The sequence below is a fragment of the Hyaena hyaena genome, unplaced genomic scaffold (genome assembly GCF_003009895.1).
Source record: "Hyaena hyaena isolate Hyena2069 unplaced genomic scaffold, ASM300989v1 scaffold_291, whole genome shotgun sequence".
Taxonomy (NCBI): Eukaryota; Metazoa; Chordata; class Mammalia; order Carnivora; family Hyaenidae; genus Hyaena; species Hyaena hyaena.
The window spans coordinates 1,551,314-1,695,492 of NW_024080921.1; the positions used below are offsets into that span (position 1 = coordinate 1,551,314).

A 144,179-nucleotide genomic window follows, 5' to 3' on the forward strand; every position below is an offset into this window, starting at 1 on the left:
GTATGATATCACTTAAATGAAGCATCCAGAACAGGCAAATCCATAGAGACAGAAAGCAGATTAGTGGTTGCTAGTGTGTAATGCACAGACACTGTTTAATGGCAATGAGGTTTCTGTTGGGGGGTGATGAAAACTGGAACCAGATAGTGATGATGGTTGTACGACATTGTGAATATACTTAGTGCCACTCAATGGTACATTTCAAAATAGTAAATAATATGTTGTGCATTTTAACACATGCACATGGGCTCTGAATGAACATGGGTTGGAGAGGGCTGCCAGGGCAGACAAGGTTGTGGAATCAAAGGGTGCGAATTGCAACCGTGTTGAGAGACATGGAATGTCTTTGACTCTTTCAGCCCATGGCACTGGGGTTTGGGTTAAGGTTAACCAGCTGTTTGGCAGCCCTAATGGACACCCAAAGAAAAACGAGAACTTTACAGATGGTTTTTAAAATTTGAGAGTATGAACAACATCTGAACGATGTATAATATATGAAATCACAAGTAGATAGACATTTATAGACTTGCAGTTAATCTAAATTTACAAAAGTTAAAAAACCATTTTTTATAGTGTTATGGGATGAATGTGTGTATTCCCCCCACCCCGAACTCATATGTTGAAATCGTAACCCCCTATGTAATTGTGTAAGGTAGTAGGGCCTTTGGGAGGTAATTAGGTCATGAGGGTGGGACCCTCATGGATCGGATTAGTACCGTTATAAGAGACTAGAGAGAACTTGCTTCCTCCCTTGCTCTCCAACACGTGTGGATACAACAAGAAAATGGTCATTTGCAAACCAAGAAGTGGGCCCTTGTCAGCCACTGGGTCTTTGATATCAGACTTCTCAGTCTTTAGAAGTGTGAGAGACAAATGTTTGTTGTTTAATGCACCCAGCCTGTGATAGTATGTTATAGCAGCCTAAATGGACGAAGACATTTAGTGTTGGGTAATCACATGATGATTATCATTATCATTTGTGGGTGTGGTTTAAGTCTGTTCAGTGGTAGAATTCTTATTATCAAAGTACAGCTTTGCGAATATGGAAATAGATCCTGATTCCAGTTTTTATCACCATTACCATATCTCAAATAGAGTTATAAAAATTGGTATAATACGAATGAGCCTAGTATAAACCTTCCCTTACAGTTGTCCATGGAGGACAATGCTAATGACCCCCAAATACTAGAGAGGCAGTCTAGGGCAGTGAGAAGAGAAGGGAATACATGCTTGCATTCCAGCTTGCATAAGAATGTATGCATATTATATATGTATATATATGTGTACACACATACACATATATTGACCTCTGCCAACTGAGAGATGACTTTACCTACGTCCTGTTATCCTCTTAACCATCAGGGATAAAGTTATCATTGCTTCCCTCACCTAGGTCAGTCCTGCTGGAACACCAGTTCATAGATCCCTGATTTCTGTGGAAATCTTCTCCGTAAAAATTAGTTTTTATTTGGCATGTTAATAATGTTGATTTTGAACTTCATTGAAATCGTTGAAAACGCAGAATGTACAATTTCAACCACATTGGAAAATGTAGATAATGATGTTGCCAATTCTTAAAATAGACCTTGTTTGGCTAGTAAGAGTCACTTTTTTAAATAGAAATTTTAGCTCCATAATTTAACAGAAGATTTTAGCTTAAAAGTAATTCATGTGCTTATTATAGCCAGAGTAGCTCTGTTCTAGAATAATGCTCAGTGGGGGGGCATCTAGGAGGACACCCAGTGAGACCACACCACCCAGTGACATCTCCAAACATTTCCTTAAAAACATGAAGAGAATAGCCACATTGTTAAAGACACAAACAGGTCAGTTCTGGTCCTACGTGGAGGTTGAGGACTTTGATGATTTCGTCTATTTTTTTAATATGATGGAGTGTAGATGTTCAAAGGATAATTTGACCTGGGAAAACACTGCTGTGGTCAGGAAAAGTAAGGACAGTTTGTGCCTCCTCTCCTTTTCACTTGGAGATGGGTGTGTTCGGAGAGTTCATAATGTCAAATATACAATTTTGATGAATGGTCCTAAAATTTATTCATTCATGCTGCCCTCTCACCCCTTCCCATTCTCCATCCCTTCATGATTTCTGAGCCCCTTTCAAGCATTGTGTCTCAGGCTTGTGGAGGGTGAAGACGGAGATGAATAAAATTCTGACACAGTGCCCAGGGACACTTTATGGCCTAGTGAGTAATAAGTCTGTATATTGTAAAGCTTGATCACTTGGGTTCTGAAACAGGCCTTGCTCAGATCTGGTATGGTGGAGAGAGACTCTGACGTGTAGTACCATAACACACTTGAACTAATACAAAAGATTTTTCACACCTGAAGAAATGTTAGGAATGTTACTTTCCAAAGTAACATGCCATCCAAAGTCTCAGGCATGAGAAAAACACAAAACAGTTTTTGATGAAGGCCAGCCGTGTGCCTTGGAGGAGGGAGAGCAGGTCACATTTGTTAACATTCAGAAGAGAGTATAAACTCCAGTGGCAAACCTTGGCTCACACTGGATGTTCGGCAGTGCCTGGAAAGGATGCCAGACACTGTTGCTTTTGTTTGCTCGTAGATTGGCTGGCAGAAGTAGACAAAAGCCAACAAAGACATGGTAATGTTTGCAAGAAAGCCATGGCAATGGAAGGCTCCAGTCAATCCAGTCGATGTAATCATTTTTTCTTACTTGCTTTCTTGCTTTTTGCCTCTCAACTTCAGGAATATTAGAATCTCATCGTCAGAAAGGAAATAAGATCATGAGTGTGGATAAGTTGGTGGAGATATTGAGGCTAAAGAGAAGTGCTTATGAGACTTGGGATGAAGACCAGGAATACTAACAAGGCAGTAACAGCATGGAAAAGCCAAGCCAGACTTGAGCCCCATAAAGCGTACTGTCTGCTTCCTGCTCTGCCATTGCTAAGTCTTGGGGTTGTAATGGAAGAAGTGATCATTCCCCAAATATTTTCTTTGAAATAAAAACTGATCTTGAGGGGTGCCTGGGTGGCTCAGCTGGTTAAGTGTCTCTTGGTTTCAAGTCATGATCTCCAAGTTTTGTGGGTTTAAGTCCTGTGCTGGCCTCTGCGCTGACAGCGTGGAGCCTTTTTGGGATTTTTTAAGTCTCTCCTCTCTCTGCCCTTCCCCTGCTCATGTTATCTCTATCTATCTCAAAATAAGTAAACTTTTTAAGTTTTTTTCAATTTTCAATTTTCAATTTTTTAAAAATTACAAAGGAAACTGATGTTGGTTGGTTGGTGGTTTAAGAGTATAATTCTTTTGATGGTTACTAGCTATGTGATCAGAGACTCACTCAACCTAACTCAAAGACTGGGTGGTTTCACCGCAAGGACTCACAAAGACTGAGATGACTGTCCTGTTGCTGGCACCTGGGAACCCAGGGGCACCTGTGGCCAGGCTTCGTGAGTCTGGGAAAGAGTTTAGTCCCCAAAATGTGAATGAGAATGCATTGTGACTCAGTGGCATAGTCTTCTGCCTTTAGTATCAGGACTTCATGACATCAGCCTTGGTTCTCTACTGTGGCCTGCCTCAGCCCAGCCGAATTGCCTTTGTTCTGACTGTCTCTGAACATCATTCTGCCTTTGTACCTGCTCTTAACTGCTCTTTCTTCCTAAAAATGACCTAAGAGAGAAAATCTTTGGGTTTAGCCCCCACCATATATGGGATTCCCCTCTTAGGCTAAGATGGTCTTATGCCAGTTGATAGGTTGAGGTGCTAATCCAGTCACCAATGGCTCAGATGGTATGTCATATGCTATAGAAAGTGTTGAGGGTGGCAGGGTCAGGACACAGGGCAGTCTCCGTCAGAAAGGGCCAAAGAAGAGGTAGGTACTCAAGGCTCTTGCAAGGCTTTTGCTGAAGCAGTTTTATGTTTTAATTTTTTAATGTTTGTTTATTCTTAGAGAGCGAGAGAGAGAGCGCGTGCACGCACAAGCCAGGGAGTGGCAGAAAGAGGAGACACAGAATCCCAAGCAGGCTCCAGACTCTGAGCTGTTAGCACAGAGCCCAAGGAGGGGCTCGAATTCACAAACCGTGAGATCATGACCTGAGCAGAAGATGGAAGCTTAACTGACTGAGCCACCCAGGCACCCCTGGAGCAGTTTTATTTAAACTAGAAGGCAACTAATGGCCTGGGTGGGATGAAGTATATGGCATACAAGAGATCAAGGATGGCCATGATGTCAAACCCTATCCTGAGGCTTATAAATAAACTGACAAAATTCATATAAACACATCCCTTGTTTCCCTACACATATCGGGGGCTTTGTCCAGATAATCCAAATTCTGCTAAGCAGATGGTGTGGTAGAGTCAGGTGAGAACACAGTCTTTGGAACTGCAGTCCTGGCTGCTGCTTTTTCTTTTTTAAAAATTTGTAAAAGTTTATTATTGGTGATTTTTGAGAGAGAGAGAGAGAGAGAGAGAGAGAGAAAGAGTGCTAGTGGAGGAGGGGCAAAGACAGGGAGACAGAATCCAAAGCATGGTCCAGACTCTGAGCTCTCCCCACAGAGCCTGATGTGGGGTTCAAACATACAAACCGTGAGATCGTAAACTGAGCCAGATAGGTGCCTCCAGAAAACCCCTTTCTATGCCTGGATTTGCCTCACCTGTAAAATGGTCTATGAGTATCTATCTCCTGGAGTTGTGGTGAGGCCAGAGAAGAGGAAGTATTATTGTATCTTGATGTTCTAGGCTTTATTAAAATACACGGTCTGCTGCTTAATGCCTCTGATGTCACCGGGATGGGCTTTGAGGCTTCTCTGTTCTTGTGGCCATTTTGGAGTCCCTTGGAAGGGCTTGGTTGTCCATCTTGTTGAGGTGAATTCTGTGAATCTGTTCTTTTGACACTTATTTCTTCCAGCCACCTGGCTCTCTTCCTATTGAACTCTTTCTCTTCAACTGGAAGGAGAATACATCTTTCGCCCTTATGTCCAGTTCTCATTGGGAGACATTGCCCACGTCACCTCTTGGGAACTGGGTATCTCCAGCAGCACTGGGTGGGCTTTAGTGGCCCAGCTTATTTTTATCCCAGGTCCTTGTCTTCCCTCGACCTCTCAATCATCCCCAGAGGGCTGGTTTCATTACATTTCTTCTCCATTTAATGGTGATGATCTTCCTCAAGTGGCTTCTCTTGGCTCTCAACCTTGTCCATTACCCAGGTGGAAATACAAGTAGTGAACAGGGATTCAGATCCCTGTCATGGAGCTCAGACAAAACCAAGAAGGTGTTTGTACAGAACACAGCTGTTCTGTTTGTGCTGTGCCCCCAGCAGAGTTCTTGAAGGATGGTGATGCTTTAACTCCACAGCCAGAGCCTCTGAATCCTGTCCCCTACCAGCTGCAGCCCCAGGACACTTCTGTAAACTGCTTGGCCAATTCCCAGCACAGGAAGAGGCTCAGTCAATGGTTGTTACAATCATTATTTTCATTGCTCCTCAGACCCACTTTAAAATTATTGTTCTCTGGTTCTAATCTAACCTAATCTATCCATCCAGCCATTTAATTTATCTAGTCTATTTGTTCTAGAGTTCTCCAGAGAAACAGGAAACAGAATCAGTAGGAATATATATATATATATATCTCCTTATATGCACATCTGTATGTGATCTATTCTAGCATGAATGTATGTATATATATATATGTATATGCATATATATAAAAACATATGTATAATGGGAGATTTATTATAGGAATGAGCTCACATGATTATCTGGGCTGAGAAGTCCTACAATCTGCTGTCTGCAAGCTGGTTGGTTGTGGAATTCTAGCCTGGGTCTGAAGGCCTGAGAAGCAGGGGAGCTGATGGTGTAGGGCTCAGTCCAAAGGGCAGGAGAAGACTAACCTCCCAGCACAAGAAGGCAGGCAGGGAGAGAAAGGGCCAATTGCTCTTTCTTCCACCCTTTGTTCTGTCCATGCCCTCAGTGGATTAGATGATGCCCACCCACAATGTGGAGGGCAGTTTACTGAGCCCACAGACTCAAATGCTAATCTCATCAGGAAACACCCTCAAAAACACTCAGAAACAATGTTTCATCTGAACATCTAGTGGTATAGTCAAGCTGACACCAAAATATATATTATGTTTATAACATATATAATTGTGTATACACACATGTACATATACATACACATTCTGTACATTAAACACACACAAACACAATCAGTTCTTATTTGAAATAACTGCCACTCTCTCTTGCTGGTTGCTCACCATACTTGCTGTTTTCAAGGATGTTTAGGTGGTCTGTGTCAAGCTTTTATAACTTTAGCAGTTGTTAAATGAGGCAGACACTTTTTAAGGAGAAATTAACCTTGTACCTTGTAGTTAAGAATAGGCAGAGCTGGGACACCTGGGTGGCTCAGTAGGTTAAGTGTCTAACTCTTGACGTTAGCTCAGGTCATGATCCCGTGGTCCAAGATCTGACCCAGGGCATTGAGATCTGTGCACTGGCAATGTGGAGACTGCTTGGGATTCTCTCTCTCACTCTCTCTGCCCCTCCCTTGCTTATGGAATGCGTGCACATGCGCTCTCTCTTTCTTTCTCAAGAATAAGTAAATTAAAGAGCCAGAACTTCTTCAGGGCATTTTAATTTTCCTATTTCTGTTCTCCATTGTACACAAGTGAACATCTCCTCTGAAACTTAATGTGACTGAAATGCTGAGCGCTACTGTGGCTTTTGCAGACTGATGACAAGGCCTGCTTGTTTAGGTACCTGGAGCACCAGAGGAAACAGAGAGAAAGCAAAAGGAAGGTTGGCTGCAATCTGATGCCTGGGTGTTCCCATGATGACAAAGCTTTCCTAGTGTTTTCTGCTCATGGTAGTGGGTACCTTTCATCTGGGAGGAGGCCAGCAGACCTATTTATTACATGTATGGTTCTGGATTCTATTTTTCATGAATACCCATGCTGCTCCACAAAAGGGACGATTTTCAGTTAAGTGGAACTCCTAAATCGCGTGTTACGGTTCATAGTCGTTGTGTGAACATGATGACGTTTGGGGAATTCGTGAGGATTCTCTCTGCAAGAAGCCTTCTCTTCTAGCCACACTTGAAGTTTCAGAGTTACCCACTCTTGGATGGCTGATAGATAGGCTTTTTCTTCAAGCCAGATCATTACATGTGTGGTCAGGTGAAAAAACACAGTGTCAGAAGTCGGACGTGCTTGTGCGTGTATGAAGGTAGTGTTCCCAAGCTCCCTTGCACTTTGGTTCTGCTCTGTGAGGATGGCTCTGGTTGCCTTGGGAAGAAAGTACAGCTCCGACCCTGAAGGACTGCTGGCCTGGGTGGGGGCCAGGTTGGTGGAGGGGTGTTAGGCCTTAGGCAGTTAGGCTGGGTCACTTGGGGTTCCCTTCAATTCTGAGTGGCTCTAATTCTATGGTTTCAGAACCTTTTATCTAAGAGAAGAATAAGGTAATGGCTCCCAAACACTGATGCACTCTATTCACTTATTACCATCTTCTCTTTTCTTTGAAATGAAATATTTTCATTATAATTTTAGAAATCAGGACATGTACTCTGGAGACATAGCCTGGGGTCAAATAATCGGGTGCTATGGCTCCTTAATGAGAGTGCATGAGGACACCCAGAGAGAAGGTAAGCTGGAATATTTAACAATTTTTTACAATTGTTCTTTAATGTTTGTTTATTTTTGAGGGAGAGAGAGAGTGTGTGAGTGGAGGAGGAGCAGAGAGAGAGGGAGACACAGAGTCGAAAGAAAACAGGCTCCAGGCTCTGAGCTGTCAGCCCAGAGCCTGATGTGGGGCTCGAACTCACGAGCTGTGAGATCATGACCTGAGCCAAAATCAAGAGTCAGAAGCTTACCCGACTGAGCCACCCAGGTGTCCCAGTTAAGTGGACTATTTAAAAGCAGTGGGGAGAAGCTCCTTTAATTTTGCTTATTCATGGGCATCTATATTCTGTACATATCTGGGGTATCTGTATACTGTGATATGAAAGCTGGGATGTGTGAGGAGGTAGAGCAGGGAAAGAAAACAAGGTGAGAAGAGTTGTTGCCTAAAGAGGACAGAGAATAAATGTCCCTTTCAGGCAGTAGCTGATTTCTACTCTTTGAAAACTACTATCTTTATTTTTACTGGCTTCAGATTCAAAGTGGTCTCCTTCACTCTCACCTTTGGATGGCTTTCTTCCCAAACAAAAGCAAGTTATCAGAAACCTGAGCATCACGTGCTCTGGAGCCCAAGGACTGTCTCTGGGGCTGGATCTACTCTGATGTCAGCAACAGGGTGATTGGCCATCAAACATTTCTCTGAACTCAGGGAGCCTGAATGTCAGGGCCTGGGAGGCTGAATCCTGGTCTTTGTTGAAACACTGGAGCAGGGTCTTGATGTCATGTCAGGATTCAGAGTCCATGCCAAGGCAGATACACGGGTGTAGACACTGGCAGATCTGTCCGCATGGGCGGCCGAGGGAGAGGTGACAGCTGGCATGCGCTACCCACAGGCAGACCACATGGGGACGATCACAGCAGACTCTGTGCCAGGAGGGAGGCAGAGCAAATCACAGATGGCACCTGAGGAATGAGAAAATTGGTTAACTTATTTCCTTCCCTTCCTGTTACTACATCCTGGGGACAACTTGGGACATTCTGTGGTATTCTAAGAGGAGATATTTGAACTGCTGCCTCCACAGAGGCTAGTGAGGAAGACTTGCTAGTGAGGAAGAACTACAATTGTGTAAACATAGGAAAGCTGCACCTTGGACCCCAGATTTCAGCAGTTGGAAGGGGTGCAGAGTGGGGTACGGAATCTTTTTTTTATTTTAGTATTTATTTTGGGGAGAGCACAAGTGGGGGAGGGGCAAAGAGAGGAGGACAGAGGATCTGAAGCGGGCTGTGTGCTGACAGGCTGACAGCAGTGAGGCCGATATGGGGCTTGAACTCATGAACTGCAAGATTATGACCTGAGCTGAAGTTGGACGGCAGCTGAGCCACCCAGGTGCCCCTAGGGTACAGAGTCTTGCCTTGCTGTCTACAGAATCTTATGTCCTAGAGCTTGTGTTATAGCCGTAGCAGCCTTTTGAACAACGGTGGCACCAGTCTTGAGGAAGGTCTTGGGCACATCTCTGATGTAGCCACAAAGAGCCCAGAGACTGCTGTGCTGAGTGAGGGGCAGCTCCTGGATTCTTGTCTGTTGGAAGTACTCCAAAACCATCCACCTTGAGGCTGTAAAGGTCTCTGACTGTATTAGCTGCCCCCTGGGACTTTGAACTTATAGTGCAGCACCTACTTGTAGTTTCAGACCCAGTGACAGGCACTTTCATGGATTATGTCACTTAATCTGCACAGCAACTCTATGAAGTTGGACGCTCCTTCCCCCCTTTTTAGAGATGAGGAGATGGAAGTTTACAGACATGAAGTAGCCTGCCTGGGGCCACACAGTGAATGAGAGGTGAGGCTGGCTTGAATGCAGGCACTCTGGTTCCAGATGCTCAGTTGGGGATGAATTTTTTTACTGTGGACATTAGCAATGACCTTTGTAGTACTGAATAGCCTTTCTTCCTTTTTCACTCCTGTCAAGATGGAGTGACACGAGCTGTACCTGTACAAAGTGTGCTATGACCAATCCAGTGACACTTCCTTACCTTGATTCTTATCCGGATGCCTGAATCTTAGGAATGACGAGAACATACTGCAAATCAACTGATTCTAATTTGGTACTTGAGTCAAGGAGACCGAAGGAGAATCTCAAGTAGGGAGTAGACAACAGTGTTTAGTGCTATAGAGGGAGAAAGTAAAGTAGGAAATTAGAAGATGCCATCAGATTTGTGATTAGATTTTGTGAGCTAAAACTTCCTTTTGTCTCCTTCTATAGCAAAAGAGGTCTTTTCTCTCTCTCTTACTTTTAATGGAGTAGATAATACGCACATGGAACTCAACTCTAAGCACGGAAGGGGTCTATAGTGAAAAGCCTCTCCGTCTCCCTCCCATCCATGTACCCCAGGCATCCAGATTGCTTTCTAGGAAGCAAGCAATTGCTGGTTTATTGTATCCTTCCTGGGATATTCTATATACGTACATAAGTGTATCGAACTTTTTTTTTTTTTTTTAGAGCACATCATACCATATGCAATGTTCTGTGCCTTTTTGTTGTTGTTAATTTAATAATACATCGGTAGGGATGCCTGGGTGGCTCAGTCCGTTCAGTGTCCGACTTCATCTCAGGTCATGATCTCATGGTTCGTGGGTTTGAGCCCCGCATCAGGCTCTGTGCTGACAGCTAGCTCAGAGCCTGGAACCTGCTTCAGATTCTGTATCTCCCTCTCTCTCTGACCCTCCCCTGCTCACACTGTCTCTGTCTCTCTCTCAGAAATAAATTTTAAAAAAAAGAACATTAAAAAAAGAAACCAATACATCTGTAGTCTTGTAGACCATCTCATAATAGTATATAGCAAGAGTTTCCTCCTGACTTTTTGCGACTGCATGGGGTTTCACAGTATGGATGTATTCAAATTTATATAATGGAGGCATATTTTTAGCTGACTGCCCCCCCCCCCCGCCCCTCAAAAAACCACACCATTTAGGAAAGATAATAGAAATGGCTTTTTCTTTCAAGGACAGCAAGGTGCTATCTGGAGCAATAGATCAGAGGACCATTCATGTGCTGAGGGTTATCTGTATGAGGTCTCATTGAACCCAGCAAGAACCAACATACTTTTGAGGGGCTTTCATAAAAACTCCTACCCTGAGTTATGATTTAGAAACTTCATTTCTGGAAATGGCATATCCTCCTATACACTGGCTAGAAAGAGCCAAGATCCTGTCTCTAATATTTTAGGAATGAGAAAAGTTATAAGTCTTTTTGTTTATGTAACTCTAGCATCCCCAGAGTATCTAAGTATCTCTCAGTTTTCTATCCTTTAATTCCTAATATCCTAATATTTCTATCATCCTGTAATTCCTCATGTCAAATGGAAAAGGTTCTAGATTCCAATCTGGTCAGTTAAGATTCCACTATTTACTAACTGAATGACCTTGGATAGCAGCTAACCTCTTACCTTGTATTTCTGTATCTGTAAAACAGGAATTGCATTACCTATTTTCTTAAGCTTTTTTTTTTTAATAATTAGGATTAAATGGGCTAACGTTTAGAGCACCTAACAAAGTTCTTCTTAGCTAACAGAAGTTTAAAATTGTTCTATAGATATACATATTTCTTTTTTAACAGTTATTTATTTTGAGAGAGAGACAGCATGAGGTGGGGAGGGGCAGAGAGACGTAGACACAGAATCCAAAGCAAGCTCCAGGCTCTGAGATGTCAGCACAGAGTCTGAGGCAGGGCTTGAACTCCCAGGCCAGACCCTGAGGTCATGACCTGAACCAAAGTTGGATGCTTAACCGATGGAGCCACCCGAGTGCCCCTGATTCTTGGTATATATTCACTTGTAAATTGGAATAAAGGGTTTACTTTTTTATTTTTTTAAAATTTTTAATGTTTTATTTATTTCTGAGAGAGAGAGAGACAGTGTGAGCAGGGGAGGGTCAGAGAGAGAGTGAGACACAGAATCTGAAGCAGCCTCCAGGCTCTGAGCTAGCTGTCAGCACAGAGCTCAACACGGGGCTCAAACCCATGAACCGTGAGATCATGACCTGAGCTGAAGTCGGACGCTTAACCAACTGAGCCACCCAGGTGCCCCTGGAATAGAGGTTTAAAAATCAGTCGTCTGTGACATTGGTTGTAATCTTCGAATATCAACGATGGTAGCATACTTGGAGATTCATGATCTGAATTTTTTAAAAGTAGACGATACCTGAGCATGTTGTGCCCGAATCATGAGTCCCAGAGACCTCCAAGGAGCCGGCACCGATGCAAGTACAAAAGGGTCTTTATTACAAGCTTGAGCAGGGGCTCACCAGCCTGCCGGTGTCATGGCAGCAAGGTGAAGCAAAGAACAATAGCGAATAGGGTTTTAAGGAGTAAGGGATGGGGGTGTTACAGTACGTGTAGCATCATCACATAAGCACCAATTACAATTACAGCTTTGACCATTCAGTGTCTGTGAGGTGTTCATTACTTTTGGTGGGACCCAATCATGACTTTTGAGAATCCTTTGAAAATGACCAATTGTGAGGTGAGTTCAAAGGGCCCACGTGGGGTTCAGACAAGCAGTGAGGAATTGGCTAGTTTGTATCTGCAGTTTCCAGCCTTGACTCAGACCATAGGAATGTTTCTTTTTCTTTTTGATTAGCTGAACTGAGGGTGGTCCAAGGATGGCTTTAGACTTGAACAGTCTGAGGCTTTTCCTGGAACTGGGACTGGGGCTACGTGCAGCCCGAGGTTGCTCTTAATGGAGGCCTTAATTTTTGGCTCTTCAGGCAGAAACTCATTTGTGTGTGAACTGGATAACTTACAGAAATAACAATGCAAAGCATATTTTAGTAGCACAAAAAGTAGTCCAAAAGCAATCTAATCAGTTTTAGTCTCACAAAGATGTATAGTTGTAGACTTCGTGTAACTGTCAACATAATAAAAATCAATGAAAATTCTGGTCTCTAACAGACTAGGAAGGTGTTGAATTGTGGCTTGTATTCTCTGGGCACATCTCAGTTCTGAATCCGTGTCCACTTCAGCATCAGATTTTAACAGTTCTTTGAAACAGAATTTGTTTCCTCAAAACCAGTTAGACTGGTAGATTGTCCAGAATTTGTCAACTATTTCATGTCTTTTTTTTCCCCTGGCAAATGGCAGAAAGTTCTCTTGAATTGTCTTAAACCAAAAAGTGAACTTAATGACACAGGTAATTAGAAAGGAAAAAAAAAAAAAAGAGCTTCAGGTATGTCTTGATTCTGCCAGTCTATGTTTATGGTCACAAAAAATACTTAAGGAACAAAATATATTTTTGTTTTAAAAAGTTGACGGTTCACTAAACTTAATCTGGAAAACCTAGTTCTTCTTAATGTTTAAATTCAATTTACAAATGAGATTTACTTTACAGATGTATCTAACAGGTTTTTCATCTTAGACCTTTAGGTTCATTTCTAGAAGTCCATTTGGGGTCTTTAAAAATATTTTCTATATTAAAAAATGTTCTACCTTCTTGGATATATGTAATATAGTTATAATAATTGTTTTAATGTCTCTATTCTGTCATCTGTGGCATTTCTGGGTCTGTTTCTGTTGAAATGTTCTCATGATGAGCTTTATTGCCTGTGTCTTATCTGGTAAGGTTTGACTGGACTGCAGACACTTTGTTAGAGTGTTTAGATTATTTCTCTGTTCTTGAGCTTTTTTGCACATGGTTAATTGTAATGGTTTGATCCTTTTGGGTTTTGCTTTTAAGGTTTGTTACTTGGGACCAGAACAGTATTTAGTCTAGGGCTTAGCTTCCCCAGCACTGAGGCAAAAGCCTGAACTTTGCCAATCCTGGTCCCACTTGGTCAAAGATTGTTCTTCCTGCCTGTGATCCTTATAGGTGGTTCCTTCCCTAGCCTCAGGTGGATTCCTCCCTACCTGCACGGATGGACATTCATCTGACCCTCTGTGGATGGATCTCTAGAGCTTTCCTCTCATGTAGCTCTCGACTCCCCATTATTCTGCCTTGTGACTGCTAGCTACCTTGACTTCCCTAGATGCCCAGCTTTGTCTCAGCAACGCCAGGAGCCCTCTCCCTCAGCCCTGCCTGTGCTGCAGCCTGGGGAAAAAAAATCTCACCAGGAAGATGGGGCAGTTGGATTCATCTTGTTTGCTTTCCTTCTCTTAGGGATCATTGTCCTGTGCTTCCTGATGTTCAATGTCTGAGAATCATTATTTCTTCTATTTTGGTTGGCATTTCTTTGGCTCTTTTAGGATATTTAAATCATCCACTGGATTTTGTATCTCTTTCAATGCTTTGCTGCTGGCTGCAACACTCAAGTTACACTAGTGAAAGACCCGGGAGTTCCAGTGATGTCGTCTCTAAGTGCTGCACTGTCTTCATTCTCAGGTGTCTTGTGGCCATATCTATAGTCTCGTTTTAAGGCCCTTCAGTTTAAGTCTAGCAGATGGTGGCTCTCTTGTGCCTTTCAAATAGTGAGTGACCGGGGCGCCTGGGTGGCTTAGTCGGTTAAGCGTCCAACTTTCGCTCAGGTCATGATCTCGCGGTTCGTGGGTTCGAGCCCCGCATCGGGCTCTGTGCTGACTGCCAGCTCAGAGCCTGGAGCCTGTTTCAGTCTGCGACTCCCTCTCTCTCTGACCCTCCCCTGCTCACGCTGTCTCTCTCTCTCTCTCTCCTAGAAATAAATAAAAAAAAATTAAAAAAATTTCCTTTAAAAAAACAAAAACAAATAGTGAGTGACCTCAGCAGGAATCTAATAGCTTCTCATTGGGTGGGTTTGACTGCTCAGCTATCCCTTTATCAATTTTTGCTGTTGTCAGGAATAGTTAGCTCCACCGGAGACATGAATGAAGAAGACAAGTTCAGGGTGACAAAAATCAGGGAGAATGATGCTGATCTGCAAATCAGCATTTTAGTCACTAGGCCAAAATCCTTCAGAAGATCTTAAGAGTTCTTGTGGCCATCTCTGGATTTTTAGGATACCATGTCATCTTGGTACATGGAACTTGCTTTTTTAGTACCATCAGCTGTTCCAATTGAAACTGAGCCACGTTGATGGGGGCTGATGCTGGATAATTTAGAACCATCCCGAGGTTTCTATTGTAAAAGCAGCTATAAATACTTAAAGTCTGGTACATACTCCTCAACATTCAGGGATCTCTTTGGATATGTTTGTGAAATTCCAGGATTCTGTAGAACCCAGAGTAATTGAACAAAGTGAAGTTGAAAAGTTTCTAGTTCTGCTTAGTTTATGTTTGTTTTGATGTGGTCACTACAACAAATGAGAAATTCAGGTTCTCGCTTTGTTTATTCCCATGTCACATCAGTGCCGTCTCATCAGCCTCTAGAGACAGGTTGCTCTGTGCCTTGCAATTTTAACACAACCAGAAAACTTATGTAAGTGTCCACCATCTGACCTGGATATATTTAACTAAATTTAAATCTTCACAGCTTCAAATTCTTTTGAATATTACCTAAAAACTGTAAGTTTTAAGGTCATGATTTTGATCCTACTAGGATGAGTTGGTCTTAAAATTCGTCACAGTACAATGTTACCTGACGGAGATGAAACAGAAGCTTCTGATTCAGGACAAATTTTGTTTTGACTTGAATTTCCTTTCAATCCTTTTTTTTTTTTTTTTTTTTTTTTTTTTTTTTTTTTTTTTTTTTTTTTTTTTTTTTTTTTTGCCTTTTCCTTTCAGTTTAGGGCCCCATCTATGCCAAGCGAATGGACCTCTCTCATGTTTATGCCAAACTACTCCAATTCTCTCTGTCAGGTGGCTATTCCTGCCAGTTCATGTGTGTGAGCTCAGTAGTAAGATGGTTGTTTTGTTGAACATCCCGAGCTGGCTGGCATTACTCTGAAGGCTCCACGTTAGATGCCCCTACTCTGCACTACTCATTCCACACAGAAGAACAGAGAGGTAGAGTGGCTGACTCAGGTTGATCCTGAGGTGTGGTTTGGCAAGACTTCAAGCCTCCTCCTTCCTCAGCTAGGCAATTTCAAGTAGTGGAAAGAGAATGGATTTGGAGCAGACAGATGTGTATTCCATCTTTGGCTCTACCATATATCGGCTATGACTTTGAGCAGGGTGTTTAACTTCCTGAGCTTTGTTTCCATCTATAAAATTGGTGCTATACCATGTATGTTAGTGCTGTTGTGAAGATTAACTGATGTAACTTTTGTAAATCACCTGGCACAGCATTTTCCTTTCCTATTGACCTCTATTCTTGATCTGTGCTTCAGCGTGGCAGTAGTCAATTCCTCTGAGAATCACCCCTGGGGGCGGATAAAATTGGTTTCTGACTCAGCCAAGCTGGGGGTTTGTGGGACACACCTCCTGAGCTGCCAGCCCAAGAGAGCATCAACAGTGACCCAGACTAGGACAGCAGGGCTAGGCTTTGGACAGTTTGAGCAAAGTCAAGGTTTCCCCAGATTTTTTTAAAGGCCCCAAATCTTTATAGGCTCCACAGAAAGGTTCTGTCTCAGAACCTCAGAAATGACCTTCTTTTACATGACCCTGAGGCAAACCTGAAAAAAACAAAAAACGTGCATCGAGGAGACGATTTCTTATTTTTGGCTGTAAACACAACATAAGAGAGACTACCTCCTGTGTCGTTCATGCAGTTTTAACCTAAAAAATATTTTCTGAACATACATTAAAGTCTAACTTCTCTGTTACTAAGGAAACTGGGACACATTACTTTATCGTCTCTGGAGTTTATCCTCGATTAACATTGTTGTCTCTCTAACATTTTCTCCTTAAGCCCTGACCAGGCACCACTTTGAACACTTTGGCAGACAATGTGGTGCTAGGACTGAATGTCTGGGTTCCCTACATATTCTTTGAAGTGCTAACTCCCAATGTAATAGTGTTTAGAGGTGGGGCCTTTGAGGGGTAAGAGGGTTTGCATGAGGTCACAGGGGTGGAGCCCCATGATATATTAGTGCTCTTACATGAGGCAAAGGGACTAGGACTCGCTACTAGGTGAAGATACACAAAGATGTCTGTCTGTCTGCAAACCGGAAAGAGGGTCCTCACCAGACCGACGTTTTGGCACTTTCATCTTGGATTTCCTAACCTCTCAAGTTACGTGAAATTTCTTCAAGCCACTGGTCTGTTGTAGTTTGTGATAGTAGCCCAAAAAGACTTTGTTACATCCCAGGACAAAGTTAGGTCATTCCCCAAAGAGAATTCTTTTTCTTGATCTATGCTTTATACTATGGCACTGACTCCTGAGGGGTAGGAATACAGAAAGTCTGTCTTGTGAATTTTGGTGTTTTAGCTATTATCTGGATGTTTATCTATAACATTACAGATTCTTCTCAGTGAGGCTCATTAGGAGCAAAAGCTCCCTGGCCTTGAGCACAGTAAGAGTTTTTTTCTCTGAAGCAATTGGCTTACTTTTTTTTTTTTTTTTTTAAGTTTTATTTATTTCTAGGAGAGAGAGACAGCGTGAGCAGGGGAGGGTCAGAGAGAGAGGGAGGCACAGACTGAAACAGGCTCCAGGCTCCGAGCTGGCAGTCAGCACAGAGCCCGACGCGGGGCTTGAACCCACAAACCGCGAGATCATGACCTAAGCGAAAGTCGGAAAGTCGGACGCTTAACCGACTAAGCCACCCAGGCGCCCCGCAATTGGCTTACTTTTATCTTAAAGCTGATTTTCATGATTGAAAAAACATTCCTTCTTGGTGCTGCATACCAGGAAGGTTTGAACCAAATTTAACACTTAATTTTGTGTACTTTTTAGATCTTCATGGTATAAATGTTTTGTATTTGTCCACTCTACATGTTGTTATTTGTTGCCATTACATAAACAAGGGATTTTATGTGATAAAATGTACATGAGCGTGCTAGAGGAAGAGAGACTTCACAGTACCCACTTAAAGCCTCGAGGCAACATGGGAGGCCAGAAAACCATGGGGAGGTAATTTTACCATTAAAGTGCATACTAGAAAAAAACATGCATACAGGTAGGAGATTCATTAAACAAAGTAACATTTGCCTTTTTTTTTTTTTTTTGAGGATGCAAGTGAGAGGCAGAGAGAGAGCAGTGGGATTCAAACTCATGTACCATGAGATCACCACCTGAGCTAAAGTCAGATGCTTAACTGACTGAGCCACTCAGGTACTTTTTTTTTTTTTTTATAATATTTGCATATTTCTTATTTTCAGTGGTTTCAAACATAAAAAATCTGTTATATTAATATTTTAACATATTCAGGCAGAACTTTTCCTTCCTAAGTATTTTCTCATTTGTCAAACATAATAATAGAAAAGAGAATGTACAGTGTTAAAAATTTATTTCTGAAAGGCTTTATTCTTTTAATTAGTATACATTATATTAAGTATAGAATTTCTTTAAAAATTAACTCTAAGTTTCAATGTTAGGACACTGATACGAAGAAGAAAACATCTGGCTCTTTTGACTTTTCTCTTTACATTTATCCAAGTAGTTCCTCATAGTAAGGTTCTTCTATGTTATTTTTGTCCAAGTTGTGACAGCTAAAACAAAACATAAAAATAGCTTTATTTTAGTCACAAAAGAAATACACCTTAAAAATGTACTCTTTAATCATGGTAACATCTAGAGTCCTTATTTCATTCATTGCATTTGTATCTAGAAGAAGAAATTTTCCTCAAAGTTCACCACCAACTGAAATTCATTTAAAACTGAATAGTAATAAATGCTGTCATGATTTAAAAAAATGTATCAACATTAGAGGTGCAAATTCAACTAATGGAAAATAAACATTGAGCATAAAATCAATATTAACTCAGTATGAAAATGTAAAGAAAAATTTCATGTGCAACTTCACTGCTGACAGTTTACTTTTCCACATATTTTAAATAAGTTGTTATTTCTAAAACATTGTTAAAAAGAAAAAAGGCATTCAAATTCTAGAACGCTGGGTAAACTCCTACTGGACGAATTCTTTCCAGGGACAGCAATTATAAACTGTAAACAACACACACAAGCCAACTGCCTGAGGGCAGGGGAGAGCAACTGCAAGCTAGTGGGTTCTGTAACAGAGGTGACACTTGGAAGGAAAGACCCACACTGGTTGAGTTCCCTGGTTCAGTGGCTCTTACCCAGAGGATGGGGACAACTAAAGCCACTGAAGGTGAGGAGGAGACCCCAGAAATGAGAGGTCCAGAGTGCAGGGGCCCTCTGCACATAAACTTTTCCGGTATCTATGGTGAAACCCTGAACCATGCACAAATTAGAGACTAAGACGCAAGATGTGAGCTGATGTCCAAGCGACAGAGTTTGACACATGAGTTTTATCAAATTAACTGCTAAAGGCCCAAATCAACACTCCTCAGGGAAAGAGAATTCAGTTTCCAAAACAACAGCAGCAATGTTAAGGATGAAAGAACAGAAAAAACCAGACCCACTCTCTAGTGGGACAGACAGGGAAGAGAGTGAGCTAAATGGTCTTTGTGTTGAAATTTATAGACAAGGGTTTAACAGCACCTATGACAACTATCCTCAATTAAACAATGGAAAATATGCTCACAATACAATGACAGAAAATTCAACCAGAAAAACAAAAACTATTCTTAAAAAAAAAACAACCCAAGTGAAAATTTGAGAGCTGGTCAACACAACATTATTCAAATGGTAGAAAGGAGATGATAAGAAAGCAAAGAGTGAATCTGGAGATGATTCACTTGTTATATTTGAGCCACACAGTGGGTAGAGATTACTAAAAAAATAAAAACAAAACACCCCCCCACCCTGAATCCTCAGAGATTTGTGGCAGCATATAAAATGTTGAACATATAGGTGACTGGAGTCCCAAAAAAGAGAGGACAAAATTGGACATAGAAATATTTGATGGAAAGCACAGCAAAAAATTCCCTAAATTTGGTGAGGATACAAACATACAGATTCAAGAAACTCAGTGATCCCCAAACAAATACAAAAGAAGTTATATATAAATACATCATAACTGTTGAAAACCAAAGATAATGAGGAAATCTTGAAAGTAGCCAGAGAAAAATAACCTATTACATATAAAATTGATCTGAATACTACTGACTTATCAGAAACAATGACGATTGTGGAATAATGTCTTTAAAATTTTGAAAAACTATCAATCCAGAATTATATATTCAGCAAAGATATTTAAGAGGTGAAATAACCTTTTCATATAAAAGAAAATTAAGTGAATTCACTGATAGCATACCTGAGCAGCAATAAATGTTAAAAGAAGTTTTGCAGTCAACAGATGGAAATCAAAATCTACTAGAGGTGGGGATGAAGAACACTGGAAATTCTATTTGTGTAAATGCGAAAGATTTCTTTATGATATAGATAACTGATGTGCAAATGATAACACTGTCTACTGTCTCGTGTGGCTTAATGATGTATGAAGACGTAAAATCTGTGACAATCACAGAATAAATGCTGAGGGAATGGGTCTATGTACTATTTCTAATCCAAGTGGTACAATATTAACTCTGGTTTATGGGAAGTTAAAGATGTGTATATGATCTCTAGAGCAACTGCTAACTTAGTAATACAGAGATACAACTAAAATAAAAAAGTGTTCAAATAATACAAAGGAAGGTAGGAAAGGAGGAAGGCCAAACAGGAGACTAATAGAATGCAAACCGTACAATGGTAAACCTAAACCCAATCATAACAATAATTACATTTGATGTTAACAGAGTAACAGACACTAATTAAAAGGCAGAGATTATCAGAATGGTTTAAAAAAGAAAACAGTTTCCAACTATATCCTATCTACAAGATAAACACCTTAAATAAAAATTCATAAGCAATCTGAAGCAACCAGATGGAAAAGTTATGCAAACCGTAAGACTAGTGGCTGTATTAATGTCAGATAAAGTAGACTTCAAGATAAAGAGTATTACCAGATACGTAAAGGAATATTGCATAATAAAAGGATCCATTCATCAGGAAGACACAACAATCCTAAATCTGTATGTACCTAACAACAGAGCTTAACAATCAGTTGACCTAGTACTTAAAGGAGAGAGTGACAGAATTGAAAGGGGAAAGAAACAATTTCACAAAAATAATTGGAGATTTTAATACTAATCTTTCAATAGCTGAGAGAACTAAACTAAAAGAGCCCCACAAAACCACACATCAGTAAAGACATAGAGGATTTAAGTAATGGTGTCAACTACCATGACCAAAATGAAATTTATAGAACCCTTTGTACCACTTCTGCATAATGCACGTTCTTTTTAAAGTGAAGATGGAGTACTCAGTGAGAGAGACCATAAAAGAGATTTAGGTAAATTTAGAAACAGTCAAATCATGTGCAGAATGTTCTTAGACTACAAGGGAATTAAATTAGAAATCAATAAGAAGATATTTAGAAAACCCATAAACACTTTAAAACAGATTTCTAAATTACACATGAGCTAAAGAAGAGAAAACCATCAATATTTGAAATTTTAGCAAGAGTTTTTAATTTTATGGCTTTAAATGCTTATTTTAAAAAGGAAAAACTGAAGAATTTAATATCCCAAGGTAATCAAAACAAAAGAAAGAAACCAATGAATACAGAAAATCAGCATAAACATCTGCTTCATTAAAAAGATTAACTGATAATCCTCTAGTTAACCCAAGAAAAAAAATAATCCATTTAGTTTTGCCTATTCTAGAACATTACATAATCTAAGGTGGAAATATCAAAAATATCAAGGCTTGTTGGGGGATTAAATATGGACAAAGACTGACTGGGGAAGACCATAAAGGAACTCTGTGGTAAGATGGTTCCATAGCTTATTGGCTTATTCAGGTGAAGACATCTGACAACCCAGGAATGTACACTTAAGATCTGTGTTTTTCACCATTGTAAATTTTATGTCCAAAGGGTACAAAACTAAAACCCCTAGACAATGAGGTATTAAAGGGGAAGTGCACTGATACCTAAAATTTACTTTGAAATTAATGAAGTTGTACTAAAGAATAGAAAGAATAGATAAACGAGTCAGTATCTTATAAAGCAAGTACAGTAAAATGTTACTGGGGCGCGTACATGTATTCACTGTATCATCTTGAACTTTTCTGTATTCTATCAGCAGGCAACTAACTACATTATGGTTAAAAATACAAGAACCACATGATCAGGATGAAAGTTGTGCTGGGAAATAACGCTAGTAATAGTCGATAAAAGTGAGAACAGGGTGCTGTTACAATTTTTATGGCAGCCAAGGCAAAGGTGAGTGAACATTATTGGTTAGCTTAGTGAACATTCCCAACAGTTAAGCTTATTAAAAAAGTTAATTAGGAACACTAGCAGGAACAATACTAAAAGAATGTATAGCTTCTGTACATCTCAGCTACTACTGTCATTAACTTTCAAGTGAATGTAATTCCTCTGTATTTTCTGCACACAACTATCCCCCCACCCTCATCTAGAAAGTTACTTAATTTCTCAGCCCAATTTGTGATATGGTTGGCAAAGTCCGATATACAGACAGTATATAAGAAAATGATGAACTGGATTTTGCATGATTGAGTATACTACTTGCAATTTTACAATTTCTGAATTTATCTTCTCATAGATGTGGGAAAATGGAAATAATTTTATCACAGTTTTCTTTACAGTAGACCATGGAAAATGGAAATAATTTTATCACAGCTTTCTTTACAGTAGACCATGGAAACACATTTTTATAGTTCTATGGTTTTTGGCTTCAGCGGGTTCAAATGAATATGATCATTGTCTTGCTCTTTTAAAAAATATCAACATCAAGTTATGGTATGTTACAAGCAACAAACTAACAAGGTACACATTACCTGTTTTATGAACTGTGTAGCATTAAAAAGTTCACTGCAGCCATATAAAATATGTTTGCCTTGCTTCCCCTGTAAAAGTAAGAGACAGAACTCAGATACAAGTGCGTAACAAGTTATACTTTCAATATTACCAAGATGAGTGATTAAGCCTAATTAAGACTTTCTGTTATTTCTTAAAGTCCTTTTTTGGGACAAGGGAAGGGGTTGTTGAATTTTACTGTACACTTCTAAAATTGCAAGGAATAAAGTGACTGCCACATTTCAAAGGAATGATTATCTTTAAAATCTAAGGCCAACATTCTTCCAACAGAGGATCTGTATCACCTGAAGAAAACATCGCTAGTTTTGTTATGCTAGTAGTAGGATATGATACAAGTACGGCAGGAGTGGTCACTGCAGTCTCATTTGTACAATATAGTATTTACAATAATTTCATTCCTAACTTCGGCAGAATACTATAACCTAATTACAGCAGTCAAAACTTCTACTAAATAATTCTGTAAGTCCTTAATCCTGAAATTATATGTATTGTATACTTGAAGAAAAGTTCACTTATTCTCTAATATAAAAAGTTTATTCCATAACAAAGCAAATATAATCTGGTTGGTTGAATAAATCTTCTAGCTGGCCATCTCTGAGAACAACAACAAAAAGAGTCACACCTCACAATTTTTTCAAAATGAGATGTTACACGCAACAATTACACATGATTGGTCATGTAACTGGGTCATATAATGTCAGGATCTACTCAAGACATTAATAAAAACAGAGGTCACAGAATAGGATAAAGAAAGCACAAGGCAACATTAGAGGGGTCCAAATATTCTAGGCACAGGCCTCAGGATCCCATCTCAGAACACATTTTATTTTCAATTGTGAATCACTGAGTTACAGTGTAGATACCCTGGTTGCAGGGAAGCCCAGTCTTCTCCAAGGAGTGGTCTTTATACCTCTCTGATCATGTAACCAAAGTCAGGCTGCATAACCAGGTGCAAAGAGCAGATGCAAGAAACATGACAAATGAGGTACAAATCATCAATATTCTATTTCTTTTTTTTTTAATATTTTTTATTTATTTCTAAGAGAGAGAGAGAGAGACAGCGTAAGCAGGGGAGGGTCAGAGAGAGAGGGAGATACAGACTCTGAAATAGGCTCCAGGCTCTGAGCTGGCAGTCAGCACAGAGCCCGACACGGGGCTCAAACTCACGAACAGCGAGATCATGACCTAAGCGAAAGTCGGACGCTTAACCAACTAAGCCACCCAGGCGCCCCATCAATATTCTATTTCTATTAAGCAGTGCTGACAAGCTAGTGTAAGTTGTCCTCGATGTATCTTGGACTCTCGCATAGGCCTATATTAATCACTAGTTAGGACATTTCATTCACAGACGGCAAAATGTTAGCACCACAGCTTCGAAGACTCACCAAGAAATAAACTAGCAAAGGAGATAAATCGTGTACTTAGTCCAGACTCCCTGCACCATCCCATTCCCCCTTCATCAAACTTTTATTACTCATAATTTTTCTTTTTGTATCTTCTACAGCATTTACAGACTAACATTAACACCAAAATACTAATTGTCTGTATCATCCAATGAGGAATAGGTTTAAACATTGCAGTTTGCCAGTATTTCAGTGCATCTAACTCTTAATTATGCATAACTTGATACTTCCTCCTTTCATTATGTAAGTGCTATATGGTATAACAGTGATTTATTTAATGAAATTAATTGTAAGAAAACTTGCAGAAATATTAAAAGATGAGAATGCCTGATCATGCCAGTTTTATTCAAAACTGCCGCTAGCTCTAGTGACCAGTCATCTTGCTGAACACGAAAGTCTTCTAAACCAGGGGCCAAATTCTGGGTGAAAATGACTCTCTGAAAAAGCCAGTAAGTGAATAAATACAAAAGAGGAAAGCTAACATTATCTCTGTACCTTGTAAGAGGCCCAGAGCAGGAGAATAATACTCTGAACTGTATTTACAGATGCCCACAAGACCTGCAGAAACTGCCTCCTTCATTTGAAGCTGAAGGTCCAAGATGTGTTCCAGAAGTTTAAAGAATGATTTAATCTGCGGGTACCCATGTCGTATGTTGTGATGATGCTAATAACATCTAGGGAATAAACCTTACAGTAATTCTAATCCTCCTTTTTCTTTAACGGGTTCTTTATATTCTAGAAGATCCCTCTGCGGAGGCAAAATTAGGATAGTATTTCCACTAAAATGCATACAAAATAATCTGCTTAACAGCAGAGCCAAAGACCAGTGTGTAACTATTAACCTAAGTGATGACCTGTTAAGAAAGGTGCTTGGATACAGGAACTTGAAATGTCTGCTGCCTGCCAGACTAGTCATAGTATCCTGTGTCCTTCTGCCTCTACACCATTTTTTGTGGGTGGGGAATAATAATCAAGGAAAAACTACTTAGTAAACTGAAACCAAGTAAAAGATAAAGGGCTTACATACCTATCACTGATAGTGTGTTCTTCTGATGAATGTGACTGGTCAAAAAACTAGACTTAGTTAATAACTGTTACACAGAATCAAATTAAGACATTTCACAAAATTAAAATTTCTATAGTAGAAAGGGGTAAGTTGTCAAGCTTATACATGATTAAAAACAAGTCTGCAGTATTTGGTAGACTACCATGTTTCTTTCAAATTATGCCTGCATTTCACTCTACTCCACAAATGATTAATATTCTGGTGTTTATCCTTCTTGTTTTTCTTTTCTATAAATGTTAAAAAAAAAAAAAAGATGCAGAAAGAAGAATGCAGGTAAGTGTTATTAAGAAAGCTTAACTAAGACTGGGGTGTGGGGAGTGTATAAGGATGGATTAATTTCAGCTGGTCTACTGCAGCCCTGTTGTTACCCCCGGGAACACCTGGAACACTCGTGTTGCTAACCCTTTGCCAAACCTGAATGAAACAGATCAACTAGTGATTAATATGGTCCCCTGCAAGGGTCACAGACAGATTAGGGGACAACTTCAAGTGGCTTGTCAACACTGTTTACAGAAATTCTACAGATTGATGGTTTGCACCTGGTTCCTGTTATGTTTCCTTGATTTCTGCTTTTGAGCCTGCTCATGCAGCCTGGTTTTGGCTATAGGGCCAGAGTGAGGTATAAAAGCTCTTTTCCTTGTACAAGATGGAGGTTCCCCAGAGACCACGGCATCTTACACAGATCCTGGTGGTTCACACTGTGAAGTATGTGCTCTGCAAATGAAATAGGGTCCCAGGAATTGTGCCTGATAGTTTTGAAGCTCTGTGACATTTGTCTTGTTTTTCCTTCTTGTACCAAAATCTCCACCTTTTTAAAGCCTTATGTAACCTAGAACATAAGGAATGATCATTATTTAATGTTAAGTGAATAAATGAAGATTACAAAATGTCATTCCAACAACTGATAATTCTGTTGCCCCTACATTTTAAATGGCATTTTTGCTCTTCATAATCCTTTTGCTTAGTTGTCTGTCTCTCCCTGCTGCTGCTGTCAGCTTTGAATAGCACTCTACTGCTAATCTGCTACCTTCTGTTTGCTGAAAAACCAGACATTCCAAGTGTGTTGCTGATTTACGTCAACAAGATGGGAGAAGAGTGATTATTCAGGTAAATGGATTTGCTAAATCATTTCACCAAGGTAGACTTTTTGGAAGAGGAGCTTATTTGAGCTCTCTAAACATTTAAAATCAAACTAAGACAGATAGCTGCCAAATACATTACATCAATAAGATACATTATTTTCCAGATCAAGTAAAATTTCAGGCCAGAAATGTGATAGGAATAGGAAAGCAATGACCATATGGGCATTTTTCCCTATATGAGAACTTTTAACCTACCTCTAGAAAAAGGACTGAGCATCAAAAGAGCGGCCAGAGAAGGCCAGTATTCTAGACACAGAACTGTGAAACATCAAATGCTTAAGGAATTAAAAGGCCAACATGTACCTTTATATAGTCAACAAGATTTTGATATTCAATGTAGTTGCCTCCTCCCACCACAAAAACAATTGCCTAAAAATGCAAACAGAAAAAAGATATAGGTAAGTTGAAAGAAATAGTATTTTAACTTAGAAGCAACATGGTTTTTAATTTGGAGCATATCCACAACTTAAGTAAAAAAAAAAAAAAATACAAGCTGGCAAGAGGTCACATCCTAAGCACCGATGCTACTATCAATTTTAAAAAAATGTGTCTCCAAAAAGTGTATAGAAAAAAATAAACCTCATCTTCATGAAGCAATAGCAAATAAATCTAAAGGGCTTTCTCTAAAGGGCTTTTTAGAATTTGACATTATTTACTGCAGGTAGGAAAAACAAAATTATCATTTATATAATCTCCAATATATGTTCTTTACTGTATTTTTATTGAGAAGATTGTTGTATTTCAAATGAAAAGACAGTCACAGTATCTTCACAACTTTTGCCACAGTCTTAGACTTCTTTTTCTGTGAATTACCTAATTTTGTATCAGCTTTTTAAGTTTCTATTTAAATTCCAGTTAACATACAGTGTAATATTAGTTTCAGGTGTACAATATAGTAATTCAACACTTCCTTACATCACCCAGTGGTCATCATAGCAAGTGCTCTTCTGAATCCCCATCACCTATCCATTCATCAGTCAATAGACACTGGACACTCACATCAAAAGATGCTCCACATCACGCATCATCAGGGAAATACAAATCGAAACTACAATGAGATATCACTTTACACCTGTCAGAATGGCTAAAATCAACAACACAAACAACAGGTACTGAAGTGAGGATGTGGAGAAAAGGGAACCCTCCTACACTGTTGGTGGGAATGCAAACCGGTGCAGCTACTCTGGAAAAGTGTGGAGGTTCCTCAAAAAGTTAAAAACAGAAACTACCCTATGATCCCTGAGCAATTATACCTCTAGGAGTTTACCCAAAGAATACAAAAACACGAATTCAAAGGGATAATACATACACCCCAATGTTTACAGCAGCATTGCCTACAATAGCCAAACTATGGAAACGGTCCAAGTGTCCATCCACTGTGTCAATTATTATTAAGCTTAAACTCTTAAGCAGTTTTATAAATCATGAAAATATGGTTACTAACAATTTTTTAAAAAGATTCTTGGGTACAAAGAATTGGAATTAACAAGATTACCAGAAAGTAACTGTAATAAAGCCATGTTTAAGATGGAGATAATTCTTCAAAACTGGTCATCTTCCTTCCTTTCTAGAGGCAGATAAGTTTTATATAGAACTTACCTCTTGGAATGGATTTTTGTTCCTTGGGACAGAGCTGTAACAAAGAAAAACGATACTGAAAATTTCACCCAAGGCTTTCATTATGGATAAAAGACATATGGGAAATACATGCATATATACACACACTAAGTACAAAAATGTATTTACTTCATACTGCTATGTATGTAGCACCTAGTCCTCTGTACTAAGTGGTGGACAGTGCTTAACCAATTACAGAACTTGCACTGAACTCAAAAGTTGCATCAGAATCCTTAAACACTTACCTCCAGGAAACCACTGCCAGCCAGATTTACAAGATGAAACCTGTCTGATCCTAATCCATTTCTTTCAATTTATTCAGTCAAAACAAAGGAGGACACTTAATAAGTGATAAGAATGTATCTTATCTTATGATTCTACTTATATGTGGAATGTAAGAAACAAAACAGAGGAACATCTGGAAGGAAAAATAATATAAAACCAGAGAGGGAGGCAAACCATAATAGACTCTTAACTATAGAGAACTGAGAGCTGATGGAGGGGAGGTGGACAGGGAATGGACTGAACGGGTGATGGGCATTAAGGAGGACACTTGTGATGAGCACTGGGTGTTAATATGTAAGTGATGAATCACCAAATTCTATTCCTGAAACCACTACTACACTGTATTAACTAACTTGAAGAAAAAGAATTCCTCTAGAATTAGTTATAGTATTTTCAAGCCTTTGAGACAAGATACATTCAAGATTCCTAGTCAAGTCTAACAAAGTATACTTTGCTAATCTCTTCAGTATTTTACTACTCTATCTTCAATGCCTCCAAATCAAGTTGTCTGAGAACAGGAAAAGGATAAGAGAATGTACAGGCAGCTGCCTCATCAAGCAGATGGATGAAAAAATGTGTTCAAAGTTTTGCAACTGTGGTAATATTTCTTGTAAGCTAAGAAAAGGATCTTTTAAGTTACCAAAACAATCTAATCAACATCTGTCTAGTGACTAGATTATTTATTCTATCTACAAAGATGTAAAAGCTTGGAATAAAGCAGAAACAAAGTTCTAAAGAACCCAAACATAAGATGCAGGCAAGAAACCAGTTTCACCCACATTTTGGTGCTAAAGAAGATCATTTTAAGAAGGTTTTTTTTCTCCTAATTCTGCCTATTCTTTCTCTATGTCTTGTAGGCTATTTTTCAAACTACCATGAATTATACCTTGAAAAATATCAATAATGAAGTAAACAAGGTCTTTTCATGCCATGTTTGTTATAAAATAAGAGAAATTATTTGTGGAGTGTTTCATTGCCATGAAGTATTTGCAACAATCCACAGGGGCTTGGATTTTATGGACCAGTTAAAAACAGAACAAAACAAATCAACAACTGGTATTCAACATAAAGTTCCCAGCTTTGCTTTGGTTCAATAAGAATACTCATTTAAGGGGTGCCAGGGTGGCCCCGTTGGTTAAGTGTCCGACTTCGGCTCAGGCCACGATCTCACAGTTCATGGGTTCGAGCCCCACACTGGACTCTGTGCTGACAGCTCAGACCTGGAGCCTGTTTCAGATTCTGGATCTCCCTCTCTCTCTGACCATCCTCTGCTCATGCTGTCTCTCTCTCTCAGAAACAAATTTAAAAAAAAAAAAAAAAAGAATATTCATTTGAAAACCCATTATTCAAATTCCCCTCCTCCACACACTTTGTAATATTGCCATCTCGTCATTAAGAAAAACCAAAACAACTAATATGTAATTTTTTTTTGGTGTGTGAGTGTATATATTTGAAAGGAAAAGAACCAAAATGCCAAAATGTTAAGTACGATTAGCAGCGGTTATCTCTAGGTAATGAGATTATCATACTGCTACTTACCAGTTTTCTATATAGTTTTAATATTTAATAAGCAATTACTGATTTATTACAAAAAAATCAATTTTTCCATTCATGGTGGGGTGGGAAACCTATAAACAAATTACACAAGAGCTGCTTACCTGTCATTGCCCCGTAGCATTTTGGGATCAAAATATCTATAGTCATCAGTCTCCTATTAAAAAGACAAACAGAATTTCATTTCTCTTTATAGTTTGGCTTTGAGTATTTTATTTAATTAAGCACTTAATATGGTAGATTAATTAAATAAATCTGTCACCACCACCAACTGAACGCTTACTACACGTGAAACATTATTCTAAATGTTTTTTTTTTAAATGTTTACTTATTTTTGCGAGAAACAGACAGACAGAATGTGAGTGAGGGAGAGCTAAAGAGAGGGAGACACAGAATCCAAAGCAGGCTCCAGGCTCCGAGCTGTCAGCACAGAACCCAATGCGGGACTTCAATCTGCGAGTCATGAGATTATGACCTGAGCCAAAGTCAGACGCTTAACCAACTAAGCCATCCAGTGCCCCAACATTATTCTAAATGCTTTAGATGAAATCACTCCCTTAAATCCCAAAACATCTGTGAGGTAGTTACTGTTACCTCTATTTTTTCAGATGGGCAACACGAGGTACAGAGAATTATAAAACGTTCCTAAGATCACATGACTATTAAGTACGGGAACTCTAGGATTTGAACCCAGGTAGTCTAGCTTTAATTCCCAAGCTTTTAACCACTATACTGTACTACAGTACTATACTATTTCTTGAAAATTTACCAGTTTTATATACCAAATAATTATTTTGTCTTGTTTTGAATTTTATTATATAGCCCTGATTGTACTGAGTATACAGACTAACCAAAACAGGTTCATAATCTTACTTGAAACATTTAAAGTCAGATGTATTCTGGATTTTTGAATTTAAAGTTTTAGATAGATAATATAATGCATAAACTGTATATAATGTAACATTCCCAGTGGGTACCACTCCATCATCTAACTCATTAATATATTCTGCAGCTAAATATATGAATATTAACATAAAGTAGGAAAAATTCAAGCTTCAACTTGAATTAAAATTAGGTTTTGCCACCAAATGAGTTACACAAAATCTTTCTAGTTTTCAGAACTTTGTAGATTTCAGAAGTTGTGGATAAGGGGCTGTGGGGAAACTAGCTTCTTGATATTAAAGGAGGTGGGAAATAATGCTTTACTGCTTGTGACTCAATTACTTCCTTTTTTAAAATTTTATTTTAGAGGGAGAGAGTGAGAGAGACCATACATGCACACTATCCCGGGAGAGGAGCAGAGGGAGAGAGAGAAAATTAAGTAGGCTGCACACTCAATGCGGAGCCTAGTGTTAGGGGCTTGATCCCACAACCCCAGGATCATGATCTGAGCTGGGTCGGAAAAGCAAGGGTCGGATACTCAACTGACTGAGCCACCCAGGTGCCACTGTAATCAATTCCTAATCTCTGCCTCTCCCTCTGTAGCACAGTCAGCCAGAGGAATTTGTTCTTTTCTAGAGTGTGGATGGCCCTACCCCAACCTGATCAATGACAAGCTATGTATGTAGCACCTAGTCCTCTGTACTAAGTGGTGGACAGTGCTTAACCAATTACAGAACTTGCACTGAACTCAAAAGTTGCATCAGAATCCTTAAACACTTACCTCCAGGAAACCACTGCCAGCCAGATTTACAAGATGAAACCTGTCTGATCCTAATCCATTTCTTTCAATTTATTCAGTCAAAACAAAGGAGGACACTTAATAAGTGATAAGAATGTATCTTATCTTATGATTCTACTTATATGTGGAATGTAAGAAACAAAACAGAGGAACATCTGGAAGGAAAAATAATATAAAACCAGAGAGGGAGGCAAACCATAATAGACTCTTAACTAAAGAGAACTGAGGGCTGATGGAGGGGAGGTGGACAGGGAATGGACTGAAAGGGTGATGGGCATTAAGGAGGACACTTGTGATGAGCACTGGGTGTTAATATGTAAGTGATGAATCACCAAATTCTATTCCTGAAACCACTACTACACTGTATTAACTAACTTGAAGAAAAAGAATTCCTCTAGAATTAGTTATAGTATTTTCAAGCCTTTGAGACAAGATACATTCAAGATTCCTAGTCAAGTCTAACAAAGTATACTTTGCTAATCTCTTCAGTATTTTGCTACTCTATCTTCAATGCCTCCAAATCAAGTTGTCTGAGAACAGGAAAAGGATAAGAGAATGTACAGGCAGCAGCCTCATCAAGCAGATGGATGAAAAAATGTGTTCAAAGCAGAAAAAATTGACTTTTTTAATTAAAAATATGTGTCTGTAGTAATGTGCCTTCAGTTATACAGTTTAAGTTAAAAGAACTAATAAAGGAACTTACACAACCTGGAGAAACGTAAGAATAAGACCCCAAATTTAGCCATCCATGTATCTATGGACAGAAATATTATGGAAGGCATGTGTATATTATAATGAGTAGTAGGTAGAAATACAGGAAGAGTGGGCTTTTGGTTCCAATTCTGCTATTAAAAATAGTGTGACTTGGGATAAGTCACTTAACATCTCTAAAGGTTTCCTCTCCTTTCAGTGTTCAAATTACTAATTGTTCAAATTACTTCTAATGTCTCCTTAAACTCTAAAGCTCTGTGATTCCATGAAAGGCATGGTTCTTTGCCCTAATCAATACATCATAGTGGTGGAAAATGTGGCCTGCTTAGCTCTGCCATTTATTAACTTTGTGTTCTTGGGCAAATTAATTAATTTTACTATGCCAGTTTCAACTATAAAATGAAAATAACAGTATTTTTCTTAGAAGATTCTAATAAGAATTCAATGAGATGTGAAAAATGTTTTGAGTGGTTCCTGGCACATAAAAAGCATGCAATAAAGTTAGCTATTATCTTTATTATCATTATTATTCATCATCCCAACTTCAAGATTAGGGTCATGTAACAAAAAATCTTAAACTTAACTTCTTTATTAACCCCTTGTGGATTTGGCATCTGCCTAAAATTCTGCATTTATTCATATTTTTAATCTTTATTAGTGTTTGGGATAATACCTCCCACACATTTACAGCTTATTATGAATTACTGTTCTCTAAGATAACTAGTTATAACTATATAATTCTCTTAGGCTTTCAAGCTTTTCAAGAAGAGCTATTTCTTCATATATTCTAGACTGTTTTAACAAAGTCTACTGCTACTACACTGTATACCATTTTCTCTCTATCATTTCCTAGACAGAAGAATCCAATCCTTGATATCTTATCATTACAGACAATTATTGTCTCATTACTTTCATAATTATAGTTACCCCTTTTGGGGATTTTTTTTATTACACTCTTTGTTTCCACATAGGCAGATTTTTAAATATGTTTTTGTTAATTCCCTTTACTATTATTATAACCATGTTTTAACAATTGCAAAAAGTGACACATTGGTCTGAAGGTTCTACCTTTCTTAGCATGAGGTCCTAAGCCTTGCTGCCAAGTGTACAGAGGCCCAGATCAATCCAAACTAGGGATTGGATGCTGCCTTTCTTGATTCTAGACTCTTGTGATAACTGCATTCCAGCTGCCACAGAAACAGGATGGGCTGTTTTATGAAACAGACTGTTATGATTTTCACATTCCCTTAGCTTAGAAACGCAGTAAATGCTAACAGTATTTACCCATTTGTCTATTCATACAACAATTTCTCTCTCTCAATTTACTTTTCACCCCAAAACAATTTGGTACTATCTGAACACATGCACTTAAAAATTTCACTTCTCTCCCAATTTTCATAAAGTTAAACTGCTCTGGTACTCTTTATACTACATCAATTGATGCCCACTAGTTCTTTGTCAATTACAGAAACTTGCTCCTTAGGATATATTTTATCTAAATTTCATTATATAAGAAGAATATAATCTACATTTAATTTGGATGAGAGCTGGCCAGAACAGTTACAGCAGCAGAGAAAACCAATTCTCATTATCTGTGATAATGACTAAAAACAAAAAGGGTCTTTGAGAAGAGCATCGACTCTTTCTTTCCCTCATAGAGTCTGCTGTGATTAAGCCCACAATGAACACAGATTTTATTATCTTTGATAAACTGACGAATTTACAAGCACAATGTTACATGCTACTCACAGGATTTGTCTTCATCTCCATGAGATTGTCTAAAATACGAGTAACAGGTAGATTCTGTAGAAAAAATAAGTATTTTGTTAAATATCTGAAGAATAACCAAAGTTGTTCTCTATTAACAAAACAACCGAATCAGTCCACATTTAAGTATGCTCACTTTTTGATTTAACACATTCTAAAATTAAGTATTCTGTGAATGGTGTCATAGATGTAAATATCCTTGGTACTACTCAAGTTTCCAGAAAAAAAAAAATACATTAATTCTAAATCAAAAGGTCCTTTTAATGTGAAAGTGTAACCAGGTTTTAGACAAACACATTTGGGCTTTTCACTTTGTTGGGTGTTTGCTTTTTGCTAGTAATTGCAAACTTTTGATCAAATAAGAATCACATTTCCCCCCCTTTCTTTTCTGCAGATAGTAAGAGTTTCTTTAAACAGAGTAACTTAGGTTGCCTGGGTGGCTCAATCAGTTGAGTGGCTGACTTTGGCTCCAGTCAAGATCTCATGGTCCCTGAGTTTGAGCCCCACGTCAGTCCGTGTTGTCAGCAGAGCCCACTTTGGATCCTCTGTCTCCCTCTCTTTCTGCCCCTTCCCCACTCATGCTTTTTCTCAAAATAACATCAAAAAAAAAAAAAGTAACTTAAAGTTTGAAAATGTATGAGATAAAAGAATTTCAAGAGTCTCTCATTTCTAATGTATATTCTAAGCCAAAAAGATACTTGTGCTCTTCAAAAAATGGGGAAATGGATACACACAAATTTTATTGACCATGTTTTGCTTGGGAAAAATTTCAAATTTCCAATGACATACTGCACTGTCTTCTTATAGAGTAAATTCCACTTTTTTTTTTTTTAAATGTTTTATTTATTTCTAAGAGAGAGAGACAGCGTGAGCAGGGGAGGGTCAGAGAGAGAGGGAGTCACAGACTGAAACAGGCTCCAGGCTCTGAGCTGGCAGTCAGCACAGAGCCCGACGCGGGGCTCGAACCCACGAACCACGAGATCATGACCTAAGCAAAAGTCGGACGCTTAACCGACTAAGCCACCCAGGCGCCCCGAGTAAATTCCACTTTGAACATGTAATGTTTAACACTGGTACTGGCAGAAGACTGCCTCTTGACATGCCCACATGCCTTGGGATAAGAAATAGTATTGTTACATTTTAACCTGATGATTTTTATCATTATTTTGAACATAACAACACATGGAATACAGAAAATTTATTAAGTGACACTTATGCCTGTTCAAAATGCATTCCTACTAGGATGATATTCTGCCTACTTTGATGTGATAAATTCCTTTGTGAATTGTACAGGATGCTCTGTAAAGAATATTTTGAATCTTAGAGACTTCATACAACAAAGGCAATATTAAATCTGATTACTTAAGTAAATGAAGATAATAAACACATTACTATTTTCTAAGTGTTTTGCTTTCTTTAGGTCATGAAACATTTTGTTACTAAAATGGATTATCATTATGGAAAATGCTGCTTTTCCCAGACAGAAAATATGCATTTCTTTCTTCTTTCTCTAGATTAGCAAGTAAAAAACCTTTTAAGACGATCTTACCAAGTAAAATTAAAGCTATTTCATTATTTCCTATTTGTGTTGGCCAGGAACTTTTTAATATAAACAAAAGCACCAAAGGTTCAATCTAACAAAATGTACTTCCCGAATTCTATAGTTTAGAATTAAAAAAAAAATAAGGTAGCTCAAAATTTTACCTTTTTTTGTTTCAAATACAATTGACTTTATTCATGCAGGAATAAGTCTAAACCATGACTTTCTCTGAAGAATGACTGGGAGCCGATTTAAATCTATAAAAATGCTTTCTCCAAAAGAAAAAGCTTCAGTTATATATTTTTTCTGAGTAACAATAACAAAAGATGATGAAGTACTTTGCAAAATAACAGGAGGGAATAATTTTTTAAAAACATCTGGAGCAAGAACACATTAAAATTATAAAATTTTACTAAATTAATTTCATGCCAATTTCTTAACTTACATACAATTCTCCACTGAGCTCCCTGAACTGCACTACTAGGTCTGTAAAACGGAGAAAAATTCAGGAAAGATGTTATAAAATGACTAAAACCTTAAGAGTCATAGTACTGTTATATTTGTGAAAATAATTGGAAATTTGAGTATTTATATCAATATCCTCTGATAAATCCTCAGTATAAAAATGAGATTTTTCTAAAAGGTATAACTAAATTTTGCTTTCTATTTTATAGTTCTGCAATACCTAAAGACAAGCCTGCCAGTCAACGGGTCATTAAATAACGTAAGAAAAATTTCTTCCTAGCAGAATACTTTAAAAGTTCATGAGCTCAGGGACAGTTCTTTGTTTTTGTCTGATCTTTCCAACTATGTAACACCCAAAGAATCATTTACCACTGCTGCACCAGAGAATATTCACATATTGTCAATGATTAAGGAAAACTTAAAGTGTAGAGAATGATAAAGGAAAGACATAATAATCAGTACAACTACTAAGATCTTTGTCACCAAATAATGCTCTACCCAGGTTCTGTTCTTTGCCTACATGAAGGCTTGAATTGAGTTAATCATTAAAAAAAATCAATATTAATTTACATACAAGACCAATAAACTTTTACTGATTGAAAAATACTGACCTGTGGCAGCTTACTGGCAAAGAGAAAACATCAGAAAGAAACCATACAATTTTCTATGTTCAACAAATGTTACCTTCTTATTCATCTTTAGAAACACAAAAAAATTCTGTAGTTCAATAAAAGATATAAATGAAATATAAATAAGTAAGAAACTCATTAACTGTTTAAAAAACTCCCAAGCACAGGGGGGCCTGGGTGGCTCAGTCTGTTAAGTGTCTGACTTCAGCTCAGGTCGTGGTCTCGCGGTTTGGAGTTGGTAGCCCCTCGTCGGGCTCTGTGCTGACAGCTGAGAGCCTGGAAGCCTGCTTCGGATTCTGCGTCTCCCTCTCTCTCTGCTCCTCCCCTGCTCACACTCTCTTTCTCTCAAAAACAAACAGTTAAAAAAAATTCCCAAGCATATTTTTCAATGTTTTTGGAAACCGTTTTAGAAATGAAATGTAAAATATTATTGTGTAGGTTAGCAACCAAATCTTTATTAGCAGAGAGCCTCACTATAGATTTGAGAGATAAAAGTCTCACACACATGGATATCCTAAATTAAGGATCACTATTTCTAAAATCCTCAAATTTAGATACATAAACTAGAAATTTTATTTGGAGAAAAAAATTTAAAAAGTGGTTTCTAAAAACCCTTATTGGTTTTACGACCACAGTCATGTATTATGATTTTAGTCACTGGAAAAGTCTGAACAAAAACAATGTTAATCTTATCTCTGATGATGTAACTGCTTAAAAACAAACTGAAATAAAATAGGCACAGGAATTAGAAAACAATCTAAGTGAAGAAATACAGCTTTATACCGAAAACCGTTAAAAAAAATTTTTTTTCCTGTAGTTCTCCTAGATTAGCCACTTGTTGCCTTCTATTGCCAACTGGTCTATGGTAACTATTTCTAATTCTCCCCCGGCAGCCTTGGCCTTAGGATGATATTCTGATGCTGAAGTCAGCACTGAGGTTGCAACAAGAGCTGCTGCTGTCTTGATTATCAAAACCCCCGGGGAATAAAAACCAATTTGTGGACTTCCTTGAAGAGAATGCTTATTTTATTTTTTTTAAAGTAGGCTTCATGCCCAACACAGAGCCTAGCCCGGGGCTTGAACTCATGACCGTGGGATGAAGACCTAAGCTGAGATCAAGAGTCATACAACTAAACTGACTGAGCCACCAGGTGCCCCAAAATCCTTATCTTGGGAACTATATTAGCCAAGTGATGAATCAGATGAAATGTGTGGATACCAGAAACACACTGGAAATGAGGAATTATCAATGATAAAAGGGATGGAAAGTTGTCAGTGAAGTAAAGATAGGAAAAGAGAGAAGTAATAAGACGGATCATCTACTTCCAAAAGTTTAAAATTATATACCAAAAAGGGATCTATGGATGAATACAATATCGACATCAATGTCTTACAGATGAGGAAATAAAATATAAAGGGGTATTTTTTCCAAAATCACAGCATAGTAATGACAATAAAATCAAGAAAATAAGATTATATGGACCCAGTAACAAACATCCAGTCCTCTATCACTCAGCTTCGACAATTATCAACTCATGGAAAATCTTGTCTACTCTCACCTAGTCCCCACTTTCCTAGGTTGTTTTAAATAAGACCCCAATATAAAATCATTTCAGTCATCAATATTTCAGTACATATTTCCAAAATATAAGAACTCATAAAAAAACTATAACACTACTAGCACAACTAGAATAATAATTTCTTAATACAGTAATATCCAGTCAATGTTAAAATTTCCCTATTTCAAACATTTATTTAGTTTTCTCATTCAAATCATAACCTTAAGGGGGTGCCTGGGTGGCTTAGTCGGTTAAGCGTCCGACTTTTGCTTAGGTCATGATCTCGCGGTTCGTGGGTTCGAGCCCCGCGTAGGGCTCTGTGCTGACTGCCAGCTCAGAGCCTGGAGCCTATTTCAGATTCTGTATCTCCTTCTCTCTCTGACCCTCCCCTACTCACGCTGTCTGTCTGTCTGTCTCTCTCTCTCAGAAATAAATAAAACATTAAAAAAAAAATCATAACCTTAAGGGTCATACACTGGAATTAAAAAAAGTGAATTAACAAATTGCAAGCAGTAGAAACCAGTAGTTTAAAAATAAATTAAAAGATGTATCATCTAATTCCAGTGTATGACCCTTAAGGTTATGATTTTTTTTTTTAATGTTTTTATTTATTTCTAGGAGAGAGAGAGAGAGAGAGACAGCATGAGCAGGGGAGGGTCAGAGAGAGGGAGTCACAGACTCTGAAACAGGCTTCAGGCTCTGAGCTAGCTGTCAGCACAGAGCCCAACACAGGGCTCGAACCCACGAACCGTGAGATCATGACCTGAGCCGAAGTCGGATGCTTAATGGACTGAGCCACCCAGGCACCCCTTGTTAATTCACTTTTTAAAAGAGGGATTATTTTAGCAAACAATCCAAAATGAAATAGAATACTTCTAAATTATGCAACTTTGTGCTATATTATTCATCACCTCTTGTACAATTATCCTCACACAAATAAATTCCAAATCTGTGAATATCATTCAAATGGTTTTATGTGATAGCTGATACTTGTGATGCAGAAAACTTATGTTGCCCAAGAAACAAAGTATAAAAAACTCTAATAAGCAACACATAAAACTGAACATGAGACATCCTATTCTCTTTATTTATAATTTAAAACATTTATTCAGATTTTTAAAATGCAAAATAATAGAGATTTTAAGAGTCATAAAGTACTCAAAACTTTACAAGTATGAGAGTGAGAGTTTATCTCTAGCAGACTCTTCTCTGGCTCTTTCCTCTTAGTTCCCAAACTGACCCAGATCTCCCACTGCAGTACTGCGAAGTTTTAGAACATTAGGACGATGTTATCCAGGTGGGGATATCTTTCTTACTGTTCTTTCATAACTGTCCTGAGTAATTTTCTCTTTAACAAGTGCTAGGTTAAACTGTAAAGTACAATACATTAATCTCTAATGTGCCCAACTTCCTACTTTGTACCTTCTCACCTTCTGCAGAAGAAAGAAACTGACTCAGGGAAGTACTGTAAACTACTAAAAGAGTGGATTAAGTACTTACTAGTGGCTCTTTACCGGAAGACAGGTAGACTGGGAGGGAATGAAAAGAATTCCTAAGAGAGATAATGACGCTAAAAAGCATTCCCAAGTAATTCGGAAATAATGCAATTTGGAACGTATCTTAAGTAAAGTTTGGAAAGTCAAGAGTCTTTTAATTAAAGCAAATTAGAATTTTTTCACTGTTCTTTATTTATACTACATGTTTTTTATAATAAAATGCTACTCAAAGAACTGAATACTTACTGTGTGCAAAGTGCTATGGAAAATTCTAAGATGGGTAAAATAAAATTCCTTGCTCTCAAGTATCTTATCAAGACCCTTATCAAGAAGTAAAACATTCTATGTCAATTATATCTCAATAAAACTGGAGGGCGGACAGAGTAAAATATAACATCAATATAAAATAGTCCATGTAAATATTGTAAGAAAAAGTATGAAGAAAGGTCAGAGAAAGAAAAGATCAACTTTTTTCTGAAAACAAGTAAAGACTATTCACGTTTGAATAACCAATAACTAACTCTCTTAAAAATCTGGCCTTTAAAATCTTTCACATTATAAACTGAAATATTTATGTACAAAATGTCTTAGACTTTCCTTCAACTATCTCAGGAAAAATAAGTAAAATAAAAAAGTGTAATAGGAATAATGAAACAAGAATGACAGGTGTTGAGTACTGAAGCTTGGTGAAGGGTTCAGGGAAGATTCCTATATTAATGTTTATTTGAAAATTTCCATACTGTCAAGTAAAGAAACAAATCCTAATTGAAAACAAATGAAATTAATGATGACTCTCTGAAGCAGAAAACTTATATATTAGAATAACAGAAAAAAAGAAAAACAAAAATCACTAAAAAGTGTCTTCTGTATAAAACTAAGGCTGTTATTCCAAAATGAAGTATAAAATGAAGCTAGTTTCATTACCCCAAAACATACATTCTATTTAAAATATTTTATGGCAGGGGTGCCTGGGTGGCTTAGTCGGTTAAACGTCCGACTTTCGCTTAGGTCATGATCTTGCGGTTCGTGGGTTCGAGCCCCGCGTCGGGCTCTGTGCTGACTGCCAGCTCAGAGCCTGGAGCCTGTTTCAGTCTGTGACTCCCTCTCTCTCTGACCCTCCCCTGCTCATGCTGTCTCTCTCTCTCTCTCCTAGAAATAAATAAAACATTAAAAAAAAAATTTATGGTAATTTACACAGACCTTTAAGTTCATTTGCTTACTCTCTTAATATATGTTAAAATTGACAATTATATTAGGTAGAAGTTTATTATTCTAAATAAGGTAAGTTCATTTTTTCAGTTAATGTACTTTTATAAACCTGACAGTAGTTAAAGGGAAATGAAAGTGTCAATAAAGTCCAAATGAACAACAACAAAGCCTAAAATAACAGAGCCCTGAACTACACATGTGAAAAACCATATTTTTTAATTTTTTTTTTTTTAATTTATTTCTGAGAGAGAGACAGTGTGAGCAGGGGAGGGATAGAGAAAAAGGAAGACCCAGAATCCGAAAGAGGCTCAAGGCTCTGAGCTGGCTGTTAGCAGAGAGCTGGATGCGGGGCTCGAACCCACGAACCGTGAGATCATGACCTGAGCCAAAGCAGGACGTTTAACCGACAGAGCCACCCAGGCGCCCCAAAACCATCTTATTTTTTAAGTATGGCAGAAAAAGACCCCTTGATTTTACTTTATTCCAAATATTTTTAACTTGAATATATCTAGAAGGTATTCTAGGTAAGCAATCAACCTGTCAACATTTATGTTCAAAAGTTACCAGAATGTTTTCTAACAAGTATACTCACTTGCTGTTTCAATACCAGGTTCTTCACTCCTTCCATCACAAACTGTGATCCAGTATTCATGACTCGTGATAAGAGACTAGGGACAAAAGAAGAGGATCACGAGAAGTATAAATTATCTTTCCAATCTGTTACAGATAAACTATTTGCCTATTACACATGACATGCTGATGCTCACTGTACCTACCACTTTTATTCTCAATAAATGTGACTCAAGAATTTTTGCTTCTAGAGATCCTGGCTGTAATTTTATCTAACAATAAAACAGTGATAAAAGATTCTATCAATAATTATTAATGAAATATAAAAATAAAAGCTGCCCTCAAATATCTTAGTTTATTTTTTAAAGTGTATTTTTTTGAGAGAGAGAGAGAGCGAGCGTGAGAGAGAGCAAGCAAGCATGAGTGGGGGGCAGGTGCAGAAAAATGGAGAGAGAGAATCCCAAGCAGGCTCTGTGCTAACAGCACAGAGCACAACACAGGGCTCCATCTTATGACCTGAGATGAAATCAAAAGTTGGACCAACTGACCTACCCAGGCGACCCTCAAATTAAACATTTTTCCATTAGGATTTGTTCACTTCATGTCTGTGTGTCACATTTTGGTAATTCTCACAATATTTTAAACATTTTCATTATTATTGTATTGGTTATGGTGATCTGCAATCAGTCATCTTTGCTGTCACTACTGTAATTATTTTGGGGTTCCACAATCCTTGCTCATGTAAGCTAGCAAACTTAACTGATAAATATGGTGGTGTGTTTTGAATGCTCCATCAACTGCCTGTTTCCCAGTCTGTCACCCTCTCCTGGTGCCTCCTACTCCCTGAGATACAACAATATTGAAATAAGGACAATTAATAGCTCTATAATGGCCTGTATGTGTTCAGGTGAAAAGAAAGAGTTACATGTCTCTCACTTCATTTTTCTGATGTCTAATCTTATTTGTTACTCTTAAAAAATCTCCTTTTTGACTGGACTCTAAGAGGTAGAAAGACGTTCTCAGAGGACAGCTTCTGTCCCTTGACAATCTGTTCCTGGAGGTTTTCTTAGGCCTCCTTTACTCTCTTGGCCAAAAGTTGAGCATATTCTGTAGCCTCTTCCTTCTTTTTCTTAGTATGCGGTTTCTTCGTGGCACTACACTGACATTTGTGTTGCAGGCCATGGAGAGCACCAAGACTGTTGAAACTTGAGCACTTTGGTTCCTGGTTTCTTACTGTCTCTGTTTAGGGGCTTTCTCACAACATGCTGGTGGATATCATCTTCTTTAGAGAGACTGAGAATTTTGTGGATTCTGCTAGATCTTTTGAGTCCCAGGTGATGAGGCACAGTAATATCAATGAGTCCAGGAATATACCCCCCCCTTTTTTTATAATGACCAAGTTGAGAACCCTGAGACTGGCACCCACAATGCAACCTTGAACAGATTTGTACTTACCTTCCCCAGTCCTCCGTGGTCTGTAGCAGAAATGACTCTTACTCAGCAGCAGGCAGACAAAGCCATGGGTCAAAACACCCTGCTCACTGGGAATCCTTGTTTGTCACTACCCACACTGATTCCAACTATAATTCTCCTTCATCCAGAGCATCAGCAGGAATTTCTGTGGCCATATGCTTCTCATATACGGTATAAACTCTGTGTCTGCTGTCTAGTTCAACAAGTTTCTGGCAGCCTGTAGCTGGGAAAGAAATGTTCAGCTTTATCCTAAAACAGCCTATCTACCACCTCTGAGGCACCACAAAAAAGAGCCCATGTCTCTCACTTTAAATCAGAAGTTAGAAATAATTAAGTTTAGTGAGGAAGAAGGCATGTTATTTTTTAGCAATAAACTATGTAAAAAACTCATTAAGATTTTTATTTATTTTGAGAGAAGGTGCTTGCACATGGGGAGGAGTAGAGGTGGGTGAGGGGCAGAAAGAGAAGAGAGAGTATCCCAAGCAGGCTCTGTGCTATCAGCGCTGAGCCTCACACAGGGCTCGATCCTATAAACCATGACATCATGACCTGAGCCAAAATCAAGAGTTGGATGCTAAATCGACCGAGGAACCCAGGCACCCGAGCAATAAACTATGTTTAAATTAAGATATGTACATTTTTAAAGACAAAATGTTATTATACCCTTAATAGACTACAGTGCAGTACAAATGTAACTTACATGCATAGGAAACCAAAAAATCAATTTTGAATTGCTTTATTGTGATATTTGCTTTACTGCAGTGGTCAGGAACTGAACCCCCAATATCTTTGAGCTATGCCTATGGGTTTTAGGCAAATTATAATTTGAAGAGAACTCCCTGCTTTCCTGATTGCCTTAATATTAAAACAATAAAATTAAAGATAGTAAATTAAGGTAACTTGTTTTAAGAATTCACCACACCAACATGCTGAAAATATGTATGAGTGTGAGTATTATGAGTAAGTCAAAAAGTTACTGTATTCTCTACATCACAGCAGTTAGACCCAGCCCTGTGTCTCTACGATCTCTCCACAATACATAAACTCTATCAAATAAAAATGTGCAACACAACACACCTGGTGAATTTTACCTCAAGTATGAAGAAATGTTTGAGTATTTAGCAACAAAAATAACACCACTAAATGACCTGCATATTGGGCATACATTTGTGGCTCAGTTAATCTCTCACCTGGGATCAAGGGATGCTTTGTGGGACAGAATGGTATTCCCGTATTATCATATCAGAAGGCTAGGGATATCCTTCAAATCATCAAGATTTTCTTACAACACATTTTATTAAAATTATCAACTGTGAAATCCACAAGAAATCTTTAGGCTTTTAATATTCAGTTAAGATTTTAACACACGAAACTGAAAGTCTACTAAATATATCAGAGTAATTTTCTAAATAAATTTCCTTTTCCCTATCTTGCCTTTACTCCTCTGTGAAAGGAATGGATGGACAAGATGGAAATCCTGTTTTTAAGAGAAACAAGAGAAAGTAATCTCTGTTGGAATGAAGGGTTCAGAGGTAATTCCCTGGTACCAGGCAACTCTGAGGGAGTGCTAAGCTACATAGCACTGTATGAAGGAAGGCTGGTTGGATTCATTTTGTCGAAGGACTTAAAATACTTGCCTTAGGCTAAATGTCTTTGCTTTATGCAAACTGTTCCATTAAAACCAGAAGCTCAAGGTGAATCTAGTATAAAACTGTTTTCCTCTAGGCTGTACACTTTTATTCTAAAACTTTAGGAATTTGAAACCAGCATGGTATAAAAAAGAGTAGTTAGAATTACCTTGTTTAGTTACTTTGAAAATCATACACACTATAGGATTCTCTGGAGTCAGGAGTCAGAACTAGATCTGGAGACTCCTTCCCTGTCATTTAATAGTATGTCTACATCTAACTCAAAGCCAAGTCTTGAGTGCCTAGCTCCCAATCTATACTGCTTATCAACAGTGATATAAAAGTAGTTTTAACCTTCATATAACTTCTGAAAATGAAAGATGTAATGTTTTAACAAGGAAGCAAAAGAAGTCAATAGCTCATACCATGTAAAATATATTAATTTGCACTTAATTTATTTAAAATACTTATTTTAAAAAGCATTATGTTTTTAATTATTACGTTTTATGTTTGTTTTTTGAGAGAGAGAGAGAGAGAGCGAGCGAGCAAGCTGGGGAGGGGCAGAAAAAGGAGGAGGGAGAAATCCCAAGCACACTCCATGTTCTCAGTATAGAGCCCGATGGAGGACTCAAACTCCCAAACTAGGAGATCATGACCTGAGCTGAAACCAAGAGTCGGGCGCTTAACCAAATGAGCCACCCAGGCACCCTAAAGTGTCAGTGTGTTTTTAGGGCTTTAGAGTTTAATTATGGTCTGGAGTACCGACTTACTCAAACAGAATTATTAAAAATACTTACCCCATTGGTTTAGTAGTAGTGTTACCATAGCTGGCAGGAGCTGAGGCCATCTTGGCAAAAGCCCTATGAAAAAAAAAATGCTATATTGAAAAGTTGATTATGAGAGCAACATTCAGCAGCACTGTGTTGAAAACTCTATGACTTTTACTATGCAGACATTTCTGAAAAGAGAAATCATCTTTCAACTATATAATACAAACTTTCAGTATAATTAGCACTGAAACAATGATATAAGTGTTGACTATATGATATGTAATCATGTAAAATGTTGTCCAAGTACAGTACAATTAGTACTAAAACACTGAGATTCTTTTCTTTTAAGTTTATGTATTTTGAGAGAAAGAGAGAGCACAAGCAGGGGAGAGGCGGGAGAAGGAAGGGGGAGAGAGGGAGAAGGGGAAGAGAGAGAGGGCGAGATAGAGAATGAATGAATCCCAAACAGGTTCTGGACCACCAACGCAGAGCCCAATGCAGGGCTCAACGCAGGGCTCAAACCCACGAACTGCAAGATAGTGACCTGAGCAGAAGCCAGAAGTTCAACTGACTGAGTCACCCAGATACTCTTGAGATTCTTTAAAATAAAACACAAATGCATTCACTTCCCAAACATCAAGACTTCTTCCTTTTATTATATCTGGTCAGTAGCATGAAACAGACTTGCTGCCTTAAAAGAACAATCATGAACTGATTAAATTTAGTCTCTTTATTGGTCTCCACATTCCATATTCCCTCATTCCCAAGCACATGCCTTTGTTCATGCTGTCCTTTGAGGGATAAATGGACTGCCTTATTCTCCAACAGAAATTGTATATTTCCTTTTAAGATTGCTCAAAACTACTTTTGTCTTTTTTTAGATTTTTTAATGTTTACTTTTGAAAGAGAAAGAGAGACAGAGCACAAGCACGGAAGGGGCAGACAAAGAGAGGGAGACACAGAATCCGAAGCAGGGTCCAGGCTCTGAGCTGTCAGCACAGAGCCTGATATGAGGCTCGAAGCCACAAACTGTAAGATCATGACCTGAGCCAAAGTTGGATGCTTAACCAACTCAGCCACCCAGGTGCCCCAAAATCACTTTTTTTTTTTATTAACACCATTCTAATTCTGCTACCCAATGATTTTTCCTTTTAAGAGGAACACACACTTTTATATCCAATTGCCTATAGTCATTTATTTTCAAATCTTTCTAAATGTCCAGAATTCTCTTTAACTAAACTATAAAAGTTTTGAAGTCTGGTCAAAAAGATGGCACTTCGATGTGTTTTTAAAAATATTTCCCTTCTGGGAATATGTTCACCATAGAGATCTGAGAAAACAGAATGATCCACTTTGAGGATCATTATCAGGAGTTTTGTGTATATTCCTCTAATGTCTAATGTCTAATATGTATGGACATACATATATATGACATACATACTTTTAAAAATAAAGTTAACATGCTGAAAAACTATTCTGTAACATATTTTAATAGCATACCAGAAACATTTTTGCATGACTCAATATTATGATTCTGAATTATTTCAATTGTTTTTGTAAAAGAAAAAAGCCTACCTAAGTATGAGAAAATCTTATGAGAGTAAAAAAAGGAATGGAAATTACTAAGATGTGATAATTGAAATGTTAAAAACACTCTATTTTGATTGGGACAAAACTCACCAATAATACCATTAGAGAAATCCCAAATACAAAAATCACAACCTTGTTCAGAAAGGAGGATGTAAATCAAATGTTTTCAGAAGTAGACTAGAATTTCTGTCTTCAACAAATATTTATCACTATAATCAACTATATCTAAACAATATTAAAGAATTAAATAAAAAATGGTATTTTTTAATGGTTAAACATCATGCAAACACTAAATAGTACCAGTGAAGAAAATTTAATGAACACTATTAAAAAAACCTTTTTTTAAAATGTTTATTTATTTTTGAGAGAGAGAGAGAGAGAAAGCAGGATAAGGGCAGAGAGAAAGGGAGACAGAGAATCCCAAGGAGGCTTCTCCAGTGCAAAGCCCAACTTGGGGCTTAAGCTCACCAACTGTGATACCATGACCTGAGCCAAAGGAGGACATTCAACTGACTAAGCCACCGAGGTGCTCCAAGAAACACTATAATTATTTAAGAAAATGGACTGGTGAAATGAGTTAACAGAAAACTAAAATATAAAACTGTATAATAATAATTTCAAATAAAAAATGTAATTACATATAAAAAACTATACATTACTGTTTAATTGTAGACTCTGGATGATAAGATTACAGGTGAATTTTTATTTCCTTTCTAACAGAGTTATCTAAAATTTTCTTCAAAAAGCTGGTATTACTCTTATAATTAGAAAAAAATGCTAGAAATTACATACTTTATAACCATATAAAATGATGTCCAAGACTGGCTTTACTCTTATAACAATAAATGTTTGATTTAAGGAGTTCCCCACAAATCATAATGTAAAGAACAACGACATATGCCACACATTCAATGCGTAAAGGTATATATTATAAAAATTTGGAAAAGGTAGTTTTCAGTTTCTCTTTTTTAACAGAGGTCTACTGTATATTTTCTTCTTATTGCAAGAACATAGTCAAATAAAAAGAAATTTGAAAAAGCAAGGGCACCTGGCTTGCTCAGTCAATAGAGCATGTAACTCTTGACCTTGGAGTCATGAATTCCACACTTACGTTGACGGTAGATAGGACTTAAAAACAATAGCAACAATAACAACAACAAAAAGAGGCACCTGACTAGCTCTGTTGGTGTGCATGGTTCTTGATTTCTAGGTTGTAAGTTTGAGCCTCATGTTGGGTGTAGAAGATTACTTAACAATAAAATACTACGGGTGCCTGGGTGGCTCAGTTGGTTAAGTGCCAGACTCCTGATTTCTACTCAGGTCATGATCTCACTGTTTGTGGGATTGAGCGCTGCGTCGGGCTCCATGTGCTGATGGCATGTAGCCTGCTTGGGAACCTCTCTCCCTCTCTGCTCCTCCACCACTTGTTCACTCATAATAAATAAATAAATAAATAAATAAATAAATAAATAAATAAATAAAGATTAAAAATAAAATCATTAAAAAAAACATATTTGAAAAAGTACTCAAACTTAAAATCTCAGAGATAACCACTGTTAATAACTTGGCATACAGTTTGCATACAGCTGGCATACAGTTGAGCTTGGAAAGTATATTCAATATTGTAGTCTTCAACCAATCATTTTAAGAAATATTTTTTAAGTTTATTTATTAATTTTGGGAGAGAGGGAGAGTGGAGAGAGAGAGGAGAGAGAGAAAGAACTCCAAGCAGGCTTTACACTATCAGCACAGGGCCCAACATGGGGGTTTGACTCCAAACTGAGATCGTGACCTGAGTGGAAATCAATAGTCAGATGCTTAACTGACTGAGCCACCAGGCACTGTACCCCATTTTAAGAAATATTTTGACAGTAAGGTTTGTTGTAAAAAATTTGGAAAATAAAGATAAGCACACGAAAGGAAGGAATTCTACCACCTAGAGTTACCCACTATTAACATTTTAATATAATGTCAAGCTATGTAATTGTATGTTTACAGATACATGTTAAGATATACATACACATACAGAAATGGATGGATAACAGAGATGATAAGGTAAAAACTGTCATCTAAGTTTTGGCTCAAATATCACCTACTCAGAGACTTTTTGTGATCTACACAACAAATTTAACTTTTACTCCCAAGTTAAGATCTTATCACTCGGTGTTATTTTTATCACTTAGTATCATTTAATATTGTTCTGTCATTTGTTGGCTTATTTGTTGATTTATTTTCCCCTCCACACAAATGTAAATTCAATGACTGAAGGGGACTTCCACATGTTCACTATTATATTTCCAAAATCTAGAAGAGTCCCTAGGCACAAAGACAGAAATTAATCGTTGTAAACTATTTTTTCACTATCATATACAGACATTTTCCAGTGTCATTAGTTTTCCTCAACATGATTTTTAATTTTCAATTGTATCTTATGGAAATGCTTACTGTTCGACATTTAAGTTAGCTGCTTCTAAGATTTTACAATTCTAATTATTTCTCTGGAATAAATCCTTAGAAGTATGTAAAGATTTAGAAAAAAAATTTTAAGTTATTTTATTTTATTTTTGAGAGAGAGACAGAAAATGAGCAGGGGAGGGGCAGAGAGAGAGGGAGACACAGGATCTGAAGCAGGCTCCAGGCTCTCAGCTGTCAGCAGAGAGCCGGACGCAGGGCTCGAACTCATGAACTGTAAGATCATGACCTGAGCGAAAGTCAGTGCTCAACTGACTGAGCCACCCAGGGGCCCTGCGAATTTTTTTTAAAAAATTATTTTTATACATCGAGCAAAATGGTGACAGTTTATATTTTAATAGCAGAATATATGCTCACCAATTAATCTGCCTGTATACTTGGAACAGCACTTTACTATATCTATGCACTCTGTTCATCTGAACTTCTCTATCAGTGAAATTAAAATTTTCTTTTAATGTTTTTGAGACAGTTGACCCAAAATATTTCAGTCTTTATCATTCTTACCGAATCAGGGAAGAAAATATCAACTTCTCTAGGAAAAAAAGACATCACCATTTTTTGTAATTTTAGATTATGGATAGGGAAGGCCAGATAGGGAAATATTTATGTCATTAAATTAAAAAAAATTACTAAGGCACTGTTCAACTTTCTTAGTAACATTCTTATCTTCTTGGGAGTTCCATTGTACTCTCTTATATAAGAAGAAAATAAAACTTACTTCCACTGTTTGATATATTGTAAGGGATTAAGGTTGCATCCTGCATCAGTTAATGCTTTTTTGTATTGCTCCAAATCAGCCTGAAATAAGCAAAGAACGATATAAAAAATTTTATTTTTGTGAAAGAGAAGACCACTTTGTTATTATTTTATGAATTAAAAAGTTAGATGAAAGGCATGAGTTTGAATTCCAGGCACCCAAATATAATGGAATCATATTTTGAGTATATAAGTTAGCACTGAGATAAAAATCACATCTAATGAAAATTGCCTTTGATAGATTCCCAAATCACCTATCCAGTACTCTGTCATCCCTCAGTGAGTCAGTTTTTTCTCCACTTTTGAAGTTGCCTTTCCTCAGGATAAGCACTAAATGAAACATTTGGCTTGACCAAGAATATTTCAGAACCAGAAGCACACGGGGCATGACACTGACTGAGGGGAAATGCAGATTCAGGTTTTTCCCTCTTCTATGCACTCCAGTGGTCCAAATGCATTAACTGAGAATCAGGTGTCCTACACTTTTTAAACTGTTGTTTTCTTTTTCTTGCTCTTTTTGTTTCCTGATGAGTAAGTCCAATTGAATTCCTATAATTTATAGGAGGCTACCATGATAGTGACTCCATTATAAAACTTTTACAAGATAAATTTTTTTAATATTTACTAATTTTTGAAGGAGAAAGAGACAGAATAAGAGCAGGGGAGGGGCAGAGAGAGAGACACACAGAGCTGGAAGCAGGCTCCAAGCTCCGAGCTGTCAGCACAGAGCCTGACACAGGGCTTGAACTCACCAACCATGAGATCATGACCTAAGCTGAACTCGGACACTTAACCTACTGAGCCATCCAGGGCCCCTTACAAGACAGAAATTTAAAGCTCACCTTCAACCAGAGATGTTTACTACTTTGCAGTTTTGAGGCTATCCAGGCTGACATCAGGAGTCATAATTTGCTTTAAGCCTCTTAATGATTGCTTAAACTTATGAAAAGACATAGTCCTTATCAAAAATAAATGAAAATAATATGGTCAAATTAATACTGAACTAAGTTTTAAAATCATAAATTCTGAAGAAAATATTATAAATAGGCTATAAGCCTTTTTATACCTAAGCCATATATATGTGTAAGAATCCCCTAAGATATAGGTATGAGTTGCTTCTAAAAAGAAAACTACACTTTCTTACTAAAGTAAAAGATGTATCCCAGAATAAAGCAGAATTGGCCTAAAGCAAACACTGGGTTTAGCTTACTGATTTAACATGCCAAAGATTTTTGACAAAAAGATGCATTATGATCTATCAGACTTATAAAAATACATGCTATTGGCAAAGGAAAGAAGTTTATAACTACCTTGTCATCCTATATGTCTTCTCCAAAGTTCTAATGCTTGTTGCTCACCAGTAAAATTTTACTGAGTTAATAGCAGAGAGTTAGCAGGTCTCTAATCTGGCAACAACACTGACACTAAAATTGCCATTTGCCTTCAAAGTCAATTACCTATAAATACTTAAAATATTTTTTCTTCTAAAGCAACTGATGGCCCATCACAGAAAAAGAACAAAATTATCCACAATCCACTTTCCCAGTGAGAAAAAAAATCTTCTAGAAAGGGAAATTTGTCATTTTCTCATTTTGAGACATTTATTGATATAAAAGTTATTTGACTGCAATACAAAAAAACTCTCAATTTTATTTTATTTTAAAAATTTTTTTGAAATGTCTTTATTTTGAGAGACAGAGAGTGAACAGGGGAGGGACAGATAGGGAGACACAGAATGTGAAGCAGGCTCCAGGTTCTGAGCTGTCAGCACAGAGCCCGATGCAGAACCCAAACCCACAGACTATGAGATCATGATCTGAGCCAAAGTTGGATGCTTAACCGAGTGAGCCTCCCAGGCACCCCTCAATTTTATTTTTTATATGAATCATATGACAGATATAAATCTGAAGTGTAATCTAATTAAATTATAATATTTACATAGCTTTTTGGAATTTTGGTTATTTTCCTCTAATTGACTTGGTATGTTCTATAATGGACATTAATTTTTAAATAAACTTAAAATATTACCATATTTTTACTTTAGGTTAAAGATAACCTCACGGGAAAGCATTAGTGGCTATAGCTTAAAGACATGGAGCTTTTAAGATTATCACATAATAAGAAATAAGGCCAATCTTTCAAAAAGCATAGCAAACTTGGTTAACTTATTTTATAATAGCTATCTTCCAGAAATAAGAATGTTGGGTACTTGAATTCAATTCATATTCTAACAACTTAAAAATGGTCAGACATTTCATGAATGGGTAGTTCTCTTGGTGACAATAAATATTGCTATAAAACTCAGCAGTAAATAGAACCAGACTTACCAAACTGTTTTTTTTTTTTAAAGAAAGGAATGAGGTAGTTATTTGGTCACAGTGATCTGTCTTCCATTTTTGAAACAAACAAATATCTCCCCTTCTACCAATAACTGAACAAAGAGGACGTACCTCAGAGGGTGCTTGCTGTGCACTTATATAATAAATAAGAAACAGCCTCATTTTATCTTCTGGAGTTCCTGCTACATAGGGGGAAAAAAAAATCTTTCAGAATTCTGGTTAAGTGTTATAGTCAACACAAGTGGACTATAAAATTTAAGGCATATATAAGCATGATTATAATATTTAAGGTATATATAAAAAATTTAAGCCATATATAAATATGATGAGATAAAATGTGGTTCTTGATTCAAGATTATAGGCACGTTAATTATGACTAAGTAAAATACAAATATGGAAAAAGATTAAATGTTGTAAAGGAATGGGATATAGGAGTATCTCCATTCTCTCTTCCAAAATGTCTGTAAGAGATGTACCTTTTAGATATAAACTCAGAAAGAAAGGTACAGGTAGGATAATCATACAATTCTAAAACAGTATACTTCTGAAATGGAAAAAGGATGTCAGTACTAATCATATAAAGGCAACAAATATAAAAATGAGACTGTCCTGGGAAACAGCTATATGGTCATTCTAAGTGTTAGGTCATGAAACCTAAGTATGAAATACTTCTCAAAGGTGGGACCACAAAATATATAGGTCTCCTCTTTCTCAAGGGTATTCTATCACTATATAAGATTTGAGTAAAGAATACACTTAAATTAAAATAAACACCATTGTATTATGCAAAATACATTTGACTGAAACTATACAAAATGTAAGATATAAAAGAAATTTCTTGCTTGCAGTGAGTTTGAACTGCTATTCCCATTACCCAGAGCCCAAAACTACAGAAAAACTCTGTAGTTTCATTCTCCACTCTGCTACGGGGTGTACACTGGTGCAAAGTGATGAGGCACTGGTCACTGACTCACCACCAACAAATAACAATACATACTCTCATTTCAAAGTGTGTCCTAATACTCAAGAACTTGGCACTGTTATACTTTCTTATAGAAAACTAGGAAAATTTTTTCAAAATGTGACTAATGAACCATCAATTTTTAAATATGGTTTAGAATCCAGATAACCATTCTCAAATTATCCTTAACTCCCTGAATATGACAAAGAATGGTAATAAAGATCAATGATGGGTTCTCCAAAGTTCTGATGTTTACAAATAAATACTGTATCTTGGACACTGATTATTAGGTTATGAAATTCAGGGTCTTGTTTAAATCCTAGGAGAAAGCTGCTATTTTTGTTTCAGCAGGTAGTTAGTTTGGCTGGCTATCTGTGGGTTGTGGTTCCATCATCGATTTCTATTTTCAAAACCTGCAGTGCTACTGGGATCTGTCCAACCATCTAGTGGCCAGTGTGGAAACTGGGAAATCATATAGCCCTTCAACTCTTAGTCTTAGGAACATTGTTTAGGATCAGATTCACTATGTGCAGCTTAGGGGTGAGCCCAGGAATTCATAAACAACTTTATTAGCCTGCTTTCCTGAGCTCCTTCTTCTCTGCAATCTCCCTGGTACTTTCCAATTCCCTTGGCTTTCCCTTTTTGGTACATCAGCCAGAAAGCTTTGGCTTTAGTTATCCTGTTCCATTGTGCATTCCCTGCAACTATGACTAAGCAGATAGAGGACAAAGAGAAAAAAGAGCAACCAGGCTTGTTGTACGCTCTTGGGACCACCACTCCAAAAAGGAGAAAGGCTCCCCTCTGAGTTTTAGGGGCCCGTAGATCCATGTTACCATTTTTAATACCCTCAGCATCTACCATAGGCTTTCTAAAAGATGGCACTTACCTGCTTAGAGAACAGTTCCTACTCTTCTTTGAGAAGAAACATATTTTTAGTTGCTACAGTGTTAATAAATGTTCCTGAAATTACTCAGGTTTTAAGAATCAGATGATAGTAAGAAGTGGAGAGCATCCTGATGCTTATGATGATATTAATCATCGAGGAATCAATTGGTTATTATAAAAATGTATCCTTTACAAATTGTAGCAAGTACTCTAGGACTCTACAACAACAGCCTGGATCCTCCTGTCACACCTAAGTTTCCACTATTACTGTTTCCAATTTTATTTTATGTATTTTTAAAAAATGTTTATTTATTTTGAGACAGAGACAGCACGAGTGAGACAGGAGCAGCAAGAGAAGGAGAGAAAGAATCCCAAGCAGGCTCTGCACTGCTGGTGCTGAGCTTGATGTGGGGCTCGAACCCACAAAGCCATAAGATCATGAGCTGAGCCAAAACCAAGAGTCAGACGCTCAACCGACTGAGCCTCCCAGGTGCCCCTGTTTCCAATTTAAAGTCAGTTTCCTCACTGAGTGCTCTGATAGGTCTTAGAAAAAGTTTTAACTAGAATTCATAAAGCTTTTTTTCTCTCTCAACAATTTGAGAGGAAGTAGGTGACCTGCTGTCCCATTACTCCCAAACATCAGACATCCTCCAGTATAATAAGCTCAATATAGTAACTATCAAAATCAGAAATATTAGCATTACTATATTAGTAACATCTAATCCTCAGATGACATTTCAGGTTTTGCTGTTTGTCTCTATATCGTTCTTTATGACAAAAGGATCAATTTCAGAATCATGTGGTAAATACAGCGGTCAGGCATTACATACAGCTGTCTTCTGTATGTAGACAGCTCCTCAGTCTTCCCTTGACTTGCGTGGCCTTGGTGTTTTTGAAGATTACAGGCAGCATTTTTTGTTTATTGGTTCCTCATGATCAGATTCAAGTTATATGTCTTTGGCAGAAATATCACAAAAGAATACTGTATTTTTTGTCCTGTATCCCCTGGGTGGGGCATTATTTCAGTATCCACATTACTGATTATGTACACACTGTGATTACTTAATAAGGGATCTATCATGCTTCTCTCCACTAAAAAGTTAGTTTTTCTTTCTTTGTAATTAACAAGTATTTTGTAGACAGGTAACCTGAAACTATTCTGGAAAATTTCTATTTATTCATTTATTATTATATCTCTACGGATTCATGGCTTCCTATTTCATTCATATATATATATATATATATGAATATATATACATACATATATATGGGTTTTTATCTGTTATCATTATTTATTTTGATGTTCATATTGTCATGATCTGGCTACCCACTGGGGGCCTCTTCAAGCTGACTTCTGGGGCCTTTTGACTTGTCTCATCACTTTCTGAGTACTTGTTTTCTGACAAAACAAAATGTTCCAGGTTCATTTTGTACTTTCTTTTTTTACCTCAGCCCTGGAATCAACTACTTCTCCGAGTCCTAGTAGAAAATGGTATTTATAAGCTAAAATCTTAACACTGGGGCACTGCTGCTCCCAGCCCTGCTCAGTTGAATGAATACATACATATATATACACACACACACACATATATATGTACACACATGTTATCTATATTTATTTCTGTATCTGACAAATATATAGTGAAAACACAAACTCTACAATACTTCCAATTCCAACCCCACATTACATCGCTCATAATTTTCTGCCTTTCTATATTTATAAATTCCTTCTCTGACAAGAGGAAACCTGGTGCCATTTGTACCATCTGACATATATACTTATTTATCCTATCTCTGCAGCCAACCCCTTGCCTGTATGGATGCCTTCTCACTCCATTTGGGCTCTGGTTCCCTACAACAGACTTGCTCACATGCCTGGCCACACTTCTCACCCCACTTGGGCTGATGCTGGGTTGCTACTGTATATGGTCACCCTCCTCAATCTGTTAGGGCTCTTACAGCCCATGCTTTCACATGTGGATTCTCTGCTCAATTCACTGGGACTTTGATGCTTCATGGTATTTCACCAACCTTTCCTGTATCCCACATGTGGATGCCCTTCTCACCCTGCTTGGGTTCCAACAACTTGTTTTGTGCTAAAGTGGCACCAGACTTCGACTTTACATGATTGCCTACCTTGTTCTCTCATAGTTAATGTCCTTAAAAATAAACTGAGAAACTAAAGGGAAAGAAAAGAGAAAGGTTCTGATTGTTTTTTAAGATATTATTATTTGCTTCTACTTTACTCAAAACTTATTATAAATAATAAGGAAAAGCTCTGAAATGATGGGCTTATATATTTTGCATTTTTTCATTGTAAAGTGCAAATACCTCCAAAAATACTATGTTCTCACTACAAATCTAGCTTCTTAAAAGTGTGAGCAATACCTAAAGTTTCTTAGAAGTTTCTGGGAAAAGAATCTTTAATTACAAACAATTTGGTATTTATTAGTTTTCAATTTGGAATAAAGTCTAAAAGTTATACCAGAGTCTAACTCAAAAACCATCATCATTCAGCTAGATAACTTGTATGCAAAATATAAGCTGAATAGCTTATATACTTTTTATTCATGTTGGAAAAGCAGTTCACTTAGATTTGAATTGAAAATTATTCTGAAATTATCACCAAGTCTCTAGGGTTTAGATAGTTTTGGAGGATAAAACCTATGTAGATCCCATGATCATTATAATTGAAAGGAATAATTAAAACCCATTTTCTAAGTACAAAAGAGTCATATCTTGTTTTAAGAAAATCTAACACACAAATCTTCAGTTAAATGTAAATATGAAAGGGGTTGATTAAGGAGTTTCTTTAAAAGCAAATTCACTAAATACTTAAAACAGAATTCAGTTTTAGATATATCTTTTTAAGATACTCTTTAGGGTTAAATCAAAGTAATTAGAAAGTGTATCATTTAGAGACACATGCTTTGAATGTTATACTTCCAAGTCTTCCTAAACTCAGCAGAATTTGAGATATATCACTTTATTTTTTTTCCAGATATAGCGCTTTAAATAAATGAAAGTACCAAGTTCTTAAATACCATCAAAGAGAAGTTCAGTGAAATAAAATGCAAATCATTTCCCCACTTCAGGAACTGCTATGCTACAAACTTCTCAAGAAAAAATAGCTCATTTAATATTCTCATTATTGGCATGGATTACCAGAAAAATAATAATTCTATTCAGCTTTTACTTATACTGAACATGCTGGATGCATCAGCTGTGAAACTTAACATTAACCTCAAATTATGGTACATACCATCAGGGTCTGATATTATATCTAGAAGAGACTTATCCAGAGTAGTTTTGCTCATTATTTTTTCTTCATATTCAAAATATACATCTAGTTTTCTTGCCTGTTTCAAAATAAATATTAGATTAGACTACATCAAGTAATAAAGACATACTAGGGGCCTTTCAGCTTACAAGTTTCTATTTTCTATGATCAGTTTTTAAAAACAAGTTTTCATTTACTGAATGAATTTATTTTCAAGTTTCTTACTTCTGATCATACACTTAGTTTAAAAAATTACAGATTGACTATTTCACCATATCTGACTTATAAATTCAGAATTAACTCTGCATGTCATATATATATATATTAGCAAAGATAAAAATCACACCAATATCAATTACTGTATTTATTAGTAACTAGCATATAAATCATTGTATTCCATGCAAATTAATGTTAGGTGGTCATGTTATGTTTACTTTTTTAGTGCACGAATCCACACATTTTCAACTTAAACTGGACGGAAAATTACCCTTATTAAATTATTTTCAGTGGTTTTTAAATAAAGCTAACTTCTTCATTAATTTTCCTACTTAATACTCTGAAATTTTAGGTAATGAAAAGGTAGTCAAAGTTAGCTTTCCTATATGATACCTTTTCTGATTTAAAAGTTATTAGAATTATCCAAAGGAACTTAAAATGTTAGAATCCTCCAAAGTAAATACAAATTATCACTATCAAGTATCTACTAAATTACGCTCCAATAATACAGAAGAGAAAAGAACATGATTTCTATTGGAAGTGTTAAGAATCTAAGAGTAGGAACCGTTCATGAAATAAATTAGAATTCTCAGAGATACCAATGAAGAACCAAAATATAAACACAACATAAATATATTGAGCTAAGATGACAGAACAAAATAAACATTTAACCAATTGTAGAGAAGAAAGTGACGAATTTTTACTTGAGATTTCAAAGTGACCTGGGACAGGAATAGAGTTCATTTCAGTGAAAGGGATCAGAGCATGGCACAGTGGAGAAGTCTGAATGGCAGGCTAAGGAGAGATTTCATATATAAGGCCACAGAAAATCAGAGTCCCTCAATCCCACTTCCCCACAGTGGCACACAAGGCCAGTTTTATACAGCTGAAATACTTTAAAAATCAAAACAACATAAAAAGGTATTTTGAGACACCCTTGTTCTCTTCTACCCCTATTCCTATGGATATTTACTTCAATTATTTCCTCTACAGTCGTCTAGTTCTTTTATGCAAAATGTAAGCAAACAGGGTCTATATCCTAATATCCATCTGCTTTCTGACACAAAAGGAATATACTATACTCTTCTGTTCCTTGCTTTAACTCAACAATATATTCTACATCAGTACACAGATAATTCTCGTCAGTCAACTCTTGTAAAAGTATAATAAACTCTCTAAAGATTTTCCTTTTTTATAAACCCTTCAGTCCTTCATATTCTTCAGACTCCCTGATATAGGAACTATTTTCGCTACTGTATAATGTTACTCTGAATACTACAGATGAAGAGGTGAAGTCCTAGGAATGGAAAAATTTAGTATCAAAAAAGGACAAAAACAAATGGAAAAGAGATCCTAGGAAAGAGACCATGGTAGTGGCTGTGGGAACAGAAAGAAAGAGACACATTTAATAATTAACATGTGAATGGATATGGGAATCAAAATAGTGAAAAAAGTCAAAGACAACTACAGGGGAACTAAAATGATGGTAGTAGAAGCTATATTAACATGAACTAAATATGAGACTGGTAAAGGCTAATTATCTCTAGAGTAAAGCCTGGAAAGGGAGTAGGGGGTGGAAGATATAAAATAAGGTGTTAAACTGACTTTCAGGCCCTCAAGATCTGCTCTAGCCAACCTTTTGTTTCACCCACCACTATTCACTTAGTCACATCAAATACCTCAATGACTTCTCATCAAACACTGTATACCTGCCGTCCTCTAGGTATAAGCTTGGGTTATTCTCTTAGCTTAAGAATATATTCCTCTTCTATTACCTGAGCACTGACTTCTACTTATTCTTTAGGGACCAGCTCCTTTGCAAGTCTTTTCAATCTCTATTCTTTTCCCCCTTCTACTCCCTCCATCAATCTCCTTTTTGGCTGGAAGAATTTATTACTGCCTTAAATGTGTACCATCAGCATTTTACACACCTCTCCATGATAACAATCTTCACACTATATTACTCTCCTTTGTTTACATGCAACTCTTCTAAAACGGTAAATTCCCTAGACTGTGTTTAATCATTTAACCCTAGGAATGTAACATAGCACCTGACTCATAACAAGTACTTGACAAGGTCTTTATTGAATTTCTCAATTAAAAGCAGGACATATACAGATCAAGTAGTCATCTTTAGAAGACATGAAAGTAGATGAATGAACTTCTAGGAGTGAAAAATGTAAAGAATCCAGTCTTTACTGATTTAATATGTAAAATTAAGTAGGTTAAATGCCACAGTGGACTATATAATGTCTGTACCTGCAGAAAGAACAAACATTGTTCACTGATTTTTGTGCTACAGACATTAGATTCATTTTGCTCTGTCTTCATGTATTAACTTATTCACACTTAAATTTCTAATAAGCAAGGTAAATAGAATCTAAAAGTGTTAGTTTAATTGCTAGTGAGTAGGGAGTTTCTTTTGGAGGTGATGAAAATGTTATAAAAGTACATTTTGGTTGTGAATGCACAACTCTATACTACAAAAAACACTGAACTGTACACTTTAGACAAGTTAACTGTATGGTATGTGAACTATACCTTGATAAAGCATTAAAGAAAAGTAACTTAGCATTTCAATATACTGATTCCCATGAAGGAGAGAAAAGAGTGGAGATTTTCTAACTTGCATAAGAGAACTAGTATATGTTCAGGATCTATTTATGCAAGGCACTTTACTTACAGCTATCGCTTTCAAATGTTTTTAAACAGAGAACCTCAGGACCCTCTTTCTCAAATCAAATCTTCTGCAGAACCCTAAACATAAAATAGATACAAGTGACCCATTAAATGCCTCTATAGTGATCTAGGGTGCCAGAGAACAGTGTTTGAAAACTACTAACTTAGATAATGTCATTTAATTCTCCAAAGTAACACTATGAACTAGGAATTATTAGTCCCATTTTAAAGATGAAGAAACAGACACACAGAAACATATATTTATTCAAGGTTACCAGAGTAGAAGTAGTAGAGAGTTGAGATTCAAATCCAGGTCAGACTCCAATGTACACCACAGATAAAGAGTAGGGAAAATTATATTTTCCTCAAGTATAATTTATTGCTTCTTTTGTATATGCTTTATGAAAGAAAGTATATTTGTCAATTAGTACATATTTGGTTTTTTTTTTTGTAATACACATAATATATGTATATGTGGCAAAAGGTTATTTTGGCCAGATATATAATATCTAGAAGTTCTTTCTCAATCTCTTAAAGTAAAGGAAAATACTAAGAGAAACAATTTCTGTAATCCCAAAGATTAATTATTCTTATATGAGTTCAAAGGAGAACACAATTTTGATAACAATAGTTACATAAAAAACAAATTAAAAATATAAAACAAAGTAATAAGGTCAAGATAATAAACAGATTTTTGGTAACTTCAATAAATATCAAGAATAAACAGTAAGAAAGGAATATTACAGAGACCCAGAGGACTACGCATGGAATACAACTTTTATCTAGTGAACATAAACTCTGAAAGCCATGAATTTCTTAAAAGTCTCTTTAAAAGGGCTAAGGGAGGAATGTGATTTTTAAAAAATCCTAGTGTTTTTCTCCCAATTTCAGAGAAATTAAAAAATTAGGCTGACGTCTTTTACTTTTTAGTATACTACCTCAACATTTATATTAACATAACCCCCACACACAACTTTTTTGACTACGAAAGCCTACTGGATTGAAAAGAACAAAGGGGAGCCCTTTTAAAAACTAGCTTGTCCCTTCATTCACAATAATGGAGAATTCTTCAGAGTCATCTGCATACTTTCTCTTTTGAAAATCCATTACCGAGGCACATTTGTCAGATGACCTACACAGGGCATGCAATGAATTTCTTTCTCTTTCCTACAACTGCAAGGGATTTTTCCTTCTCTTAACCATTCTTCTGTACATTCCATCTACCAACATGACCATTCTGGTACTCCCTACTCACTGCTAGCTACAATTCTCATTTCTTACCTCAGTCTATGAGTGGTTGATGACAAAGTCTAGAATGGTATTTTTTGACCTTCCCTCTTTTTCAAGCCCCAATTCTATCCCCTAGCACAAGTCAGCAGTGAAAGTAAAGGCAAAAAGGGATTAGAGTTATAATTCTTTTTACTATTAAGAATCTCAATATTCCTCTCCTACTTCTCACAGGAGAGAAAAGAGATGATACACTCTTCTCTGTTGAAAGACAATACTAGGAATATTCTACATAATAAATATGGTTTGTAGGACAAGGATCTAACACATTTTACCTACACTAAAGCACAGCCTAAGCTAAAATAAACTTTGAACTGTATTTTTAGGATATAACCTATGCCTAAGTTGAAGATCATTTATACCCCAGCCTTTCCTGTTCTTTCTTCTTCACCTGTTTAATCCCTTTCATTTTTAGAGCTGTATTTAGATATTTCATCCTCCAGGTGGCAGCACTCATACACTGTATTATAACAGTCTGCAGTTGTTGGTCACTGGAATATGAACTCCTTGTTACTATTTACTTATTATTGTGTGCCTTGTGCCCTCCCTGCAAGATAACTGGAATTCTCCAAATCTCAAGTGCTTTTTATAATATTACAAAATAGCATGTTAATTTATTTTCCGTTATCTAGGTGTGCATTTTGCTGCACTTCATACTGGTAGGTTTGAATGGTTTGCCATCGTAAAAAATTATGTGGTGCAAAAACCAGATAATACATTAAACTGTATTTGAAGGTCTTCTATAACACAGGTGGATGAATATATTTACTCCGGAGTACTTGTTCATATGACAGAGCGAATAAGAAATCTTGAACAAAATTCATCCTTATACTTCTACCTCATTTCTATGCAGTGATGGACACTGCACTGTCAGGGTGAGGAACCTGGTTAGGATCTTCAATTTTTACAACAGGCTATCAATTTTACTACTTGTTTATCTTATTTCTAAACAGATGCATTTTTCTCTCAACCAATCTCACTGAATTTCTAGCATTTTAGGTCCAAGTCAGAGTATATAATTTCAACTTCTCTGCTTATCTAACCCCCTACCAAAAGATCAACTAAATAAAGTAGTAACATAATACTTAAAGAATATGCAATCTTTCCATTCTAGACACTATAAACTCTACATTGGAAACTCACAAAACACCCTCACTGAATTTTATTTTAGTATTACACCTTTGACTTTCATTAGTTACTATATAAAATCTGAGTGTAAAACTGATAACAATATGCTGTATCATTATATCACTCAATTTATTCTAGATAATGCCCAGTATGAACAATGTATTTTGTACTATGATGCTAAGCAACACTTCTCTTAGAATAAAAACTATACTACTTAAATAAATAAAAAAAATTCAAGGGGTGCCTGGCTAGCTCAGTCAGTAGAGCATGTGTCTCTTGATCTGTGGATAAGTTCAAGCCCCACACTGGGAGCAGAGCTTACTTAAAATAAATAAATAAATAAATAAATAAATAAATAAATAAATAAAAAATAAATAAATAAATATTAAAAGAAAAAAGAATAAAAAAAGAATTCTCTTTCTGTTGTGTTTTTTTTTTTAATTTTTTTTTAATGTTTTATTTATTTCTAGGAGAGAGAGAGATACAGCGTGAGCAGGGGAGGGTCAGAGAGAGAGGGAGTCACAGACTGAAACAGGCTCCAGGCTCCGAGCTGGCAGTCAGCACAGGGCCCAACGCGGGGCTCGAACCCATGAACCGCGAGATCATGACCTAAGCGAAAGTCGGACGCCTAACCGACTAAGCCACCCAGGCGCCCCCTCTTTCTGTTGTTTTTTAAACTTAATTACATCTTTTAATCTTGGTTGCCTGAAAATTCAAAGCCAAATTTGAGAATTATCATTATAACTATATAGCAATTATTCTCAGTTTTTATTTCATTATTTTTGTTCTATGTGCTATTTGTGAAAGCTGCTTTAAATCTGTTTTAGAATACAGATGCAACTTTAATCTACGAATTATACTGTCTAATGACTCCTGAAAATGAATTCTGACTAAAGTATTCTATATAATAAAAAAAATTAAATGTACATGAAGCAATCTTTATAGATTTATATGAAAAGTATTAAAAATAAAAACATTACCAACCTTATTAAAATGAACCCTAAAAATTGATTTGTTAATATTTCTGGAAAAATATTTACATGGCATTTATAAACTATAAGCCTTATTTTACTATAATTCTCAGAAGCATTTAGTTTTAATTTATACCAACAGTGTGTTGAACTCTTAAAATATATACCCAGAAAAATAAAACCAAATTTAAGTAAGAAGAAGTAATAAAAATTAGAGCAGAAATCAATGAAATTATAAACAAGAAATCAACAGAGAAAATCAATGGAACCAAAAGCTGGCTCTTCAAAAAGATCAATAAAATTATTAAATATCTAGCTAGGATAACTAAGAAAAAAGGAGAGAAAACACAAATGAAAAATGTCACAAATAAAAGACAAGCTGTTATTACTGATCCTATGACATCATTAGGCTAATGAATAAGTATTTTGAACAGCTCTATTCCCACAAACCTGGCAGTCTACATGAAACGAGCTACTTCTTTAAAAGACACAGTCCACCAAAACTCACTAAAATAGATAATTTGAATAGGTCTGTAACGATTAAAGAAATTGATCAATAATGAATACTCTTCCAAAGCAGAAAGCATAAGATCTAGGTAGGTTCACTAGTTAATTCTACTAACTTTTTAAGGGAAAAATTTAACAATTCTCTGCAATCTCTTTTAGGAAATAGAATGCAAATAATGAGAAACTAGATGCTTTCCTGCTAAGATCAGGAATGAGTCAAGGATGCCCCCTCTCAAACTACTATTTAACACTGTACTGGAAGCCCTAGCCAATGCAATAAATAAGAGAAGGAAATCAAAGATATAGAGATTGGGAATGAAGAAAAAAACTGTCTTCATTTGTAGATGACCCAATCGTCAAAGTGGAAAATTTCAAAAAAAAAAAACCAAAAAATTTCTGGAACTAATAAGCAACTATAGCAAAGTTGCATGATACAAGGTTAATAAAGAAAAGTCAATGTCTCTAGTAAGAAAAAGGCAAGGATGTCCCCTCTTGCACTTTTCCAACATCATAATGGAGGTCCTAGCTAATGCAACTAACAAAGAAAAGGAGATAGAAGGAATTTAAGGACTGGGAAGGAAAATATAAATCTGTTTTTGTTCACAGATGACATGCTTGTCTATGTAGAAAATACCCAAACAAACAGCAACAAAAACTCTAGAAACTAATAAGTGATTATAGAAAAGTTGCAGGATGCAAGGTTAATATACACAAGCCAACTGCATTCTGATAAGCTAGTAATGAACAACTGAAATCAGAAATTAAGCAAAAATAATATTTTCATTAGTACTAAAACATAAGTAAATGAAATCACTATAAATCTAACAAAATACATACAAGATCTGTATGAGGAAAACTACAAAACTCTGATTTAAAAAAATCAAAGAACTAAATAAATGGAGAGATAGTCCATGTTCTTCCCAACTTGACCTATAGATTCAACACAATCTCCATTAAACTACCAGCAAGTTATCTTGTGGCTATCAACAAATTCATTTTTTTAAAATATTTTTTTATTTATTTCTAGGAGAGAGAGAGAGAGAGACAGTGTGAGCAGGGGAGGGTCAGAGAGAGAAGGAGACACAGACTCTGAAATAGGCTCCAGGCTCCGAGCTGGCAGTCAGCACAGAGCCCGACGCGAGGCTCGAACCCACGAACCGCGAGATCATGACCTAAGCGAAAGTCGGACGCTCAACCGACTAAGCCACCCAGGCGCCCCATCAACAAATTCATTTTAAGGTTTATATGGAGACAAGAAAGACCCAGAATAGCCAAAACAATATTGAAGGAGAAGAAAACAGATGGGAGGACTGACAATACCTGAGTTTACAACTTAAAATAAAGCTACAATACTTAGCCATGTGCTACTAGCTGAAAAGTAGGCAAGGGACAGAAAAGAGTGCAGAAATAGACCCACATAAATACAGTCAACTCATCTTTGACAGGACAACAAAAATAACTGAATGGAGAAAGGACCGTCTTTTCAACAAACGGTGCTGGAACAACCAGACATCTACATGTAAAAGAAAAAAAATCAATCTAGACACAGACCTTAACTTTCACAAAAATTTAGTAAAATGAATCACAGACTAAATGTAAAATGCAAAACTATAAAACTCCTAGAAGATAACACAGAAGAAAATTCAGATGACCTTGGATATAGTGAAGACTCTTTAGGTACAACACCAAAGGCATGATCCATGAAAGAAAAATATCAGTAAGCTGTACTTAATTAAAATTAAAAGCTTCTGTTCTGTGAAAAACACTGTCAAGAGAATGAGAAGACAAGCCACAGAACCAGAGAAAATATTTACAAAAGATACATCCATTAAATGACTTTTTCCTCAAAAAATACAAGAATGCTTAAAACTGAACAATAAGAAAATAAACAGCCCAGTTGAAGTTAGACACCTCACCAAAGAAGATCCAGATAACAAGGAACCATATGAAAAGATGATCCACACTGTATGTCATTAGGGAACTGCAAATTAAAGCAATGTGACACCACTATACATATTAGAATGGCTGAAATCCAACATGGACAACATCAAACGCTGGTAAGGATGTGAAGCAACAAGAACTCTCATTCATTGCTGGTAGAGAGCAGAGCCACTTTGGAAAGCGGTTTGGCAGTGGGTAGTTTTGCTACAAATCTAAACATACTCTTACCATATGATCCAGCAACGAACCTCCTTGGTAATTACCCAAAGGAACTGAAAACATATCCACTCAAAAATCTTCACGGGGACATTTACAACATCTTTATTTACAACTGCCAAAAGTTGAAAGCAATCAAAATGTCCTTCAATAGCTGATTGGATAAACAAACTGGTATATCCAGAAAATGAATGTTAACGATGAAAAGACCTGGAGAGATCTTAAACGTACATCATTAAGACAAAGATGCCAAACTGAAAAGACTACATACTTCAGAATTCCAACTATAAGGCATTCTGAAAAAGACAATATGGTAGAGAAAGTAAAAAGGGGTGACTGACAGGAGCTCAGGGGAAGGGAAATAGGGATGAGTAGGCAGAGCACAGATGATTTTTAGGGCAGTGAAACTATTCTGCATGATCCTGTAATATGAGTATGTGTCATTAGACATTTGTCAAAACCAACAGAATGTACAACTAGAAGATTGAACCCTAATGAAAACTATGGACTTTAGTTAATAACAATGTATTAATATTCACTTATGAATTGTGATAAATGTACCACACTAATGCAAAATGTTAATAATAGGGGAAACTGGGCGTCGGTGATAAAGAGGTATATGGAAATTCTCTGTATTTTCACTTAATTTTTTCTACAAATGTAAAATACCCCCAAAAACAGTCTATTAGTTATAAAGCAAAATCCAAAACACATGCATATAGTGGTAAACAAACATAAGGGTCACATTTAATAGTGTTATAAAATCTTGGGAAAATCTGTGTAGCTTTAAATAATAATACCTTTCACTTTTACTTCTTCATAGGTGTTAAGTAAAATGACTCAATACAATACAGAGAGGATTTTGCATGCACTTAAAAAAAAGATATGCTTAACACTCTTATACCTGTAGTGAATACACAGAGTACCTAATAAATTTGTGTGTGTGTATTAACATTTGCTATCAAAGTCAGTATGTAACTCTAGCATGGAATTTGATTTCTGAGGTACTAATCAGTACTTCCACATAACTGACGTTTAAAAAAATCCATTGCTCTAAAATCATGTTTGTTTTAAGAAACAATTTAAAAGCCGACCATTAAACTTCCGTTTCATTTTTAAGCATTCATGGACATAAAAGACAAGAGGATACAGTAAATTTTATTTCTGACTTTATGTGACCAAGGAAGAAACTTCACTATTAATTTGTGCAATCTATTTAGAACTCCGACCCAAGGTTCCTTCTGGTTTATTTCATGTTCCACAGAAGTTTCAGGAAGGACTATGGAAAACAGGGGCCAGAAATTTTTTACGGGCGGGGCGCCTGGGTGGCTTAGTCGGTTAAGCGTCCGACTTTCGCTTGGGTCATGATCTCGCGGTTCATGGGTTCGAGCCCCGCGTCGGGCTCTGTGCTGACTGCCAGCTCAGAGCCTGGAGCCTGTTTCAGTCTGTGACTCCCTCTCTCTCTGACCCTCCCCTGCTCACGCTGTCTCTCTCTCTCCTAGAAATAAATAAAAATATTAAAAAAAAAATTTTTTACGGGCAATTTCTGATTTTGACTTTAATTATTATTCTCTCTTTGGCTATTCTATGTGCTTTTATTGTAAGCTACCTCAAATTCTGTAGAACAAGCTGAGGTATAAACAAATGTGAGAAATTTATGGAAAAAAATAAGAAATGCACGTGCTTTTAGACATTTTACTCCTCATCTCAATTCACTTTACTCTGCATTTATTCTGCTTCATACTTCTATAGGGGGGGGGGGGTGGATCCCTGTAAAGATCTCCTGGGCTTACTAGCCACATAATACGTAGCATATCCTGTTTCTTACTTTTCTAGGTCACTTTAAATCTAAAGCCAAAAAATTCACATTACCAAAATTAATCACTGGCTTTCACAATGACTTAAACAAAAGCCTGTTTTTGTTTTGCTATTTTTTATTATTCTCAAGTGAAATTAACATACAGTGTTACATTAGTTTAGGTATACAATATGATGATTCAACAATTCTATCATTACTCAGTCTTCATCATGGTAGGTGTATGCTTACTATCCTTTACTTATTTCACTCATCCCCCCACAAACTTCTCCTCTGGCAACTACTAGTTTATTCTCCGTATTTAATAGTCTGTTTTGTCTTTTTTTTATTTGCTTAAAATCTACATATGAGCAGAAATTACATGGTATTTTTCTTTCTTTGACTTATTTCAATTAGTATTATACCCTCTAGGTCCACCCATATTGTTGCAAATGGCAAGATTTCTTTTTTTTTTTAATGTTTTATTTATTTCTAGGGGGGAGAGAGAGACAGCGTGAACAGGGGAGGGTCAGAGAGAGAGGGAGTCACAGACTGAAACAGGCTCCAGGCTCTGAGCTGGCAGTCAGCACAGACCCCGATGCGGGGCTCGAACCCACGAACCGCGAGATCATGACCTAAGCGAAAGTCGGACGCTTAACCGAGTAAGCCACCCAGGCACCCCTCTTTTTTTTTTTTTTTTGGCAGAGTATTATTGCTCCATGCATATGGGTATGTGTGTATCTTCTGGTATCTTCTTTATGCATTCATCTCTTAATGGACACTTGGTTGTTTCTATATCTTTACTACTGTAAACAATGCTGCAATAAATGCAGGGATAAAACTGTCCCTCCAAATTAGTGTTTTTGTTTTCTCTGGGTGAATACTCAGTAGTGGAATTACTGGCTCATAGTGTAATTATATTTTTAATTTTTTGAGGAACCTCCATACTGTTTTCCTCAGTGGCTGCACAAATTTGCATTCCCACCAACAGTGCACAAGGGTTCCCTTTTCTCTACATTCTCACCAATACTAGCTGTTTCTTGTGGTTTTGGTTTTAGCCATTCTGACAAGTAGGAGGTGCTCTGTCATTGTGGTTTTAATTAGCATTTCCCTGATAATGAGTGATGTTGAGTATCTTTTCATGAATCTATTGGCCATTTGTGTATCCTCTTTGGAAAAATGTTCAGGTCCCCTGCCTATTTTTAAATCAGATTATTTGGGTTTTTTGGTGTTGACTTGTGTAAGGTCTTTATATATTTTGAATACTAACACTATACCAGATATGTCATTTGGAAGTATTTTCTCTCATTCAATAGGTTGCCTTGTTGTTTTGTTGATAGTTTCCTTTGTGGTGCAGCCGTTTTTTATTTTTATGTTTCTTCAGGTAAGGGAAACAAAAGCAAAATTAAACTAATGGAACTACACACACACATACACAAATCTCTTTTTTTAAAAAAGATTTGAAATAGATGAACACTAAGCTCTGTTGGAATTTTTCACTTCTATTGCAATATAACTGACCTATAATACAAAATTTGTTAAGTTTTAACATATGTATGTGCCCATGAAATCATGAACACTATCGAGATAATGAATCCACCATTCATTCCTAGAAAAGTTTCCCTGTTACAATGCCTCCCTTTTGGTCCTCTAACACTCCATTCCAGGTACCTGGGCAAGCAGTGATACGCAATTTGTCACTACAGATTAGCTTGTATTTTTACGAATTTCATGTAAATGCAATCACAGATCATGTACTCTTCTTTTAAAATACTGTTTTTTGATGTTTATTTTTGAGGGGAGGGGGAGAAGAGTGTGAGCAGAGGAGGGGCAGAGAGAGAGGGAAACACAGAATCCACAGCAGGCTCCAGGCTTTGAGCTGTCAGCACAGAGTCCAACACAGGGCCTGAACCCACGAACCATGAGATCATGGCCTGAGCTGAAGTTGGACACTTAACCAACTGAGCCACTCAGGTGCCCCTATGTACTCTCCTTTAATGTGGCTTCCCTCAGTGTAATTGAGATTCATCCATATTGCTGTATGTGACAATAGTACTTTCCTTTTATTTCTTAATAGTATTCCATTGTACAGATATACTATAATTTATTTATCCAATTCAGTTGTTGGTGGATATTGGGTTTTGTTTCCAGTTTTTGGTTATTACAATGAAGCTGCTGTGTACATTAAACGACAAGCTTTCATTTGTTTTGGGTAAATGCAAACATTCACTTGGTAAGTATGCCGAGCAAGAAATTACTCTAAAGAGATCAGTTAAAATACACCCAGAGAAATGTTCTCATTTCTAGTACAGTAAAATTTCTTCCCTACTGTGATCAGGGGAGTAGCAGTCAGTTAATCAAAGTCTATTAATGTAAAGAATAACAACAACAAAATTTGTGTTGTGTATAAATACACATTTTAAACACTGCCTTTTAACTGAAGACCTAAAATATACAATTGTCTGCCAGTCTTGTTGTAGGTACAAGACCTTTTGAGTACAGAGGTTTCACTAAGTTTTTTTTCCTTCCTTGCATAAAGCACACCTGTAACGATCACCTATAATGTCCAATTTCAGTTTCTTTAAAGTGGAACCAAAAAACTTACAGACATTTGCAAAGCAAGTTTATTGTTTCTCAAAATTTTCTAATCTTTTAATTTTTTTTTACTGCTAATTTTAATGTTTATTTTATTTTTGAGAGACAAAGAGAACAAGAGAGTGGGAGAGGGGCCAAGAAAGAGGGGGACAGAAGATCTGAAGTGGTCTCTGTGCTGACAGCAGACAGCCTGATGCTGGGCTCAAAATCTGAGCCATGAGATTATTACCAGAGCTGAAGTCAGACACTCAATTGATTGAGCCACGCAGGTACCCCTTTTTACTATTAATTTAAACAACAGTTAAATCATTATCTTCAGTAAGTCTTTCTAAGGTGTACAACTTGTATTAAAGAAACAATCCTCTTTTCCTACTCAAACAATAGACATAAGTAGATTGCAATCAAATACAAGTAACTCTTAGGTAAGCAAAAAACTCAACTTGTGAAGTATATTAGCTGCCAGTTGTACGCATGTCATAATGTGGCCAGCAGGTGCTATGTTTTATAAAAAGAATAGAGGGCATCAGTTAGTTTGGTGTGCTGACTAGTGGAGATCAATTAAGGGAGCTCCTACTTTATTTTTAAAGCTTATCTTCCCCTAGAAAAGATAAAGAAGTTGGGCCCAAGAAAAGTAGAAAGGATCCTCCTCCCCCTGAAGGAGATGCTGTAGTTAAAACCTAGTATTGCTAACAAGGGCTAAGTCTTTTTCAGAGTATAAACCTAAGGCAGTACACGTTTGCTTGACCAGATGAAGTCTGTAGATCTACTTCAATACATATTAACTTTCTCTACAAAAAGCAGGAAAACAAAAATGAGAATTCAGTACCAATGACGCCTCAATGCCTAACAGCTTATTAACAGCTTGTTTTTTGCCAGCTGTATCGGGATGGAGTGTTCAGATGTTAGAGCTCTTCCTTCAGGTGGGAGCATTAAGGGGAAAGAGCACATAATGCCATTTCTATTTCTCATCCACTATGACTTACACATAGGTATCTTTTTCTTTTCCTAGGTACTTGTTAAAGAGTACTTAATTAAATTTGACTTTGCAGGTGGGACAAAAATAATTGAAATAAAGTTTGTCTATAAATTAAATAATTTAGGTAATCCCAGGAGGAAGCAAGCGGTTTTGTATTAGAAATGAAATTTGTATTACAAATGAAAGAGTTGATAAAAAAGATATTTAAAATATGGATTACTCAAAACAAAGGAGAATTCAACAACTTACTCTTTAAATCTACTAGACCAAAGTTAACCAGCCAACCCACTTATCAATAAACACAGGTAATAATATTTGCCAGAGTTGTTGTAAACTGGTGTGCTGTTTCTGGCTTTCCACAAAAACACCGATTGACAGATAACTGCCACAACTTCTAAAGAAATTATTTTCTTCTAGTATTCTGCTCCAGAAAATGATCTAATGAAATGTAAGAAGCAGCTATTATCTAAACATCCCCAAAGAAGAAATATGCAAAACTGCAATGAAAACAAATACCAAAAGATATGTTCTGAGATCTCTTCATAAATATCTGCTGCTTAGGTGAATAAAAGTTTGCGAAAAAATGAAGCTCAGTCAATAAATTCTAGTGATAAGAGCAAGAGATCATGAAGGAAAATACTTAGTAACTTTATATTAACATTATAGCTAGAGGCAGATGGTGTAGCTCAGTAAAAGTACAAATAAACATGGCATTTAAAAGTAAATACTATAAAGTTGGAAATTAGTAATTATGGAAAACCTTAAAAAGAAATTTTATAACTAGGAGTAATGAGAAATAATGGGAATAGAATTTATGTGCTAATTTTGACAAGGAAGAATACCTTAAAAGAGACAGTCAACATTACAAAGACTCTTCATGGAAAACATTCCAATTTTTCTATACTAAAAGAATTTTTTACATCAAAATATTCCTTAGAGTATGTAGCTTATTAAATACAACTATATATAATTCACAGGTAAATATTTAAGATAAACATGCTCCTTTATCAATGATATTTAAAAATGTTCTGATTGATTGGTTTCTTAGAATGACTCCGAAGGAGGAATAGTGTATTCTACAGGGGACATCATTTTCCTTCTGCAAATGAAATGTCCTTTAAAGCACCGTTTCTTTCAATCAGATCCTGTTAAAAGAGTGTCTTCCTTGAATTACAGCATAACAGTCATCCCCAAATGTGTAGCTTTAATGTAAAATCACTTAACACACTGAATAACAAATTAGTTTTTTTAGCATAAAATGTTCTGCCAATCAATGGTCCTAGAAGGAACAATTTCTTTTATAAAGAAAACCAAATTACCAGGTCTTAAAGCAGAATTACGTGGGTCATGCACAGGGGCATGTTGAAGTACTTCAGACAGATGGCCTCTATTAGCACAAACTGATTTTGAAAAACTCATATAAAATTATTAGTGTAACATTATAAACAAACATCATAAAGAATTTACAGTATATTTTGCCATAAAAAAGAAACAACCCACAGTTCTTCATCTAGACAGCTATAATAACTGTCTTCCAATTCCACACTTATTTCCAGAACTCACCCATCATTCAGACTCATTTCCCATTTAAAACATAAATCACATCATGTCATTAATCTCCAATGACTTCGCATCACACTTAAATTCCTATTTCTCTTGATCCCATAGTCTATCACTTTTTCCTCCTTACTATACGCACATTAATTTTCCTTTATGTTCTTAAACACACCAACTTTGTTTCTTGTCTTAAGGCCTTGCACCTTTTAGTCCTTCTGCCTGGAATGCCTGGCCCTGAAATTTTCACTAAATGCCTCCTTGTGATTGAGGTCTCAACTCAAACATCCCCTTATCAAAGGTGATTTCCCTAACCACTTACTCCTAACCACTTAAGGCAGCCCTCTCAGATGTTCTCTATCACCTCATATCACCCTGTTTTTGTTGTTTTCATATCACCTAAATGACTGAAGTTATCTTGTTTTCTAATTTGGGTACTTTATTTATTGGTACTATAGTATAAACTCAAAGAGACTAGAGAACTCATTATTTATCACAGAATTTTCAGCGCTTAGCACAACACACAGTCACTCCATAGACATGACTGAGTAAATCAATCACGTCAGCTAAAATTTTAAACCATAAGCTCTAGTCTCTGACTTGGAGTGATTAATATAAATTTGTAGCAGGATAATGTTTGTAAAGTTTTAAGAATAGGATGAAACTATGCTTTCCATAGTATAATAATTAGTTACTTTGGTTTACACAACTCAAATTTGGTAATTTTACTGGTATTACAGCTATGAGAACTGAGGTCAGAGAGTAAAACGTAAGAATCAGGAAAATTTACTAATGAAAAAATAAATAAAAAGAAATTAAAGTAAAAGGAAATCCACAGAACAGTTTAAATCTTAGAGACCACATAGGACTATTAACTGTTATAATTTTTTAGAATTTGTTTTTACTTGTCCACTTACTTGAACGTAGCACCTGGCACACAGCTGGTACTCAAAAAATACTAGTTTAATGGATAAGATCCTCAGTACATAATTACAGGTCAATAGATATAAACCAGAATTTATGTTGTTTTGATGCAATAAGTTTTTTAAAACTTGTTACATTAGATTCAGTTTTCACCAGCAAAGCCCTTTCTCTCCTACTGAAGGATATTCTCAATATAGCTCTCTGTTGTATTTCACATGATATATATTATCTCCACAGGAGACAATAACCTCAGGCAAACAGATCTGTATAGCCTTTCCCCATTTTACAGAGATGCTATGTATGAAAGGTAAAATATCAGCAGAGTCATCTATAAACTGCACAATTATGTTACTATCCTTATAGAAATCAATACCAATACCAATATTGAGATGTGGAACAAAAAGAAATTATGCAGGTTTAAATTCCATGATGCACAATGTCCATTATCTATCTATATTAGTTCCTTCCTATTCTCTGACTTAAATCATTAAAAATGAAAAATGTTTAAGTCCCTTTTCTATAAATTCAGGGTGTTACCAGTATCTTTGACAAGCAGTAAACATATTTGGCTTTTTTACACTGCTTTTTCAAATATATCATATCACATGGAAAGCAAGGGTCAACAATAACCACGACCTAGTGTATGGTCAATCTATCACTGAAATTCTGCTCCACATCCAAGAATAAGGGACAGCAGAATACTGAAGGACTGATATGGGGTAATCATGAACAAAGTAATGAGATACAAGAACTATGATAACAACATATAGAAGATACGATCTATTTATTTCAAAATCACAGTACAACAGGAGACAGTAAGAACTTTTAACGCTAAAAGACTCTTCTAAAACTCATCTAAAACTAAAAGTTAATGGATATTTTAGACAGTACTATAGTAAAAGGGGTGGCTAAATCTCTACTGATGGTTAGACACGGGTCTACCATTAACAGGGTAAGTGTAGAGACAGCACTGAAGCAATATGGAGACAACATAATAGAAATATCACAGATATAACTTTTATTTACTAAATGTGTGACCTTTGCAAATCACTAATTTTTCTGGATTTTTAAACTTCCTCATCTGCAAAAAATGAAGGTAACAATGTTGCCTTTGATAATTTTATCTCGATATAGTGAAGCCTCAATGAGATAATGAATATGAAATCATCTTAAAAAGTGTAAAAACCTACATAAATAGAATACATAAATACTGGGGGAAGGTTAAATTTACCTTTATATGTTCTAAAACAGCAGTGGCAACATTTGTGTGGAGATCAATAAGTCTTTTTTTTTCAAGGAGTTCTGGCAAAGAACTACAAGTATCAAAAAATTAAAAATTAACCGTTAGAATTTACAAGAAAATAACATAGATCTTAATAAAATACACACCTAGGTATTTACTCTGAGGAAACAAATAGTGATAAAATGACAAATTAAACGGATATCAAGCAAAGTTAATCTCTAGGCTTTAATGCATACAATATTCACTACCTTAATGCAAGTGTACCTTAATATAAGTTTAATCAACCAAAGTTAATCTCTACGCTTTAACACATACAATACTCACTACTTTAATACAAGTGAAATGCTTCTTAGTTTAAAGTAATCTCCCTCCCAAATATCATTATTCCACCATTTCACTTTCTGATTCCAAAATCTGGAGGTTTAGAGTAAAATCAGATTAATGGAAATATGATTTTACCTATACATTTAAAACACATTTTCTCTCTCCTTGATGGTATTTCAAGTACCAGAAAGAAACTGCTTAACCTTTTGTTAACAAAATAATAGCAGCAATGATAAAATAAGTTGCATTATTTTATCATCCATACTATCTTCTTGGTAAGATTATCCCCATTATACAATTCTAACTAGTGAAAGAAGCAAATGATCTGTTATATAAAAGAGGTAACTTAAATCAGCTTGAACATATTAAAGAGGAAATTTAGTTTTTTATATTTAAAGGTCTATGCCATTACCTATCATTTCCTATCATTAAAAATATTATCCAAACTTCTGGCCTTCAAGATAGATCTTATCAACAGAACACTTCAAGGGCATATACTGCCTACTTACCTAACAGCTGATGTTAGCTTAGCGGTATTGTCGGAAAGCATACTTATGGCTCCTTCATCTTCCCCTTCTAGTCCCTGAGAAGGAAAAAAAGATCCCAGAAGCATAAAAATCAATATATTCCTCAGATTATTGATAAACACTAAGATCTGAGTCACCTAGAGTAATGATTCTTCTCCTCTAAGCAACAAACACCCATCTCAAAGAGTTACATTAGAGTTCTGGTTACCGCCAGTCTAATATATAATATAAGAGGACGCATGACCATGGAGCAGTGGGTATTTTCAGATAAGGAAATAGGTGCAGAGGCTTGGCACAGGTCACGAAATAATAAACAGTAGAGCCGCACGCTGAGGTCAGATCACATCATAGTAGAGTGCACAGCACTGGAACACAGATCTCTAACATGAAGCCACATTCTATATTTTTTCAGATTATAAATTCAGATTAGTCTTTGAAAAAAGTTTGATCTTCTCAGTATTTACATTTCTTTTGAAAAAGATATGTAAGTTGACAATACTTTGTTATTAAAATAATGAATGGTTCAAAGTTTCATGAGGGAAAAAAGTTAACCTCTTCCTCCTTCCAGATGTCCTACTTTCGTATAATTCTAAGATAGCAAACAGAATCTTACCATTATGCTTTTAAGTCGTTTAACTTCATCTTCTTGTGCTCGGTAAGATTCTAATTCTTGCTGAACTGATTCTGCAACTTCTGGGAATGGACTGAAACAGGATTGAACAAGATGAACTATGAATATGACATTAAACTATTGCTTTTTGTGTGAATTCTGAAATATATAACATGAGGATTTATTTTTATTTTAAATGCACCTATGGGATTTGAATATTTTTTTTATATATAGCATAGGCAGAAACATTCAGAATAAATACAACTTTATATCCTCCTACTATCTATAAGTATCATTTGTTTAAAATGCATATAATACTTGTACATCTAAGCAAACTTAAATTTTATTTCTATTATTTTCATTAGCCATATCACATTTTTCTTTACCTATACGCTGTTAGGAAAAAAATTAAAATATTTAAGTGACTGAAAAACAATGAAGAGGGGTAATGGTATGCCAAACATCAATTAAATATTACCAACCAAATTAACACAGATTATCAAAGTGTTCATATAAATTACACGTATTTAAAAGATATTACATGCAAGTAATTGTGGAAAAAATGCTTTAATTCTGTAAGATTACTATCTTAGAACACTGTTAGTAAAAATAGAATACAGGCCATAAATTTGCTGGTCTAATGTGTGATGTCTTCTTCCAGGCAAATGCGGTCTAGCAGTAGTATGCGTAGACTTGAGACACAAGTGATCTGGAATCATTGAGCAGCTTTCACATGGCACTAATCTTGAATAATTGTAAATAAATATATGGTTGACCACGAAATAGTTCCTAACATAAACAACTTCATATACAACTTTAGCAGAGGCCAGAAGCTTTGCTTCCTTCAAAAAAAGAAAAGGCAACGAGCAGCAATGAAACAAAAGCCCTTTGCCTTTACAACTGGTAACACTTTGGTAAGGATCAGCGCATTTCATCCAATGGAGACTGAGAGAAATGACCAAAGTCCCTGAAAGTATTTTGAGGAAAACACTCCAGTTTTACATGACAAATGTAGGCACAAACCTCAGCTTCAGCAAACTATGCTGGCAGAAAATAACACTGAGCATGTTAAAATGTGCTGATCGCATTAGATAATCCTGAAGTCTCCAGTATCTTCTGGCCTTAGCGCTAACAAACAATAACTGCTGACATTTATGGAGTGCTCACTGTATGCCAAACACAAGGCTAGAAATCTCTGTTTCTCATCTAATCTAACCACAGACTTGGTGAGGTACACACTATCAGTAAGTAATTAAGACTAGGGCCTTTAGGATCTGCCAGGACTGGCCTTTATTCTTGCTTTTACCAGTGATAACTAGTTGACTCTGTACAAGTTACTTTATATTTTTCACTTTGTCTTCAAAACAACCTTCTGAAATAGGGCAACAGGTAGAATTATCATTCCTACATTTTGTTGATGAGAAAAATGAAGCTCAGAAAGATTTACGTTACTTGTTTTACTGTACACAATCTCCCAGCATATTTGCATCTATATGATTATTACTAGATTTCTCTAATATTGTAGTACAATTTTTAGAATAAGAGTTACTCAGGGCTAATAATTACTTACAAACAAAGAATTAAAGGTCTTACTATTCAACTGACTTCTTAGATTATTTCTAAAAATATAAAGAAAATATTCAAATCTTCCATATTTGAATGAAGAGATTTTTTTCTTAACCTTTTTTTCTATTAGGAAATGTGAGTCTTTTTTAAGTTTATTTATTTTGATTGAGAGAGTGAGATAGAGTGTGGTAAGGGCAGAGAGAGGGAGAGGAAGAATCCCAAGCAGGCTCTGTACTGTCAGCACAGAGCCCCATGTGGGGTTCTATCTCACAAACCATGAGATCATGAGCTGAGCAGAAACCAGGAGTCAGATGCTCAACCAACTGAGCCATTCAGTCACCCCCCGCCCTCAAAAGTGTAAATCTTCCAGTTAACTTTAAAATATTTTGCATCTTCTATAAATAATGTAAAAGTAATTTCTTGTACTTTGTCATTATGGAAAAAAATATAGACTGTGGAATTCTGAAGAGAAGAAAATCATTTAAAATCAATTATAATAGTACCTAAACTGCCACAGCAGAAAGAGGAAGACAATGACTTTACTTTGCAGAGAAAATAAAATTCCTTGTTATAAGCACTGTGACTTCCCAGTGTTAAAAAAAGAAAAGTTATAAATAAAACACACAAAAAACCCAGCTGACCGAATCAATCCTATTATCTTACTTCTCTTGAAACATAAATGAGGCCAAAAGGAAGAGCCATATCAAGAACACAGACACATATATAGGTACAATAATCCTTAAAATACTCAAAATAATAATAATAACAATAAACATTATACATCTGTAATTGTTGATGAGCAGCATTCTTTTTCTCAGAGAAAGGAATATTTGGTTTGTTTAGAATGACTTCCCTAGCTATAAGGACCACTAGATAACTTTTATAACAATTACTAAGCCCATTAAATACCCTAAAATTTAAAGGGACATAGCAACACATGGGATCTATATCTATATCTCTAATGATAAATCACACAGCAAATTATTATTTTTAATGTACTTTAAATAAATCTGATTTTCAGGCTTAGGCATTCTCTCTCCACAGATACCTAAAACTGTATGAAGGCAGACATGGAACAAAGAGGGAAGATCACACTTCAATGTTTTCCTGTCACAAAAACCTATTTTATTTTTTTTTAATCTTTTAATTTTTTTCAATGTTTATTTACTTTTGAGAGAAAGAGAGAGAGAGAGAGACAGGGCGTGAGAGCAAGGGGCAGAGAGAGAGAGGGAGACAAAGAATCCAAGCAGGCTCCAGGCTCGCTCAGAGCCCAACACGGGGTTAGAACTCACAAACTGTGAGATCATGACCTGAGCTGAAGTTGGTCGCTTAATCGACTGAGCCACCCAGGCGCCCCACAAAAACCTGTTTTAATGAAAGGCACAAATGGCCTTGTACAGGGTCAATGGACAGCAACAAAATTTAGAAAAACTATCTATAAAATCTACAAAAATCATATGCTATGGCCTTAATGAACAGGCAAGTGGTCCCTAAAAAACTAACAAAAAACAACCTAGGAATCAGGAAGAAATCAAGCAATAAAGATCTATCTCTACAGACTATTTAATTATGGCTCCTACCCACTGTGTAGATGAACTATCATGATCTTTTTGATTTTTTAAATCAAATTCACTAAGTCAGATGACATCTTCTTTTCTTTTTAAGGGGTAGGTCTTTCACTTACTGATGTTTTTCTTACTTACCTTCCTTTATGTTTCTGCCAAAATTTATCAACTGGAGTTAAATCATAAGACTTCTTGTTTTTTCTCTTTGGTCGAGCACCAGCTGGAGAATTTTCTACTCCTGAAGATTCTTCCAAATTAACTCTGTTTAAATGGAAATCCTAAGAAAAAGTAATCCTTTTTAAGTAACAGTTTAAGAACTATAACATTTCCTAAAAATAGGAAAATAGTCCACACAGATTCTTGCTGCCTTTTCTAATATATCTCATAAGGACAAAATACACACCTGAAATTTAAAGACTTCCTTTTAATGTTTTGCTACACAAAATGTACTTTCAAATGTTTACATATTTTAATTAAAATAGTATATGTAACTGATTAAAACTTCAAAAAATATATAAAAATCATGTTAAGGTTGTGTATCATCCTAGAAAAATATTTTGGCATATGGCAGCATAGATATATCCTTTTAAAGAAAAGAATTAGATTACATCATGCATATTTTGTACCTTGCTTTTCTCATTTAATAAGGAATTTTATTCTTTTAAAATAACATATTCTTTTCTAAGTTTATTTATTTTGAGAGAGAGAGAGAGAGAGAGAGAGAGAGAGAGTGTGTGTGGTGTGTGTGTGTGTGTGAGCACAGGAGGGGGAAGGGCAGAGAGGGGAAGAGAGAGAATACCAAGCAGGCTTTGTGCTGTCAACATATAGCCTGACATGCGGTTCAGTCTCAAGAACTATGAGGTCATGTCTGAGGCAAAATCAAGTGTCAGAAGCTTAATCAGGTAAGCCACCCAGGCGCCCCAATAATGTATTTTAGAGTTTTTTCTCTACCTCTGTATTTACAGCTATCTCATTTTTATCATGGTTATACAGTAGACCAACATTTGGACATATCCATTTATTTAAGCAGGCCTCCTAATGCTTAGTTGCTTCCAGTAACAAACATAATCTTAAATATAATTTTTAAACTTTTAGAGTCTTAACATTCTGATCCGTTGACTGATGGGCTGCATTAAAAAAATTACAATGGAAGCTACAATAATAACAGCATTCCTTTTCATACAAATTCTACGAGCTATTCCGACCAGTACATAGTTATAAACTTTTCTGCCTAGAACTAATTTTACTCATGTGAGGCTTAAATTTTTGTTTTTCAGAAAATGTACACACAAAGAACAAAATAAAATTATTCTTTTTCTATCCTCCCCCTCCTTCTTGCATTAGACCCAGATGGTTCCTTCAAGTAATAGCAGTATTTTATGGCTCAACTCTACTTGGAAGAATAAGCTAAGGACAAAATATGGCTATCAAGTAAATGAGTAAATGAATGATAAGCAAAAAAGAAATTATATGGAGAAATTATATAACATTACTGCATTATTATCATCTTGGTTCTAAGACAGAAGGTGTTAATGAATGATAAGCAAAAAAGAAATTATATGGAGAAATTATATAACATTACTGCATTATTATCATCTTGGTTCTAAGACAGAAGGTGTTTTTTTTTTAATGTTTATTTATTTTTGAGAGAGAGACAGAGCACCAACAGGGGAGGAGCAGAGAGAGAGACACACAAAGAATCCAAAGCAGGCTCCAGGCTCTGAGCTATTAGCACAGAGGCCAACGTGGTGCTCAAACCCATGAACTGTGAGATCATGACCTGAGATGAAGTTGGACGCTTAAATGACTGAGCCACCCATGTACCCCTTGAAGTTTTTAATTAAAATTAAACTCTTAGGTCTTAGCAGATTAATATACTGATTACAACCTAATCTCTTTTATTTTTTTAAATTTAAATTCCAAGTTAGTTTAGTGTAATAATGATTTCAGGGTACATGAATGATTCATCACTTACATACAGCATCCAGTGTTCATCCCAAATGCCCTCCTTAACACCCATTACCCATTTGGCCCATCCCTCCACTGAACACCCCTCCAGCAACCCTCAGTTTGTTCTCTATATTTAAGAGTCTCTTGGAGCAATTGGGTGGTTCAGTCAGTTAAGCGTATGACTTTGGCTTGGTCATCATCTCACGGTTTGTGGGTTTAAGCCCTGCATTGGGCTTTGTGCTGACAGCTCAGAGCCTGGAGCCTGCTTCATATTCTGTCTCCCTCTTTTTCTGTCCCTCCCCCACTCATGTTCTGTTTCTCTCTGTCTCAATAATAAAAAAAAATAAACATTTAAAAATTTTTAATTAAAAAAAGAGTCTCTTATGGTTTGTTTCCCTCTGTTTTTATATTATTTTTGCTTCCCTTCCTTTATGTTCATCTGTTTTGTATCTTAAGTTCTGCATATGAATGAAATCATATGATATTTGTCTGTCTCTGAATTATTTCACTTAACATAATACACTCTAGTTACAATCATGTTGTTGCAAATAGCAAGGCTTCATTCTTTTTGATTGCCGAGTAATATTCCTGTGTGTGTGTGTGTGTGTGTGTGTGTATGTGTGTGTGTATGTGTTTAATCTGGCTACTGTCAACAGTGCTGCTATAAACATCAGGCTGAATGTGCCTCTTTGAATTAGCATTTTTTAATCCTTTGGATAAATACCTAGTAGTGCAACTGCTGGGTCATAGGGTAGTTCTATTTTTAAGTTTCTGGGGAACCTTCATATTGTTTTCCAGAGTGGTTGTACCAGTTAGCATTTGCACCAGCAGTGCAAAAGGGTCCCCCTTTTTCCTCATCTTCACCAATATCTGTTGCTTCCTAGTTAATTTTAGTCAGTCTACTTAACCTCCTCTTGATAAAAGTAGATCAACAATACAGGGTCTAGTACATTAAACCATACCCTGCAACTTCCTATGTTTTGAGAAATAACATAATAATGGTAAGAACACTTTCACTGTTTGCATTAACAGTCAGGCAAATAAGAAAAATTCTGGTATTAAAAATTGGGAAATTAGAACATTCTGTGCTGTAGTCATTAAAGAAACTGAACATTTATATACAAATACAAGACAACAGATTTACTTTTAACAGGTAGAGTCTAACCTGTTGCCTCTGATATTCATATTTCCTTAACTTAGAAGACTGGGACACTGGTGTCCCCAATCACGGGTTTTAAATAAGTAACACTGAGAAGTGCTAAAAACATGGATAAGTCTTTAGCAGTCTTGGTTCTCTTTTACAACTTAAAGGAGACCAGTAGACCCAAAAAGAGCTAAAGTTAACAAAATTACATTTTGATGAAATAGGTGACACCCATTTATGCGGAGCTAAGATTTATATTCACATGAGAAAAATAGCAAAGTAAAATAAAATTAACTTTTATTTTGTCAAAGAATTGAGACAAATCTAATCAAGTGTCTAGATCTATCAGTTTACAGAAAATATTGGGGATAGAGAATCATATCATGTCAAACTGATTTCCATAAGAAGCAACCAAACACAGAAATGTAGGAAATTCTTTAGAAAATGATTCCTATTCCTTCAACCAAAAAATGGCAATAAAAAATGGAGAGGAATTACTGTAAATTGAGAAACTTAAAGATGTATCAACTAATGCAATGTAGAGATACTATTCGGACCCCTGTTTGAACAAACCAGTTGTAAAGATGCATCTTTGATGGGCGCCTGGGTGGCTCAGTCGGTTAAACATCCAGCTTTGGCTCAGGTCATGATCTCATGGTTCGTGGGTTTGAGCCCTGCATCGGGCTCTGTGCTGACAGCTAGCTCAGAGCCTGGAGACTGTTTCAGTTTCTGTATCTCTCTCTCACTCTGACCCTCCCCTGCTCATGTAGTCTCTCTCTCTCAGAAATAAAAATAAAAACATTTAAAAAAAATTAAAAAAAAAGATGCATCTTTGAAACAATTAGGAATTGCTGAACACAGAAACAGTATGAAATACTACCAAAGAATAATTGTTAATTTTGTTAGGTATGATAATAAAATTATGCTATTTTTTTAAAAGATAAATGCTGAAGTATTTATGCATAGATCATATAATGCCTGGGATTAGATGCATATTGCCTGGGAAACTGAGTGATGCACATGGGGTTAATTATAGTATTCTATAACTTTGTGTTTTTGTATGAAATATTCCCTGATAAAAATCTTAAAATTTTATTCACAAAAATGAATACAATCCACAATTTTTTGCCCCTTGCCACAGTGATTGTGAAAGTACGTGTTGAGATGGGGCTTCATCACCCTTAATTTGGGAGTTCCTCCTTGCGCATCCACATTGGACATGAAACAAAGAATACTGTGAACAAAAATATTTATTATTTTAATACGTGGAGGTTCAAGGGTTCTTTAATACTGAACAGCACTACCTAATATATCCTAATTCAGATGCCAAGGTATTCTGTAAAGATTCAGCAATGCCAGTGACACTCTGATAAGCTAGTTCATTCTTATTAAAGCAAAATTCCTTCTTACTCTAGGAATCATGGGCTAGAAAAACTCCTAGAGATACACCGCTGACTATACGCAACATTTACAATTTATTCATTCTCTAAACGAGTAAAGAACTTGAGACGTAACGACTTAGAAGCAGGATGTCTAATACAATTGATACTGATCACATGTGGCTACTGATTGTCTGGAAAGTGACTAGTCTGAATTGAGATGTAATACAGGTACAAAATACACCAAATTTTTAAGACTTAATATATAAAGAGAGTATGAAATACTTTTAAATTGATTATGTATTAAAATGATAATAATTTGCGCCCCAATGTTTATAGCAGCACTATCAACAATAGCCAAAGTATGGGAAGAGCCCATAAGTCCATGAATGGATAAAGAAGATGTGGTATGTATATACAATGGAATATTACTCGGCAATCAAAAAGAATGAAATCTTGCCATTTGCAACTATGTGGATGGAACCAGAGGGTATTGCGCTAAATGAAATTAGTCAGAGAAAGACAAATATCATATGATTTCACTCCTATGAGAACTTTAAGATACAAAACAGACAAACATAAGGGAAGGGAAGCAAAAATAATACAAAAAAAGGGAGGGGGACAAAAACATAAGAAACTCTTAAATCTGGAGAAAAAACAGAGGGTTACTGGAGGGGTTGTGGGAGGGGGGAAGGGCTAAATGGGCAAGGGGCATTAAGGAATCTACTCCTGAAATCACTGTTGTACTATATGCTAACTTGGATGTAAATTAAAAAAAATAATAAATTATAAAAAAAGAAGTTGCCACACAAAATTTCAATAACAAAAAAATGCTAATAATTTGGATTTATAGAGTTATGTAAAATATATTATTATAATAAATTTCATCTATTTCTTTTTATGTTTTTAATGTGGCTATGGGAAAATCTAAAATTACATCTGTAGTTTACACTTCATTTCTGTGAAATAGCACTGTTTTTAGAAACTCTGAACTTTGGTCACTGATGACAAGAAGGGAGAAAAGAAAAATAAGTGAAGACATTAAGACAAAAGAAAGAAAAAAACCTAACTTAGAATAGTTCTAAGAAACATTTAATTGAAAAAGAAAATCTTTCTACAATGCTCCATCATAAACATAAATGTCTCAAAATCTTATGTACTAGGCAAGTGCGCTGTAAGGGGAAAAAATGGTAGCAACCTAAAGCTAGATTAATAAATGTAAGTAATACATACTCTTCTTTCCCTTAAATAAATTTTTTTTAAGTTTACTTATTTATTTTACGAGAGAAAAGAGAGAGCATGGGAGGGGCAGAGAGAGGGGGAGACAGAATCCTAAGCCAGGCTCCACGCTGATGGCATGTTCAACATGGGCTTGAACTCATGAAATGTGAAATTATGACCTGAGTTGAAATCAAGAGTTAGATGTTTGGGGTACATCTGGGTGGCTCAGTCAGTTAGGCGTCCGACTTTTGGTTTTGGCTCTGGTCATGATTGTATGGTTTGTGAGATCAAGCCCTGTGTTGGGCTCTGCAATGATAGCACAGAGCCTGCTTGGGATTCTCTCTCTCCCTCTCTCTCTACCCCTCCTGCAATAGTGCATGCTCTCTCTCTCTTTCAAAATAAATAAATAAATTTTTTAAAAAATCAGAGCACTAAAAACAAGAGTCAGATTCTTAACCAACTGAGCCACCCAGGTGCCCCTCCCTTAAATAAAATTTTAATCCAAGTTCAGAAATAGCAATGAATACAGAAATACACTCAAACGATCTCATTTTTAAAAATGAATGAAATCAAGGATGATTTCTTGGCTTTTATATAGTCTACACACCTTTAGTAAAAGCTTCCTATGAACAACTTAGATTGAGTAAAAGTTTACATTATTCTTGACTTTCAGGCAAATGCCTAAAATTAATCCAATTTAGTGCTGTCCAAGATGTTTTGTGTTAATAAAGACTACAGAATCAACACAGTATCAATCTTCAAAGCATAAAACTTTGAACTGCATTTAGGCATCCATTATACTGTAATCACACATCTTTAAAAAAAATGAGTGCTTCTAAAATGCTTGTCTAATAATCTGTTAAAAGTATGTATTTGGAAACTACTTCCTTTTTTTAAGTAGATAAAAAACCCTTTATATATTAGTATAACTTGTGATTTAATGTTTCAAATATTAAGAGTCAGTAGCAGAGGATCAAAGACACAAAAAGGGCATCTAAGATATGAAAAAATAAAGCCCAAGTAAAGAACAAGATACTAAGATGAAATAATGCCCGTCTCCCTTTGCTCAATGGGAACTACTCACCGCAGACAAACAATCATATCCACCCTTCCGATAACCAAGGTATAATAAAAAGTAAACATGACTTTGTATTATTAATTGTGCTTCTTATATCCCAGTAAAAGGAAGGGGCACTGTAAGGCTTTTCACTAGAAGAGTATATTTCCTATATTAAATGCCAACAATCTTTCTGGCACACAGGGAAGCTGTCTGAATTTTCAGTCATTTCCAAGGTCTAAATATATAAATACTATCAGTGTTCCAGATTTTCAGGCAAAGATATTTAATATAGAAAGCAAGCTCCAGGGGCGCCTGGGTGGCTTAGTCGGTTAAGCGTCCGACTTTCACTTAGGTCATGATCTCGCGGTTCGTGGGTTCGAGCCCCGCGTCGGGCTCTGTGCTGACTGCCAGCTCAGAGCCTGGAGCCTATTTCAGAGTCTGTGTCTCCCTCTCTCTCTGACCCTCCCCTGCTCACGCTGTCTCTCTCTCTCCTAGAAATAAATAAAAAAAATATTAAAAAAAAAAAAGAAAGCAAGCTCCAATTTCAGGTTAACCATTCCTATCTAGAACTTTTACTCCATCTTGTGGAGGTAAAGGGAATAATTACTAAGAATGTTAAAAATTCCAAGGAAGCTTCAAAAGCAGGAGTTTTAATTTAAAAAAAAAGACATAACAATTTATGATATGCCAGTTATAGTTTTTTCACATTTAGAAACTGCATTAAAATTAATGAACAGGTGAAGGGGGGGTGATGGGTATGGAGGAGGGCATTTGTGGAGATGAGGACTGGAAACCAACTTGACAATATACTATTTAAAAAAAATTAATGAACAGGAGTTACCATATGATCCGGTAATCGCACAATTGGGTATTTACCCAAAGAATATGAAAACACTAATTCCAAAGGATATATACACCACTATGTTTACTCAGCATTATTTACAATATTCAAATTATGGAAAGAGCCCACTGTCCACCAACAAATGAACAGACAAGGAAGATATGGTATATATATACAATGGATTAGTCAAACAAAAAGAATGAAATCTTGCATTTGCAACAATACAGATGGATTAGAGAGCATAGTGCTAAGTGAAATATGTTAGAGAAAGAATGAATTCAAATACCATATGATTTCACCCATATGTGGAATTTAAGAAACAAAACAAATGAACTAAGGAAATAAAGACAAACCAAAGAAGAGACTCTGGACTATAGAGAACAAAGAGACGGTAACCAGTGAGAAGGTAGGTGAGGGGGGATGGGTTAAATAGGTGAAGGGGATTAAGAGTACACTTATCTTAATAAGCAGTGAGTAATATATAGAATTGCTGAACCTATACTGTACAACTGAAACCATAACACTGTATGTTAACTGTACTGGAATTAAACTTTTATTAAAAAAATCTTAAAAAAGAAACTTAATGAACAGGATTAAGTCAATACCAATCTCTTTAAAAAAACTATTTTCATAAGATCTAAATGTTCTCATAGTAATGTTGAACAAAGACTGCTTAAAGGTAATATGGAATCTGAGAACTTAGCCTAAGATAGTTAACTAGACAAGTGCTCTATTATTTGTAAAAACAACAAACAAAAAAACACTAAAACCAAGAATAACCCAAAAGTCCAGAGGAATCCATTACTCCAACCTCCATGCAATCAGGGGTAGTATTTGTTCTGTTTACTATATACCCAATGACTAGCATGGAACAGACACTTAAAAATATTTTTTTGAGGGGCACCTGGGTGGCTTGGTCTGTTGAGCATCTGACTTTGGGTCAGGTCATGATCTCACCATTCATAAGTTCAAGCCCCACATCACGCCTTCTGCTGTGAGCAGAGAGCCCACTTCAGATCCTCTGTCCCCTCTCTCTGCTCCTCCTCCACTCATGCTCTCTCTCTCATAAATAAATATTTTAAAAAATACTTTTTTGAACTGAATTTTTGGAGACACAAGATTACTAACTTTTAATTCTGTGAACTGAAGGGGAGAGCAAAACCAAAAACAACCCTCAACCATCTATTTTGAGCATCTATTTTAACTCCAAAAAACAGGAAATAAACAGTACATTAAATATCTCACAAAAATACAAGGGTAATAAAAGCTAAAACACACACACAAAAATTAGTAATCACAGCCCTTTCTATTCTCATTTCACTCTACAATAGTGAAAACCTCAAAGGCCAGTATAAGCCTTATCTGGCTTGAGGAAAGCTCTGCCCTAAATTAACTTGGGTTTAAGAGGATTGAAAGAAGATTGTTTCCCAATTTTCTATTCCAACAACAGGGAGTAAGAGCATATTCCTTCACAGTGCAATTACTTGTATATACACCTTAACTCCTGTGCTCAAAGCATCAAGTACGTTCATGAGAAAAACATCACAGTATCTCAATGCTCTATACAGCCTCCACATACAACCAGCAGGAGTAAAGAGATGACTCCTAGCCTATAGCACCCTTAGCTCCCACCCAAAAGCCAGGACACCAACATACAAATCTAATTTGAGATAATCAAAACTATCTCATCATGCCCATCTCTGTCTGGCTCCCTATACTATCCCTCTTAGATCCATCTGTCAGTCTTAACCAATTCCTAAAACCCTTCTCTCATACCCTCTGGAACTCACTCAGTCCAATAGCCAAATCTCCTATTCTGAACATCTACTCGTAACTTCCACTGTACTTTCTTGCTCTAAATGAACTCCAACTGGTTGGACCCAGGATTGAAACAATGGTCTTCCTTGCTACTCCCAGATTCTTAACGTGGCCTCTTTCGTAAAACCACTCCGCCCTTGAAATTCCTGCTATTAGTCTATGACAGCAGTTGTCACTCAGAGGCAATTTGGCCCTTCTTTATAGCCTGGTTATGGCACTGTGTGTAGATGCTTTGGTTGTCACAACTGAGAAAGTGCTATTGACATCTAGAGGGTAAAGGCCAGGGATGCTGCTAAACATCCCACAATGTACAGGGCAGCCCTCCACAGCAAAAAGTTATCAGGTCCAAAATGTCAATGCTGGGGCACCTGGGTGGCTCAGTCGGTTAAGTGTCCGACTTCGGCTAAGGTCATGATCTCGTGGTTCGTAGGTTTGAGCCTCACGTAGGGCTCTGTGCTGACAGCTCAGAGCCTGGAGCCTGTTTCGGGTTCTGTGTGTGTCTCTCTCTCTACCCCTCTTCCACTCATCCTCTGTCTCTCTCTGTCTCAAAAGTAAATAAACTATTAAAAAAATTAAAAAACAAAATGTCAATGCCAAGGTTGAGAAATCTTGGTCTATACCCATCCTGACCATTAATGCCTCCTACAGACCTGCAGGACACTCTCATGCCCTGGACCAACCTCTCTCTTTTGATCATTTCCACTGATACACAAACGTGCTCTAATTTTTCTCATTTAAAAATCTTTTTTTACCTCACCCTTTCAGCAACCACAACTTTTCTCAATTCTCCTATACAGCAAAAACTCTCACAATTTGTCTATATTCATTCTGTCTCTTCTTTCAATCGTCTTAAACCCACTTCAGTGCTTTGCCCCTACACTACAGAAGCTGCTTTTACCAAAGTTACTAATAACCTTGATGTTGCCACACACACTGATGACTTCTTAGTCCTGAGCATTTGTCTAAATTCCTGCCTCCTCTCTAAAAACAGTTAATTCACTGCCTTCCAAAACAACACAGATCTACTTCTCCTATCTCACTACTGATTATACTGTTAGTTTCTATTCTACACCCTGACCTCTAAACGTTGAAAAATGCCTCTGAGTTCAGTTCTTGGAATCTTCTCTCTTCTTTCTATATTCATCCCCTTATTGACCTCATTTTATCTCTTGGCTTTAAATACCATCTATATATGGACTACTCCTAAATTTATTTCTCTAGACCAGGTGTTCTTCTTGAACTCCACTCATACATCTATCTATCATACATCTATACATTTCAATACTTTAACAGACATCTCACATTTAACATGTCTGAAACTTAACATCTGATCACCCCCCCCCCCCCAAATTTCTCCTTCCATGTCTTTCCTATCTCAGTAAATAACATCTGTCTATTTGCAAAGGGAATACTCTGGACTTATCTTTGACTCCTCTCTTTCTCTTAGATCCCATATCCAATCATCACCAAATCCTATACTCTACATTCCAAAGATAATCACGACCCTCACCATTTCCATCCTGTTGTAGGCCATTATTATCTCTTGCTAAGATAACTGCAATACCCTCCTATTGGTTTCTTGACTCTTCATATGCCACCCCCACCCAAGGAATTTCTTTTCAACACAGCAGCTAGAGTGATACCCTTAAAATGTATATCAGATGTCACCTCATTTACTCAGAACTGCATGTGGCTCCCCATTTTCCTCAAATTAAAAGTCAATATACCAACAATTGTCTATAATGTCCTATGCTACATTACTTCCCATATACTATTTAACTTCATCCCTTGCTATTTACCCCCTGCCTTACTTTGTTCTGGTCATCTTGGCTGCCTTGTTATCTTTTAAACATGTTAGGCATCTTTCTGCTTAGAATGCTGTTTTCCCATATAGATATATAATTCACTACCTTACCTCCTTTAGATCTTTTCTCAAATGTTTTGTCACAGAGTAGGCCCTCTAGTAGTAGTTGAATTCTTTAGCCTCTTACATGACCTCCTAACTAGTTTCCATGTTTCCTTACTCAAGGTTTAATTCAGTAGTCCCTTCGATTCTTCTTGCCCTCTCTAGTGAATGAGAGTTGCCTACTATTTCATCAACACTCATCCTACAGTCTAAAATGACACAGGACTCTAGGAGGAGCACCTGGGTTGCTCAGTTGGTTAAGTATCTGACTCTTGATCTCAGAGTCCCTGAGACCAAGACCTGCATAGGGCTCTGCACTGATAGTGCAGAGCCTGTTTGGGATTTTCTCTCTCCCTCTCTCAAAATAAATAGAAACTTTATTTAGTAGATGAATATATGTGTATGAACATAAATACAGATTTTTGCTTCAGGCATGATTTTACATATGTGGAATTAGTTCTGAAAACATATGATATAATATAAAAATTACTATTTCCTTTTACCATAAAATGAGGCTAGGTGATTCCCAGGAGAAAGGGAGAATAACAGCTTTCCTGCCCAGGTAGAAATATATTATTTATTTACTTTCTCAGTATGGCAAAAAATTAAATAAATAAATAAAATATTTGGTATGAAATATTTTTTAGAAGTCACTCATTTTCCTCCATTTCTTTCTTCTCCATCTCTGGCAACAATACAAATGATTAATCTTGTACTTTAAAGATCATAAATTTGGAACTTTAAACCTCAGTACTTCACTATTCTCCATCATCCACATCCAGTAATACCAAATCCCATCACTTTTTCTTTCATATTTCTCAGCTCCATCCTTCTCATCTGTGTTTTGGCAGCCATGACATTAATTTTAAATTAAAAGGACCACTGAATGTTACTACACTTTAGTAAAAAGTAGTATATTTAGCCTCTTACCAGTACGTCATGCACCAAGGCTTGATATGTCCAAGTATGGTGTAAAGGAGTTGCCAAATCTATGTTTCTGTCAACAAGGACTAATAAAGGCCTTTGGAAGCTGTAAATACATTTAAAAAATTATGTAACTCTTGATAAAAGTATATACCTCTCCATTTTTCTAATACTTTTCAGTATATATCATTTTGATATGAACAGTAAGTATGCTAATATTGACATTCCATATGGTTTGCTCTAAAATTTTTTTTAGCATAGTCAGTCAAGTAAAGTAATGCTTTGGACTACTCAGAGCCTGTATATAATGCTAGATTATAAGTCTCGGGGAACTGTCTTAAAGGAAATAATCTATACAACTACTTTTACAGAATAATTGTATAGTTATCGAAGTAAGAAAGTTGCTTCTACTCAGACCTGTACTTCACACTTCTGGAAAAAAAGAACAGTTATTGTCAGCTTCAGGGAAAATTATCAGAGTAGGATCTTACAAACGTATACAAATGTTTGACAGTTTCAAATAACATACAACTTTTTTTTCTGTAAACACAAATTGAAAAAAGCAGACTCTAGAGAAGAGCCTCATGAAACCCTTTCCCATTACAATATATAAAACCAAAGCATTAAGCCGAAATGGTACCTAATTATATTATTATTCACCTACCAGCCACTTCATATATTAATGATGTGCAACAGACCTAAACAGAGGGGAGGCACCAAGTCATCTGGTTGCCACTTTGGCACTACTATATCACGAGTATACATCAATTTTCACAAGCTACTGTTATCTGATCAATTATTCATGTTTCTCCGGATGGAGACCTTTGGACCTTTGACCACTTTAGTAGCTCATTATACTGCACTGATTATAAATGCACTGCACTGACTATAAAACTCTGCAAAAAATAAGTAGGAGCGGCACAGTTACCACCTACTCTCATTTATTACTCCAGAGATAGGTGAAAGGCAAGGAAGGATTGTCTATGGCAAAGTTTCTTAATTCAGCACTCCTAAGATTTGGGGTTGGGTCATTCCTCAATATGGGGCTTGTTCTGTGCACCTTAGGATGTGCAGAAGCATCCTATAGTGTAGCCCACTAGATTCCAGTAGCATCTACCCAGTTGTGACAGCCAAACATGTCTCCAGACATTGGCAAATTCTTATAGAGAATCATTAACTTACAATTGGATTCAAACATTTTTAACAACAGTCAGTAAGGCTGCTGACTCTTAATTAAAATAATTTAGAAATTCATCCAATAAATTAAAAATAACTGTTATAAATTATTTATTATTATTATAAAAAGGTTTTTAGAAATTATCCAAATAAAATAGTGCCTTTATATAGGTTTCTAAGGCTTTTATGAGAGCACTTATAAGAAGGGAACTGTTACGTAAGATATGCTATAGTGGTTCTTTCTATTGAAATAAAAATTAGATGAGAATGTGGTGTTTCTGCTCTCTTTAAAGAGAAACATTTTGAAGAATACTTAAGGCCAACAATGAAATCACAGAAGAGTTTAAAATAATGCAGAAGCTGAGACAGTTGAACAAACAAGTGAAACACAATGTTAGTATAAACTGCAAGTTATAGGATAGCACAGAAGACTAGAGAACCCATCTAAATTAACTTGAAGTCTATGGAAAGTTACCATGGAATTATTATTCCTGGAGGGCATTATACTAAGTATCAGTTTATTTTCACAGACTTTATTAATTCACCTAAAAGTGGGGGTAGGAATGAATTTTCCAAAATAGTGTCCCTTCCACTTGACATAATTCTCAGCCATCTGTGTGGGTTTCTTTACTTCTTACACCAATATTGCCCATTAACTTTAATAACCAAGTATTTCAAGGCAAAAATGTAAATGAGATGATAGCTCAAAACATACAAAAGCATCACAAGTTTGTCACTTAGTGTTTTCATTACTAAGAGGCTCAATGATATTCGAAATAAAATGGCTTCTGACCTTCAAAGCCATATAAACAGAAAAATTTCTCTTACAGATGACAAAAATGCAAAAGACAAAACTCTAACAACAGAACGTAAATTAAATAAAATATTCCACTTGTGTTTCAAGAAAAATCTGAGTCAAAACCATGATAGTGGTTACCCAATTAGAAAGAAACAAATTTCAATTACAAGTATAAGGGTATTTTATAACGTAAGAAAATAACCCAAGAAACTCTACCAATGTTTCTTTTCAAGTCTTACATTAACTAACATAATACCTGAATTGGCCAGCTCCAAGTGTGTCACCTGTAAAAAGACTGTTTCTTGCATCTCTGAGATTTTCTCGAAGCTTCTTATCTAGTTTCTGAAAAATCAAATTTGATAATAACTGTTAAAAAAACAACTTCACAGAATTTTGTTCAGGATAATACATAGTATGTTCTTAGTTTCATAATTAAGAAACTTGGAATTTCTTTACAAAACAGCAATTCTAAAATCTAAATATTTTAGCTTCTTTACTATTCAGTAACATAACTTGGACTTAAAAAGACCAATGCCTTTTCTATTCTGACTCAGGCCTGATTTCACTACCAATCACTTTTCATTCACTATTTTTACTTTAGGTACAGGAACAATTTGCAATAATGAGCTACCATCTTTCCCCAATCAGGACTCTGTCTTTACTGAGTGATGATGCAAGAGGCTCCAGAATAGAGATGAAATATGTGAAAGAAAGCAGACCATCAGTCAATGATTCATTTTGGCTAAGAAAACTAAAAATGTCAGTGTATCTTCCATTTTTCCCAACCACTTACACTGTTTCCTTTTCACTAATTCAGTAACTTCTCTAATCCCTTATTTTTCAATTTTTAAAGCAAACTTTTGAGTGCTCAATTTAATCCAATATAGTGGGACAGCAAAATTCACTTCATTTTAAAAATGTCAATAGACATTTGTTACATGAAGTTAAATATAAAATGATTTGGAGGATCAAATACATGTGTAATACTACTTGTAGACACAAAGTGGAAAGATGAACATATGTTTTAGTAAACAAGAAACAGCTGAAACAGCACATCAGAATAAATAATTCCTTTCAATCATGTAAAGTACATAATGATTACTTTTTATTTTTGGTGGAATCCCAATGTTGAAAAATAAAAATACTTGCTTTTGATATTTAGTATATAACCCACAGCAACCATAAACATGTAATACTAACAAAAACACTTGAGTTACTTATTGAAAACAAATGATACATTATTATTTATCACCAATGGATATCTGCATGAACTCACCACTGCTACCATTTCCGCTGCTGTTCCTCTTGAACATCTGATTATAGGAACAGCACCTATTTTAACAATAGTTGGCAATGATTTCAGCTCTTAGTAATTAAAGCGGATACTTATAAAATACCCAAGCATCAAAAATACAATAATAGTATACAATTTCAGGCTACAGGCCCAACAAGACTTATTATCTCAAGAGTAAAAGCAAGGTTTTTTAAAAAAAAAAAAAAAATCAGGGGTGCCTGGATGGCTCAGTCAGAGAAGTGCCTGACTTCGGCTCAGGTCATGATCTCACGGTTTGTGGGTTTGAGCCCCGCATCGGGCTCTATGCTGACAGCGAGCTCAGAGCCTGGAGCCTGTTTCAGATTCTGTGTCTCCCTCTCTCTCAAAAATAAATAAAAACATTAAAAAAATTTTTTTAAATCAGGGAGTCAAAAAAAGACTATTTTTTTAATATGGCATTGGCCAATCAGTGTGACCAGAGATTTTTTTTTCATGAATTAACTAAATCGACATATGACTCCCTACAGACAGGTTCAAAGAGTGTGCTCACAGGATTCACTTTAATTTGATTTAAAGAAAAAGAGTGAAAAGAGCTTCGTTAATTTAGTGGTTTGTTATTATTCTTTATTTTACAAATTAACAATTAAGGGTTACAGTCTTAAAAAAATTTTAAAGATAAAGAACACGTTCTTCACATAACATGAAAAGCTCCTAAAAGGTGGCCTCAGTTCATTATTGAATCAGCTCTATTAGACTTCTTAATTTCTCTCTTTATTACTCCAAGTTTTATAAAAGGCTGAAATCCTAAAGTTATAAAAAAAAAAAATCCAATTGCACTGAAAAACTCAGAAAACTGAGAACACTGTCATCTTTATATGCTGAAACTGTTGCATTTTAGATTCTATACAAAGCATGTTCAGTCAACTGGAAAAGTAAAAATGTAGATTAGCAAAATTTTTAAAGCTCTTTTCTTCTAATGGCTAATTATATATGCTTGTTATAAAAATTCAAATTATATTAGAAATATATAAAGTTAACTCTCTTTGATTCCAGCACCCTAAAAAAATCCCTACTAAGAATTCATGAAGACATGGATGTCTTTAGGTTATTTTCTACATACAGTCTTATCAAGTGCATTTATGAAGAGTACAAAAAACAAAAATAGGATATTATACATACTGTTCTTAAATTTGCTTTTTTTCATTTAACAGCTTCATGTTGACACCCTCCTATGTTAGACTGGCAGGAATTTCAATTTTTCTTTTGAAAAAATAACTTTCTGACACTGTATATAATAAAGGCGGCTCTAATACTTCAGGGGTCTTTATACTTAACTGCTCTTTTTCAATCTACCTTTATCATGAAAATATAACTATCATCAGGGTAAAACAATCTTATATTCAAAAATACCCTAACATTCAGCACAATTTTGGAGAATGTGTAGGATGGCAAAATAGGAAGGTTAATTATGTCTGTTTAATGACTGAAAGTTACACATACACGTGCTTTGTTTAAAACAGTAACAACCCCATTTGAAGGTACTCAAAAGCAGGCAGAAGGCAGAGGAAGGTAAAACTCTTGAAAGAAGAGGTATATTTGAAAAATGAGACACACTTTTAACCAGCTTTCCTTCTGAAACTACCTTCTAGTTTGCAAGGTCCAGGGGAGAAAGAGCTCGGGGAGAAAACATAAGACCTAATGAGCTAAGGAATCAAAGACTGGAGTTCAGGGCTGGAAATTATAGAAGAAAATCCCTAAAAGGAGGGATCTCAAAATTTAAATGCAAATTCTCAAACTTGTCTATATCTTAAATTACTTTTCATGGTATCTCTGTTTTGCTTAATCTCCTTTGTGAAATGGAGAAACTTTAGTGTGAGGATCATTTTAACTGTGATGTTTTCAGTGTCTGCAAAATTAAAATTGCAATTAGAAGGTTTTTTTAGATACCTACTTTATTTAAAAAAACTATTTTTAGAGAGAGAGAATGCAAGCGGGGAGAGGAGCAGAGGGAGGCAACGAAGGAAGAGGACAGAGTGAGAATGAGATAGAAATAGAGACAGAGACAGAGAGAGAGAGAGAGAGAGAAAGAGAGAGAGAGAATCTTAAGCAAGCTCCACGTTCATCCCACAATGCTGGGGTCATGACCTGAGATGAACCCAAAAGTTGGTCATTCAACCAACTGAGCCACCCAGGTGCCTGGTATTTTGAAGGTTTCTGAGCACATCTATTAGTAATAATAAAGCATAAAATCACACATTAGATACTGAATGCAAAGTAGCTGTAAGTGAATTTAGAAATACCAAAGAAATGTTTAAAATTCTGAGTATAGTAGGTTAATATTATATGTAAATTTAGTGTTTTCTGGAACCTTCAAAGTGTGCTTTAATAGTTACATTTATCTCTCTTCTTAAAAGTATTATTTGAAATTTTTCCTAATGGAATATTAAAAGAAACTTAGCAGGCACATAGCTAAAGTCACCATCAAACCATTCAAATATATTAGAAAGTTATAATTACCAAAGACATCTAGGCAAACAACCCAATAGAGCTGTTAAATGCTAACTCAAGAGGAGTAAGTACATCAAATTATTAGAAAGATTATGGTTTTATACAGTACAGAATGTATATTTTATCCCAAATATGGAGAGTACAGAAATCCAGACAAGAGGATCTTGTAACAGATTAAAAGAAGTTGCCAAATAATTTATTTTGAAGAAATAGCCACGAAGATTTGAAAACTTACCCAGTGTAACAAAAAAGCAGAAGAGGCTGTCAACAATCGTGTCCATAACAGTTTCCATTTCTGTGTCTGTGATATCTGGCCTGTTAATGGCTAAAGTAACAAATGGAGAAAAAACGTACCAGAACTTATGTCTTTGATAACATTGGTAATATTCAAACAAGTAAAACTTTTTATCCATTAAGCTTTTAAGTATCTATTAAAAATTATACTATCTCAAAAAAAGATAATACTCCAATATCAGTAGCAGTGACTAGTATCGATAGAGTAGTATTAAGAAAAAAATCCACCACATAAAGTATACAAAATTTTTGCCAGAGCACATAAAAAATATCATATTCCATAATTTTATTCACAAACACTAGATGGCCAGAAACTATTGACCTTTATTATGCAACTTTTGCCAGAAAAGGACAATGCAAATCAATTATTGCAAGACCAGCGTCACATATACTTTTCTTTGTATTATAGTAAGTTAAAATGAATTTCTTTTCTGATGTACTACACTGTACTTAAGTGGTTCCTTAACTTTAGTAGGCCTAAGAATCATTCTAGAAATATGAGAGAAGAGAAAGTTTCTCTGGAAGCTATTAAAAATTCAAGATTCTTAGCTCTTTCCCCCAGAGAGTCAATTCAATAGAATTGGATAATTCTAAGAAATCTGCCATTTTTTAAAATGTTTACTTATTTTTGAGAGAGAGAGGAGGAGGGAGGGAGGGGGAGGGCAGAAACAGAAGAGGACAGAGGATCTGAACCGAGCACGGTGCTCACAGCAGAGAGCCTGACGTGGGGTTCAAACTCATGAACCCTGTGAGATCATGTCAGGCGCTTAACCAAATGAGCCACCCAGGCACCTCAAGCCTGCAATTTTGACAACCACCTCAGGTGATTCTTAGGGCTACATTTATTAAAAAACAAACAAACATTCTGCTGTGAAGACTATGCTTGACAAAGTCCTTACCTTATTCATCTTTCATCTCACACAATACCTAGGCCTAGTATCTGACAAGTAGATGCTCAGTAAATATTTGTTGAGAGATTGACTGGACTAAAATATCTATATAATATTTTTAATTTCACAACACTCCAAATATGAAAACAAACAAAATTTAACACAACTTGTGATTATCACGAGAGGAAAGCAGAATCCAACTGGATAAACTGAAATATTTAAAGAAAATATGAACCATGCAGAGAACATAAAAATAATAAAGAATTCAACCAGGTACTATGAAATCTAGATGAGGGAATGTGCTTCTAATGTTGCAGATTGTCATTCAATCATTCAAATCATATTATAAAAACGGACAGAAGATACAATGTAAATTCAAGCAAGACCAATCCAGGGAAATACTCAACTCGTTCTGTCAATCACTGGTACAGGTAAAATCCAAATTGAAGCCACCAGCCCTTAGATCCTATATACTGGTCTCACACCTCTAAATGAGAACTGACCCAAAGAGTAAAAAAAAAAAAAAAAAAAAAAAAAAAAATTTCATCAATATCCTCAACTTACTTATGTTAACAACTTGGTTTGTCTGAGAGTGGCCTGGCTTTGAGAAGATAAATCTGCTTCCTCTATTGAATAAACTCCCAGTCCAAGAAAAGTAGGTTATATTAATAAAATCCATGATATTAACATACTCACGTTTGGGATAATCTGTTTAACACGATCACTTAAAGCACTTGTAACGTCTGAGAGGATCTGGCACATCATTACAAAATGGTTAAGAGCACTGTCTCTGGATTGAGTGCCTTGGTTTAGTAACCTGGTTCTGCCATTTCCATATCAAGTTACTCAATATCAGTGCTCAATTACAAGTACATGAACGTGTAATGAATTCAGACTCACTATAAATTTAATTATTTGTAAAATTATTTAAATATTATATTTATAAAGTTGCCTGGTCTCATTTTAAAGTACTTAAAAAAGAAAATACTAAATTTATAAATTCAGTTTAAACTGTTTAAGGGAAATCAGCAAACCAAGTTTGCATACTAAGCTTGTTAATCGGGACTGATTAAAATCTAGCCTGTTTAATCTGAGTTAACTGATCAAAAAAGTTAAGGTGTGTGGCTGGGTTCTTTGCTTTTTTTTGTTTTTAATGGAACACTTCATGCATGTGCAGATGATCCTTGCACAGGGGCCCTATTAATCTCCGTATGGTTCTAATTTTAGTCTATGTGTTGCTGAAGTGAGCACAAGGTGCTTTTATATAACCAGATTTACAAATAATATAACAATTGATAAGGTTAGCTTAAAGTTAGCTGAAGGAAAACTGGGCTTTCAACATGTAACTTTAAAAACTTAAGTAGCTAATTAATTTAAAACTCAGTTAATTGTAAATAGATTTATATAAATAACAAGTACTGTCTAAAATCTCTTAGGTGGGCAATTCAGCAAACGCTTCCACCTTTTAGGGATGTTGTTTAATTTCATCAAGAAAGCATGCTACAGAGCTCAGTAAAACCAAAAAATTGATGTTCCCTTCTCTCATGGAGCTTAACATCTGGTCCAATATTTCATAATAGGTTATCACTGGCATTGTGGGAAGACAATTTTCAGTTATGAGCATGGTTACATACTGCAGAACATCTAGCATACCTAGTTCCGGCTCACTGAATGCTGCTTAGTGTGACAATCAAAAACACCCTTCTACATTTCCAAATGTCCTAGAGATGGACATACTCTCCACTTAAGAACCACTGTAATTTTAATTAGCTGCAAACGTCTCCATCTTTAAATAGCAAATTAATGACTCTTTCAATAAACTGAATAATCATATATCCTATAGAATGGGTTTTCCTTTAAAATATTCCATATAAATTATCAAGGGGCAGGTAAGTTTCAGTTAAGCAAGATGAGTAAATTTTAGAGATCTGTTATACAAAACTGTACCTATGGTAAACAATACTGTATTGTACACTTGAAAAGGTTAAGGGAGTAGAACTCATTTTAAGTGTTTCACACATAGGAAAAGGAACATAGACAATAAAATGTGGTATGGGTGTTGTGTGGTTGTGTGTATGTATGCATGTATGGTCTGTTAGTTTTAATCTACATCCAGAAATGGTATGTTTACAAAAGTGGGAATGCAAACAAGCTCCAGAGATGGTTAGACAGCATTTGATCAATATTCAATCTACCAATGTTCAATCTACTGGTACATAAACAAGGTATAAGAATCAAGGGAGTCTAACAATGTATATTTGAGAATTGGACCTTACTTCATTCCTTAAGCTACAGTAGCTGTTGACACCTAGACAAACAATATTAACTAACCTTTTGTGAGTACCTCTTATGTGCCAGCAACATTTCTAGGCATTTTATGCACACTAATCCATTTAATTCCCACAAAAACTCTGTGAGGTAAATATTATTATTATCCTCACTTTACAGATGAGGTAACTAAAGCACAAAGAAGCAGAGTAACTTATTTTTGTCTAAGAGTCAAACTAGTAGAAATTCATTGAATGCTACTACTAAAATACTGTCTTACTTGCCATGAATAAACCATTCATGTAAGCTGTTATGGCGCAGGTATCTTACAAGTCAGAGGACTGGTACTTCATTAAGCTTACAAAACACATCTAGTACATGTTTTTATATGTGACATAATTCAGCCTAAGACTTGTTTTCTTTGCGTGCTTTAAAAAATCTTTTACAGTTGTACTGCTGGAAACAAAACTGGTTTTTGAGTGTACTAAATGTGCTATTTTTTTTTTACAGTACATCACTCCTTTTAACGAATTACAATATTCCTGTTTTTACATACCACGATATGAAACAAGCTCCTTATTTTGATTACATAATACAAACATATCATCTTCCAAAGTAATAAAATTGAGATACTGATCAAAAACCTGGAAATAAAAGAAAAGGTTTATAAATCAATTTTATAATATTTTTAAAAATTTTATTTATTTATTTTAAGAGAGAAAGAAAATGAGCGGCGTGGGGACAGAGGTTTTAAAGCAGGCTCCACACTTACAGTAGAGAGCCCAATGTGGGACTCAAACTCACAAACCGTGAAATCAAGAGTTGCATGCTCCACTGACTCAGCCAGCCAGGCACCCCAATTTTACAATATTGAAAGCACATTTAGCTTGACTTAATTAACCAATGGTAAAAATGGAAAAATTATCATTATATTCAATAACTAAAGATTACACCATGTTACAAATTGCCTCACTGGGTAAGAATGAGGACTTGATATATATATTTTTTGATGTTTTATTTCTTTCTGAGAGAGAAAGAGAAACAGCATGAACAGGGGACGGTCAGAGAGAGAGGGAGATACAGAACCTGAAGCAGGCTCCAGGCTCTGAGCTAGCCGTCAGCACAGAGCCCAGCGCGGGACTCAAACCCACAAACCGTGGGATCATGACCTGAGACGGAGTCGGACGTTTAACTAACTGAGCCACCCAGGTGCCCCAAGTTGATATTAAAAAGGAATATAAACAAAGATTTTGGTCAATAAATTATCAAGGAGGAGAGCAGTATTTTCAGAAAACAAAATTTAAGAAGATAAAAAGACTTTTTTCAAAAACTGTGCTTGGGATGGGAATGTATATCAGTTTTGAAGAAAAAAATCAAAATTTTAATTTTTATATTAATTTTAATCACACTTTCCTAAGAAAATCACAGTAACTATTTTTCTACCATGAACACTTATTAAGTGGGAAAAAAGTTACACTACTTCTTTAGAAGGGCACATCAGGAGAAAAATTAACAAAATTCTTGAAATATAGTGAATTTAAACAAATTGAAAACCATTCTTATTATTTTATGTAAAATTAAATTAATAATAAACTTTGAAAAGAAAGAACAGTAAGACATAAGCTTCAAAAACTAATCAGAAGTAGTAATAGGCAGATTAAATCTTAGAATAAAAATACAGTGGGGAAAAAATGGGAAGAAAATACATATTTGTTTTGTCTTTTATTTGCCCTGTATGATTCCCTAGAATTTCATGTCTTATCCAAATTCAAGCAGCACAGGTAGTAAGTACTATAACCAAGAAAAGATTTTAAAGATTTATTCACAACTAAGCTGAACCTATCTAAACGGTAACTATGATGTAGAACTGCTGGACTGTTGTAAATTCCTCCCCTCATATAATATGCAATATAACTTTGTTGGATCCTTTCTCCTAAGTAAGATCTGAAGATAATATGGTGACTATCGTGACTATAAATAAAATAATGTCAACATATTTTTAGTATAATTTATAACAACCCAACTGTGAAACTATTTCTAAGTTGAGCTAAAAAGATTATACAAATCCTAGACAAAAAACAAAGACTGATTAAGCATTTTATTTTTATCTTTCAAATTCATCAAATAATAGGTACCTTTAGTTTGGTTTATTTTGCCTGGTTCAAATTAAAGATTATTTACATTATCAAAGTTCTTTCTAAAAGTAGTGAATCTAAATATTCTTAGGTTGATCTGGTCCTTTGTAAATGAGAAACTTATGTGAATTAACAGGTTTCAGAATACACTAAGTTCTACATTAACAAAATGTCAGCCAATCAAAGTCTCTTACCTTGGCTACTTGTGTTACTGCACTAGCAGCTAATGCTGCATTTGCAATATCTTCCAGTTTACTTCTCGAAATAGCAGAAATAAAATTTAAATAATATGATTCATAGAGTTGATTTCGCAGATCCTATAAATACAATGAATACTTCATTCTTATGTGCAAGCATAAAAGATGACCACAGATAAAATCATTTAAGTAACTATAAGAGCAAGATTTTGGAGGATAATACACATATTTAGTGGACAGATTACATAAATGACAATAAAAAATTCAAGAGAAGAAAGAAAGAAGAAAGTTATGTAGAAGTACGAGTTACTTGGTGTCAGATATAGTGGACCTACATAATAATAATTAAAGCTATGACATAATTCTATTTTCAATAAAATTCTATTAATTATAATATGATGCAACACTGCTTTGAAATAGTGTATCTGCATCTTTCTTAAAAATATGCAGAAATGGCTCTCTCATATAGTAAAATGCTCATTATATTTTGCAGATTGCTCTGATCATGTAATAATACAACATACTTCCTTCACTGTTCAGACATAATTCCAATGAAGTATTACTTCTCAATCACCCAAAAATACTATAATTTAAGTTATGCAAATTCTTAAATAAATTTACTTATCTTCTTAAACTCTAGGAAAAAACAGATATGTAAATAACCATCCAGGCATACCTTGGATATACTGAACGTTCAGTTCCAGACCACCACAATAAAGAAAACATTGTAATAAAATGAGTCAAAAATAATTTTCTGGTTTCCCAGTGTCTATGAAAATTATGTTCACACTATATTGTAGTCTATTAAGTGTGCAACAGCCTTATGTCTAAAAGAGTACATACCTTAATTAAAAAATACTTCATTGCTAAAAAATTTGAGCTTTCAGCGGATTATCACTGATCAGAGATCACAGTAACAAATATAATAAGAATTTGAAATAGTGTACAAAAAAAAAAAGAATTTGAAATAGTGTGATAATTACCAAAATATGACACAGAGACAGAAAGTAAGCTAATGTTATTGGAAAAATGGCACTATTAGACTTGCCTGACACAGGTTTGTGACAAACACTCACTTTCTAAAAAAGTGAAGAATCTATGATGCATAATAAACAAGGTATGCCTGCATTTCTTTAAATCTAAGATAATGTCGACTGAAAGAGGCACCATTATATTATGAAACACCAAGGAAGAATTAATGCTGCCAATAAAATTCTATAACACACCATCAACTTTAAGATGCATCTGGTATTGGAGATGTTTAAGTGTGAAAAACTGAGGGTTTCGAGACTGTGTGATGAAGGTAGCCGGCAGGGCAGTGGGTTTAACAAAGTTTGGGATGTTGGTTAAAAGATAAAGGACCAAGAATTATAGTGACTGAGAAAATATGTATGTTGAGAATTTGGGAGTCATGTTTTTCACTGTCAGAAAACGGAATTACAAATTTGTAAAGGAAAAAAACAACTAGGATAAATCCTGTATTTCTGAAATAAAACAGTTTTGGATATTATATATCTGTCTAGAGAGATAAGGATAAAAACTTCTAGAGTTAAATACAGATATAAAAGTATTTGTGTGTACACACACACACACACACACACTTCTTAGTTCTGTCCACTGAGAGAGATTAAAAACCTCTAACACTCTAGTAATAATGAGCACACCTTATTCTCAGTTGCTGATTTGTAAATACCATTCTCTACAAAAAGCAACCTGAGCTCCTTACACAAATGGCTAATCCTGGGCTAGGACAGAGAAAGTAGAAGACGAGACTGAACAATCTTGTGTGTGAAAGTAAAGAAGTGGCCAAACAATGATGGAGATACTTAAAAGGACACAGAAGTTGAGCAAAATATGACACAGAAACAGAAAGTAAGCTAATGTTATTGGAAAAATGGCACTATTAGACTTGCTTGACACAGGTTTGTGACAAACACTCACTTTCTAAAAAAGTGAAGAATCTGTGTAAGGGTATAAGATCAACATATAAAAGTCAACTGGTATCTATGCACTTGCAATGAGTAATCCTAAAAACAGAATTAAGAAAACAATTCCATTCACAATAGCATTAAAAACTACGAGGGAATAAATTTAACAGAAGCGCACAACTATTGTTTGCACACTATAAAATATTACTGAAAGACATTAAAGAAGATCTAAATAAATGGAAAGATATTCCATGTTCATGAATCATCTAACTGTAAAGATGACAATACTCTCCAAACTGATTTACAGATTCAATGCAACCCCTATCAGATCCAAATGTCAGATAGTTTCCTTAAAGAAATTCACAACCTAATTCTAAAATTAATATGAAAATTCAAGGGACCTAGAAAAGCCAAAACAATCTAGAAAACAAAGTGCAAAGTTGGAAGACACAATTTCTCAATTTCAAATCTTGCTACAGAGCAAGAGTAGTCAAGACAGTGTGGTACTGGCGTAGGACAAACAGAGATCAATGGAACAGACCTGAGAGTCGAGAAATAAACCAATGTTATCTGTTACTAATTAATTTTCAATAAAGCTGCCAAGACCATTGGCTGGGGAAAGAATAATCTCTTCAACAAATGATGCTGGAACACCTGGATAGTCACATGCAAAAGAATGAAGTTAGACATCTGTCTCTTAACATATATAAAAACTAACTCAGCTTGCACTCTCTCTCAAAAAATTAAAAATTAAAAAAAATTAACAGTAATTATTCAACACAGTAATTCCCTAGGTATTTATGGACATAAGGAAAATGACAACACATGTATACACAGAGTTGTACAAATATGTTTATGGTAGCATTATTCATAATAGCCAGGAAGTAGAAGGGACTAACAAATCATACCGCTTTAAAAAAATGACACAGTCAGGTTTATGCAAGATAAAAGAGAAAGCTGGGCATCTTTAGCTACATAGGACATATAATATGTGACCTTTATCAACAATTTAAATACAGCTGACTCTTGAACAATGCGGGGATTAGGTCACTGATACTGTGCACAGTTGAAAGTTCTTGTATAACTTCTGATTCCCCAAGAATTTAACTAGTAGTGTATGGTTGACCACAGCCTTACTGTAACAGTCAAATTAACACATATTTTGCATGTTATACATATTATACATGGTGTGCTTACAATAAAGCTAGAGAAAAAGGTTGAGAAAAATTGTGAGACAAAATATATTTACGGTACTGTACTCACCTATAAGTGGACCTGCACAGTTCAAACCCATGTTGTTCAAGGGTCAACAGTAATTTCATTCAATGGTCAGTAACAAGTAAAGATGTTTGTGAGTTTGTGGAAGACACTATTAACTACTTACTAATATCATTTTTCCCCATCTTCTTTGCAAAAAGAATCCAGATTCTGTCTGGGGTTACAACACACTCATATAAATATTTCTTTTGCAACCTTCTTTGAAGTTAATTTTATCCAGTGAAACAAATAAATGAGTCTTCTGGGAGTTTCCGGGAAAGCTTAGCTTTCCTGATCAAAGTGAACAGTTAGGACTGGCGTAGTTCATTTCTCCCTTCACGCTTTGAACAAAGATGTGGTATCTACAGCTGTAGGTGCCACACAGTATCCAGGAAGCAACGATCAAGATAATGAAAAGTGAGAAGCCAAAGACAACAGATCAGAAAGACAGAAGGAGCCTGGGTCTTTCATTACTTTATAAAATTATTATACCACATAGGGGAAGGGAAGGGAAAATAAACTAAGATAAAAACAGAGGGAGGCAAACCATAAGAGAGCCTTAACTATGGAGAACAAACGGTGAGTTGCTGAAGGAGAGGTGGGTGATAAGCATTAAGGAGGGCACTTGTGATGAGCACTGAGTGTTCTATATAAGCGATGAATCACTAAGTTCTACTCCTGAAACCATCACTACACTATGTGTTAACTAACTTGAATTTAAATAAAATCTTGGAAGGCAAAAAACAAAAAACCCAACTACCATACCAGCTTGGACTTCCTACTTCCAGACTTCCTATTATTTTAGAAAAATAAAACTCTATTCTTACAGTTAATATAATTAGATTTCCTGGTATTTAAGCCAGACTAAGGGTTAATAATTTTAAATCTTTCAGTCTATTTAAACTTCAAAGATAGTCTCAAAAATCACAGTGGGAAACTGGGTAAGGCAATTTCTGATTTTTCACACTGGACATCTAAGTAACTTTTTGAGGAAAAAAACTGTTTATGGGAATGCAAACTGGTGCCGTTACTCTAGAAATCAGTATGGAGGTTCCTCAAAAAATTAAAAATAGAACTACTCTATGACCCAGAAATTGCACTATTAAGTATTTATCTAAAGGATATAAAAATGCTGATTCTAAGAGACATACATATCCCAATATTTGGCTATCAACAATATCCAAAGTATGGAAAGGGCCCAAATGTCCATCGAGATTTTTTTTTAACGTTTATTTTTCAGACAGAGAGAGGCAGAGTGCGAGCTAGGGACGGGCAGAGAGAAAGGAAGACACAGAATCTGAAACAGGCTCCAGGCTCTGAGCTAGCTGTCAGCACAGAACCCGATGCGGGGCTCGAACCCACGAACTGTGAGATCATGACCTGAGCTGAAATTGGACACTCAACCAACTAAGCCACCCAGGCGCCCCCATCGACATTTTATCCATGAATGGATAAAGAAGACATGGTATATATATTCAATAGAATATTACTCGGTGATCAAAAAGAATGAAATCTTGCCACTTACAACACTGTGGATGGAACTAGAATGTATTATGCTAAGGGAAATTACTTCAGTCAGAGAAAGACAAATATATGACTTCACTCATATGTGAAATTTAAGATACAAAACAGGTGAATACAGGGAAGGGAAGCAAAAATAATATAAAAACAGAGAGGGAGATAACCCATAAGACACTCTTAAATACAGAGAACAAACTGAGGGTTGCTGGAGGGGTGTTGGATGGGGACAAAGGCTAAAGGGGAGAGGGGCATTAAGGAAGACACTGGTTGGGATGAGCACCAGGTGTAATATGTAAGTGATCAATCACTGAATTATATTCCTGAACAAAAATTTTCTGATTAAAAAAATTATTTAATTTAAAAAACATGTTTCTACATATAAGAACTCTTATTACCTGGCACATTCTGTCAATATTTTCTTCAGTTGGCATTACAAAGTACACCGCAGGAACATCTGGAATAGGATCTCGATCAGAGTGTAAAAGCCTAAAGAACATAAAATTCATTTTTTTTTCTTAGTCATTTATCTAAAACATACTTTAAAACAGTAGTTCTCAAACCAAGGATGAATCAGTTCATGGACAACGACCAATACACTTAAAAGCTCTTGCTGCAATTAATCATTTAACCCAGGCTTCTCCTATCAGTACTAACATTAGTTATTAGTAGGATCCTAATCTCAGTCTTCATTTTTTCTATTACAATCACCTTTATTTCTAATATCAATATTCTTCCTGAATAAGAACTAAAGCACATTCAATACCAATTTTATTTTCATTTTTCATAGAAATATGGTTACGGGAGTGTGAGAGGGAGGAAAAACTCAGTTCTCCAAGAGAGGGAAAACAGAACGCCGGAGGAGTCTTTAAAAACAATGAAAAAATGTAACCATAAGTAAAATCAAATATTTTTCTTTTTTTAATGTTTATTTTTGAGAGAGAAAGAGAGCAGGGAAGGGGCAGAGAAAGACGGAGACAGATTTGTTTTATTTATCAAACATACCAGAAATAATATAATCAAATATATTCAGTAGTTAAGAAGATAACATAGGTAGCTACTACAGTGGTTAACAGTCACTATCCCATAGATACTTAAATCTTCTGTATTAATGATAAGCTTAGATATGCCTCTCTTTAAAAAGTATTTAAATTGAAGGAAAAAATTTTCAGAGATGAAAGAGAACTTAAGACAACCACTTCTTTTCCTTCATATACAAGAGTAAACTAGTCTGTACGAAAAGATGTGAGAGAAAATAAACTGAAATTATACAGCCTCAGACCGAAAATTATTTTTAACTTTTAAGTAAATAGTTAAATATTGTTTTATACAAGTACTGTAACCTATTATTATTTTCTGTATAAATCATGTCCCTTAATAATTGGATTTCAGGGTAGCCAAAGATATCCTTTAGCAATGTATCTGAAAACAAATGTCATTATTAGAAACGTGTTAAAACTCACAGATGCAGAGTGATTCCCATGTCTCTCAGCTCTTTTACTGACAGCAATGGAGAAATGATATCTTGCCCAAATCTGTCATAAATGAGCACCTGGTTTAAAAACAAGTGTTTTTGAATCATTATCACTAAACAGTTGATAGAGATCTAATATTAAGACAATATTGAAGTATATTTCAATAAACCATGAATGCTAAATTTTTATACTTACCTCAATTTAATATTTTCTTTCATTGACCAAAACGTTCACTTATGTCACAATCTAGCATGATCACTTATTAATATGACATAAATTTATTCTCATAAAATATTTTCTAGAATAAACATACTGGAAACTACAAAATATTCATCTTGGGCTATAATAAAGGACCTTTAATATTCAGCAAACTCACATACACTTCCCTGAGTTTACTTCTATCCTTTCTAAAAAGAGAAGTAAAAATAGTCTCTCTCAAAACTAAAGGGGAACAAGTTCCAAGACTGTAAAGAAAATGTTGTAATTTAAGCATCTCAGGCTAGTAAGATGCTCATTTAAAAAACTAAGTCCTTACGCCTGGGTGGCTCAGTTGATTAAGCATCTGACTTCAGCTCAGGTCATGATCTTGTGTTTCTTGGGTTTAAGCCCTGCATCAGGCTCTGTGCTGACAGCTCAGAGCTCTGAAGCAGGCTTCAGATTCTGTGTCTCCCTCTCTCTCTGCTCCTCCCCTGTGTGCACTCTGCCTCTCTCTCAGGAAATGAATAAACATAAATAATTTTAAAAAATTAAGTTCCTAAAGAGTACATGCTAACCTTATTTTGACAAATACATTTCTTCACATTCTAAAATATTAAAACTGACATCTTTGAGGAGTAGAAAAAACTCTGCATCTTCTAACTTAAAATTAGTTTAAGAGTTAAGGCAAAAAATAGAAATTTCAACTAGTGTTTCTTTACAACTACATCAGTAACTCTTTATGGAGTAAGAAATTGCTAATGATGTATCAAACATGCTGTCATAAAACAATGTTTTTCCTATATGCCAGCATCTCCTTTAAAAAAGCTAAAACTCTGTGGGTGCCTAGGTGGCTCAGTTGGTTAAACGTCCGTCCGGCTTCAGCTCAGGTCATGATCTTACTGTTCATGAGTTTGAGACCCACACTGGGCTCTGTGCTGACAGCTCAGAGCCTAGAGCCTGCTTCAAAGTCTGTGTCTCCCTCTCTTTCTGCCCCTTACCTGCTCACACTCTGTCTCTCTCTCTCATAAATAAAATAAAAACATTAAAAAAAAAAAAGCTAAAACTATTCCGCTTTAGTTGTAAGAGGATGGGTGTTTCAATTCTCATAAATACCTTCCCTCTTTAAATCTTAATATACCTGTATTATTAATCTTGTGATACTTAAGTAATGTGTAGGGAAAGAATTGACACAAATCAGTACTCAAAAAATTCTCAAGCTATTTAATTCAAAAGCTTAATAAAGGCTTTAGAAACAGTATACAAGCATCATTTATGTAAAGAGCAATAACAGGATGCCCACAAATAAACATGAAAAGCGACAAAAATTAGGGGATGCTGTGAAGCTTAACCTAGGAATTCAATACAGATGACTTTAAACCATCTTTAGAGTTAACCAAAGGACTTAGGACTTGAGTTTTCAAAAGACCCAAAATAGTTACCAAGTTGACTTGTTTTCGATTATTAGCAAAAAAGAAATATAAAGTGACTATAAACTAATAAGTTTAAATCTAAGCAGTTGTATTCTAATCTCTCTGAAGAAATAAAGTATGAAGTTTAGAATGAACAAGCTTAAAGGACAGGAATTTTTAAAGGTCCTCCATCATTTCTCACAGGAGAAATATTAGAGATTGCTTTCTGGTTCAATTAACAATTTTACTGACATCTTTATAGATCATAAATTAATAAACCAGCATTCTGGTTTACAAATCACTGTCCCATGAGTTGGTTAAAGCTGGCATTGTGGTTTAGAGATCACTCTCCCTGAGTCTGACTAACCCTGAACAAGCTTGCAAGATCCAAATTCTGGACTTGTAAAGGTAAGGAACAAAACATCAACCAGATGAAAAACCTACTAGTGAAGGGCCATCCAAGAGATCAGCTGGATTCCCTAGATACATATTATTATCCTTGCCTGTCTCCCTACATTAAATGTTTATTAAAAAGATTCACATTAAGAAACGATGTTAAATAAAAATAAACTCTCCATGCGTAACAACTAAAATGTGCTACTGTTCAGCATTAACAAGATATTCCCTCCAATCATCTCCAAAAAGGACCCAGAAAAAAGAGACTGTCCGCACTAAAATAAAGTCTCTTACCTTCCATACTGGTTCTCCAGTGCTGTTTTTAACATGAGGCACATTGAAATTCAGCATACGCTTCAAAGCCACTGGAAATGAAAACAATCATTAAATATTATCATTATTTTTCAGGATTTCATTCCCCACCCCCCACCATTTATTACTTACCACCTCAAAACAAAATGCACAAATCACTCTAGTAAAACCGATTAATCAAATGAATAGATATGTAAAAGCAGGTCAGACTGTATAAGACCATTCCATCAACAGCTAATTGGGCAAGTGTTTGGGGAGATTTTCTGTCCCCAGATGACAATGTGAAAAATGTTCAGGAAGAATCCTTTTCCATTCCTCCAGAGAAGCCCACACTACTTTTTTTAAGTTTTAAAAAATTTTAATTTCAGTATAGTTAATATATAGTGTTATACTAGTTGCAAATATGCAATATAGTAATCCAACAATTCTGGACATTACTCAGTGCTCATCATGTATTCTCTTTAATACCCATCACCTATTTTACTCCTCTCCCAATTCATCTCCCCTCTGATAACTATCAATTTGTTCTCTATAGTTAAGAGTCTCTCTCTATAGTTAGGTTTCTCTCTTTCACTCTTTCTTTTTTTTCCCTTTGGTTGTTTTGTTTCTTAAATTCCACATGGGTGAAATCATACGGTATTTGTCTTTCTCGGACTTATTTCAGTTAGCTGTCTAGCTCCATCCATGTTGTTGCAAATGATAAAGGGTTAGCATCTAACAAATATAAAGAACTTATAAGATTTAACAACCAAAAAACAAATAATCCAATTAAAAAATGGGCAGAAGACATGAAGAGACATTTCCCCACACTACATTTTATATAGATGCAAAAAGAAATTTTATAAACTACAAATCTGCACTGGTCTCAATAGATAACTGGTATTGTTGTCTATTTACTACTGTCTGACTGAAAGCACAGATTAGCATCACTCTTTCGAAAAACTAAGATTATGTAGGATACATTTAAGTGGTTCGTATATAAAACCTTCATACAGTAGGTCTATGTTTTAGTTATCTTGTAGTACATTTTATGACCAATTTATCTCATCAGATTCAGTGAAAAGTTACAGTGTTTAATATTATATGCTCCATGGAAAAAGTGAGACTTTCCCAAAGATATGGTAGAAAACTCCTGGTAAGAAAATATACAATTTCTAAAATCAAAGCAATTATGCTCTATATGTTATAGAGATATTTAGTGCTCATCTGTTCATGCATTACAGAACACTCAGAAATATTTTCTAAGGAAAATCAAAATCTCACTATACTTCTATGTGAAGTTGAAAAGGCCAAATATTCAAGGAAGAGTATTAGGTAATTTAATGTTTAAGACTGGCAACCCTGGAAACTATTTGGTTGATTTTTAAAAACATTTGGGGGGCCTGGGTGGCTCAACTGGTTAAGCTTCAAACTTCAACTCAGGTCATGATTTCATGGTTCATGGATTTGAGCTCACACTGGGCTCTGTGCTGACAGCTCAGAGCTTGGAGCCTGCTTTGGATTCTTTATCTCCCTTTTTCTCTGCTCCTCCCCCACTCAATGCTCTCTGTCTCTCTTGCAAAAATACATAAACATTTAAAAAAAATAAAAAATAAAAACAAATAAAAGCATTTGGATTAGGCTTTATTAATACAAAATAATCTACAAGTTATACTCTTATCTATATAATATGTAATACTATATATTTTATATAAATGTATTCTATATATAGTATATACTAATTTACTATATAGTATTCAGATCACCAGTGTATCAATTTTTGGTAGACTGATCCACTCACTAGAAAAACTTCTATTAAATCTTACCTTACAGATGTTGTATTATACAAAAAATACATAAACAAGCAAAAAAAAAAATCACTTGGGTACTTAAAATTGAAATAACACAGGAGGCATACAAGGTGCTGCAGAATTAAGTCTCCCACTGATCTGTCAGCAAGTTCTTCCACCTCCAAGCAGTATTAGCCATCACCACCCTGGCACCCACAGCCCAACAAAGAAAAAATCTTGTTTCTAGGAACATCGGTTCACATTATTGACACAGGACAACTAGGAAAACCACAGTCCAGGCTGCATGTGAGTCCCAGGTGTATCATGTTCTCTAGAGCTAGGCCTTACTTTATACTGAAAAAGGCCAGTAGTGGCAAATATTCCCACATCTGCCTTCCGAGCCCCATCTAGGTGAGTTTCCTCAACTGTGACCCTTGGCTATCTTGTTAACAGATTCTGACACAGTGGATTTGTTAATAAATAGAGGGCCTGTGTTCAAAGAATGTGTAAGAATATAATTTTAGTTTCATCAGAGTAACTCTCCTATAGGCTTAAATCATTGTTGTTTTTTTTTTTTTTTTTTTTTTTACAAATAGTTTATTGTCAAATTAGTTTCCACATAACACTCAGTGCTCATCCCCATAATTAAATCATTGCTTTTAAGGAAAATGCTAAACTAGTTTTCTTTACTGGTCCTAAACATATCAGTTTTAGAGTTGGTTAATGTAGTTTCACCATAACCTGAAATGTTTTCTTTACTCATCTGCTATATATTCAACCATAATTTACTATTCATTCAACAAATGTTTAGTGATTATTTACCATATGCTGGGTACTGCTCCAGCCGTTGGCACTAAACACAGCAAACTGAATAAAAAATACTCATCCTCAATGAACTTCCATTTTAGTTGGGGTAGAAAAACAACAGATTAAAATAAACACATGGCATATGAGATTATATTAAGTGCTATGGAGAAAAACAAAGGGAAGGGGGAGACGTACAGTGTAGTTTTATTTTTACTTATTTTTATTAAACTTTTTTAGTGTTTATTAATTTCGAGTGAGAGAGAAAGAAAGAGAGAGAGGGAGGGGGAGGGAAAGAGAGAGAGAGAGAGAGAGAGGGAGAGAGAGAGAGAGAGAGAAGGAAGGAAGGACAGAGAGAGAGAGGAAGAGAGAGAATCTCAAGCAGGCTCCATGCTGTCAGCGCAGAGCCCAGTGTGGGGCTAAACTTAAAACAGTGAGATCACGACCTGAGTTGAGATCAAGAGTCAGATCCTTAACCAACTGAGCCACCCAGGTGCCCCTGCAGTGTAATTTTAAATAGAGTAGTCAAGAAAGGCCTCCTGAGAAGGTAATTTGAGTAAAGATGAGGGAGTGAGCCATGCAGATATTTCTGAAAGAATATCCAGAAAGAGGTAACAAATAAAAAGGCTCTCCAGTGGGAGCATTCTGGTGTGTTCAAGCAAAGGGGAGAGTACAGGGAGTCAGGCCAGAAAGTTAAGCGGGGAATATATCACATACGGCCTTGAGACCACTTTAAGATTATTTTGGCTTCTACCAGAATTGAAATGGGAAGCTGTTGGAGAGTTGGGGGCAAATATGTGACAAGGTCACTTTGCTACTGTGTGGCAAAAAAAAAAAAAAAAAAAAAATGAAGGGGAACAGGAATATAAAAGCAAAACTAAATAAGAGGTTACTGCAGAAATTCATGGTGTTCTGGACCTGAGTGATACCAATGCCAACAGTCAGACTGTGAATATATTTTCAGGGTAGAGTTGAGAATATTTACTCACAGATCTGATATGAGATATGAAAAACAGAAATCAAGAAACCTCAAAGATTTCTGACCTGTGCAACTAAGTACAAGGATGGAGTTGCTATTAATTGATATGGGGTAGATGGAGTTCAGAGAAAAAGGTCTAGGCCGGAGATATAAACTTGGAGATCATGAGCATATAGATGGTGTCTAAAGCCAAGAGGCTACATGAGGTCACTGTAAGAAAGAAAGCAATGGATCTGCATCTTGCCAAGGTTGAGAAGTGGGAGTGTTGAGCAAGAACCTTCAACAGAGAGGCATGCACGAAGGGCAATGGCAGGTAATACAGGATGCTGTCTGTTGCATTAAAGGTAAGAATAAAGGTGGGGACTGATTCAGGTGACCTTTAAAAGATAAATATTCTTCAAGCAGGCATAAGAAAAAACAACCACGCTAGTTAGTTATCCTCTCTATACCTTAGTTTCCTCATCTGTAAAATGGAGCCAATACACATAAAATCACTTAAAAACAATGCTTAACAATACTAAATACTCAACATTAGCTATTATCTACCCAAATAGATTGCAAATTCCTGGGTTTCAGAGAGTCTTTAGGGTAAAGTATTTTGAGAATTGATTTTGAGTTACTTCTGAAAACATTCTCAGTAGTCATCAGGGAAAGGTTTACTTCTGCTACTCTAGTACACATATACGGGTTTACCTTTGTCCGAAAATATGACAACTAGAGTACTAATTGATTAATATGGCATAACCTAACTAGTTGTAATGTGAAATCTTACTATAATGAAGTTTATTTCCACAGAATCTAAATTATATTAGGTTTCAGTATTCTACAAAGTTTCTGCATATCAAAATTAGTACCATAAAAATTTTATTTTTCAAAAAGCTCCTTTGTATTGGTTAAGTCTTCCTTGGTATGTTATTTCATTTTAATATGTAATATGACCTAATTCACTGAGCTTCATTTAGCTATCAGAACCATACTGCAAAGACAAGTAGGGCTTCTATCTGCTTACTGGTAAAAAGTATCACAGGTGTTCCCTAAATCCTACTTATTTACATTATGCCTAATTTCACCTGATAGCTTATACTAAATTTGTCTAATGGGAAAAGCAGAACACAATTCCATATGCACTCTGTGTCATTACTAAAGTCCAATCACTCATTTTTTTCTTTGAATGTCAAAGGAAGGAATCAAGCACAGCTGAAATCCCTTTTGTAAGACATTTTAATTGTAACCATTTATTTTCCAGTTCAGATTAACATGCAAAAGAACATAAATACAAGAGAAAGAATTTCCAATTGTGCACACTCTTGATGGTTTGTTTCTATCAGCTCCTCAGAATTCATCGCCTGCCAACTTTCAGGACAATTCACTAACATGAACAAACCATTAGTTTGTAGCTAACAGGTATAAACGATGTTGTCATCAGAAATTTACAAAAAAATAAAGAAAAACAAAATATCTAAAATGGAAAAAATATCAAAGCTAAAGGGATGAAATGTGTACCTTATAAGAAAAACATTTCACGGTACAAACAGAAGCTGTATGACTGCTCTATCGAGAATGAAACTAATAGTTTTAAAATACCAATCTGTCAAACGGTTAAAATGACAAAGCTACTAATTCATTTGTTTTTCGCCATTCTTCAATTCCATTCAACAAACTAAAGAAGGAAATCTTTATCACTAGGCATTTCTCTTCAGGTACCCCCAAAAGACTGGTCCAAAAAAGAGAAACAGCAGAATGGGGGATGCTCCAAAAAAAAAAAACCTAAATTTTCTAACTGTAGAGAAACTGCCCCCAACATTACAACTAGGAGAAAACTGAACCATGCACAGAAACAAACCCGGAGACTTCAGAGGTGGCAACACAGGGGAATACTTGGGATGGCCTTCTGGGCCCAGTAGAAAAGGGACAAGAGCAGTGCCGTAGCAACCCAGAAGCCCCCTTTCCTCAACCACAACTGAGAGGCCGCGTTCTCGAGCTATTGCATCTCTTCCTTAAAAACTCAAAAGGGGAGGGGCTCTCGATGCTCTGGGAACTGGACAGAGGTTCGGGAGGTCCGTCTCAGAGCTGCACACACCGCGGCCGAGGGAGGGCGACAAGCAAAAGAGAATATCCCCACCAGAGGCACAAAACCGCAGGGAGAAGGGAGAAAGACGTACCTGTTTGTCTCTCTCGAATACTAGCCGCTGCAGCCGCCGCCATCTTGACTCCCACCACCCACTGCCGGGTTGGCGAAAAGAACCCGAAGATTACGTGGCCGCCGCGACTGCCCCGGAAGCAATGCCCAGAGGGGCGGGCCCAAAGGAGGTTCCTGGTGGCCGGATCCCGCCTCCTTTAGCTCTTTTCAGAAGTTGGAGACGCAGTGGGGTTAGTACCTAAACACCTAAACACCTGGTGGATTAGTACCTGAGTACCTGGTATTTACTTTCCCTATGCGGAATAGTATGAACTTTTATCCTGTCTAGTCAAGCCACAGCTTCCCAAATGGTAGCTGCGTTGAATAGAATTTTTAGGGTATGAGCGTGGTGTAATGCTAAGAACCTAATTAAATACTAAACTGGTCGTTTACAGTTCTCCTAAGTGGTGAGAATGCTATAGGAGGGTTTAAAGATCACTGGACTAAAGTAAATGAAGCTCCAGGAACAAAATAGACGTTTAAATACTGGCTCCTTTCTCCCGTTTCCCAGTGCAGGAGAGGTCTCCCCTTTGACTCTTTCTCGGAAATAGGCAGATTTGGAGCACTGCTCAATCTCATCTTTTAAGCAAAATGGTCTAGTTTTATGGTGTTTTGCATACATGAACACAGGAGCTACGAAGATGCAAAATGGCAAACTGGTATTCTCTTTTCCTTTTAGTAACTGCAAAAATCACATGGCGGGGGTCGTATGGTTAGTGGACAGCTGGTTTTTATTGTACACTTGAAACCACGTGATGACGTATCCAATATTGACGTTATTTTATGTAACTTTTGTCTTTATCAAGGTATAATTAACAAATTTGAAAAATAAAGTTTACATTGTGATGATCTGATATATATACTGTGAAGTGTTCCCCCCATCTAGTTATCACATTCATTACCTTCACATAGTTATCTTTGGGTGACATTTAAAACCTGCTCAGTAAATTTCAATTATACAATACACTTACCAACTGTAGTCATCATGTTATATATTAGGTCTCAGACCTTATTCATCTTCTAGCTAAAAATTTTATGTTACTCCATCAAATGACCTACATGTATAATCTTAAAAAAAAAAAAAAGTCAAATTCATGGAAAGAGAGGAGTGATTACCAGGGACTAGTGGGCCGGGAAAATAGGAAGAGGTTGATAGAAGGTTATGAACCTACATTCTTTACCTTTAAGAATTGCATCCTCTTAGGTTTCATAGCTAATTGGCATATTCACTAAGAAATAAACTGGAACATCTCCTATTTTATTCAGTATTACTTTGAAGGAATTGCCAATTATCCAGGTGTACTGTAATTAAACAGAAATAACAATTCCTACCCTAGGGGAAAGTTGTACTTCATTGTTTGTCTTCATGGAATGTAGAATATATAGCCTTTACCATCTTCCAGTATCTGAGATCCCCAATCTTGTTCATTTGTATACTTTCACTTTCAAATGCAAATCTACCAGTTAACCATTTCAGTTCTATCACAGACTTCTTCCCAAGACAGAGTCACAGAAATGATACAAAGTATCCTGACCAAGCAGTGCACATAAGGTGAACAAAAACATATAAAATACTATAGTCCACAGAATGATTACAGTAGACAAACAGAAAATAGATTGTTAAGGCTGAGATTGAGAAAGGAATGTTACCCATTTTTAGAATCAGAAAGAATCAAACTATGGCTTCAGAGTGTTAACTTCTAATTTACTGTAGCCTGGCTCTACCTATCCAGATTTTCTGCTTAAATAATTTATTCTGGCAAACTATTATTTTACTTTAGGAATTAGTTTTAAGTTTAACACAGAATATCTCAAAATGGCTTATTCAAGAGGTTCTCAGGTGTCAGTCTGAGAGGATTACAGGATCTCTCAAATATGAAAAGGATCTTGTATCTAGTACTGTCAGAATCTTAACCTCAAAAAATCCTAACAAGTTATTTAATTCAGTTCATATATGCACTTCACATTTAGTAGAATGAACATGTTTAAGAAAGTTCATTGTAATTATCATGTTTTCTGGTTACATCTGAAATTGTTAAAAAAAAAAAAAACGGGAAAATAGGCTGACCCTCACCTAGCATAATACCTGGAAAAGCTAAGAGTCAAAATGAGAGCTTGAAAATTAGGTCTTTTCAAAACAATCCAATTTTTCTTAACTACAAACACATTCAAGTAATCCATTATTCAGTGTGTTCTTATATTCTGTATTGCATTACTTAAAGCATGAACAGTAGTTTAATAGCCTATTGTAAAACTAACAATGAAGCATGTGATAATCCCTATATAAAAGATACATTATCATAAAAGAATCTTGTTATAATCATTTTTAAAAATTTTTTAACATTTATTCATTTTTTAGAGACAGAATGTGAGTGAGGGAGGAGCAGAGAGAGAGGGAGACACAGAATCCAAAGCAGGCTCCAGGCTCTGAGCTGTCAGCCTGACACAGGGCTTGACCTCATGGACTAGACCACGAGGTCATGACCTGAGCTGAAGTCGGACGCTTAACCAACTGAGCCACCCAGGCGTCCCTGTTCTAATAATTTTCTTATGATAAATACTAAAGGGAAAGTCATGGAGAAAACTTATTATAATCTTCTTTACTTAGCATTCAGTAATGAGTATAAAATATAAAAGTTCCAATAGATTACACAAATTTAGGGAAAAAATTACTAAAACTTTTAGGATAAAGTAGAAGCCAAAGTGAATTCTCAGGTTAGTAATCAAATGAAAGCTTTTTACTTGACCCAAACAAACAATGGCTTGTTCATAATATGGAAATTAAATATTACAAAGTATAAAATCATAACCCAGTTTCTGATATTTTAAAGAAATTTTAACCTTAAATACTAAAACACTAAAGTGACTAAGTACAAGAATAGTAAAGAATTGTACAAAAGGTCTTCAGATGAAGTTCCCATAACAAAAGTCTTAAAAAATGTCTAAAAACAATGAATTTAAAACTAACCAAAGACCATTAGCAGAATAGGTGACTATGATTTTCCTCAATATTGAGACCAATAGAAAACAAACTTGAAATATATGGCATTTTGATGATTCAAACAGTTAAGAAATACGAATACACATTTAAGGTTTCATAGCATAATGATGAAATTCAATGTCAGTGAGAGTTGTGCACTGGCTATAACAATGAATAGAAAAAGGAAAAAGAACAATCACAATATCAACTATTTGACATAGTAACACTGCAGAAAATAAATATAGGATTCTCTACTATGCCTTTACTATACAGATTAGCCTAAAAATCAAATTAATGAAACATCCTTAAACCCAGAAGATGCTTTGCAGTGAGTGTACTTCACTTTAAAACGTGAATATCCTAAATTATTATTTACATCATACCTTATCTGTAAGTCCCTGTCTACACATAACATAGTGAAATGAGGAACTGAAATACTGTTTCTAGTTATCGCCAACCAAGGATATTGCTTCCCCACTACCCTACCTTACCCAAAAACTGTGTGAAGTTTCATTACTTTTAATCATTACTTTTAATTACCACTGCAGGACAAATTAACACTATAAATGACCAGAAAATAGCTTTAATTAGGTTTTTTGGGTCATATTGGTTTAAAGGTTTTGTAAGTTTTATAAAATCTAGGTAGGGCTGAGAAATATCCAATTTATCATCACATTTAGATTAAAAGTTACATGGCAAATTTGAAGTTTATATTAGATAACCAAGCTTTTGTTAATCTTTTAATTACTTTTGATAATTTAATAATTCAAGACAAAGCCATGCCTTGTATAAAGTTCTTAAAAACTTCAAGTTAAAATGAAACTAATTTGCTGGGTCTGTCAGTAAGTGTAACAAAGGAAATTATATTAAGATTATGTTTTAGTTTTCCTTTGGTATTAAGAGATATATTACCAGTATCAAATCAATTCTGTTATTTTCCTTTAAAAAATAACAAAAATTACAGGATGTCTTGGGGTGATTATGACAACAGTTGATATCTTCTTTGTGTATTAAAAAGTGTGATTAAAACCAACTTCTCAGGGACTCCTGGGTGGCTCAGTCGGTTAAGCATCCAACTTTGGCTCAGGTCATGATCTCATGGTTTGTGAGTTCGAGCCCTGCATCAGGCTCTGTGCTGACAGCTCAGAGCCTGGAGCCTACTTTCGAGTCTGTGTCTCCTTCTCTCTGCCCCTCGCCCACTTGTGCTCTGTCTCTGTCTCTCAAAAATAAATAAATGTAAAAAAAAAATTTAAAAAGAAAACCAACTTCTCATGAAGATTTACCTCTCATCCAATTTACTTTGGTGGAAAACCAATTTAATATTTGATAATAGATTAGGGACATAAAACTTTTCCGCTTTCTTCTTTTGCAAGAACAGAAATATGGGGACATGACTATGGGACTATATATCTTTAGTGGGACTATGTATATGATTTTTTTACTTTTAGTAACAAAAGTCTTTGACTTTCAGTAACATTAACAAAGTTTAAAAGGTAAGGAAAGGTAAATAAAGAGTTTACAGTAAGAGACAATGAAACACTGTAGTTAATTCTGCATGGTGAGATTAGAGTGGGTTTTTCATTCTATTTGCATTTCTTTCTTATGTGTTTCTACATTGCTTTATAATGGCAGTATCTTTCAAGAGCAAAGGAGATAAATGTTTAGCACAATGGTACCAGCTTACCTATCATACAACCATCTTGATAATAAATAACTGTCAAATAGTCAAACCTACCACATGGCAATCCACAGAGATAACTGAGGCACCCAAAATGATTCTGGATCAGACTTAATATGGTTTAATACCACACAGGGGATACAGAAAAAAAAATCTTATGATTAAAGCCAAGGCTTTAAAGAAGACACTTTCTTAGGTATTTTCAACTGTATTTTATCTGCCTGAGAAGTGTTCTTAAGACTATATGGAACGTCCATAGATTCTAGAATATTTGTGCAATTCTGCTTTTCATATAATACTTCCCATTAGGCATAATCTAATTGCAGTGAGGGTCTGTTTTAATATAAACCAGTAATCTAAAAGCATTTTTAACCAATTTAGTGCCATCCTAGGAAAAAATACTTATAACACATTCCCCAGAATATATGCCTTTGATTTATATAACAGGATTTATCAATTAGCTTTTCTATTTAATGCTTTAAAATAAAATAAGGAATAATTTGAAAATTACGTAAAACTAGAAAAACCATTGTGGCATTCTATAGCTAATACTAATTTGCAGAAATAGTGAATACAACTTTTTTCCCCATATATATATATACACACACATATATATACCATGCTTTTATACTTGAAAAAAGTCTGTACAGCTGTTTTAAACTATTTATATTAAAGTTTATGAAGCATGTATTTTAAGAAAATAGAAGAATATCATCAACTTTGACTAGTATACTTTAACAAAAAAAGTTTTTAGCTTAAACGGCCAAAACATTCCTTTACGTTCATTATCATAAATTTTATTGGGCCAAGAAGCTGACAAGTTTGTTCAAAAATGATGATGGTGATTTCTGAAATAAAACGTTATCAATAGCAGCTTTTGAAGAAGCATATCTTTTTTCAAAACATTTAATGTCCAATGTAGTGAGAACTTTCTTCCTTTTCTAGTCTTAGAGTGTTTCTTATGGCAAAGTCCATATTTTGTTGAAATTCTTGGTATGTATTGGTGATTGGAAGAGCTAAACAGTTATTACACTTGTTTCCAACAGGAAAATCCATATGAAGACACTCAATTGAAGGAGTGGGTTTAAATCCAGCAGGTGGAATGGAACTGCAACCAGTTGCAAAAATAAGAATGTCTTCCATTGTTATTGCAGATTTACCATCTGAAAAGTTTACCAAAAAAGAAAAATCCATATTATATATATTGCTATGATCATAGACTCTTTCCCAACTAGACAGGAAATATTTAAAGGCAGAGACTCTAACATCTTAGACAAACTAAATCATCACGTCAAGTGTAGTAAGAGGAAAACTGTATATCCAATAAATGTTTATTTGTACCTAAAAGGAGAACTCAGAAAATCATTTAGTTGAACTACTCATTATATATTTGAATGCCTTCTCTAATATAAAATTATCATATAATACAAGCGGTTCAGTGGGCATGATAATAAAAATAATTTTAAACCATTTGTAGATCATCCTTATTTAATAACATAGTTCATTAAATGCAGAGAGAAAAAATAAATGGTGTAAAACAACTGAACAACAACCTACCTAAAAAGAATTTCAACTAAAGTTTAAATCCTTCCCACTCAATTTAAATGGAATGATTTTACATAGCTAGTGTACAATGATAATTATCATTTTCATAGCCCTAAGCAGTGGATGAAATATAATTCAATTTCACTTAACAGTGAAAAAGATGAAATAGATGATTAGTTTAAACGTTACTCTATGCTGTGGCAATTACCTATTTATTTTTCAAGTTTTTATTTAAATTAGTTAATTTACATATGGTGTAATATCAGTTTCAGTAGTAGAATTTAGTGATTCATCGCTTACATACAACACCCAATGCTCATCACAAGTGCCCTCCTTAACACCCATCATCCATGTAGACCATCTCATTGCCCACCTCCCCTCCAGCAACCATCAGTCTGTTTTCTATAGTTCAATCTCTTATGGTTTGCCTCCCTCTTTCTTATTTTTTCCCTTTCCCTATGTTTATCTGTTTCGTTTCTTAAATTACAGAGAAGAGTGCCTTTCACCTCAAATTATCTAGAGGAAAATAAATTGCAAAATTTCTTTACTCTGTAATCTTTCCTTATCATTTTTAACTCAGTCATATAAACCCGTCTTGAAATAAATTTTGTAAATGTGGAGTTAGCAGATGAAAAGTCTTATCACCAAAAAGCAAAACTCAAAGAAATAAACTAATATACTAAAAACAAATGTTCTAAAGCAGTTAAAAAAATAAAACATCCACATACCCTCAACAGCCTGTAAGTAACTGTTCCAAAATCCCAAAGCCTGTACATCAGATAATGTGCGTACTGTAAAAAGATCACTAAGGATTTTTGCAGAAAGAGTCTCAGGTTTATGACAGAAGATGCTACAAAATGCTTCTGGGTAAGTCTGAATTTTCTCCAAAACACCAAGAGTTTTCAGACCCTGCTTAAAACTTAAGAGAAATAAACAATAAGCCAACTTTGTACATGTGTGTGATATTGCAATTACAAATTAACATTCCTAGGTAATTTACTACCACATATACTTACATATGAGGAAAAAGATTCAATCATATAGATATACATGATATGATACTTCTCAATCAGTAACAAGCAGGTATATTAATATAAATTGAATATTTTATCTGCTCACATTATTTAAGCTTATAGACTAGTGTTGAAATTAAGCTAACAATATTTTAAAAGGAAAAAAGTAGACGTGAAGTATTTTACACTGCAAAGTTAGTTCGTACAAGAATAAAGTTGTCTGGAGATTGCAAAGAAAAAGAGTAGTAACAAATCTTAGCCACATAAAAAATTAAAAATATGTACTGCTAAAAAGAAACTTAACAAAGACAAAACAAAGTGGGAATATGTTTGTTATACACATGAAAGAAAACCAATTTCTCTAATATACAAAAAATACAAATCATTTTTCTGAAAGAACAATCTAACAGGCAATTATCTAAATATGAAAGGATAAATAACAAAATACAAGTAAACTTTTTAAAATGCACATTTAAAAAAAATTTTTTTTAATGGTTTATTTATTTCTGACAGAGAGAGAGGCAGCGTGAGCTGGGAAGGGTCAGAGAGAGAGGGAGACACAGAATCTGAAGCAGGCTCCAGGCTCTGAGCTAGCCGTCAGCACAGAGTCCAACACGGGGCTCGAACCCACGAACCGTGAAATCATGACCTGAGCTAAAGTCAGATGCCCAACCGACTGAGCCACCCAGGCACCCCAAAATGCACATTCTTATTAGTAAGGAAGAATGGAGATATATTTGTCTATCAGACTGAGTAAGCCCTATCTTTGACTCTAGATCCCCTATCCACCTCCTTAAGTACCTGCTACAGATTCATCTCCTTTTCTATTGGCTTGTCCTCAAGAGCACAGAAATGTGCTTATCTTTCATCTTTAAATAGAAAAAAATTCTTTCAACCCCACCTGTTTTCCTTTCAAAGTAGGTGGTCAAGTAGGAGACCACCCACTCAACAGATTTATCTACATTCACTATCTTCATCTGCTAATTTCCTATTCACTTTTATTCCATTCCTGTCTGTATCTGAGGAAAAACTGTCCTAAGTTCATGAATAATCTCCTTCCAAGGCATCAGTCTTCTGGTTTCCCTTATTTCTCTGGCCAGATCTTTTCAGTCTCTTACAAAGCTTTGTCTTCCTTATTATTTTGCCCTAATTGTTGCTGTTTCTCCCTCACTGATCTGCATCATGGCCAATTTCTCTTCTCTCTGACCCTCTCCCACAGCAGTATTTAGCAGGTATACACTCACTTATCACTATAAAATCTATTACCTCCAGCCTAGAAATATATCCAACAGGCTAATAGTTACCATATATTCCAAGCATCCAAACTTATTAAGTCCAAAAGAAAGTTAATTAGCTTACTACCAGAATCTGAACCATAATTGATAGTTTATACTTCTATTATCCATCAAATTAGTATAGCTAAATCTAAAACAGTCATCCTTAAGAACTCCCTCTTCCATTCCTTATTAACCAAATCCTATGAATTTCCTTTTCTGAAATCCCCTTTATCTGCTCATTTCTCTGTATACCCCTCTACCACCCTATTACAAACCCATTTGCAGAGGAATTGTACCAGGTGTGCAAATTCCCAAGTTCATTTTCATGCTCTAGCTCTAGAGATGTGCCAGAAATAAACCCCAGTGCTGTCAATCATCTTGATATAGACTAAATGGAGTCCTCCCCACCCCATTAAGTCTACACCCTATTCTCTGGAATCTATGAATGTGATCTTATTTGGAAAAAAGGTCTAAGTAAATATAATTAAAGATCTTGAGATCATACTATCTAGACTACTTGCACTGGCTCTGAATCCAATGACAAGTGTCTTTATAAGAGACAGAGAGTAAAAGGGCATGTGATATAGATTCTCAAACTATAAGTATTTTCTACTGTGGAGTGATCTCCAGAATATAGTGCCAATTTAAAAACATGACTAGAAAAAAGAGTGGATGGTATGTTACTGTTTATCTAATAAAAGAAATTAGTGCACATTCACACAAATATTTATCTGCTACCATTAAAAAAAACCCCACAAATAATAGAAGGATAAACAATGAAAGTCACTAAAATGATTACGTCATAACTGGATGAAAAGTGGATGTGATAAAGAAGAAAGCTATACCTCTCTGAATACAATTGGTATCATAGAGCTGAGTTCTTTTTTTTTTAAACTATTTATTTTGAGAGAGAAAGAGCGCCCAGGGGAGGGGCAGAGAGAGAGAGAGAGAGAGAGAATCCCAAGCATGGTCTGTGCTGTCAGCACATAGCCTGATGAGGGGCCTGAACTCATAAACTGTGAGACCATGACCTGAGCTGAAATCAAAAGTCAGACACTTAACCAAGTGAGACACCCAGCTGCCCCTGAGCTCTGTCAATATACTTTCATTATACATTAGACTTTGGAACCATGCAAATATTTGACATTATTTTAAAATAAAACAAAATTTTTAAAAATCACAAAAAATAGAGGTACCTGGGTGGCTCAATCCATTAAGCATCTGACTCTTAATTTCAGGTCATGATCTCACAGTGGTGAGATCAGCTTCATGTTGAGCTCTGCACTGAGCGTGGTGCCTACATGGGATGCTCCCCCCTTCTCTCTCTGCCTCTCCCCAACTTGTGCCCATTCCCACCCTCTCTTTCTCAAAAGAAATAAACATTAAAAATAACTATCATTAAAAATAAAAAATGAAAATAAAGTGTATATTCAGTTAGTAGTATAGAAACAGAAAAACAGAATAAATATTCCAAATGTTTTTAAAAAACAGTAATTTGACTACACAGACCTAGAAAAATAATGTTAACCTATTTTCAATAATCATATTATTGGTGATAATGTTATTCAGGTTTTTTTTTTAATGTGTTTATTTTTGAGAGAGAGAAAGAGCATGAGTGGTGGAGGGGCAGAGAGAGAGAGTGAGGGAGGAAGGGAGACACAAAATCAGAAGCAGGTGCCAGGCTCCAAGCTGTCACCACAGAGCCCAATGCGTGGTTCGAACTCATAAACTGAGAGATCATGATCTGAGCCAAAGTCAGATACTCAACCGACTGAGCCACCCAAGCACCCCTAATGTTGGTAATGTTATTTGAGACTATTATTTATAAAATGTGGAATAAATCAAGTGAGTTATTATTTCATACTTTAATTCTATGTTGATAACTAAGATTCTCAACATGGAGCAAAGAAAAAGTTAAAAATCTTGCAGTAGTGAATTTGAAGTATCAGTAAAACTCAAGATGTTTTTTTACCTTAAAAAATGAACTGAAACCAAATCAAAACAGCCCTATATTTCCTAGTTTGGTTCTAATGAAAAGGCTTAAAAACAATGACTAATTCTGGCAAAAATGAGCATCCAGATTATAGTTTTCAAATACCATTCCCCAAAGAAACAAAGATTCCTTAGTCCAAAATGCAAAAAATGAGCCTGAAACACCTCATTATACCACACAGCAAGAAAGCTTTCAAAGAACAATAAGGTCAACATCAGAAGAACTCAAGAGAGGTGACTGGATAGTTCAGCCAGCTGAGTGTCCATCTTTCAACTCGGGTCATGATCTCAAGGTTTTGTGAGTTTAAGCCCCACACTGGGTCACTGCTATCAGCTCCAAGCCCACTCCAAGTCCCTCTCTCTTCTTGCCCCTGTCTGGCTCACGCTCATACAGTCTCTCTCTCTCCCTCAAAAATAAAGAAACATTAAAAAAAAAAACTCAAAAGGAACAAAAGAAGATTTACAATGGCCAAACATGGAAACAATTAGAACTTTAGTAAGGCTAGTAGGTATAATGGTTTTGAACACATCAAATATATTTAAATCTATGGTTGACAAAGGTAGGTGAACAAAACTGGCCACAGGGTGACTGATAATTATTAGATCTGTGTGGCGATTACATGATGTACCAGAGGCTGCTTACTTTCATATGTATTTTATGACACTAGAAAAAATGTGAGAGTTCAACTGTAAGTTTTCAAACTTCTTTTAAGGGTGACTAGAACAAAAAGTTTGAAGACCAGTGTTCTAAGCTAATGAAGAACAAAACTCACACCTACCTTGTTAATCAAAGAATGGTTAGTACTTATTACCCAGCAGACAATAGGTACTCAATAAATACTTATTAAATGAATGAGCAGAAATGGAATAGTTGGCTTATATGGTAAGAAACTTAAAATATTCTCTATTTAGAAAAGTAATTATAAGTTGAGATAATGATGACTTTTCCTACCAAGGCATCAGACATTTACACATTTCCATATAAAACAGAACAGGTAACTATTCTTAAAACATTAGTTTTAAAGCACTAGTTAAAATAGCTTAAATTTTTATCAAATCTCACAAGACAATCACTTTACACATGTAATTTGAGAGAATTACATATAAAATAACTTACCTTTCAAAGGGTGCTTGGACTCTCTTAATTACATGGTAAACTAGTATATCTTTTGCTAACATATATTTGTCACTTATTGATGTTATAAGTCTTAGACACCCAATAAGCTCTAGGTAGTTATAGCATTCATTTACTATTGAGTTTAAGTCAGCCACTGTTGTTGCAGTATTTACCTATAATGAAGAACATAATGAAGAAAATATACCCAGTATATTCATTTACTTGTGAATGATATTTACATTTTTCAAGTGACACTTATTACTTTATACTTTAGAGACCACCACAGTGAAAGTCTATCAAGAATTCTTTTTCCAGAATAAATGTGTAACAATCTAGTTTAATAAAGTGTATATTTCTGCCTTCAAGAAACAGAGTTTCTTTATGCCACTTTAATATAGGAATTTATTTACATAGGAGGCAATAATTGATACAGAACAGTTACATAACATGAGAAAGGCAAATGAGATAACCTGAGATTTCATGAAAGAGAGAGTATCAACTAAGACTTTTAAAAAGAGAGAAAGAATCAAAAGAGTAGTTCAGGGAACAATATAAACAAAGAAGTTCTTGACCATTTATGTGCCGGACACTTTTGTATAGGCTAGCTCTTTAACAAAGTTACACAGGGAAAGAAAGATTAAATATAGGAAGCAGTCAGGGTGCCTAGGTGGCTCAGTTGGTTAATTGTCTGCCTCTTGATTTTGGCTCAGGTCATGATCTCATGGTATGAGATGGAGCCCCACATCAGGCTCTGCACTGATTGTACAGGGCCTGCTTGGTATTCTCTCTCTCTCTCTCTCTCCCCCCCCCTCCCTCGCTATAAACAAACTTTTAAAAACACAATAGGAAGCAGTCAGTAGTCTATTTGAATAGAAAATTTCCTTTTTATTTCTTCTTTCCAAAAAACCTTTCCCAGAGATTTACATGATTTCCTTCATTCATTTCAGATCTCTGCTGAAATCCCAGAAGTTTTTCCTGACTGCCCTCATCAAAATACTACTTTCACACTCAGAGACTAACAGTTGGGTAAATATTACCTTATGCCCCCAAACCCAACTCCCTGAGTTTTAGTTAGGCATACAGCCAAACCTTCCTTACAGCTCAATGTGGCTATATGTGATTAAGAGCTGTGCAATGGAATGTGAGTGTCAAACTTCTCTGAACTCTATTTCTATTTCTTCCTTTAAGAGCAACTTTCATGTAGACGAAGACAATATATTAAGTGATTACACAATGAGAGGAGGAAATCCAATTCCCTAGATGACTTTGGTGTGTCATAACTATACCACTAAAATAGAAACCATTTGAAAAGCCAGAGACCATTTTATACTTTGTGAACCATGGGGTGTCTGTTGCAACTACTCAACTCTGCCACTATAGTTTGAAAGCAGTCACAGACACACAACAGGAAATGGGTATGGTTGTGTTCCAGTAAAACTTTTATTTATACACTTTGGGGATGAGCACTGAGTGTTATGTGGAAACTAATTTGACAATAAACTATTTGTAAAAAAAAAAAAACTTTTATTTATAACAAAAGAGGCAGAAGGCCATACTTTGCCAAATTCTATGCTAAAATCTAGATAACAAGTTTTAGAGATATGAATATCTGTTGGGGGTCTCTGTTAGAGAAGCTAAGCCTAAGATCCAAATTATTACACCCCAAACACTATCTCCTCTCTTATTCTGTTTTACTTATTTTTTTAATGTTTATTTATTTTTGAGAAAGAAAGAGAGACAGACTATGAGTGGGGGAGGGGCAGAGAGAGGAGGAGACAGAATCTGAAGCAGATTCCAGGCTCTCAGGTTAGCACAGAGCCCAATGTGGGGCCTGAACTCACGAACCATGAGATCATAACCTGAGCCAAAGTCAGATGCTTAGCTGAATGAGCCACCCAGAAGCCCCGTTTTACTTATTTTCATAATACATTTTACTACATGACAGTATAATACATAATTATGTGTTTATCTTCTGTCTTCCCTTAAAATATAAATTTCACGGAAGCAGGGACTTTGGTTCCATACTCTATCTTCAGTGATGAACCAGTATAGGGTACATAGTTAATTGTTGACTAAATGAATGAACAAACATGGTTAGGTGCACAGAAACAGGAGTATAGATAAAGCCATGAGGAGGACTGGAAGTCTTAAATGCCCTAATGAAGAGTCTGAACTTTGTTCAATTGGCAATGAGAAGTCACTGAAAATTCCTGCGGTAAAGAGCAATGTAGTCAAAACTATACTTTTGAAAGAATCATCCTAAATAAGAATATTAGAATAATATCCTAAGTGTTTAAGCCTAGACATAATTTAAGTTTGGTACAGTAAGTGCATTAGAAATAAGAAGGAAAGGCTGAATATAAGCCACTTTTAGAGACAGATGACTTGACACACACTGATAAACAGAATATGGAAGAATGAACCCATTCTCCAGAAAGGCATGGAAATAAGAAATCTCTTGAAAAAAAAATCTGGCGAAAAAACAAATTCTGGGAAAAAAAAATAGTTCTGTCTTAAACATACTGGGCTCAGTATGCCAGTTAAGACTCAGATTCTATCTGTATATAAAAGTCTAGGGGCTCAACAACACAGGTCTGGGAATAATTTAGAAAGGTTATGGGCAAGGAGGTTTCCAAATAGCACAGAGAGGACTAGTAAGACAAAACTAAAAAATGCCCCAAATTTCAGGAGTAGGCAGAAGTAAACATTAAAGAAAACTGTAGAGATGAATTCAAAGACAGTACTGATTACAAAAAGAGGGTATGAAGAAAGAAAAGCCTTTGCATATGGTGATTTACATCCCTGGAGATCAGCTACAAAACTAGCTAACTTGGGATAATGGTGGCGTGAACAGAGCCTGACTATAAGTTAAGAAATGAGTAGGAAAGAGGAAGCTGAGACAATGAGTTTATAATAAATAAATTAAAAACATGAAGAAAAAATTTTAAAATACATAATAAATAAAGATAATAAAGTACATGTTTAGTAAAGACAAAAAAAGGAAAAATAAGTTGAAGAATGATGTCCATGTTACTGACTTTGTGGTTTTAAAACTGAGGCTTAACAAGATTAACTAATATGCCCAAGGTTATACAGCTTATAGCAGTTATTTTAAGTTAAAATCTAGCTTCTGAGCATTTGCTTTTAAATATTGAACTATCTACCTATTAATTGAGACAACAGATACGTAGGCGTAAGCAGGAAGGAGGTTAAAGGAAAAAAGTTGAATGGTTTTCATTGTCTCCATTAGTTTCCAAATCAGTAACGTGTATGTAGGCAATGATACTTACAGGGCACTGTGATAGTTAAACTGTGTTGGTATAGGTAACATGTAGTACAGGGCTCAATAAATCGTAACTAGTTTTAGGTGGAACACTGAGTCTCCCCACTTGTTTCCATAAAGAAGAAATTCAGCCTTGTCCTTCTCTCCACTTATCAATCACTCTCATCTCCCTGTAGGAGTTAGAGTAAGCTTTTTGACTGGTTAGCCAAAGTTCTTGCTCTCTTCAGATCCATGTGCCTGTAGGAAAGTGCACTTTCATCTGCTCTCTAGCAGGCAATAAGGAGCCTGCCTTATATTGTCTCTGGCAGGGTAGATAAATCCATCTAATTCTGAGGAGTGTTCACAAGCCATTTTAACCACAGACTAAAGTCATATTATCCAATTGGTTTTTTATCAACATTATGTCTGGCCCTTTGATCTCTAGTTGTCTGACCTTAACATCTATCTCTTAATTGGTTGTGAACTCTGCTGGTGAACAGAACTATTGATGATACCCCTTAACTACCGCACAAAGTACTATTCTATTATAGGCCCATCATTATATTCGAATATAACTAGAATATAGTCTTTATTTTAATAAACAAGTACAATTCTTACCCTGATTACAATTTGTGCCACATCAAAGTCTGAAACATCGTCTAAAATTGGTTGGGTATTTTCTGGTCCATAAACAAGACAGTTAAACAAGGTTTTAGAAAAGAAACCAGGTGAAGGACCACCATGAACCAAAGAAATGGCAAGGATTTTTCCAGCTTCATAATAAAGATTTTCTTTCAGAGCTGTAAATACAGATAAAAGGATATCAAATATAATACTTTTATCACTATATGATAACTATCATATATGATGAATACATATACAGTAAAATTAAAAATACCCCATAACTTAGACTTAAATATAAAGTAACTTAATTCACAGAAACTAGAATCGTGTATAAAATATAGATCTCACCTAAATATATTTTTCTGAATGAAAAATAACCCATAACAGAAAAATGTAAATACAGAAAATCTTTAATACAAAAATCCCCTATAATCCTATCACCATAATAACTGGTGTGCACACTTTGATATATATTTCTCGTTATGTATGTTACTATATAGACAAATAGCTTGACTTATGTCTTTTTTCATTTACTACATTGTAATCTTATTCTATGTTATTCAAAATTATTCAAATTTACAGTTGGTTAATAAATGCATTAAGACTAATTTACAGATGTGCTGCAATGTAAAACACCTCATTACTGGCTACGTTGGCTAAGTTACATTTTCAGTTATATGAGACACAACATTACAATCAACATCTATTGCCATATTCTTGTTTATATATCTTTGGTTATTTGATTACTATAAATTCCTACATATGCTAGTAGTTCAAAGGATATAAACATTTTTAAGGTTGTTGATACACAGTGCTAAATTATCTTCCAATGGCACAAATTTACTCCCAACAGCATATGCTAACTTACCATGTAATCACAGATTTCAATATTTTTTTAATTATTTAAAATGTTTAGCTAAATGAAGTAACTTGGAGAGAGACAAAATCATATGATTTCACTGATATGTGGAATTTACGAAACAAAACAAACCACCAAAGGGAAAAATATAACAGAGAGATATACATACACACACAAATCAAGAAACAGACTCTTAAGTATAGAGTATAAGATGATTACCAGAGGGGACAGAGGTGTGGGGATGGCTTAAATAGGTGATGGGGACTAAGGAGTGCACTGGTCATGATGAGCAGAGGGTGATGTGTGGAAGTGCCAAATTACTATATTGTATACCTGAAAGTAATGTAACACTGTATGTTAACTAACTTGAATTAAAATAAAAACTTAAAAGTAAACAGAATGTTTTAGCTACTCTGATAAATCAAAAAGATAACATGTGAATTTTCCTTAAAATTGTTCTGAGCAAATTATTAATAAGTAACATTATGAATACAACAATATTATAATAACAACTTTATATGCAATGTGTGAGCAGTCACATTTTACTGATGAAGAATCTGAGTTCCAGAGAGGGCTACATAATTAATTTAAGGATATAAAACTAATGAAGTAGATGTGTACAAAACTGAAATCAGATTTTGTGAATTCATGCACTCATTCACTACACCAAAACTGTCTTAGTTAACCAATTATTTGGAGCTTTTTATTGTTGTTGCTTTTTGTTTTTTAAAAGGAGTGTAGAATTAAACTCTCTGTAGTGCGTATAGTACAAATAAACCTTGGTAGTTCTCAATTATTTTAATGATGAATCAGGCAACAGTGAAGAAGTTCTATGACATATACAGAAGGAAACTCAAATGGAGTAAGATGAGACTTCTCTTTCGAATTTCCCATTACAGCAAAAGTGTACATAGCTCCTAAAAAAAGTGCTTATATCTTCTTTTAGGTATAAAGCTTCTAAAAAAAAGAATGCTAGAATTAACCATGCTTTTTTTTAATTAAAAAAAAGTTTTCTAACCATCTTCTGAGATGCCATGTTTTAATTCCTTACCAGAAGACACAAAAGTATCATATACATATTTGCAATCCTTGAAAACAAAAGTACATTAAAAAATTCATTACATATGGACCAGAATATTATGTGATAAAAATCATAGGTTATGAAGAAACATCCTATCTACAAATTCCAAATACATGTACAAGAAGGGCTCAAATAATCATCCTTTCCATTTGGCTACTCTATTCAAATGATGGAATGAATATACATCTTTTAGAAGTTACATGTAATTACGAACTCACTCCAAAAAGGATATTTACTATAAAGAAATTAAGCATATTCTTAAATAAAAAGTATTTCACTATAAAATTTACTCTTCACTCCTTCTCCTCTTTTCTGTGATTCAATCGGTATTTTATTAACAAAGTGAATGATACATTTTGACCACAGGAACTGAAAATTAATTCTAACCAATTATCTCTTTCTTTACACATGGTATCTTCAGTAAGTACAATAATAAATAAAACAATTACCTTGAGAATTTAGAGACAAATTCTTTGACAAGGACCCTTCAAATATTGGTGAATTCTCAAGATGCTGCATTAAGAGACTTAGGAATTCTTGCTTTGATCCAGGATGCTCTCTTCCAAAATTATCATTTTCATTAACATATGCTACTTCAATTGTATATGAAGGATTAAAGTTTTGATTTCTGAATCCATCTAAGGCACTACTCCAGATATTGGCTTTATTAATCCATAATCTTTTAGTTTTTTTTTTAATTTGAAATCCTAATTCCATTATTATTGTTGATATATCTCTTCTAAATTTGCTGCCTTGCCTATAAAACACGAATTTAAACATAAAGGTTAAGTACTCTAAAGTACTTCACATGACAAAGCAGTTACATAGCCAATAAAAAAATAGAAAAATATATCAAAAGGAAGTTCTTCCCCAACTCCCACCCAAAAGCACACAATAGGTACCACCTGTTTTTTGATTTGATTCTAAAGTCTTGACTTCTTCCCCAATTTCCTACCAAATTAAAATGTAATGTCATAAATGATTTATGAGAATGTTGATAGATCTTTATTTCAAATTTGGTCATTTCAGTAGATTCAGATGTAAGAGTCAGAAGCTCAGAACCTCACCACCTTGGCCAATGGCTATAATAAACAGTTGCTTAAGTGTATATCAAGTTCACGAGATCCTTTAAAAATAGAATATTATCTTTGCTTACTCAGTGAGAAAACCACAGCTTTAAGAGATTACACAATGTATTTTTAATCATAAAGTTAGTTAAAAGTAGAGCTAATATTACAAACACTATTCACAACCCTTTAAATCGTGCTTTTTAGTCTAGACCAGTAATTCTCATAGTTCCAAACCAGCAGCAGCAACAGCATCTGGAAACTTGTTAGAAATGCAAATTCTTTATTTTTTCCAAGATTTTATTTTTAAGTAATCTCAACACCCAATGTGGAGCTCAAACCCACAACCCTAAAATCAGAAGTTACATACTCAACTGACTGAGCCAGCCAGGCCCCCCAGAGATGCAAATTCTTGAGCTACACAACAGGTAAACAGAATCAGAACCTCTGAGCATGAAGCCTAGCAATCCATGTCTTGATAAGACCTCCAGGCAATTGTATGGATTGATTCAATTTCCATCTGTACCTAGAATTAATGTACTCAAAATAATCCTGTTTGGAGCAATGTCCATGGATCATCTTTCTACATCAAGTATAAATTTTTCTCATCATAAAACATTACAATGTGCCAATGTGGGTCAGCCTTTGCTTTTCTTCTTCATACAACCCTCTTTCATAAACCCAAGTTTCATTAAACCAGTCTTTTGGGAATAAAGACTATCCATCAGAAGTATGCCTTGGTGTAGCAGGTTGATATCTAGCTCCTACCTGGAATGGAAATGCCAATGCTATTCTTTTAGAATATGATGTTAAACCAAGGAACAAGGACTCAAACTTTTCTGGTATAACAACTTTGGAAACCTACATGTTAAAATTTTTAAAACTAAGGTGAACACCTTTTTTGGTACTAAAAGTAATTTAAAAAAATTTGTGACAAATTTTCAGTTAACACAAGTGGTATCTTAAAACAGCAATTCTTTACTTTTTGAATAGTACTTCTTATTCCATTTCTATCTATAAATCTAGTTTTCACAGAAATTCTTTACTTTCTAAGTTTAAACTTGTGTCTATTTTTAACAAAAAAGTATTTCATCATGTTTAGCTACTAAAGTTACTTTTGGCTTTTTTTTATAAACTCCTTTGCAAAGTTACATATACTTAAAAATATTAACCTCTGCTGAATAAATACCTGATACATAATAAAGTTGTAATGCTAGTCTTATTTAAATGTTTATGAATGATTCTAAAGTTACTTATTTTGCTTTTATGAAAATATTTAAGCATCGCTGAGCGTGGTGGTGAGCGCCTGTAGTCCCAGCCATTAGGGAGGCTGAACCAGGAGGAAAGCTTGAGCACAGGAGTTCTGGGCTGTAATGCGTTACGCCAAATGGGTGTCTGCGCTAAGTTCGGCATCAATATGGTGACCTCCTGAGAGCCGGACACCACCAGGTTGCCTAAAGGAAGGGTGAACTGGACCAGGTAGGAAAATATTTAGGCATTAATACAATACAATAACACTTGTAAAGTATGTCTTAAACTTTCTAAAGAGGTGACATTTAGACCTCTGACACTGACAGCAAATATATTAAGCAAATGATTATAAAATAAAAAAATAGTATCTATATTAAGGATTCCTTCCTTTTAACAAAGTAACATGGTATCCTTAATATTTTAAACCACCTTGAAAATGATCTATAATCTGTATTTTACGTCACAACTCAATACACAATAAATTTTCATATACATTCTTTCTATGTGCAATGCAATCTGATATTTTATATTCTATTTTATCCTGTTTTTCTTTTTGCCATGCTGGTTGCACTGACTTTCATGATCATATGTTGGTCCAATAGTTTAAAAAATGCTTTTCCAGGAGCACCTGGGTAGCTTATTTGGTTAAGCCTCTGACTTATGATTTTGGCTCAGGTCATGATCTCAACGTTTTGTGAGTTCAAGCCCCATGTTAGGCTGTGCACTGACAGTCTGGAGCCTGCTTGGGATTCTCTCTCTCCCTCGCTCTCTGCCCCTTCTTTGCTCTCTCTCGCAAAATAAACAAACATTAAAACAAAAATAAAAACAAAACAAAAACCTCATTCAGGGATGCTTGGTGGCTCAGCTGGTCAAGTGTCTGACTGAGGCTAAGGTTATGATCTCACAATTAGTGAGTATGAGCCCTGCATGCGGCTGTCTGCTGTTACCACAGAGTTGACTTTGGATCCTCTGTCTCCTCCTTTCCTCTCTGCCCCTCTCCTGCTCACACTCTCTCACTCAAAAATAAACATAAAAGAAAAAAAAAAGAAAAAACACTCTTCCAGAATACTAAGATCAGCTAATATGCTAAGTGTATGAAGCTACCTTCTATTGTAATTTTTTTCAAAATAGAATTTTATAGGGATGCCTGGCTGGCTCAGTTGGTAGAGCAAGTGACTCCTGTCTTGAGGTCATGAGTTCAAACCCCATATTGGGTATAGAGCTTACTTAAAAAAAAAAAAAATTATATTTTTCTCCAATTCAAAAGACATACCTCAGTAGATCTTTATGTTGGGGTCCAGGTGACTGTCTGGGTAATTTAGGTGATGATTCTTCCAATAAACAATCAGTTATTCCCACATTATTAGTGTTGGGTAATGTATGCTTTTTGGCTTTTTGGAAATCCTCTGCAAATTTAAAACCCTACGTTAGCATTATAGAAATATAGAAAGAAATTTTTCAATAATATACATTTGAAAAAATACCTTTATTCAAAAGTACAAAATATTACCTGAATTGTAGAGAATACCTCTACATTCCAAACACTCCCAGTTTTGTTCCCATGATCGTAATGAGGAACAAGCTAAATGTGTTCCGCTAGAACCACAACACTGACAGCGCTTTATTTCCCATTTGCTGAGGACATAAAGAGAAGCATATTTACATTTTAGGATTAACTTGGTCTAATTCCAACCACTAGCACTGCCAAAGGCTACAGAGTCTGCCTCACATATAACCAGCCCTTCTACAAAAGGAGGAAAAATAGATTATCTGCTTTGATACATTACTTTTTCTTCATATATATTTTTTCTATTTCATTTATTATGTTTGTAACCACCTCCTCCTCTAAATATTCACTAATTTAAAATGTCTAAACTAAATATCAACATGTACATTCACATAAACAAGGATATAAACATTAGAGAGAATATGATTAAGAAAGAAAAAATTTCTTTTATATTTGGAAACTACTACGGCCAAAGGGAGATTGCTATGTCAATGTGTCCAACGTGGAAGAAGCATTCAGTAAATATTTAACTAAAATATTACCTTTCCAATTCAATGTGAGGAATTATTTCCTACAAAAGATTCTTCAGACACTAGTATTGTGGCTCAACAGGATCCAGAACTTACTATGTGGCCCATATTAATATTTTCTTATTTGTTCCCCTCCATCCACCCCCAGCCTCCATGTTTCCCAATAGGCTGTGTGATGTGTGTGTTTTCTGTATAGGTGTGGGTGTGGGTTGTGGTGTGGGGCCTACTTTTAGTTTGGTTGGGTACACCCTCAATGAATCAAAATGGATATATATTCTCTGTGTGTGTGGATGTGTAGGTAAGAGAGGCCATTGGAAACCCTCCCTTCCATTTGGTATAGGTGAATCTCTCTCTGTGTGGATACAGGTCTATAGCTGTGTGTCTCCCCAACTTCCCCAGATAGTTCTGCCAAATGATGATGAAGAGAAAGAAAAGAACAGCTAACATGAGCACTTACTATATACTAGGACCAGTTCTCTTTATATGAAAAGTTTAATCCTCATAATTTTTTTTACTAAATTTTTTTCAATGTTTTTATTTATTTCTGAGAGAGACAGAGAGAGAGAGAGAGAGAGAGAGACAGCGTGAGCAGGGGAGGGTCAGAGAGAGAGGGAGATACAGAATCTGAGACAGGCTCCAGGCTCTGAGCTGGCTGTCAGCACAGAGGCCGATGCAGGGCTCGAACACATGAACCATGAGATCATGACCTGAGCCGAAGTCGGCCGCTTAACCGACTGAGTCACCCAGGTGCCCCAATCCTCATAATTTTAAAAAGCAGAGAAAACCACTGTTACCCTTCAATTTAAAGAGGAGGAAACCAAAACACAGATGGGTAAATAACTTGCCCAATTAAATTTACACTGCTTGTTAAGTCTCACTGAGGCTTCCAACCTAGTTGACCAGGCTTCATTCAGGCCCATGCTTCTAACCACTATACCATGGTGGTTAGAAAGCAAACGCTTTCCTATATCTAGGATGAGGAAGTCGGATTACCAGAAAAAGCATTCAAATGGCAGGTATTGTGTCCCAGGAGAAATGAGAAGGGATTCAATCTCAAATAACTGCTAGAAAGAAAAGTGAGCGTGGTAACTACTAACTGGGTGAATAAATTTAGAAAATATCAGTATTAGTCAATGTATTGCTTCTTGGAAATCTAAGGTGCTAGGGTGTGTGGGTGGCTTAGTTGGTTAAGCATCTGACTCTTGATTTCAGCTCAGATCATGATCTCATGGTTCATGGGCTCTGCACTGACAGTGTGGGGCCTACTTGGGGATTCTGCTCATGCTTGCCCTCCATCTCTCTATCTCTCAAAAAATAAATAAATAAGCTTTAAAAAAAAAAAGACACCTAAAGTAACTTATTGTTCACAAAGCACATCTATATATATCATCTCATCTGTGCCTCACCACAACCCTTTAGAGGGGGTATTATTAGTGTTTCCAAATGAATAATCAGGGTCCCCAATCACATAAGAATATACAACACTTGAGGGGCACCTGAGTAGCTCAGTCAGTTAAGTGCCTGCCTTTGACTCAGGTCATGATCTTATGGTTCTTGATTTCGAGCCCCACATCGGGCTCTGTGCTCACAGCTCAGAGCCTGGAGCCTGTTCAGATTGTCTCTCCATCTCTCTCTGCTCCTTCCCACTTGCTCGTGTATGCTCTCTCTCGCTCAAAAATGAAGAATATACGACACTCGACATCTGTGATAAGACCTCTGCCCTTAAATAATTTTTAATCTAATGAAAAAAACAAATTTAAATAATGTCAATTATATTGTAACATACACACAAAAGAAAAAACCCAGCCCAGAATGGGAAATCAGGAGTGGTAAGAGCTTCTTAGGGAAATTTTTCAAAGCAGGCAAGACATCAGCTGAGCCTTTGCAAATAAGAGGTCTTACCCAGCCAAATCATTTTCCGTGAGAAACAAGGCTCCCAATATTCTGCTTTGTACTTTTAAGTTTCAGCTTGCCATGTTAAGTAAGATTATACAACAGCGATTAAAAATGTATTGAAATATCCTCCATAAATTTCAACAAAATTGGATGTTACTTTTTATTCTGCATCTTAAAAAATGAAGATACTCTTGATTTCTAGTATCCAACACAGTATAGTGTACATAAAAGGCACAAAATGATTGTTAAGATTAGAGCCAATATCTACTCATAGTTCAAAAGAATAATCAATAAATTTCAAATGCCAAAACCTTTTTATAGTGACCCAAAAGAATACTGCTAGATTATTAAGCTATGGAATAGTGCCATCCAAAAGAAACACATTGCAAGTCATTTAATTTAAACTTTCCTAGTAACCTGATTGAAAAGGTAAAAGAAACAGGTGAAATGAATTTCAGCACTTCCAAAATATGATTTTGCTTGACATGTAATCAATATCAAAAAGTCACTAACAAGATGCTTTAAGTTATTTTTGTCTTACTATTATGGGCCGAATTGTGTCCCCTCCAAATTCATAAGTTGGAGTCCCAAAACCCAGTACACCTCACTATGTGTTTTTATTTGGAGATGGGGCCTTTAAAAATATAATTAAGATAAAATGAGGTCACATGGGTGGGCCCTAATTTAATATGACTGGTGTCCTTATAAGAAAAGAACATTAAGACACAGGCAGAGGGACAATAATGTGAAGACAAAGTTAGAAGGGAGCCATGTGCATGACAAGTAGAGATGCTTAAGTAGAAATAAAACTGGCTAAAACCTCTATCTGTAATTTCTAGCCTCCAGGATGGTGAGAAAATAAATTTCTGTTATTATGGCAGGTTTAGCAAATTAAGACAGTAAGTCCTCACTGTGTATTCACACTTAAAACACTTCTCAGTTTGGAGTAGCCACATTTCAAGTGCTCAACAGCCAACGTGGCGAGTAGCTACCATACAGGACAGTGTAGCTCTAGACAATGAAGGCTCAGTAAACACACCACAGAAATTAGTTACAACTATCCGACAGCAATACTTTCTCTGTAAATATGCTTTTAATAAATATACCTCCTGTCAAGTTAAAACTTCAAACATTCTTAGAGCAAATCTACATTTCACGAACTAGAAAACTACTTCCTCAACCAACAGTTTAAAAAACGACACTAAACATAAAGGGACTTCCCAATATACCTATCAGGTGCATTATAGTCTCGTCCTTCTTTGCAACGACATCTTCGGACATCACAATGCTCATAGTGTTGCAGAAGCTCTTGATAAGCATTTTCCTCTAGTTCCCAAGATGCATCTCTATAAACAAAGATATAAAATGTACTATGAACTAAAATTTTGCATCAAAGGATTGGTAATGAATATAAAAGAAACTTCTCACATACTTGGCAACAAGGATAAAACAATGCTTTTCGGGATTAATCATTGTCTTTAAGATATAAATCTATTAGTGTCATTTTATCCTACAGTTAATTATTCTCACAGTGAATTTTCAAATGCTAAATGAGAAATAAGAAATTTTCTAACATCTACATTTTTTCTAATATTTCACTTCTAATTTTTAAATTTCAAGTTTAGTGCCATTATTTCCTCCTCTTTAAGTACTAAGAAAATCCTTCTTATATACTTTAAACCACACCTTGATTCTCTTAGAAAATTTATATATACCATTTTGAAAGTCTATTACACTTGGGTATAAGTCAACCAATTAATATTGTACATACTGAGGTATTTATTAAGACACTGTAAGTCAATTAATGAGACATTTTAAGTCACAGCCCCTGCTCTCAAGAACTAGCAATGAGTTCTTGGGAAGAAGGAGGCAGTGGGTGGAGGGACAGCTTTACATTTCCACGTTTAAGATGGCTGCTTATTTATGATCATTTTAATCATACATAAGTGATTATTTCCATTGTTATTAAATCCTACATTTACATATCTTTTTTGTCAAGAGGCTAAATGGTACTCACTTTTCAGGAATATGAATTCCCATTCTCAACATCTCTTTCTGAAATATATCACTATTATTGCATATTGTGCATCTAAAGAAAAACACTCCTGCATTTATTGCTTGAACCTGTAACAGAAAACAGAAATCCATTGTTAACAATTTAACAAGGTATCAGGTTATAAATTGTAACAGGTAACAAAACATGTACTATTTTTCACTTAATATATTATAAAAACATATTTTCTATGCTAGTTCTTATGCTTTGATACTCTACTGCTAAAATTTTGAAAAATTTTCCCGCAATGATGAAAAATAATTAAGTTAATGAACTGGCTGTTCTTTTTTTTTTTTTTTTTTTACAAATAGTTTATTGTCAAGTTGGTTTCCATATAACACCCAGTGCTCATCCCCACAAGTACCCCCCTCCGTGCCCATCCCCCCCCCCCCCCCCCACCATAAGTCCTCAGTTTTTGTCAGCATTCAAGAGTCTCTCATGGTTTGCCTTTCCCCCTTTCCCCTACCATTTCCCCCCTTCTTCTCCCCCGTGGTCCTCCATTAAGTTCCTCCTAATCCTCCTATACGTGCAAACATATGATATTTGTCCTTCTCTGCCTGACTTATTTCGCTCAGC

The 144,179-nt window shown here is 35.6% G+C and overlaps 2 protein-coding genes across 5 annotated transcripts in view; both read right to left on the minus strand.

The window, feature by feature from the left end:
• Positions 1-17,851: 17,851 nt before the first annotated feature.
• SCFD1 (sec1 family domain containing 1) lies at positions 17,852-117,944 on the minus strand. Its single transcript, XM_039247148.1, has 25 exons — positions 117,855-117,944; positions 112,123-112,193; positions 109,814-109,902; positions 108,749-108,839; positions 103,645-103,767; positions 101,872-101,959; positions 98,099-98,188; positions 95,359-95,414; positions 94,339-94,424; positions 92,114-92,213; positions 80,003-80,142; positions 76,737-76,827; positions 76,106-76,179; positions 75,261-75,342; positions 57,223-57,319; positions 52,226-52,296; positions 49,738-49,817; positions 44,985-45,047; positions 41,109-41,184; positions 33,601-33,654; positions 29,564-29,616; positions 27,603-27,636; positions 26,307-26,372; positions 22,353-22,421; positions 17,852-18,070 (listed from the first exon to the last, which is right to left on the minus strand). The coding sequence occupies exons 1-25, from the start codon at positions 117,895-117,897 to the stop codon at positions 18,047-18,049; spliced, it is 1,911 nt and encodes a 636-aa protein (XP_039103079.1). The 5' UTR covers positions 117,898-117,944; the 3' UTR covers positions 17,852-18,046.
• Positions 117,945-122,634: 4,690 nt separating this feature from the next.
• G2E3 (G2/M-phase specific E3 ubiquitin protein ligase) overlaps positions 122,635-144,179 on the minus strand; it is a 62,041-nt gene continuing 40,496 nt past the window's right edge. For all 4 annotated transcript variants that reach the window (XM_039247144.1, XM_039247146.1, XM_039247145.1 and 1 more), the window contains 9 exons: positions 143,568-143,674; positions 142,780-142,896; positions 139,128-139,252; positions 138,891-139,023; positions 135,749-136,056; positions 133,354-133,535; positions 129,474-129,646; positions 124,803-124,993; positions 122,635-123,692 (listed from right to left, as the gene is read on the minus strand). In XM_039247144.1, the coding sequence (XP_039103075.1) occupies positions 123,436-123,692; positions 124,803-124,993; positions 129,474-129,646; positions 133,354-133,535; positions 135,749-136,056; positions 138,891-139,023; positions 139,128-139,252; positions 142,780-142,896; positions 143,568-143,674 (1,593 nt within the window). In that variant the 3' untranslated portion in view covers positions 122,635-123,435. The remainder of the gene's footprint in view (positions 123,693-124,802; positions 124,994-129,473; positions 129,647-133,353; positions 133,536-135,748; positions 136,057-138,890; positions 139,024-139,127; positions 139,253-142,779; positions 142,897-143,567; positions 143,675-144,179) is intronic.

What these genes read in the sequence shown, in the direction of transcription:
- SCFD1 (XM_039247148.1), bottom strand. Translation starts at nt 117,897, where the DNA reads ATGGCGGCGGCTGCAGCGGCTAGTATTCGAGAGAGACAAACAG. An exon ending in CACAGCAAGCACCCTCTGAG is followed by an intron (nt 49,818 to 52,225) that starts GTACGTCCTCTT and finishes TGCTTATTTCAG; the next exon opens with GCTGATTTGGAGCAATACAA. An exon ending in ACAAAAATCCATTCCAAGAG is followed by an intron (nt 26,373 to 27,602) that starts GTAAGTTCTATA and finishes TTGCATTTTTAG; the next exon opens with GCAATTGTTTTTGTGGTGGG.